Source organism: Schistocerca piceifrons, chromosome 7, assembly GCF_021461385.2.
Source record: "Schistocerca piceifrons isolate TAMUIC-IGC-003096 chromosome 7, iqSchPice1.1, whole genome shotgun sequence".
Classification (NCBI taxonomy): Eukaryota; Metazoa; Arthropoda; class Insecta; order Orthoptera; family Acrididae; genus Schistocerca; species Schistocerca piceifrons.
In genome coordinates this window covers 484,472,613-484,616,791 of record NC_060144.1, presented here as the reverse complement: position 1 = coordinate 484,616,791, position 144,179 = coordinate 484,472,613, and the positions used below count along the sequence as shown (strand labels likewise).

Here is a 144,179-nt window from a genome sequence, read left to right as displayed (position 1 = left end):
CCTATTTTCATTCACTCCTTTCATATGGCATCGTATTTGGGGGTAATTCTTTAGTAAGAGGAAAGTATTCGTTCCACATTAGCATGTAACAAGAATAATAGCTGGAGCCCACCAAAGATCAACTTGCAGATATTTATTTAAAGAACTCAGCATATTCACAGTACCTCTGCAATACATATATTCATTTATGAACTTTATTAAAAGTAATGCACCCCAATTCAAAAATAGTAACGAAGTGCATAGCTATAATACTAGAAGAAGAATAGTCTCCACTATTCTGGGTTAAATCTGACTTTGACACAGAAAGGAGTGAATTATGCTGCCACAAAAATCTTTGGTCATTTGCAAAAACAACATTAAGAGTGTCATAGATAGCCACCGAGCATTTAAAAAGAAATTTTAAAAATTTCTCATTGACAACCTCTTCTACTCAATAGATGAATTTTTAGATATGAAGTAGCAATGGTAAAAAAAATATATAAATTTTTGGATATGAAGCAGGAAAAAATGTATTTTTAAGGAAAACTTTTGTTAGATTGAACATTTCACATGATTACAAGATGTTGTATTCACGATCTATAGAATAAGTATTGAAGATGAATAATTAAATATATAAATCCTTTCAGACTGAAGTGGTTTATTATCTGATTGTAGTATGGTGAGTTGCAGATGCCCTGTCAACCAAATGTTATGATTCTAGATACATGAAGAGTCGAATTTTGCAAAGTGGAGAGCTCCTGCCACTTTTTAAGTGATGGATCACTAGTTCCTCCATGAACACTAGATATGGAGCACTTTTCAAACTTAAAACTCGGAAATTACGTGTTGCATCAACGATTTTTGAATATTAGTTCATAAAAATTCATAGAAGTAGTCAACTTGGAACATAATACTTTTTTGCACTCCTGAAAAATAGAATTTCCGATGTTTGAAGTGATAGTTTCTGTCAGTTCCTTCAAATACTTTTATTATTATTGTAATCGTTGATATTTCAGTACTACAATTTCAAGAAGTTGTGGTGTATGTATTTGCCTCCATAACAAATGTCACAAACGCATACCTGTTATGAAGTAGTCTATGAAGTTCCTTTTGATTCGACAATTATGGAACTTCCACAGTTTTAAACTTACTACACAGTAATCTCTATTTCTTTAGAAGTTTCTTTAGATTGTATACCACGGACGGCCTCTCTGATCATGAACTGCTCTACTGGGTACATATGTGTCCAGTGCACGGTCAACTATTCTTTTAAACTTGAGCCACAGTTTCTCTACATGCTACTGTTGCTAGCTAAAGGTGCCAAGTTCGTCATTGAGACATGACACTACTAGTTCTTTGTCTAGTTTTCTGAACACATAAAACATAATATTTGTTAAAGTTGCTCTTTGTACTTTGACATTCATTGTTGCCACTAAGGACCTAGGTGCCTCATGGTCACTGGTACCAATTTCGATGTGGACATCCTCAAAGAGAAGGTCTGCCTGTCACAGGTACATCTAATATACTGTATTTCCATCATGATAGTCTCCAAACTATCTGGTCAAGGTAGTTTTCAGAGAGGGTATTTAGTAATATTCCACAGCATTTTTTGCCAAGCGTACCAATAACAGAACTATAAGATCCCAGCGGACTGCTGGATGATTAAAGTCTTACCCAGTGATTACACTTTGAATCAGGAACTTACATACAAGTGAACTGAGATTTCCTCTGAAGTTTTCAGTTTGACCTACATCAGGTGTTGCGTATGGCTTCAAAGCAAATACCACTGAGTCAAGTGCTTAGTTCCCTGACCATAAGCACATTCAATTCCAAAGATATTTGCTCCATTTTGCAGTCACCCAATATTAACAGAGGTCACCATCAGCCAGTAGAAACCTTCTAAAGCCTAGTTTACATGACGACACTGGCTTGTGTCACTTGTTGCGTGAAATGAGTTGCGCACAAATGGTTTTGTATATGTCTGCAGACACTGCGCCATCAGTAAAACTGTGAGAGTGACATAATCGACTAATCGATATGTCACAAGCGAAATGTGTCTTCAAATTCTCATCTTCTTTGTTGCTTTCTGTTCTCTTTAGCTTGTTAATGTTTAGTGTAATGTAAGGTGTAATTATCAAGCCAATAGTCTGTGTATGTGTTTTCTATGAAGATGATCGTGTTACTACATAATTGGTGACTGAAGCTTCATTTGTATATGCAGCTTTCAGATTCATTGTTAGTTGCGTGGAATGACTGATGCCAGTACCATTTAGAATGCTTTACTACTACACATTTGGCAACAACGGTTATTACCACAAATTCGGTTAACTTTAACTGCTGATGAAGTGCAGCCATTGCGAAAATTGCTCCAAGTTGCCAACAGGGCTCACACCTTGCAAGCTAACATCCCGAAGACGTTAGGGCTGACATGCAGTTCCTCTTCATCGAATTGTCTTGGCTCAAACTCGTCTAGGGGTTGAACTACACATGTCGTATTACACTCCCTAAATTAGACACTTGTGACCATTTGGTTAAATTGTCTGGCTGATTGCAAGTTTGCGAAACACAAAGTTAATATAACATATAATAACAGCAATAATAATATCAGAAACTAAATTAACGACTCATAAATGATGTAGGCCACACAGTTGCGATTTGGTTGGAATAATGTTTATTCAGAAAGCAAACTAATTGCAAAAGTGGTCGTATTTAGAGTTACTGTTCATATCCATTTGATACAGTTCAATCATTCACAATCTCATAGTGAACTACAAGCCCACCTCGTTAACTACGCAAAATGTTAGAGTTCACACCAGGTGTGCAGCTGCTCAGCACTCACAAACTAAGTCCTGCAATACCACACGACGCGAAATTTTCAAAGTCGTTTCACGTTCTTGGTGCCTAAAGACCGACTGTCCGCTTTCGCATCTCAATCCAATCTGTACCTTTAGGTGTCTCCAGCCGAACTGTCCGCTTTCGCGTCTGCATCAGCACTCCCTCTCTGCCTGACCCTGGCCGCGTTTCCCGCGCGCCAAATATCCTCGCTCAGCTGACTAGGGCAGTTCACTTTCATGAAGCCGTCCATCTACAGCTTATTCCACATTATTTTGCACCTTAACATATTTAAATAATCAAAACTTGACCACTTTCATGCTCTAAATAAAGTGACAATAGCATCGATCGCATAATAAACAAATTCCTTTACATAAAACCAGTATATTTTCCTTCTTAGCTTTGAATTTCATGGCCAGTAGCATTGCACCAATGTGTTTTCTGATAAATGAACAAAGAACAAAAGTATTGTGCACTTATCTCTACAACAAATAAACTATTTCATAATGATTCAATAAGGTGTTATGCTGTCATCGTTCATACTGTCAATGAGGAGGAAATGATGATCTGATGCTTAACTGAAAATACTGATAATTTAAATTTACTATATCTTTTAAACACATAAAGTTACAGAGTTGATATTTACAGCGTTTGTCATTTTAATGACGCACTTCTATATGAAATGTCGATCGTTAAGATCGACCAAAGCGTTCAGATTTTAGTATTCAGCTCTTTGTTACAAAACTTGTTAATTTCACTTTAACAGTAAATCCTAAACTATTATAGAATTGATCAGTATTCAAGTTTTATCAGGATCACCATGAAAATTTATGGAAAATGGAAGATTAAAATTCTGTGGCTTCATTCCCTGACTTACTACAAAATTAAAAAGTTTTAATAAATGTTTCCCTTGATGGCCAATCTTAGGTAAGCCATATTTAACACTGCTGCGTCTTCTTGGACACAAACTGTTTCTACGGGGTTTCCCTATGATGTAGGTTCTTGTCTGTCTCACTTGCACACTACAGTGCTTAGGCCTCAATAGACAATAGACGCTTTTGAATTTCCCCATCTTGTGGTGAATCTAGACCCTTTGTGGCACGCGGTCCTGGATGACATGGTTCAATTCACAATTCCTGAAGGCTGACACTTTCGGCCATATACTTAAATGAGAGCGAAATGCTGGTGAACTCACGCACCTCCACTTCATAATATGTTGGTGTGCCATATATATTATGATGTAGTACCCAAATTTACAAGACTCAAATTCATAATACAATAACATAAATATCCTAAGCGCCAGAGCAATAGTGTAATTATTTGTAGCATGCTTTACATTTAAAGAGACTTATATCTAACACAAATTATGAATTGTGGCATATTAATTAAATGCCAAATGAAGTTATACATTTATCAAAATCGACTGTCTATAGAAATGCCACAAAACATCAGCGCCATTGCGCTCACTTTCACAAAACCTTTTCGTCACAACAAAGTCTCCAGCGGCACTCCACAGATTCAGAGCCAAGTACCCCACTGAAATTCTGTATCGCTCTGCATTCCATCGCCAACGTTTTTCGGGAACAAATCTGTTGAAATTCGAATCCGGTGTACATACCAGAAAACAAACACTTTCCAAAATCACCCAGGATCTGCACTGAACGATTTCCCAGTGGAATCGATACAAACCGATCTAAACTACACAGTAAACAATTGATGTACATCGTTTGCAAGATGCTCGTAAATTCTTCACTGATTCTGACACATTATTCAAGTCCCACTAGAGACATGCATCTCGTGACAGAATGCCAATCGAGTTCATCGGCAAATTAATATTTTCTTTTAATTTAAATAACTGCCTTAGACTCAAAACTCACAGCAAATGTGAACAAATCTCATCCTTAGTTTAATTCCATGCAGTGAAGCTGCATACACCAATCGATCATCCATACAACAATAATTTATTCCCCAAAATATTTTCAGATAAGTAGATAAACATACATTTGTCTTCCTAGGTAAGCATTATTAATTTTCATATTCCAAATATCTCCAACCTGCATGGACCCAAATTCGAGTGACAATAACTTATGATTTGTAAATTACAACAAACATAAAGCCTGACACATACATACACATAAATAAATGCCTTCTATACTCTGAAAAACGTATTTATATGCACACTGTGCACTGATGTTTTGACTTGAAACAATTCACCAAATAATTGAGTTCTCTGACCTCGCACCCAAATGTGCGCCTAAACTATCTCTTTATAATTGCACAGACCTTGTGCCAAGAAAAATTCTTATGCGATAAAGCAACAAACAAGCTACAATAAATCCTGAAATAAAACATGGCAAATTACCCCTCCAAAATGATCACACTTATTGTTCTCTTCATATCAACCATGTGTAATTATGATGTGCACAGTCTGGTTGTCTCCCATCAAAAGATTCTTAAACTTTTACTTTCCTTTTTTCACTCTCAATTTCAAAATCCAAGCACCTTCTCAAGCAGTGAAGTGAAGTTTTATATTTACATAAGAAATCTGTTCCTGTCACCACATCTTTTACAAGTAAATTCACTACAAAGCATCCTATACTAAAATGCTTCTCCTCGCACTTGAATTTCAAGAGCACTTCTTGACTTATTGGCTCACTTAAACCGCCAACTGCCAGTTTAATTTTTACACAATTTACAAGTAGTAATACTAATTTCTTATTCTTTACCCTATGTACAAAACCTTCCAACACTGTCGACACATTACTTCCAGAATCGAGCAGCGCACCTACTTTCTCGTCATCTACTTTAATTTTAATGATAGGCTGCACATTAATCATTTCTTTTCGCCCTAAACACTGTTCCCTCAATAAATCATTCTCTATGTCTCATTCCTTCTCTCCCATCTCTAAAGTACACATATCCTGTTCGATCCACCCTTCAATTTCGTAGTCATCCCAAAATAATTCATTAAATGCTTCTTTTGCCCCAATTTCATTTTTCTCCCTTCTAGACCTCTAGCTATCTTAAACTTCCCTCGAGTCCACAAATGGGGCAATAAGGATCGTAAAGTTCTACCATACCATCGCCAATCAGTTCCAGTAAAATGACATTCCTCCTTAAGATACCACTCTGTCCAAATATAATTTTCTATATTAGAATCAAAGTCACTGTATTCTCGCTTAAAATTATCGGCATTAGTAGCTACAACATCATTATCATGAAATGAAGCATTACTTTTTACTTCCACTAGTAGCTACAACATCATTATCATGAAACAAAGCAGTACTTTTTACTTCCACATCATTACAAACACCTTCACAGACAGCTGAAACATCTTAGAACTTGAACAAATAAAACCTCATTTACCTCTGTCGACAAATCACCCATATAAGAACCAGACATAGTTTCACCATCCTCTGTCGTTACATCACATGAGTTGTAGCTACAGCTTCGTGCAATTTCAGAATCAACAGTACCATTAAATTACGCTGCGTTTTGATTTAAACCTGAGCATAATACGTTTTGCTCTCCTGCACGGTCCTGCGCCACATTAATTTCAGATTGCACATCAAATTCAGATCCACATTCATTTTCAAACAAAAATTCAAGATTCACTGATACATCCAGAATTTCGGGTTCACCTCCATTACTAGAAAGATACGCACAGATTTACTCCCCTGAAGTATCAATACCAGCAGCTTCAACTTTCGTAACTTCAGCACAGAAAACATCATTACTACCTTCCTTCAAAATTAATTCACCAATATCCGCTGATACACACACAGATTCATCAACAGCTTACGAGACTAGTGCCACACCGCCCTTATTAACCTCCTTAACAACTTTCGCCGTCACAGCATCACCTGAAACATCATCACCTTCATCACTATAATCGTAACCACTTGTTAGTACCTCTTTAGAATTTTCTATACCATCTAACGCCACCAAATTCAATTCCACATCAGCCTCCTTTAGGCACATAGAATCTTTCATTGTATTAACATTCACACACTCTTTCGTCTCATATTCATAAAACAAATCATTTAGCCTTAGATCGTCGTCATCGCCTTTATCGTTATCTTTCATTATCTTAGGATTACGCCTTTTATATACCATCTGATTTGAAAATTTACCTATTTGATTCTCATCTCTTACTAATTTAATTTCAAGTTTCTGATGTCTTTTTGCCGGTTTATTAACACCTAGCACATTTCCGTTTACTTGCGTCCGATTTATCTCCGATTTATTTTGCCATCTCTGGACATGAGATGCGGCGAAACTTAGTTTCCTGATCTCCTATTACTTCTGTTTATTTCGCCAGGTGCTGGTCCCTCAAATCTAAGTTATTGGTGTCTGCCCCTGCCACGAAAGTATCCGTTCCCATCACCTCTTTGAAATTTATCATTAGATGTGTTCTTGTTACCATTTACCTTATCAAAACTGTTGTTTGCGTTCCGTTAATAACTTACCGGATGTGTTTCATAGTAGCTACTCGGACTGTAGTTACGATTTCCACTCTGAAAACTATTTGTCTTTGCGGTTTAAATTTCAACGCTATTCTAATTTTTCTACAAAGTCCAAAAATTCGTATATTGAGTTTCTAGGATTGTGCACTAGATCCAACTGCAAATTTTCTGGTAACCGCCTTTTCAGTGTCGTAATTTGAGTAAGCACTCCCAATGGACGTTTCACATTCATTAATCTCGCAAGTTCACGTTTTACAAAATCCTCACATCGACCCATTCCCATATTTAAATGTTAACCCATTCAGAAACTCATTTTGGAGTCAAGTTTGCTTCGCTTCACTCCAGAACTTGTTCAGGAAACTGCTTTCAAATATTTCAAAAATGTTCAAATGTGTGTGAATTGCTAAGGGACCAAACTGCTGCGGTCGTCGGTCTCCAGACTTACACACTATTTAAACTAACTTATGCTAAGAACAACACCCACACATCCATGCCTGAGGGAGGACTCGAATCTCTGACAGGAGGGGCTGCACATCAAATATTTTGTAGGTAATGTATGTATCACTGTGTGTATTTACCCGTGGTTGTGGCTCACTTTCCAACTGTCTCTTCACGAATTTTATCTTCGCATCATCGGACATTCCCCTTATAAAACCATCCCTGCACGCTGCTAGAAAATTTGCTGGGTGATATTTCCTGTCGTCTGCAAAACATTTGACCAAGTTCATCCACGGGACACTAATCACTGTAGAGGTTTGATTTGCAGCTAAAGAATTCAGTTCGCTTTTTATTTCATTGATTTGCTTTCTAACTTCACTGTTTTCAGTTTTAATGCCAGATTCTACTTGTTCCTTTATTTTATCTACTTCTTTCTCCCCTTTACCAATTCGAATGGCTAAGTTGCTAATAACCTCTGTCGTCTCAGCCGTTAGAGCATATTGCCTACTCATACAATTTTTTACGTTGCCTCCCAAGTCTGCCTGCAGTTTCTCCACCTTATCACTGAATTTTTTCTCCGCTAGATCCACTGTAGAGTCAAGCACCCCAGCTTAATCAGAAATTTTGCCCATTTCATCCCGAATGGTTTTTAATTTTCTGTCTATCAGTTCCTCGATTCCACTAGCCATTTCACGTACATCGCCTTTCACAACCGAAGCTATTTCGGATTGAACCGAATCAATTTTTAAATTTACATCAGCCATATCGGTTTTAACGGAGCCAATTTTTTAATTTACATCATCCATGTCAGTACTAACAGAATCAATTTTGAATCTCATATCGGTTTAACAGAATTAATTTTGAATCCCAATCCTCTTATCATTTACATTAATTGCGACATCATGTCTCCCCCAAATTCGTCTCCCTTGCCTGATTTCGGACTATTTGTCCCACTAAATTCACCGCCGATCACTCTCTCCCGCTCCGACTTCAGGCTAAGCAGCTCGGTAGTATTTTAGGACCCATACAACTGGCCGACTGCTTATTATTAGCGACGTCTATTATTGGCGGTTGAACTACAGAATCATACATAATCTCGCTATCAGCGAAGGTACTTAGCTTTGTCGTGCTGGATCCTTTTGCCATGGTATTGCTGTCGCTGTTGCAATTGAAGCCGACGCTGAAGATCTCGTAGCCCCAGCTGTGGTACTGCAACCGCCGCTGCGCGATGAATCACCGTTGAAGATGCCGCTGCTGGCTGGAACCACATGCTTTCAGTGTCACCTCTTATCCATGTTACTTTTTTCTTATCACTCCTAACCACTGCTAAAACTCAGTGCCCACAACTGTTGCAATATTTGTAGTTCATAGCCCCCACACAAACTGCCTCAATTGCCACAAAATTGGGACCTGGGTCACAGAATGTCGATAACTGTGAGAATTACAATTGTAATTTCACAACTATTAAAGAAACCTAATATTCAGTCCTGAACCGATCACACATTAAACTTTAGCGAGAGGTCCTGCCTATCGAAGTTCAGAAAATACTTTTTAGAAACACTTTGCAGAATTCAAATCCAATTCTAAACTTTTCAGAGTTCATATTCCGCAACTAACACTTTCGAAAATCCAATCCTGTTCCAACACTTTTCAAGATTCTTATCCCTCAACTAGCACTTTCCAAATTTCTACCCCAGACGAGCCAACAATTTCGAGCTAACATGCAGTTCCTCTTCGTTGAAATGTCTTGGGTCAATCTCGTCTAGGGGTTGAACTGCACGTGTCGCATTACACGACCTAAATTAGACATTTGTGACCATTTGGTTAAACTGTCTGGCTGATGGCAAGTTTGCGAAATACAAAGTTAATATAACAATTAATAATAGTAATAATAATATCAGGAATAATTTAATGGCCCATAAATGATGTAGGCCACACAGTTGCGATTTGGTTAGAAAAATGTTTATTCAGAAAGCAAACTAGTAGCGAAAGTGGTCGTATTTAGAGTTACTGTTACACTCCATCGCTTATCCATTTGACACAGTTCAGTCATTCACAATCTCATCGTGAGTTACAAGTCCACCTCACTGACTATGCGAAATGTTAGAGTTCACACCAGGTGCGCGGCTGCTCACCACTCAGAGGCTAAGTCCTGCAATACCAACATGGTTCAAATGGTTCAAATGGCTCTGAGCACTATGGGACTTAACTTCTGAGGTCATCAGTCCCTTAGAACTTAGAACTACTTAAATCTAACTAACCTAAGGGCATCACACACATCCATGCCCGAGGCAGGATTCGAACCAGCGACCGTAGCAGTCGCGCGGTTCAGACTGTAGCACCTAGAACCGCTCGGCCACTCCGGCCGGCTACCAACGTGGCTTCGTTCCCTTACTTACTATAGAATTAAATAGTTCCCATAAATGTTTCCTTTTATGGCCGATCTTAGGTCCGCCATATTTAACACTGCTATGTCTCCTTGGCCACAAACTGTTTCTATTGGGTTTCCCTGTTACGTAAGTTCTCGTCTGTCTCACTTGCACACTAGAGCCTCAATAGACAATAGACGCCTGTGACTTTTCCCATCTCATGGTGAATCTGCGCCCTTTGTTAGACGCGGTCCTGGACGACAAGTTGCGTTTCACAATTCCTGATGACTGACTCTTTTGGCCACACACTTAAATGAGAGCGAAATGCTTTTTGTTCGACTTGCACATCACAGTGGCTGCCACTACAATCTTCACGCCTACTGAATCCAGCCAAGCCATTCCGGACCAGGTCGACCCATCATTTCTTCACTACAACGCCGCCACCACCCAACGGCTGCCAAGCATTCCTGTGGAACTACCAACTCTTATTGCCATCACTGAGAAGCTCGCTAAGCAAACAGAAACATTGCAACTGTGGCAGCGAGAGTGCAATTGCATATCGCACCCCTCTGCCCCAGTAAGATAGTTTCAAGCTTCTTCAGGCAAATATTTGCTGGTTCCACAGGAGTTTCGATCATCAAGCCGTGAAGGACACAAAGCCATCTTCGTACATAAGCACCAACACGATCTGGCTTAAGCGCAGTAGATAGTGACACCCATCTACAATACATACTGCAGAAGTCCCACCGCTGCTTTATGTTAAACAGGTCTCGTAGGACCACTCATCGTACCACCAGCTGGGGCATGACTCTGGAAACTACAGCTTTGAACGTGACTACACTCCACTACCTCACAAAGGGTGTTCATTACCAATGACTCCTAAGGCTCAGTGTAGGTGCCCCGGTGGTCACGGTCGCCTACGGTGGACTGGAAGCCGAGCGGTGACCTCTCCAGTTGTCAGGATGCTAGGAAATGACTGTGGATGCGTCAGAAACGCCAAAGAAACATTATTAATTCATGACACCTTTATTCCTGCCGAGTACAATGTGGTCCGCGTAACACAGGCTGGTTGAGCTTGGTGACATCAATGACCTTCCCCAAGTCGTCGCTGACTCGGAGCAGTGACACCAGCTCCGGGCCGCACCAGTCTTGCTAGTGCAGCACAGCGTGCTGTGACGCATTGGTGGAATGCCCTTACTTCGGCCACGCGTAGCTGGCGGCGCCCGGCTGGCCAACGGGCTCAGCAGCGGACAGCAGGCGGCAGCGTGGAGGAGGCTCCGGGTTGGAGTCCCGGAGCTGTCGGCGCGAGAGGCGTTCTCGTAGTGTGGAGTGTACTCTATCCCACCCTGTCTTCTTCCCTGCTCCTCCTGGTGGCTCGTCCGCGGTGGACGGGCGGAATGGGCTGCAGTCCCCCAGCGTCATCGGCTCACCCGGTTGTGACGGTGGATGTACAGGGCCTAGGCCCCGCACGATTTCGACGACGGCTCACTGATGTGATCAGCATTGGCGGTGAGCGAGACTGCCGCGATGTCTGCTAATCCTGGGTTGATGATTGACAGCGGCAGCAGAGAGGACCAGAGCTGGTACTGTCCCCTCACGTCTGCTGCTGGGTGGGCTGCCCTTACTGCAACATATCCTTAATAAAGATTAACATGTCGATCACCGAGCTGAGCGCTACACAGCGACCCAGTACACATCTAACTGCAAGTCTAACTCCGAGTGCCTTGCTGCTATCAAAGCTGGCGTATTTAAAGGAAGCACAAGCGACGTCCTGACGTCATGCTCGTTTGTAATGAACGCATTCGTTCCACTTGTACTGCTGATTTATCTGTCGTACTCGCCCCTTAGGTGTTCTTGTGACAGAGTTACGTATTGTTACGGCAGACGTACGCGAAGTTATGAAATGCAGTACAGCTGACGCTATACCTCTGTCTTATACTCTACGAAAGTCTCCGCCTAATACAAACCCGCGAGCTAAGCAATTCTCTCTCTCCTGTTGTGTGTAACCAGGCCACTGCCCCTGTGTGACGACACATTCCGATACATGCACAATCCTCTTACCTCTTGGCTAACCTACCGCCTCTGGGTCTCAGCATAGGCAACGAAAATTTGACAATATTCCACATTTCCAACTCTTTACTATTCCGCGACACTCATCGTACCACCAGCTAGGACATGACTCAAGAACTACAGCTTTGAACGTGACTACACTGCACTACCTCACAAAGGGTGTTCATTACCAACCACTACTAAGGCTTAGTGTATTTAATCGACACAGGTCTGATGACAACTTGCTGCTAACCACATACCACCTATATACCAAAAATACCAGTATGCCCCCTTAATGGCAATTAACCAGTCTGTCATATACACAGACAGTCACAAGACTTTAATGTTTGACATCGGTATCGCCAACAGCTGCAAGTGAACTTTTGTGTCAGCTGACATTGCTCAGCCTGCTTTGGGCGCTGCTTTCCTCACACAGGCTGCTTTGACTGTGGATTTACAAAGTTACTGCCTGGTACATTCCTTTGATGGTCGCACTATTCCTAGTGTAAAGTATCATTTGACAACATACACCACTCCCAAAGTAGACAACTTCAGTCTCAAACGACGGTTTGTGTTACTGGGAGTTCTAACCAACACGCTTGATACACAAACTCCATAACATGTAAGAGGACAAAACAGGCATGTGTGAAACTACCAAGTTACGTGAGAAGAAAAGTGTGTCAGAAGATACTGTGATAGCAACAGGTTGCGAACTACAGGCAGCTCGCAAAACATTATAGAGGCTTGTTACACCCCCACAGTACAACCATGCTTCTCACACAGCGATGTCCTCAGGAACACAGCGGACAATGAAGCCATGGGGCCTGGCTACACACACAATGGTGCATCATATTAGTGCCGCACCCAGTCTGCTAGTTTTGTCATGCGTCCATCAGATCATACTGGAATGACTGCGCGAGAGCAATGTCTCCATTGAGTGGGTTAAACTCACCTGGGTTTTGCCATCACGACGAAAGCAGGCAAACCATGACCAGGCTTAAACTGATGGTGCTCCTTCTGACCGCCTTGCTATGGAACCAGCTGTCTCACTTACTTCAGTTATGTGATCACCAAGCCAAGCCATCTATTCACGAGCTGGACCTAATGTCAAGTTCAAATTCCCCTTTATCCCCAGTGCTCCGAACTTTAAGTAGAGTGGTCAGTGTGGGAGTGGCATAATCGACTAACTGATATGTGACAAGTGGTGAGTGTCTTTCACTTCTCATGTTCTTTGTTGCTTTCTGTTCTCTTTAGCTCGTTAATGTTTACACAAGTGTGTCTTCTGGGTGTGCACAATAAAGTGCAACGATGGTAAATGCGTATATTTCATACATAGGCGGTAATGTCCTAACAAAATAAACCATAGAACTATAGAAAGAGAGACACTGAATGAAACACGTTTGGCAGTCAAGAGAGCAATGTGTGAAACCTTGAGTGAGTACCATAGCAGAATATTGCCAAAAGATCTTTCACAATACCAAAAGAAATTCAGGATTTATATAAAGGCTGTTAATGGCATCAAAGCTAGTGTCCAGTCACTCATGAACAAGACAGGAACTGGAATGAGAATAGCAAAGGAAAAACATAAATGCTTAACTCTTGTTTTCAAAGTTTTTTTACAAAGGCAAAACAAGGGGTGTTGCACCAATTTATTACTATTATGACTGAAAAGATATAGTGTCAGTGGTGTCGAGAAACACATCAGATCGCTAAAACTGAACAAATCCCCAGGGGCTGATGTAATCCTCGCCAGATTCTGTGCTCAGTTTGTGGCTGAGTTAGTTCCTCAGTTAACTATAATCTGTCGTAAATTTACCCTCAATATGTTACCGGAAACAGATGTTTAGACCCAGAGGCATGCATAAAACATCACCCGAAATTGTGCAAAACGCGTTCTCTGGAAATTATTTCGAGCACTTATTTCATGAGCCCACACGAATAGTATACGGTTGTGAAAACACACTTGACCTCTTAGCAACAAGTAATCCTGAGCTAATAACAGCCATCAAAACAGATACAAGGATTATTGAACACAGGATTGTTGTAGCCAGACTGTAACTCCCAAATCCTACAAAAGTAAAACGAAAAATATACCTATTCAAAAAAGCAGATAAAAATTCACTTGACGCCTCCCTGAGAGACAATCTCCACTTCTTCCAAACTAATTATGTAAATGTAGACCAGAAGTGGCTTGAAATTCAAAGAAATAGCACCGATTACAATTGAGAGATTTATAGCAAATTAACGAACGACAGAGCTGTTCTCCCTTGGTACAAAAAACAGTCAGAGCACAGTTCCAGAGACAACAAAAAAGCATGCCAAATTTAAATGAAAGCAAAATCCCTAAGATTGGCGATTTTTTACAGAATCTTGAAATTTAGCACAGACTTCAATGCGGGATCCTTATAATAGCTTCCACATCGAAACTTTGTGTTGAAAGCGAGCAGAAAATCCAAAGAGGTTCCTCTCGTCTGTAGAGCATGCTAGTGGCAAGACACAATCAACACCTTCTCTGTGTGATAGCAATGGAAATACTATCGATGACAGTGTTGCTAAAGCAGAGTTCCTAAACACAGCCTTCTGAAATTCCGTCACCAAAGAAGACCAAGTAAATAATCCAGAATTCGAATCAAGAACAGTTGTCATCATGAGAAACTTAGAAGTTGATATCCTCAGATGAGTGAAGCAACTTAAATCACTTAATAAAAGCAAGTCTTCTGGTCCAGTCTGTATACCAATTAGGTTGCTTTCAGAATATTCTGATACGAAAGCTCCCTACCTAGGAATCAAATGTTATCACATGCTTGACAAAAGATCCATACCCTAAGACTGGATAGTTGCACAGGTCACACAAATGTTCAAAAAAAATGAAATAGGAGTAATCTACTAAATCACAGACCCATATCAAAGTCGATATGTAGTAGGATTTTGGAACATATATTGTGTTCAAATTACGAATTACTTCAAAGGGAATGGTCTTTTGACACATGCTTTCAGGAAACATCGTTCTTGTAAAACACAACTAGCTCTTTACTCTCACGAAGTGTTGAGTGCTACTAACAAGGAAATTCAGATTCATTCCGTATTTGTAGATTTTCAGAAGGCTTTCGACACTTTACCTCACATGTGGCTTGCAATCAGTTTGCGTGCTTGCAGTGTATTGTCTCAGTTATGTGACTGGATTTATGATTTCCTGTCAGAGAGGTAACAGTTTGTAGTAATTGGTGGAAAGTTATCAAGTAAAGCGGAAGTGATTTCTGGTGTTCCCCAAAGTAGTGTTATTGGCCCTCTGGTGTCCCTTCTCTATATAAATGATTTATGAGAAAAACTGAGCTTCCATCCTAGGTGGTTTGAAGAGGATGCTCTCATTTATCTTCTAGTTAAGTTACCAGAAGACCAAAATAAATTGCAAAACGATTTAGGAAAGATATCTCTATAGAGCAAAAATTGGCATTTGACCCTAAATAACTAAAAGTGTGAAGTCATCCACATGTTTGCTGAAAGGAATACATCAGACTTTAGTTACATGATAAATCAATCAAATATAAAGGCCATAAATTCTACTAAATACCTAGGAATTAGAATTTCAAACAACTTAAACTGGAAAGAACACCTAGATGTTGTGGGGAAGAACACTTAGTAGACACAGCAGATCTACTAAAGAGTATGCCTACACTACATTTGTCCATCCTCTTTTTGAGTATCGCTGTGCGGTGTGAGATCCTTACCACATTACCTTTGGAGTACATCAAGAAAGTTCAAAGAAGGGCAGAACGTTTTGTATTATTGATAAATGGAAAAGAGAATGTCACAGACATGATACAGGATTTGGGGTGGACATCATTAAAACAAAGACGTTTCTCGTTACAGTGGGATCTTCTCACGAAATTTCAATTGCCAACTTTCTATTCCGAATGCGAAAATATTTTTTAGATGCCGACCTACAGAGGGAGAAACGTTCATCATATTAAAGTAAGGGAAATCAGAGATCGCGCAGAAAAATACACAGGCGTTCGTTCTTTCTGTGTGCTGTTTGAGAGTGGAATAACAGAGATTTGTTGCGAAGGTGGTTCGATAAATCCTCTGCTAGACACTTAAGTGTGATTTGCAGAGTATCCATGTAGATGTGGATGTAAATCCTTAGAACAAAGAGTTGTCCAGTTGGTGGAAGAAAGCACAAGAATCAGGAATATTTATTCACATTTTATCATTTTACAACGAAATAGGTGATGATGATGATATTTGGTTTGTGGGGCATTCAACTGCATGGTTATCAGCACCTGTAGAAATTCCCAATCTCTTCAGTGTCTAGACTCACCACTTTCCCGAATGATGATGAAATGATGGGGACAACACAAACACCTAGTCACCAGGCAGAGAAAATCCCTGACCTGGCCGAAACTGAACCCAGGTCCCTGTTTTCCACAGGTAGCAATGCTAGCCACTAGATCACAAGCTGTGGACAATGAAATAGGCTTTGTCACTGGTGTATAGTACAGTATGTAATAATACATACATGACAATGAAATAATGTCAATAAACTATAGTAGACATATTAAGCAATAATAAAATACACTACAGGAAAAATTCTAAGAGCTGGTGTCAATAAACTATACTGCAATACATTATGGTATGAACTTTGTGCATAATAAATGGATAGAATGAGTGTACAAGACATAATTATACCAGACAAAATCACAGCATATAACAGTTCAATAAACTATAGGAAAATTTTTTAAGTGCTAATATCTTCCTCAAGCTTGTCGAAGAATTTTAGCCTTAGCTGTGGTGTTGTGTTCATGAATTTCCCCCTTAGTAGCAAATTATGAATTAAAAAAAAATAGAACGAGGACACATATTGTGGGTACTCTGATCCTGGAAAAAAGAGAACGACTGTGTTCCAGATGACCTGTTTTACATATAATACACAAGACGTTCTTGTATTTGTTAAATATTCTTAATGCCTGGGGACTGTACGCATACAGTTAGACCACATGAGACATGTGACTGGAGTAATACGAATTATGTCACCCTAAAGTAATCCAAGCTCACTACATCCTTAAGCTCCAAAATGAGTATCGCACCTAAGATATTTTTTCACACACATGATGGACATGTTCCTCCCAGTGGAGTTCAGAGTCAATGTAAATACCTAAAAGTCTTACTTAATTATTTCCTAATGCATCTGACATTCCCATTAGGAGTTGCTGGGTGTCAAGTAGATCACACAGAAGTTTATTAGCTGCAGATCAGTCCAAGGACTTATCAAGAGTTTCCTGTATTACCCTACTCAGATCTGAAATTCTCTAATGTGTAGCAAGTAGTGTTGCATCATTGGCATAACATACTACAGAGTGAGCTATGTTATTAGACAGATCCTTGACTGCTGTAATGATGAAGAAACATTTGAGAATAGAACCTTGTGAAATATATGTGCTGATTTCAATTCAAGAAGAATTAACATTTCTGTCTAAGAAAAATTGTTTTCTGTTGCTCAAATAAGAATTCACGAAACTACCATCCAATATTCTTGACATCCATTTGTTGCAGAAGCCTCGAACATATTCTGAGCTCAAACATAATGAAGTATCTCAAACAGAAGAACCTTCTCCATACCGACTAACATGGATTTCGAAAACTTAGATCATGTGAAACTCAACTTGCACACTTCTCACATGACATCCTTAAACCCATGGGTCAAGGCAGTCAGGTAGCTGCAGTATATATTTCGCGATTTTCAGAAAGAATTTGGATCAGTATAACACCTACACTTGTTATCAAAAGTGCAAACGTATGGGGTATCAAGCTAAATTTGTAACTGAATTGATTTCTTCATCAGGAAGACGTAACATCTAGGATGGAGAGTCATTGACAGATGTAGAAGTACCTTATGGGGTACCCCAGGCGAGTGTATTGGGTCCCTCGCTTGTATGTTGTATGTTAATGACCTCACAGAAAATATTAACAGTAATCAGTTATTGCAGGTGACATGGTTATCTCCAACAAAGTACAGCCTGAAAGAAGCTGCACATCAGGCAGACTTTGATAAGATTTCTAAACAGTGCAAAGATTGGCACCTTGCTCTAAATGTTCAGAGGTGTAAAACAGTACGCTTTACAAAACGAAAAAAACATAGTATCCTATGAATATGATATCAATCAGTCACAGTTGGAAGCATTGAACTTATAAAACTACCTGTGTTTAACAATTTGCAGAGACATGAAATGGAATGATCACATAGGCTCAGTTGTAGGTAAAGTAGGTAGCAGATAGGTAGAACACTAGGGAAATGCAATCTGTCTACAGAGGAAATTGCTTACAGATCACTCATATGACTCAATCTAGAATGTTGCACAACTGTGTGGGACCTGTACCAAATAGGGCTAACAGGGGACATTGAATGTATACAGAGAAAGTCAGTAAGAATTATCTTCATTTGACTGATCTGTGAAAGAGTATCACAGAAACGTTTAAAGAACTGTTCTGACAGACCTTTGATGATAGACAGAAACTACTCCACCAAAGTATAGTAATATAGTTTCAAGAACCAGGTGTAAATGATGACTCTAGGAATATACTACAGCCCCATATACAGAGGGTACATAAAGTCCGAGAACACTTTCAGTTATTTATTGCACAAGAACTAACCATTGCACAGATGTCACACATATTGCGTTTTGAAGAGAAACTCTGAAAGTTTTTTTTTGCAGACATTCGATATGCAAACCATGAGTGTCCTGATAGATGTTAATACAGTAATCGAATTCTTGCCTTACCCATCCCAGCATGGCATCATTGACTGTGGCAGTCGCTTCCCGTATTCTCTCCAAGAGCTCTGCTATATCACGTGGTAGAGGCAGTACATACACCAGACCTTTAATGTGTCCCCACAGGAAAAAGTCACAAGGAGTGAGATCTGGTGATTGGGGAGGTCATTTCATGAAACTTTTGTCCACTTCTGTAGCACAGCTAATCCATCGATACGGCAGCACCACTAGCTCCAATTTGGATGGTTTTATAGACAGCTTCTGCCGCAGGACTCCTTATGAATATCTCTCACACACACTGCACATTCACTTCACTCACACTGGGACGTCGGCTTCTGTTTGCCAGGCTCAAGCAACCTATTTTAACGAATTTGTTGTGCCAGTGGTAAATGACCTTCCTTGTTGGTGGCTTCTTACTGTCCTTGGTTCTAAACATCCGATGAACAGTTGTAGCGCACTTGCTTTTGTCGAACTCCAACACACATAAAGGTCGCTCTGCACCTAAACTCCTCATTTTTGCGACTAGCACTGACTATCGGCAAATTACCAAACTACGCTGTGGCGGTATACATGAAAAAAAAATTTCAGGGTTGCTCTTCAAAATGACATAAGTATGATTTCTGTACAATGTTTGGTTCTTGTGCAATAAATAATTGAAAAGTGTTTCCAGACTTCATGTACACACTGTATATCAGTCCCACTAGGGTCATGAGGACGAGATTAGTTTAATTACAGCATGCACAGCGGCATTTACTCAATCATTCTTCCCCCACTCTATATATGAGCAGAATGAGGTAAAGCACTGATAACTGATACAGCGGGAAGAACCCTCTGCCGTGCACTTTACAGTGAACAGCCATAAGTGTAGATGCAGATATGGATGCCCTGTTGTGGAAGAAATTTTAACCTTTGTTATTTGGCCAGCAATGGGAAGAGAAGTAGTGATCTAAAGTTCCTGCTCATTAAGGCTGGTCCTTGCACAGAGATCTGCACAAATGACTACAAACATCACGACTGCACAGATGTTCACATTCATTTACACAGAGAGGTCTTTTGCCTATGAGCAGAAGACTTGTGCAGATCTGAGAAGTGTGCAAACCTAGAAGTTGTGGTTGGAGATTTGAGCAAACTTGCTTAAACGTGTGGTGGCAAATTACATCTTCACGACAAATCATATGTTTGGACAGGATTTCGCAGTAAATTTGAGACACAAAACATTTTTGAGTCAGTTAAGCATTCGTTTGTTCAGTCTACTGTTTCTCATCTTTACATTCATTTCACAGCAAAATCTAAAACGGTTGATATGTATCAGTGCTTCAGGAAGTTAATTGCTAAATTTATTGAAGCATGTGGAAGAAATACATTTTTGTGGAATGTTAATACAAAGGATAGCAATAAAAAAGCAGCTGCTTACTGTTATTTAATAGTGAAACAAGAGATGTTGGCCCTACAACAGTTAGGGCAACTGTAATTTAAAACAAATCTTTGCATGCTTAAATGCAATTATAATTCAGTCAAGACTGTCTTATGCCATAATCTTTTGTGGCTGTATTGATAAAGTATAATATCTTGCAGCAATGTCTCAGGTACATAAGAATTCTTATACTTGTGTGTCGCTGCATTTACTCTCTAATGGAGAATGTGGTTCATAACAAGAGTGAATTAAACATGTAGTGTGTAGCTAACTAGCAAAATTAAAAGCAAACCTTCTGTATAGACCATGAATTCCTACACCTACTTCTAGAGCTCAGAATCAAGTTTTATATTACAGTGTAAAAGTTTATACCAGGTTGCAGGAAGACTTCAGGCCGGTGACTGAAAGTCCCCACACGCTCTGAAGCAAAGTAAAAGATACTTGATTGACTTTACCTACAGTTTATTAGATTGTATGGACTTTCAAACATGTCTAAAAATCTAAAAAGCATTCTCTGTAACTCGTGACAATTGATACTTTACACAGGTGAGATACTTCACTTGTCTTCATGAAATTCTTCTTCAGAACAGTGTGCCGGCTGGAGTGGCCATGCGGTTCTACGCACTACAGTCTGGAGCCGAACGACCGCTACGGTCGCAGGTTCGAATCCTGCCTTGGGCATGGATGCGTGTGATGTCCTTAGGTTAGTTAGGTTTAATTAGTTCTAAGTTCTAGGTGACTGATGACCTCAGAAGTTAAGTCGCATAGTGCTCAGAGCCATTTGAACCATTTTCAGAACAGTGTATACAGCTTCACATGTCATATATTATTTTGCTCAATTTTTGTTTCAACACTGCTAGCGAAATTACTCTCCTCACACAAGTATTTTGCCGTGTTACAAATGAGTTATGAGTGTAAATAGATGTTAATATGTTTCCATGTACATAACTCCATATAAACAAATTTGTAAGTTGTTGGGTTCACAATGTAACTCACAAAGTAAATTAATATCTGGAAACTACCATTGCTCAAGGAACAGCTGTCTAGGATATTTAGATCATTCTTTCCACTCATGGCACTTTGTTAATATATTTAAGGCTAGTTTTGGGTATAGAAAGTCGTGTAGATATCTGTGCAGATAGAGTGTTGTGATGATTAATTGCATCCACAGAAATTTGTACAGATACATGCGTGGACAAATTGTTGTGTGCAAACTGGTCTTTAGACTCTGTGCCGATGTCTTGGTGTACTGGCCCTTGGAGTGAAGGAATAATGTTTTTGATAGTGATCTGACTCTCAGATGGCGACGTGAAAATCGTTGGAATTCGAGAGCAGTTGACTCTCTACGAGCACTGATTCCAATATCTCCCATCATTCCTTCCACACCATATGTCATCAATTTTTTTCAAAGTGGGCTGGATAACTGGCAGAAAGCTGAGCTCAGGCCACATCATAATTCTGTTCAATAGCTAGCGCAATATCTAGACACAATAATTTAAAACTCATTTTAGTGTATTTAAGGCATATAGCAGCCAGGAGGTATCCACATTCAATTGGTGTCACAATGTCTCATGTTCCATTGTTTCATCAAGTAAATTCAAGTACCACTAGTGGCCTTATTGAACCTATATCATTGCTATATCTGGCCCACAGTCTTTAGTTTGCTGACCTGTGACCCACATCAATACAAACGCAAAAATACACTGTTTAATTTATCATCACAGTTATCAACATAGAACCCATACATGCTTGACAATCAACAACATGAAGAATGAAGTCAAAGGTAAACCACTCCCACTAGGAGCTTTGCCAAAAAGACAATGCAGATTACCTACATCTGACCTAATGCCTATTTACTGAATGTGGGATTTACTTTCGTTTATGTGTTGTATTCAGAATGAGATTTTCACTCTGCAGCGTAGTAAAGTTTGGAAGGTAGGAGACGAGGTACTGGCAGAAGTAAAGCTGTGAGTACCGGGCGTGAGTCGTGCTTTGGTAGCTCAGTTGGTAGAGTACTTGCCCGTGAAAGGCAAAGGTCCGGAGTTCGAGTCTCGGTCGGGCACACAGTTTTAATCTGCCAGGAAGTTTTGTGTGTTGTATTGTCCTATACCTTACTTTAATCGTATGGTATGGAATGTAGAGTGCCTCAGCGTAATTATGTGTAATATTTGATAAGTAATAGCGTGTGATATTATGAGATAATGTGCTATGAGATAATAGTAACATAGCCACAAACATGTTTTAAAACACACACTCTGTTTTCAAAATGATATTCAACTAAAAAATATAATAGTTATCCTATTTACATCATACTTCTCTCCAGTAGATTCATCAAAAATTGCAGTACTTTTAAGAATATTTGTATTAATAAATCTGTTGACAATAGCATCAAGAACACAATTAAATTTCATAATAAATGTTTTATAATAGTAACTGTGTAAGAGGAGCAGTAGACAATTTTATCTTATACATGAATCACTTCAAAGCTCTATTGCGCTAGTTGGTAGTAAAAATGAAGAAAATAATGATTGCCAGAAATTTTGATATAGATTTTCGAAAGAAAGTAATTCCTCCAGTAAGTATTTACTGCAGTCAGCAACTCTGTTTTCCAGTTTCATTTCTACTATAAACTTTCAAATGAGGACAGCTGTGTGATCGAAAGCAGCCATGAATTACTTCTATCGCTGGAATATCAGATATCTCTGACAGAGAACTAGATACTTATAATGTACCACATGGTTCCATGTTAGGACCTTTACTTCTTTGTGAATATTAATTTTCATTAGTAATGTGCTGGATGACAAATATTTTTGGTCTGCACATAATAAAAACATTACAATAAATAAAAAATCAAGTTCTGTTTTAGAAAGAGTTATTAGCTTCATTTACATTGAATTTTATTCAAACATTTCATTGTCAGTATATTTTCAAACAATTCATGACATACAACTGAGCAACAAAAAGACATTTCTACCCAACATACATATAAAATATTAGGATATGCAGGAAGATGAGATATGGTGCTAATATTTTTTTAGTTTGTGGTTGATAATAAATTCAGATGGAATGATGATAACATAGAACTGATGAAACAACAAAATGTATCTTTATTTGCTGTGCGAAATGCTGTCATTCAGTAGCTATTAAGCCAAAGGAAATTTTCTCAAGTCCAAAAATAAATTGAATCCACCATAATTTGAATTCAAGAATTCTCAGCAGTAGTAATTACTGTATTTCGGTATATTTATTTCTCAGCGAAATTTGTCAAAAATAATATACCACTGCTTAAAAACAACAGCCCTATATATGCAATCAATACAAACGTTAAGGACAATATAGAGAAAGGCTTAAAATCAATGTCATTGTTCCAAGAAAGAGTATATTATTCAGGATGACACAGTTTCGTTACTTACAGGCAATCATAAAAGATTTTACCTAAATTAATAAAGTAAAGTTCCAGAGGAGCCTAAGGGCTACAGAACAATTCCTTACAGTGACAGTATTTATTATTAAAGTCATCTGTTGTACTTGTTGTGGTCTCCAGTCAGAAGACTGGTTTTGTGCATCTCACTACGCTCGTCTACATTCGCAAGCTTCTTCATTTCTGCTGAAATACTGTATAGAAAGCACGGCATTCGAGTTAGTAGTTACATATAATAACAACTAACAGGTCGTACGATTCCATACAGATACAAGTTACAAAGAATGTTGTCACAAAATATCGATCAGAGCCAACTAACTGCAGGTCCAGAGAGGTTAATTGAGCTACCTCAGGGTAGCGATATTTTTCTCGGCGGCTCCATGGAGTTTCGTCCCCTACCCCCGCCCCCCAGAGACCACCCTTTCCTTAGTATGGAGGTCGTGAGAGAAACCTGTGTGCACCGGCGGGATGTCTTTGGGGTGGAGGCGTTAATTTCTGAAATGTCGTAATCAGCGAGGTGCACCGGCGGCCGCAGTGTGTGGCCAAAGTGCGAAATGGGACGAGCCGTCAGAGGCTGAGGAAAGGGGAATGGCATTGCGGTGTAGACGTTATGATGGGCTGCGACTGGCGAGACAGCGGGAGACTTGATGTCATCATAAGCGACAGAGCAGGGGGCAGTGTACCCAGCATAATGATTAGAAGCTGGCGAGGCTTCGAAATAGGCGGCATCATCCCTGGCGTCGGTGGCGGGAGTGGCTTATTCAGGAGCAGTGATGATGAACACTCCATCGGTCGTGAAGCGAGATGTTAAACCTGCTGTAACGATGAAGGAGGGCAGGGGCATTGCATGTTTGATAAACCTGGAGACTGTACTGGAACCTGTTTGCCTATTTGCAAAACTGGCGGAGTCACGTAGGGTGACAGTGAGTCACATAAGGTGACATTAGTGTCTTCAAGCAGAAAGTCACTCATATTTAGTTGTATTTGAAGTGTGTGTCTGTTGGCAACGGAGGTGCCGATGCAGGGCATACCACCAGGGAGTCTGCTCAAGTCCATTTAGGCTTCCGTCTGTTTAAGAACACTGTAGTACTCTTTCCTGAGATGTAATGTCAAACATGTTGGTGTTCCACTTGACTTCGTGATATGGGCCACTGTAGGGGGATGCAGAACTTAGGCTTTGCGTGATGGGTAGTTGGTGGCATGCAGATGTTACATATATGCTCACGAACTTGCTGCACTAGTTCCGTCCTGTATAGCTACACCTTGGATGACAAATTCTTTTGAGGGGGGAGGGGGCAGAGCGCTCACCATACGAGACCTTAGCAAGCGAGGCATTGCTATGAGCAGTCCTAATTCCGAGAAGCACCCAGGGCAGGGCATAGGTTAATGCTGCATTGAGCACACGGTGCCATTGTTCCACTAGACTGTTCGGCTGGCAGTAATAAGCAGTTGTGTGGAAACAATGGCACCTGCAAAGTCGACACAGTTCATTGACAAGGCAGACTCAAGCTGACAGCCTTGATCTGTCGTCAGCAGTGTAGGACAACCAAACCTGACAATCCAGTTGAAAGCATAGGCCTTGGCAATTGTTTCATGTGTAGGGGAGCAGAAAGTTCTGGCGTTTATAAGATCATCTGTGAAACCTGCTCCTCCTATTATATAGGGCACACTGGACATGCTTTCACCATCAGATACAAAGAACATCTTTTGAGAAAAAATGGCACCAGTCCCCTAAATTCATCCTTTGCTGATCATCTCTTAATTACTGGACACGTGCCTAAAGCCATTGGCGATAGCAATATTCTGCATACCGAAAAGAAGGGGCGTAGGTTAGATGTTTTAGAGGCATTGGAGATTTTCAAACATCTATCTCGTCATGATAGCCTCATTCTCAATGAACAGCTGCAGCTGCGAAATAAAAACTTTTTCGACTGTATAAAGCCGCTGCTTGATCTTTGATTCAGATTTCCTCATGCAGTTTGCCGAAATGTTATTTTCCTGTTACGTCTTAGCTGTTTTCTTGTATGTCATAACTGACTTTTTTTTACGTTACAAAATGTTTCTCTGTTTAAATCAGATAAATATGTAACTTCATCTTATTATTATTAGTGCTTACGTTATGCCTGAATCAGCTTCATTACAATTTCATGTGTCTAATTTTGAATGTACAGTAGCCTAGTTATTTGTGCGGCTACTAGATGGCGCTCGTGGCAACACCATGTTTACTTGCTCACACTTTCTAACGTGGGCACCTCAGTTTTGTTGCAACTCGTGTTCACTCAGGTACGATCAGCCCTTAGCAGCTCGCCATCTTATCTTATTTGCAACTTTTCATGACGTCGCCTTTCCGGCTTAGATTTCTTAGAATGTGACTTGTAAGTACTGCTTCTGTTTCCAGTCAGTACACACTTTAGTTTATTAATGTCTTATATACCTATTATGTTTTAGAACAGTTAGTTTAATTCTGAAGACGACGCTCATAGTAGCGTCGAAACCTGGTCAATTTTGAGTTAATATTTGTGACCGAGGGCTTATTTGTTCTAATATAATTCTGACAACGGTCATTGAACCTTAGCAGCTATGTTCAAAGTTATATATGTTCCAACGCTCCAACCATTTTTGGGAAACGTTCTGTATGACTGAATGATATGATTCACTCAATGGTTAATAACATTACATTGATTCCATCATAAGATTCTTTGGGATACTGAAATTACCAAGATAAGTAATTACAATATGAAGAAACATTGGAATCTGTATCTATAATTAATTGTTTTTAATCTGCTACAAACTGCTGAAACTTTCTCCAGGCATTGAGTAGTCCATTGTTATGAAAATTTTTATGTATTCATAGTCATAGAGCATAAATGCCGTTTATATCATGCTCCTGGCTTAGTATTGAAATGATCATTCTAATGTCAAACATAAAACAACTTTCATCATTGTATTATAAAGTCAAAGATTTATTTAAACTTAGATGTGTTACTTTCCATGTAGCTAACACAAATTTACAATACTTTAAATCCATTTGTATATGCAATTTAGTCACTACCGAAAACAACTTATATCCGTACTATTTAACAATTATTTGACATAAAATATTCAGACAAATGAATTCATAAATTAATATATATATGCACACATATGTATAGAAAGTTCTATTGCTGTTTACAAACCCACAAGCTATATTAATATCAAACTGGTCCTTATCAGTTACCCTTTAAGGCAATTCACACTGGCTAGTGCATCTGGTCACATCACATCCCATCAAAGCACCCCACAGTAACTTTCAAATGGAGGCATCCATACCAGCAATCATGTCATATTACGTCAAGTCACAGCAACATCAAGGTTTCTTGGGAAGAAAGTTTTGATGGCTAACTTAATTTTTAATCAATTCTTAATTACATGACCCCAAGCTCATTTCCTCCTGATACACAACCATGCAGCATGCACCCATCTTCATACTTCATTTTATTGTGCATACCTTGGTTGACATTAGTTGTTTTAAATCTTTGCTATTTGTTATTTATATTTCTCATAAATTGTTTCATTCCTGTATTTCTATTGTTAAACTTTATATTTTTCTAATGAATGACAAAAGACTAATTGAAGTAGTGAGGCAGCAGTCTGCCTATGATGTGATATGAGTGTAGTAAGTTACTTGCCCTCTACTACATTTATAAAGTGGATTTTTATACACACTGGTTCTGTATTTAATATTTTAGAAGGAAATGGATTGCTGCAACTGGAATAAAAAAATACTGTGGGTAGAATCATACAGATGAGTATGTGAAATTCATTTGTATGTTGTCAGACATTTGTAATGTTTGATAAAGAAATGGACTGAATCCTTCAGACACTGCAACAATAGCAGAATGCTTTTTTCTGAATTATATACCACGTAATGTATCACAGTTGTTTCTTTAAATATGTATTTGTGGCAGGGTTATTTATTGTCAAGTAGCTCTCTGCATGTGAAACAGTTTTCCAAGCATTACTGATCAAATTTATGTGGTTTCACTTCTCAACCCAGGTACAAATAAGTCACTTCAACTATTAAAAGCAGATACCAGATATAAAGAAAGCATATAAATCTTGAAGGGATAGGTGTTGATGGAGATATTTCTATTGCACAGAAATTTGCATTGGACTGACAACTAAACTTAAACAAATCAATTTTTCATGGGGATGTGATAACATCTCATATCACTGTGTTCCCTTTAGTAATTCTGGGTGCTGTTTGAAGTAACAAATGAAAAACATTGATGGATTTTCTAAAATATTTATAAAATACTAAGTACTCTTCCTCCAGCTCCTTGGAGCCTGTGAATTTCCCCTTTTGTAAATGTAATAACATTTTCTGGGCCCACACTTCTTATTTGTGTTGATTCACACTTCTGTCTTCCTTCTTTAACATATAAGCTATTCCTGCAAGCAGCAAACCATTTGAGTCCATAAACGCTATTTTTGCACAGCATAAAACAGTTGAAAATCGTCTTGCAAAGACCGCAATTCCAGCGAAAAACATATGAGGACAGCCATGTGAGCTGAGGTCATCTAACTTGAATTGACCTGTCGTAATATACAGTGTGAATACACGCTGAAATGATGGTGACATGATGTGACTGTGCTGTGATGCCTAGTTAGAATTGGTGTTTACAATAAAATAAAATTTTGATGAGTCACTTCAGAGTCTAGCACACAATACAATCAATTTTAGTGATGTTTTGCTATTTCAGGTTATGTGTAGTTATCTGCATCTTTTGAGTATACACTACTACATGAAACACTCTTGGATAGAAAGTATGCAACCAACTAATAATAACTGTAGCCTGAGGGTCACTCAGTTTCCTAAAAAATCATATATCTTGCCAGGATAAAGAAACCAATAAATAAATAAAACACATAGTTTCATACATTGAGTGGATAACTTCATGGTCCCATGAGATTGGTATGATTTAGGTCTATTGCCTTCTAAAAGACATATCTTATAATTTCAAAAAGTGTAATGATGGATGCAACTTTCTTATGGAATGAAGGGATATTGTCGCCTTGGGGACTGTGTTTTTGTGGGCTATGCATTCATAGAGTACAGAGATCAGTAGGCCTATGGTTTATCTTAACAAGACTTGAGTTTTGCAGAACTTTACTTACAATTTTCATTTTTACTTACATTCGCTTTTGCCTTTAGTTGTCAGATGACGATTTCTGCAAACCTATTAGTGTGTACAAAGGCTTAGCACATATCGTATTTGTGTACAAAGGTATAATATCTGCAAATGGGTCATACTTTATATGTTTCTTATGCAGGCAGGCAATCAACATTCATGAATGGTACAATGACACAGCATCATGTGATTTCCTCAGTTTCCATCTGTCTGGTTTTCAGGCCTCCTGGTGATGCATCAGTTGACATTACAGTAACTAGTACTGCAATAACAGGATGCCTGAGTACATGTGTGCAGAGTACTCTGATACGTTGCTTATTTATTGTGAAGCTCGCTGTAATGGCAGGTACTTTCCAAATCATGTGACCCCATCTCATACCATGTTTGCCAGAGCAGAACAACGGCTGTGGAAAGCATTCACAAGCATTAGACCAAACTGTGGTATTTCAAGAAGGCAGCGCACTGTTGTATTGGAAGAGGAAGTGCTTCACCAAGCTGAAGAGAACCTGTTGACGAGTGCTTGAGCCATTGCACTTGACTTGCATATGTCTCACTCGTCTGTCTGGCATGTTCTGCATGAACAGCAGTTCCACCTGTATCATCCCCAAAAGGTACACGCCATGACACAAGCGGATTTTGTGCACTTGTCAATTTCTGTACATGGTTTTTTCATTTTTGTGTTGAATGTCCACCGTTTTTGTTCACCGATGAAGCACATTTCAACAGAGAAGGTGTTTCAAACGCTCGAAATAGCCACATTATGGATAAAAAACCAAAGCCACTTGTGTACAAAAATTTCAGTACACCTCCAGTATCAGTGTCTAGGCAGATAATTGCGATGGTTGTGTGATTGACTCGTACATCCTTCCTCCCCACTTGATGGATGCCAGGTACTTGATACCCCTGCAACAAGCACTGGTGGAGTTTTTGGATGATGTGCCATCGGACATTCAGCACGAATTGTGGGTCCAGCATGAGCACTAAAAAGAATCTGCTAAATTTCAGTTACATGGAAACACGATAAATCACAAAAATCTAAAGGCTGAAAAGTCAACAAAATATTTAGGGATTACAATTACGAATAGCTTCAATTCTAACATCCACACCAATAATGTTGTGGGAATGCAAATCAAAGACTGTGATTTATTGGCAGAATATTTAAAAAAAATGACAGGTTACTTAACAGTTGGTTTACACTATGCTTGGCCTCCCTCTTCTGGAGGACTGCTGTGCAGTGTGGGATCCACATGAGATAGGACTGACAGAGCACATCGAAAAAGTTCAAAGAAGGGCAGAGAGTGCCGTTTGATACAATACACAAATAGGGGTGGCAACCATTAAAACAAAGGTGTTTTTCACTGCAGCAGGACCTTCTCATGAAATTTCAAGCACCAATCTTCTCCTCAGATTGTGAAAATATTTTGTTGGTGGCCACCTATATAGGTAGAAATGATCATCATAATAAAATAAGAGCTCATGTGGAAAGATTTAAGTGTTCATTTTTTCCTCGGACTGTTTGAGAGTTGAACAGTAGAGAAATAGCTTAAAGTTGGTTCTGTGAACTGTTTGCCAGACACTTAATAGTGAATTGTAGAGTAATCATATAGATGTAAATTTAGATGCAGGTGCAGATGGTGCGACAATACATTTTGCAGTTCATATCTGAAACCATCTGAACGAAGTCTACAGGAACAAGTGGATCAGTTGAGGCAGACGACATGCTCGGCCACCTAGATCCACAGATCTAAAACTCTTGGACTTTTTCTTGTTGGGGCACATGAAGAGTCTTGTTTACGAGACCTCTCTCCAGTCAGAGAAAGATCTGGTTGCACAGGTCATGGCTACAGCAAAAGCAATTAATCTTACACCATGCATGTTGGACAATATTTATGTGAACTTACTGTGCAGATATATCGTGTGCACCAAAATTAGTGGTCATCATATTGAACAGCTTTTGTAATATTATAGTTAATAGGAGTGAAATCTGTACATCTTGTTTTCCTGTTAACATGGAAACTAACCCTTTCCGCACATGGGTTCCTATTTAAAACTTAATCTACTAAGTCCCCTCTACAACCTTTAAAAGTGTGTAACATAAATTGTGAAACCTCCTGTATACATACAATGAGCATACTGTGAGATATCTGTTTTTTATAAGAGTATCTTGGCAAGGCTTGCTATACACAAGAACATGGATAATAGCTCTCGTTTATAGCACCATTATTCTGTTCAAGTGCGTATCAGCACCACATCCCCATACTTCTAGCCTGTAATTTATAAATGGGTAACTTGTCCCATAGTACACAGTTTTTGTTGTTTTAATACATACAATTTTGGACGATTGACTAAATATGTACAGTGCACTGCTGGTTTCCCTGCATACAAAGTTAACACGATTTTCCCATTTAAGATTGCCATCCAAGTGCAGACAAAGGAATTTGCTGACTTCATTGTCTGTACATGAAATTATACAAATAATTCCTGTTGCATGAGTTGCCTACTTTGAACTCCACATACCACGATTTTGTATTATTAACGTCCTAGTTACTAAAATACTTGGACATGTCTGATGTCACAAGTATTTGGAAATATGTCATATCCTCCTCATTGTCAGCATAAAATTGCAGAGATATATCATTAGCATGAGTTAACACATGAGAAATAGAAGGTTGTACAACGTAATATGTGCATATGAGAAAGAGAAACGACACCAGTATTTCTCCTGTGGCACACTATGCATTACTGTTTCAGTCCCAGATTGAATGTTGATTTCGGCATCCCATTTTGATAATTTAAATTTGTGCAGTGTTTACAGTTTTTTAGGTATATGGACGGGAACTCCAGATACATGTGTGTGATATTGGGAGCCCACAGTTTCTCCAAGAGAAGTGCATTGCTGAACAGATCAAATTCATTTGTAAGGTCTAAAAATATGTCCACTGTATTCTTTACTTCATCTAGATCACTATAGACTTTGTGCAAAAATTTTGTGACAGCTGTGTGCTGTTACAATCTTTTCAAAATCCATGTTGGGTTTTTCAAGGACATTGTTTCTGTGAAAAGGGACTAAGCTGTTCTGGTATCACTGACTCAAAATTCTTACTAAATTTAGGAATCACTGATACTAGTCTGTAGTTTGATGCTTCCTCATTTGATCCTTTTTTATGTATTCGTCTGACAATACTCATCAGTGCACTGGGAAACATACATTATTTAATGCTACTGTTCATGAGATACGTAACTTGTTCAACCACAACATTAGTGGATTTTTTAAGTACTGTGCCGCAAAGAGAACCCCAGCCACTTGAGTGTTCGTTTTTTACCTGTAGGATTATTTTTCTTATGTTTTGTTCTAACAATTCCGCAAATATGAAGACCTTATCTGCTGTGTGGCCGTGTACTGAGTTCTGAATGGATTTAGGTATAAAATTATAGGGCCAGTTAGGGAGTTAACATACTTGTAAAGAATGTTAAAAACAGTTTTCTTGTCTTGATCTTAGAGTGTGACATTTATTGCTTCCCCTTTCGTGGTCGTAAATGTTTTACAGTATTTTTCAATGAGGTTCCAGGAAGTGCGACTTACCTTTGTTGACTGTGCTACTGATATACAATAAATTTGATTCCTACGATTTATGAGTTCTGATTTGAAACTTTGCTTGGCATTAGTATATTTTTCTTTGGAATGTGGAGTCCAGATGATTTGTGCATATATATAGAGAGATAAATCATATTTCTGCCTGAGCTTCAATAATCTAGCTGTTAGTTTTTACATGTGTCTTTTCTCTTGCTGATTGAGAGCAAAGTACATTGTTGTTGCTTTAACTGGACAACAAGACTCTAAACACCTCAACAAAATTGAGTAGAATTTATCCCATTTATTATTTAGTCATTCTAAGTGGTAGATTCTGTCCCAATCCTCTCTAGTTGGTGTGTTTCTAACTGTAATTATGTATGTATGGGTTAGGCTTCGCCTCTGATTAATTATTTTTGCCATTTATGGAGGATCCAAATTCATCTACATCTACATCTACATGGATACTCTGCAAGTCACATTTAAGTGCCTGGCAGAGGGTTCATCGAACCATTTTCACAGTTCCCTATTATTCCAATTTAGTATAGGGCCCAAAGAAAACGAAAACCTGTACCTTTCTATGGGACCTCTGATTTCCTTTATTTTATCGTTTCTCCCTATGTACGTTGGCGTCAGAAAAGTATGTTCGCATTCAAAGGAGAAAGTTGGTGAGTGAAATTTCGTGAGAACATTCAGCCGCAACGAAAGACGCCTATATTTTAATGATGTCAATCCCAAATCCTGTATCATATCAGTGACATCCTCTCCCCTATTTCGCGCTAATACAAAACATGCTACCCTTCGATTAACTTTTTCGATATACTCTGTCAGTCCTATCTGGTAAGGATTGCACACTGTGAAGCTGTATTCTAAAAGGGGACGGACAAACATAGTCTAGGCAGTCTCTTTAGTAGGTCTGTTACATTTTCTAAGTGTGCTGCCAATAAAATGCAGTCTTTTGTTAGCCTTCCCCACACATTTTCTATGTGTTCTTTCCAATTTAGGTCGTTTGTAATTGTACCTCCTAGGCATTTAGTTGAATTTACAGCCTTTAGATTTGACTGATTTATTGTGTAGCCGAAGCTCAATGGATTCCGTTTAGCATTCATGTGGATGACCTCACACTTAGGGTCAATTGCGAATTTTCACACCATACAGATATTTTTCTAAATTGTTTTCAATTTGCTTTGATCTTCTGACGACTTTACGTGTCGATAAACGACAGTGTCATCTGCAAACAACCTGAGACGACTGCTCAGATTGTCTCCCAAATCGTTTATATAGATAAGAAACAGCAAAGGGCCTATAAGACTACCTTGGGGAACGTCAGAAATCACTTCTGTTTTACTAGACGACTTTCTGTCAGTTACTAAGAACTGTGGCCTCTCTGACAGGAAATCATGAATACAGTCACATAACATATTCCATAAGCATGCAATTTCACTGCAAGCTGCTTGTGTAGTACATGTCAAAAGCCTTCTGGAAATCTAGAAATACGGAATCAATTCGAAATTCCTTGCCAATAGCACTCAACACGCTGTGCAAGTAAAGAACTAGTTGTGTTTCACAAGAACAATGTTTTCTAAATTCGTGTTGACTGTGTGTCAATAAACCGTTTTCTTTGATGAAATTCATAATTTTTGTACATAATATATGTTCCAAAATCCTTCTGAATATCAGCATTAATTATATGGGACTGTAATTTAGTGAATGACTCCTATTACGTTTCTTGAATATTGGTGTGACCTGTTCAAGTAATTTGCTGCCAATAATGATCAGGGAAGTGAAATTCTAGGTTTGTATTGTATTGTATGTTAACCGGGGACCTAGAAACGACTGAGAGGCTCTGTCCCCACTGCAGCCGCAGTGGTCTACAACCTCACGACGACTACCTCAGTCAACTTCATCCCTCTGCCGCACCACACCGAACCCAGGGTTATTGTGCATTTCAGCCCCGGTGGACCCCTCAGGGAATGTCTCACACTAGACGAGTGTAACCCCTATGTTTGGGTGGTAGAATAATGGTGGATTACGCATATGTAGAGAACTTGTTTGCGCAGCAATCGCCGACATAGTGTAACTGAGGTGGAATAAGGGATCCCAGTCACCTTTCGCCGAGGCGGATGGAAAACCGCCTAAAAACCATCCATAGACTGGCCAGTTCACCGGACCCCGACACAAATCCGCCGGTTGGATTCGTGCCAGGGACCAGGCGCTCCTGCCCGCCCGGAAAGCTGTGTGTTACACCGCACAGCCAACCAGGCGGGCTGAAATTCTAGGTTACTTAGCTTAATATTATCGTCATCGCATTTGCTAATTATTACATAGTCCACCCTATTGGAGATTAAATCAGCTAGTCTGGTTTCTGAAGGTATTTGCAATGTTATATTAATTCAATATACCTGACAATTTTAAATTACTAATATTATAGGAATTTGTATCAATACTGAAATCAGCAAATTATCTTACTGTGAGTTTTGAAGAAATGGTCCGTTCTCGATTTGGCAGATAATAGGCACCCACCACTTTGTGTTTCATTGTGCTGTTCATGAACCTTCGTAATATATCACAATGCCAGCTAATTCAAGTGACCGTACTCTTTAGTACTGTTCAAGAAATAATCATTAGTTAAAAAACGAGGTATACAATCCCCTATACAATGCTGCCTACAGTAATCGCCTGGTAGGGATTAACTAATCTAATGTATCTTATTTCATCCTGATTTAGACCACGTTCTGTTAGCGCCCGAAAATGTGTATTATACAGGGTGAAACGAAATCTGTGGACTCGGGCTTTGCCGCGCCTCACGTGCCAGTGATAAAAAAAGTCTCTCACAAAATTTCGTCTAGCAGGTACATCAGCCAGAAAAAAAGGACGTTAAAGAGTGGCAGTCTGGGAACATTGTAACCACATGTATGGTATCTACCTCTGTAGGAGCAATTCATTATGCTATGCAGATGGTGCATTTTATACAGTTTTGGGTTAGCATTCAGGAGGTCAAGGGTTCGATCCTGGATTGGGGCGTATTTTTTTATTTTCTAATTTCGTTCTGCCATTTCATACTGTAATATACACCGTTTCTTAGGTCACATGTATCCTAAATTTACTACATTCTGTAATGCTGATCACAACAAATCGGTGGTTAGACAGATACGAAATAGATGGTTGAAGCATATGACCCGTCGCAGGACAGAATAACTACAAAAACAATACCAATTTCGAGATGCTAAAGATGATAGCACAGTACTATAGCACAACATCTACTTTTCATTTATACTACATGTAATATGTGCCCTCAGATGTCGCATATTAGCAACCAGTGACAATAAAAATCTCCATATTAATGACCACATGACCTTCACAAGAGAATACGTTGTCCTCAGAACAACAGACGATCAAAATGACGTCCTTGCATGTCCCAACATTGCGCAAACCGCCGGATCATATAGCTCTGGACCCTTCAAAGCGAAGTTGCGTTCTCAGTAACAAGATCAGCATGAACACGCGCTACCAATTCGTCCACATTCGTTGACAGAGTAGAGTTCATGCGCTTCTTCAGGTGTCCCCACAGAAGAAGACCAGGGGATTTAGGTTAGGTGAAAGTGGTGGCCATACAACTGGGCCGGCCGAAGTGGCCGTGCGGTTCTAGGCATTGCAGTGTGGAACCGCATGAGCGCTACGGTCGCAGGTTCGAATCCTGCCTCGGGCATGGATGTGTGTGATGTCCTTAGGTTAGTTAGGTTTAACTAGTTCTAAGTTCTAGGGGACTAATGACCTCAGAAGTTGAGTTCCATAGTGCTCAGAGCCATTTGAACCATACAACTGGATCTCCATGTCCAAGCCATTTCCCTGGAAATGTTCTGTCCAAATATTGTCGCACATTAATTCCAGAGTGTAGAGGTACACCATCAAGTTGGAACCATTTCCTCTGCCGAACATGTAGTGGAACATCTTCCCGCACATCAGACAGATAGTTTGAGAGGAATGCATGATACCTTTGGGCAGTCAACCAGTCAGTCAACATGTAAGGTAGGTTGTTTGGGGGAAGAGACCAAACACCGATGTCATTGGTCTCAATGGATTAGGTGAGGATGGGGAAGAAAGTCAACCGTCCCCTTTCAAAGGAACCATCTCGGCATTTGTGTGGAGCGATTTATGGAAATCACGGAAAACTTAAATCAGGATGGCTGGACGCGGGATTGAACCGTAGCCCTTCTGAACGCGACAACATGTAGGGGCCCAAACACCTGTCGCCCAATATTATGGCCCAGACGTTGATATAAAGCGAACTTGATAGTCACGGTCGTGGGTGAAGTGTGGGTTAACCACACCCCAATGGTGGCCATTGTGCATATTGAAGACAGCCTCACTAGTGAAGGCTGCTTCATTTGACTATATTACAGTGTTCACAAGGTCATCGTTGGCTTCCTGTTGTTGTAGGAACCATTCATCTACTTACACCTTCTTGTACGTGACATTATTCTGGTGGAGACGCCGGGTATTGGACCTTGTGATAGCGCACATTATCGACAACACAGTGGCTCCCATCAGGCCAGGACAGAGCCGCCGTTTACGTGGCAAGAAACCAGAGTTCGAGCCATATTCGACAGACCGTAATCTATCGGAGACAGAAGAAGAAGAGGATGTTACGATGACAGCAACCGTGTGCCACCACATGAGGCATCCTTCCGGGTTCTCTAGTGACGATGGCCAATATCCAAACAAGTGGCTGAAGTTATATGAGCGTATAGCCAAATTTAACAAATGGGATGACACTGTGTGTTTGGCTAACGTATTTTTCTACTTGGAGGGCACTGCCAAGCAATGGTATGAGAACAATGCGGAGACGTTCACAAGCTAGGAAGTATTTCAGGCGAAACTGCGCAAGTATTTCAGGGACACACAACGACAGAAGTGCAAGGCTGAAGATAAATTAATGTGCAGGGCACAGCGACCAGGAGAAACTACAGCATCCTACGTTCAAGACGTCTTGGAGCCGTGTAAAATAGTGGATCCTAGAATGAAGGAGGAAGAGGTTGCACATCTCATGAAGGGTGTTGATGAGGACCTCCTGAAGGAGGTTTCGACAGCAGATGACCTCATAAAATGGTATAGTATCTGCAATCTTGTAAGACGATAAATTCCAAGGGCTGTGTATGGCCACTTATACCCACACGAATGGTTCATCTTCCTGTAGGTTTTACGTATTTCCCATTAGCCACCTTCAGCAGAGATGTTTTGTTGTCGACGAATATCGAGACAATGCATCAAAAACGAATTGCACGCAAGAAGTTTGAACGGCTTCCAACGTCCTATCGATGTCTGTGATGCAGGAAGCAACTGATTTCACAAGTGTTATTCATCAGATAGTGAGAGAGGAAGTTCAGACGGCACTTGGATTGCACGGCCAGCAAAAAACCGAGACGCATCAAGAGGTCATAAGGGAGGAAGTGGAACAGACATTGAATCCAATCTCTCGTCCTTCATTTCGCTTTAAAACGGTAAAAAGTCGAGACCTAGAGGGAGTTGCGTTCCTACAATGCTGCGTGAAGAACCTGTTTGGGCACCAAGGGAGACTGACGTTTGAGGACCCAGGATAACCAACCAGTATTTTTCCACTGTGGACGACAAGGACATGTGGTGTGGTATTGTCGAGAAAGGCGGCGGATATTTGATGAACGCCCGCGCCAGGAGACAGCAGACCGCTCTTAGCCGACGCCAACTCCGGGACGACGAAGATGAACAACAAGATGTGGTTGCAGGACGACGTAGGTCACCATCGCCGCAAGCTAGCCACTGCAGAGGACGCTCCCCAACACGCCGATCAAGGTCTCCATCGCCGTTTAGAAGCTCCAGCCGATCACCTAGCCGCCGCAACCTGGGAAACTAAGGGGTGCGACCTTCCTTGCAGGTGAGGCCGCCTAAGAGAAAAATCCTCCTCCGTCGACCATTACAAAAATGATAGGAAACTACGTCGATACCCTCATGGATGGCTAAGCAGTAGCTCCTGTGGACTCTGGAGCATCATATTCAGTCATTTCAGAGAAGTACCGTCGCCAGTTGCAGAAAACCGTATTCGTCGACAACAAAACATCTCTGCTGAAGGTGGCTGATGGGAAATACGTAAAACCTATAGGAAGATGTACCATTCGTGTGGGTATAAGTGGCCATACACAGCCCTTAGAAATCATCGTCTTACAAGATTGTACTCATGACTTCATTCTCGGATGGTACTTTTTGAAAGCTTCTCAGGCAATTGTGTGATCTCTCGAAGATTATGCTAGACGAGATGAGATACTGTGGACAGGAAGATGCGCATCTGATTGTGTGGAGACTATGTGTGGTGGATGAAGTGATCATTCCTGCAGTCAGCGCTAGAAAGGTAGCTGTCATGTGACATTACAGGCATCAACCCATGGATCTTGTAGTGGAATGTAAGAGAAACATACCACTGAAGAATAACTTGGTCATTGTCGTATCGTTTAAGAACGGATTCGGTGAATTGTGGATAGTTAACTGTCGCCAAGAACATTAATTATGGGGAGAAGAGAAGTTTGTGGCACAACTTGACTAGAAGAAGGGAACGGTTGGTAGGACGTGTTTTGAGGCATCAAGGGATCACAAATTTAGCATTGGAGGGCAGCGTGGAGGGTAAAAATCGTAGAGGGAGACCAAGAGATCAATACACTAAGCAGATTCAGAAGGATGTAGGTTGCAGTAGGTACTGGGAGATGAAGAAGCTTGCACAGGATAGAGTAGCATGGAGAGCTGCATCAAACCAGTCTCAGGACTGAAGATCACAACAACAACAACTGTCGCCAAGAACCGCAGATCCTTTCAACACACATGTGAGTAGCAAACGCTGAGCCGTTAATTGAAGAACAGCTGAGCGTCATAGAAACCTCCCATGAAGAGTCTGTGGGAGAAATTAGCGCTACCACTACGAGACAAGATATTCGAGCTCAACTATCACCAGATCTCACTAAGGAACAACAGAAGAAGCAACTTGCCATTCTTCAAGAGTTCTCTTAATGCTTCAATCCAAAGGTGAAGAGCAAATTATAGAAACCGACGGTGAAGCACTGGATTAGCACTGGAGGTCATCAACCAATACGCCAGAGTGTCAGCATCGGAACGTCGAATGATCCGCTGCGAGGTAGAGAAAATGATGAGGAATGGCATCATTCAGCCTTCGCAGAGCCCATGGACGTCGCCAGTGGTCCTCGTCAGGAAGAAGAATGGCAGTTGGCGCCTTTGCGTTGATTACAGGAAGCTTAATAAGATAACTAAAAAGGACGTTTACCCTCTTTCACGAATTGGCGGTACACTGTCTGAAGGGGGGATAAGTTTTTCTCAACCATGGACATGAACTCGAGGTACTGGCAAATCGAAATAGATGAGACAGACCGTGAGAAAACTGCACTCATCACCCTGTATCACTTTAAGGTAATGGGATTTGGTTCGTGTAATGCACCAACAACTTTTGAATGGATGATGGATAATCTTCTAAGGCATCTGAAGTGGACAATTTATCTTTGTTTTTTAGATGACATTATAGTGTTCTCAGAGACATTTGATCAACATATGAAAAGACTGTTCTTAAGTGTCCCCAATAAGGCGGACTGAAACTTAATCCAAGGAAGTGTCTCTATGCAGCAAAAAAAAAAAAAAAAAATCAAAATACTGGGACACCTTGTGTCAAACGAAGGTATGCAGCCAGACCCAGAAAAGGTGAGATCTATAACGGAATTTCCTATTCCTAAAAGTATTAGAGATGTGAGAAGCTTCCTCGGATTATGTTCTTACTACCATCGTTTTATCAAAGACTTTTGTATCAAAGCCAGGCTACTCGAAGAGTTGTTAAAAGCTGATGCTAAATTTACCTGTGGTTGTGCTCAACAAGATTCCTTCGATGTCCTGCGAAAAACTCTGACGACTGACCCCGTACTTTGTCTGTATGATGAGAGAGCACCTACAGGACTACACATAGATGCCAGAGAGTATGTGATCGGTGCTGTTCTGGTGCAAATTTCTGATGGGAAACAGCAGGTTATAGCTTATGCTTCTAGGACACTTACAAAAGCCGAGAGAAACTACTCAACTACAGAAAATGAATGTCTTGTTGTGATCTGGACCATGTGCAAATTTCGACAGTATCTCTGTGGAAGGCCACTCACAGTTGTTACAGACCATCATTCACTTTGTTGGTTGACGGGTCTTAAGGATCCAACAGGGCGACTCCCCAGGTGGGCTCTATGTCTTCAAGAGTATGACATTACCATAGTGTACAAAAGTGGAAGGAAACACCAAAATGCCGACTGTCTCTCAAGAAACCCTGTGCGAGACCATCAAGACTTTGATGAAGGTAGTGACTATCTCGGTGCACTCCAAGATCTCTCTGCTGAGCAGAAGAAGGACGCCAAGATATCTCAAATTATGCTTGCCTTAAATCGGTCAGAGGGTGTGAAAGGACAATTTAAGGTAGTTAATGGATTACTTTGCAAGAAAAACTTTGATCCGTTTGGAAAGAGGCAGGTGTTAACCAGAGCTGAGGAATCTCGGCAGTTAGCTCGACTCCGCACGCTGGAGGCTCAAGAAAACGATCGCCAAAGGTATGACGCGAGCCACCGCCCTGTTGTCTACCAGCCTGGTGACCTCGTCTGGATCTTCACTCCTGTTCGGAAGGTTGGTCTCTCTGAGAAGCTCCTCAGGCGCTACTTTGGACCTTGTAAGGTTGTCTGATGTTACTTATGAAGTTGAAGATTTCGACCCCGACACAAGACGACGAAAGATCAGATATACGGTCCACGTGCTTCCAATGAAGCCCTATAAGGATCCTGCAACGCAGGATAAATTCGAAGCTCCGGTGACAGGCAACAAGTGGAAAGGTGACGAAGAGCGTAGTGGCAAAAGAAATTCTAAGAAGGTCACCGCCAGGGCGAGAATCAGTCATAGGGAGTCGGAGTATGCAGGACTGATGACTCGTTCCCGGAGTAGGAAGATGTAACACCGAGGCGCTGTTCACTTAAGGAGGGAGCAATGTCACAGAAGAAGCTCAGTAGCAATGTAGTGTAGTGGTTATGATACTAACGCTCATTAGCAATGTAGTGTAGTGGTTATGATACTAAACTGTTGTATGGAGGGTGCTGAGTTCAAAACTCAGCTGTACTGTACAATTTTAATTTCTATATTCACTTCAAGTACATTCTAGCAGTATCCAAAAATGTCAAGAATCATTGTACCGGAATCTTCTGTAGCTGTATATATACTATATGTGTTCTGAACGGAGGCAGTTCACTCCGCGCTCTTGTATGCGCAAGTGCTGTATAAACTTTTGTTAACTGAAGTTAGCGATCATCATTCATCTACTTACACCTTCTTCTAAGTGACACTATTTTACTAATAATCATGTAAAAAACTGAAATATCAGTTAGCCAGAGCAGCAGCGCAAAAATTTTCGGTTTTAAGTGAACCTTTTTTAAAAAAATGAAGAGGTTTTGTTTGTAAAATTTTCGCTGCTTTGAAATATTGCGTTATAACAGAAAATTTGAAAAGAGATCAGAGCTATTTATTAACAATGCAAACAGAAATGAGCAACAAACGTGATATTAGATTCGTTTGTCCCATCTACTCTATATCATAGTTTGTAACAGTCTTTCTCAAACATCCACTGTATTACAGAATGTCACCATCATTAGTCCAAAAGTATTTTATGAAATGCATTATCAATGAAGTACAATACTCTACTTGCTTTAAAAGGGTAAAAACCGGAGAATCCACAATGAACTTGTGACTTCATATGAGGAGAAAACTTAAGACTTAACAATTCATTAATAGTTTTCAAGAAAAATAGAAAATAACTGTTTTACTGTCTGTGTCTGCATACTGTGTCTTTATTTGCTTGTTGTCCTTGAGAATAGAAAATTAACAAGAAAAATAGATTTCAGTTTTCTCCCTTAGCACTGACTATTCATAATGCCCAAATAGTGGTATTATGAACCCAGATTACAACATGACTTTTAAGATAGTTTCAAATATTTAGAATAGATTGGAAAATACTGGTGATTTTTTAAAGTATTCAATAACTTATCACTTTTCGAGAAGTTCACTTTTATTTGTATATTTAATTTAATATTTTGATTCTGTGTAACCTGAAACTGAGAGAGTCAAAAAATTTCTGTATTTATTACAAGAAATAATATAAATAAAAAACCGGAAATCGATTATTCCAGAAAACAGTTATTTTGAGCAGTTTTAACAGAGGTTAAACTGTCACTGAAAATACTGGTAAAACCGAAAACTGGTTGTTTCAGCAATAACCGTCATCCACAGTAGAAGTTATGGTGTCTGTTATGTGTGGTTATGATGTTTTAGCTGCTGATTTTGGTACTGATGTCAGAGTTGTTTTTGATGATACTAGTGATGCTGCTGTTTTCGCTGTTGATGTGGGTATACTGTTTGTATTTTACCTTATTTTAGTTTCCATAAGTTTTTTTATTAGTATTATGCAGTCAAAATATCCTACGTGGAAGTGCATGTGATTGTGTGGTATAATGTGAATGTACTTCCACAGTACTGAATACTACTTCATTTTGTAACCTGTAGTTACACATAATTCAAGAGTGGATTCAATGATGAAAACCTGAGAGTGTGTATTATTTGCTTTTAAATTTTGATTCGAGTGGGAGGATGTTTGTAGTACGTTGATTTCTGCTACATGTATTGTTTGCAGGACCAGTAAACAATGTGTGACTGTGTTGCATTGTTTGTATTCACAAGAAAGAATGTCTTAGGCCAGTATTACACTATCAACTTTCTTTGTCAAATATCTTTGTCCAGTATCTTTGTCAAAGATATTTGATGGTGTAATGGGGAACTTTGTCAAATGTCGTCCAATATTTGATCAAATCTAGGGCCTCACTGTAGATTTGATCAAAGTAGTCACTTGTCTTCTGTTCACTGCAATGTGACATGTTACCACATGGAGCGCTAGCATCGCTGCATTCTGTCGTCTGTAGTGTTTTCATAAACATTGGAGGTAAATGCAATTGGTGTGTGCCGACAACTACAAAATTAATAGAGATGTATGAAGCCGATGAGGCACTTTACAACGTGAGGCACGCTGAATACAAAAATAGATTACAAAGGTTGGAGACCTGATCTGACCTGACCTAACCTAACCTAACCCTCTCCTGTAGCAAGGAATCGGAGTGTTACAGTGAGCCTGTCTTCTGCAGATGTAGCAGTTCTTAAGTGAATATTGTGCTTTGTGATATGAGGATACACTTCATTGAGCACATACAGAAACTTGTGCTCATCCATTCTTAAGTAATTGAATGCTTTTATCGTGTCGTCGTAAAACCCATGGCTTTACCCAGGTTTGTTTCCTTTTTTCCCCCGCTTCTCTTCCGCATATGCACACAGTGCAATTGTGGTACATGCAACTGCTGCGGTTAATAACAAGTTGTTGTTGCCAGCCATCTTGAACTTTGACGAAAAACTGGAGGACAGTGTAATACCACAGTCTAGACTGTGGTAATACCACTTCTAGCGCTACATCAAAGATCTTTGTCAAATATATTTGATGGAATATTTGATCACACCTTTGATCAAATCTTTGACAAAGAAATTTGATAGTGTAATTACCGGCCTTAGCTTCTAAGACTGAAAAGCATACACAGTCACAAAAAGCAACACCATTCAAATCAGAAATATATACCCATTCCATGATAAGATCTAATAAAGTTTAATTCCAATTCCATCAAAAGCTGGTAATGTGGAGTTCTCCATTTAATGTGAGGAAGCACGAAAAATGGAAGGGAATTAAAATAAGGTAGAGTACGAACAATATACTTACAAGGAATTTAAATCTAGCAGTTGACACATGGAATCAGAAGTAGGAACAAATATACATGAGGCCACGGAACATTATATGAGAAAATCCGTTTTTGTTTAATATGAAACAAAAACAGATAAGGGTAATTTACTACACACAATATTACAGGTCTGTGAAAAAATAAATGAGAGTATGAGCACCATATTCACGATACAATTCAAAGAGTGCAATATACCTAAGAAGTTGTAATCAGAAACACAGCACAAGGAAACCAGCTTCCATGTTATGCCATGTCAGATAATTTTTATGTTATTTCCACTCAATAATCGTCACATGGTCGAAATTGCAATACTGGTTTTGTAAATAAATAATTTGACACTCAAAAGGCAACAACAATGTCGTTTACAAAATTTTAAGTAAGCATGACCACAGCTACAGAAAGTTATTTTTGATAGAGATTCCACACATACGTTACTTTGCAAGGTCACAAAAACGACTCAGTTTCCATGTATGCACTTTACAACTAGACAATAAGGCCCACCAATAAAGAATAAAATACGAATTAAAAACACGGATTTCGCGCTATGTTTTCTTGTAGTCAGAGTCCACTACCAGGCCACTAAAAGTGCTGCTGTTGTTTTTTGCTTCCATAACGTAACCTGGTCCTTGCACTCTTATATTTGGTTGTTCTGTCGTCCACCAGCTCTCTCAAGCAGTGTACGATACATGCAACATAATAATTACAATTGTAATTAATGAAAATTATAAAATGTGACTTTGTCCTTTGTGAAGTTCTTCATAAAAAACGTATTTAATTAGTGGCTCGACATTCTGAGTGGCAGAAATGTGTAACAATAGACACGCATTGAAATCAGGAAAACAAAGTGGAATCTTGAAACATACCATAAGAACCTTAAAGCAGCTTTTGATGTATTTTTTGATGCTCCTTAATTCAGAGAGAAAAGACTCTGTTACAGGAATTCCCACACCTACAATGTACAGCTGAACTGCCGACTCACGACTGTTACATTTTAATCTGCACTCACATGCTTTTTCTCATTATTGACTCACACGAAACATTCGGAATGGCATCATTTCTGAAAGTTGAGAAAAGTCAGATTCCTTTTAGCATGCCATTTTGGAGCCATCTGGTTACATCTGTGTAAAATGTAACCTGTTGATTGTTATGTAACCCCTAATACCGTGTTTTACAGAGGGCCCTTGAGTGAGAAAATATTCTGATAGAAAAATACATCAAGCTGAAAAAGAGTGTCATCATACAGTGTTCTGAGCATCGTAAGTGATGAACTATTCAGCACTCAAACAATGTGCATCTCACTCTGAAAAATATTTACACTAATGAGGGACGTTTTCAATTATAATGATTAAAATACTGGTTTTCATCGTAGAGTTCATATTGCTTTTCAACAAGTTGGTTCAAATGGCTCTGAGCACTATGGGACTTAACTGCTGAGGTCATCAGTCCCCTAGAACTTAGAACTACTTAAACCTAACTAACCTAAGGACATCACACACATCCATGCCCAAGGCACGCTTCGAACCTGCGACCGTAGCGGTCGCGCGGTTCCAAACAGTAGCGTCTAGAACCACTCGGTCACTCCGGCCAGCTCAACAAGTTGGTGTAAGCTTACTGAGGCTCTTTGGAATAGGGTTTTTTGCGCCAGAAATTAATGTTTTATGAAGAGTGGCATTTCCCTATCTTCCTCTTAGAGGCTGTTTGTTGGTGATGATTTCATGGCTCTATATTCTAGCCTATAAAGTTTTATTAGCATATGTCTTTCGGAGTTTACATAAGCAGAAGACCCATTCATGAGGTGAGACGATATGAAAGGTATAGGGTGATCACAAAACTTGGTTATAAGCCACAACATACATGAGTAACTGATTTTAATATGTTAATTGTTTTCCCTAGCTTGGGGCTCAAAAATACCTGATTTGTTATGCACAAGTAATCCAACTATCCAAACAAATATCCCATAATTTAACTGAATTTTGTGTTGAAATGAAAAGTTTGTGAGCTGTAGTTTAAGCCTTTTTTTGTTAAAGATAATGATAGGTGATTTGGATGTTTCTACACTTACACAGTCTGCAGTGATCAACTCTGACGGCGCTTTTGCTGTAGCTTCATCCAGATCTGTAGATGATGTATAATATGAATGTCGTCTACATACTGAAATATTTAAATTGTCAGCCTAAGCTGCTCCTCTAATTTGGCCGCAAATATGTCATACAGGAAGGAGGCAGAGCTTTGCCCCTTGTGGAAGTGCTATTACTACAATCTGATGTCTATATAGATTTTTTTTGGTTGCGTTATGTAGATTGTGCACTAGTAAAAAGTCTCGTGAAGACCTCGATGGTAAATAATATGTTGCGACCGCTACACACGTCCATTGCTGTGGTCGTAAGCATTATCTCCGTTCGAGCCATTCTGACAAACAGTTATGGCACGGGTTGAGTGACTGTGCGGTGACAAGAGAATGGCGTCAGTCACCATACATGTGTCAACCGCTGGGAGCACTGTGTTAATGCTTACTACTTACTCCTTGGAGTTGCAACTCGTTTACTTCATGTTTATTCCGGCCTCTGCTTGCTGTATGTTGTCAGGTTGCCTATAGTAACTGATTGTTTCCGTTCTGTTATTTCGAGTTAATAAAACTGTTGAAGCCTATGCTCAGCGTGTGATTGAGCACTTATTAAGAATGGGTAACACCACACGATCTAATATTCCCGTCAGTGATGACCCCTAGTGATGAGCGCTGAGAAGACTGGTCTGCAATAATACTGATTACAAGATAGAACTGCCTACGGGATTGCGACTGGTCGTTCGCCTTGCGCCACTTTGGGCGCATAATCTAGTTCCCTGATTTGCCCAGTTCGAGGCCAGCTTTTGCTGTGGACGCGACTATATTCGCATTCATAGTGAGTCAATGCGATCAACGCTGCGCTATCGAAGTTCACGGTGTAATCACGGTTCCACTGGCAGAGAACGCCTACGAAATATTATAGACAGAGCTTATTCGTAGAATTGCAGCGTCGCAGGAAGACCGTATCAGACAAGTTCTGACTCACGAAGACATAGGCGTCAGAAAATCATCCCAGCACCTGAGACACCCCCACAGCAAGGTGGACGTTGGAACAGCGCCTGACAATCTCTTGTGCACACTATGGAGTAGCCGTTTGCTCCACAGGTAAAGACGACATCGCCTTGCGGATAGAGATGCCTCTGGTCGCTGTTGCTGTACAATAAGTCATCGCCCTGAACCAACATGTTAGTGCTGTGGTAATGGTTGGTAGTGAGGTGTCAATGACCCTGCCTGTCTTAGGCGCTGATTAAGATGCACTGTCTGCCAAAGCTGATGCACTAAGTGCACAAATTGACACATTGATGTGGCAAGGAGGTCCTAGTCCCTACAGAGGACGTAGATGCAACAAATAAAGGACGAAAGTGTTTAATAGACCTTAGTATCCTGCCCAGAGCGTCACTGCGCTGTTGCAGACCACTCACTGCATTTAGCTTGTCCACCGCAAATGACTCAGCAATTGTGATGTCTGGTACTGGTGTGCAATATTACCAGACTTACGGCCACTGCGTACCATTGTGAGGCTAGAACAAACGACATCAAGGTCATACAGGTTGGAGACGAGGAGCACCACCCAGTGCTACGTGAACTCCCAACCTCAACGAGACCTCCAGGCGCACCACAGCAAATTTTGCATGATACAGTCCACCACATAAAAACCATGGTCCTGGCCTGTCTCTCGCCGGCCAAGACGATTGGCTCCAAGACGCCTCGCCACTCCTAAAGCGAGAAGGCGTCATTCGACCTTCCAGCAGCCAATGGGTGTCTGCACTACTCCCAAAAAGGGAGGATACTGGCTTCAGTGTTATAGACTGTGTGACGACATAAACCCGGATTTCCGTAGCAACAGAGAACGTTCTGGAGGTTGTTGTTATGATACCATTTGCAGTGTGTGAGAGCAACTTTATGACATTTGGCCTACGTAATTGTGCACGTACCTGGCAGCAGTTCACTGACTCTGTCGTGCACAGGTTGGCCTTTTATTTTGCCTATTTTGACAACATGTTAGTGTATTTATAGTCCAAAAATCAACATTGCCAGCACCTGACAGAAGTTTTTAAGCGTTTTGAAAAGTACAGCTTGGTGTTGAACACGGCGAAGTGAGTGTTTGGACAACGTGAAGTTGAATTACTGTGTCATTGAATACCTTTAGCAGGCTCATGACCGCTCACCGATATAGTTGAAACCATATTGCAGCTACCTAAGCCATCTGCAACAAAAAGAGCTATGTAGATACTTAGGAACGCTCAGTTTTTGCGGCCAGCATTTACCATACACTGCAGAACAACAGGTGCAGTTGAGTGCAGCACTAGCTGGTGCCAATGTTAAGGGCAGTTCATCTGTGGCATGGACTGAGGAGATGAATGCGGCTTTCAAAGTGACCAAAAAGAGCCTAGCACAAGCAGAAGTATATATGAAGGTAGTATCTGTTCCCGATAGAACAGATACCATTGATGACCGTGCAGCTTCTCTAGAATGAAACGATAATTAAATCGACAAGGGATAAGTCCCTGCAGTTGCACTATCCTCTGTGCCCTCAGTGGATCAGATGGATAGAGGAGTGTCTGCCATGTAAGCAGGAGATCCCGGGTTCGAGTCCCAGTTGGGGCACACATTTTCAACATGTACCCAGTGATGTACATCAACGCCTGTTTGCAGCTAGGGTGTCGATTTAATTATCATTTCATTCTAGAGAAGCTGCACACTCATCAATGGTATCTGTTCTATTGGGAACATATATAGTTAAAAATGGCTACCTGGCCATTGACCTTCTTGTGCAAACACACACACTATGCCCCAACTCATATGGAACTTGCTAGATTAATCTTCCATGAGTAATGAGTGTGATGGGCAAACATCTATTAGGCGCACTACGAATGTAGTGGTGTGGACATGTTGGGAATGTGGGTACATGGGGAGCGTGCAAGGGGTAATTACCTGCAAACGCACTGTCCTCTGTGCCCTTGGTGGCTCAGATAGATAGAGCGTCTGCCATGTAAGCAGGAGATCCCGGGTTCGAGCCCCAGTTAGGGCACACATTTTCAACATGTCCCCAATGATGTATATCAATGCCTCTTTGCAGCTAGGACATCGATTTAACTATCGCAAGCAGAAGTGCTAGCACACCTCAAGCTCGAAGCACCAGTGGCAGTGGTGGATGCCAGTCAGTTAGTCATCACTGCAGCTCTTCAACGATGGGTGGAGAGTGCATAGCAGTTGATGGCTTGTTTTTTGCACAATCTATCTATCGCCTTTCCAGCAAAGATGGAGTACAGACAATGGGGAGCTGTTAGCTGTATATCAAGCAATTAAGTACTTTCGACCGCAGGGTGAGATGAGAGAGTTTGTGATATACATGAGCCATAAGCCCTTAACATACACTTTCAAGAAAAACAGCAACACATGCTACCAATGGCAGAACAGCCAACTGGAATTTATTAGCCAGTTATTAAGGACATTCGCCATGTATCTGCTATCACTAATGTGGTTGCTGACTGTCTCTCTAGAGTGGCCACCATCTCATGCCCTGTGAACATGATGGCAATTGCCAAGGCGCAACAAGAAGATGCCCAGCTGCACATAATATTGCATGGTGGCACTGTGGCACTTAAGTTGTGGCTAGTCGACATGCCCAGCAAAAACATCAAATAGTATTGTGAGGTGTAATGCTGGAGCCTGGCCGACTTTCAAGTTAGTATTTCAGCGACTCGTGTGGGCAAGGATAGAAAGAGACTGTTGTGAGTGGACGAGAACTTAGCAGCATTGCCAACTTTGAAAAATCACTTGCCACTTTCACTCAGCAATTGGAGAGTTCCCAGTCGCTTCTTCATGCTTCACCCATGTCCATTTTGACATGGTGGTACTACTTTCTCCATTGGATGTCCTGTGAGTGATAGATATATACAACGGCCTGAGGCAGTACCTATAGAAAACGTTTCCACAAAACCACAAGCCACTGCTTTCACATCAACCTGGCTGGCGACATTCCGCTGTCCACTCCACATCACTACCAACAGAGGTCGACAGTTCAAGTCAGACTTCTTTGTGTAGTTGGCGAATTTCTGTGGCTACACACAAAATGACCAGTTATCAGTCAGCCAGCAATGGTATGGTAGAACAACAGCATCAGATGCTCAAAGCTGTGCTCACGAACCATGGAACATCTGGGACATCTGCACTGTCCCAGTCCATAACTGATATAAGGTCATTGATAGCGAAATTGGTTTATGGTGAGACGTTGCACCTGCCAGTATAGCTAGTTGATGCAAGCCTGCAGTCAGAAATGGACGACCAACCATAATTCCTTTGCAAGTTACAGGAATATGTAAACCACATCACATCTACAATGGCCTCCAAGCATTGTTGTCCAACTACTTTCGTATACGACGACCTCAATGGCTGTTCGCATGTCATTTTATGCACACACTGTTACAAGGTATTTCGGCAGCCACCCTATACTGGTCTCCACCATGTTCTGCACAGACACACATTCACAATGACTGTAATAGCGAACAAAAAACATGCCACCATGTTTCTTAGCAAAGTGAAGCCCACTTAAATTTTCAAGGAGGCATTACCCACCTTGTGGTCAGGAGCTGCATGCCACGCAGATGTGACACCGCAATTTCCAATCCTACTACCATAACAAGTTGATGCAGGAACTATGCGCATTACCCACTCCAGACAACATTTCCACTTCCGTGTTCGGTTCAGAGAAGACGTACCACACTCCACTTTCTCCAAGGGGTCTCCTGTAGCGACAACTACACACATTGATTGCTGTGGTTGTGTGCATTAGCTCCGTTCATGCTATCCAGAGATGCACTTATGGTGTGAGTTGAGTGACTGTGTGGTGACAAATGAATGGTGCCAACCGCCAAGTTTGTGTCCACACATTGGAGCGCTTTGTTAATATTTATTGCCTACTTCTTGGAGCTGTGACTCATTTAATTTATATTTATTCTGTTATCTGCTTGCTATACACTGACAAATTACCTAAAGCAACTAATTCTTTCCATTCTGTTATTTCAAGTTAACAAAACTGTTGAAGCCTATTCTCACCATGTAATTGAGCACTTATTAAGTATGAGTAGCACTACACATCTAACATTCCCGTCAAACCGGTAGCCCAAGAAGACTTAATTTTTGTAGCCAATGTGCTGTATCTACATTGTTGTGCACACATGCTATGTCCAGCAACAAAGCTGAAGTAAAACCTAGAATAGCAAAATACTTATAATCTCTAAAACATAGATTGTCTATTGCACCTTTTTCTCTTTTAAATTCAATTTGTGTGGTTCATTACTTATTCTTGTATTCTACCCATAACTCAGGGAACTGTTTTATTATACATTCAAAAGGCTTCATCATGTATGGAGTCAGGTGGTCAATATTATTATTATTATGTCTTGGATGTTTGAATAGCAATAGATTAGTTCATATTGCTGGTACATAGCCATATGCTCAGAGTTCATTTAAGTAGGTACATTTTAATGAATTATTTTAAATGCCAGGGACAAGGCAGTTGAGTATTTTAAGAGTTTATCCAAATCTTCTTTTGTGAAAGGTTCCACAAGAATCCTCTTCCGGTGACTTGCTTATTGATCCTTCTCTGGTATATGTTCTTTCTACTGTTGGTGGAACGATCTTATCAACATATTGAAACAGTTGACGAAGTTGTTTCCAGGATGTGTTTTTCGTTAAGCTTTTCTGTCATCAGCTATATGTGAGACATTGATGTGCTTCCTGACATTGTTTCAGAATACACTAAACTCTCGCTAATCTGGCGCTCAATAGCCTAATCTCTCAGTAATCCAGTCCACGTTTGCACTTTAGTTGCTCGAGCAGAGATGATGTGTACAATGTGAATCATCAGTTGCAACAATGCTAAACATTGCTGTACATATTTGAATGTATGGTCTATCTTTGCACTTTGGTATCATGGTTTCTAAAAATAAACATGTTACAGCAGCTATTAAGCAGAAAGTCGAAATTTTACATAAGCTGAACTGAGGTTCTTCACAGGAAGCGGTTGCTGCTGAGTACAGTGGTGGCTGACTATTTATAGCATCAAAAAGAAAGAAGATGTTATTCAAAATTGTGCAATCTGAATGAAGAGCGAGTTGTGAAAAAGCAAGCTGTGCAAAAGAGTGAGAATGAAGAAATGGTCATATCTGTTTATAGTATGAAGAAGGTATTGTAAGTGGCAGACGAGGAAAACTGTAAGATAGACCAAAATTTAAAAGATGCAGAAATAATCAAAAATATGTAGGAAAGCAATGATGAAAGTATGATGAAGAGCACATAGGAGGAGAGACCACAAAGATTTCTCGCAATGACGGCGCTGTAACTGTAGAAATGTTTCTGGTGTACATCATGGAACAACCATGTACATGAAGTACAAATGTTAATGCTTGTAAAGGGATTGCGTGAAAAAGCATTCCACTGTCGTGTATCATCACTGCACCAGCTAAAAATTTGAGATGTGTTTCATAGAGGGAGATATTAATGTATAAGTACATACCGAAGAACTAAATTTTCTATGAAAATGAATGTTTCTTTGGATGTAATAAAGTAATTTACTATGTGTTTAAATTAAATTCCAGCCAATCTCAATAATCCAGCACTTCCGCTAATCCAACACCCATAAGTGCAACGAATGGCCTTATTATGGGAGCGAGAGTGTAGTGAATGTGCTCCAAGACACAACTAGATATAGCACAGGTCTTATTGCAATTATAATAATTTTTATGGGGTGTTTTACTTATACTTCATGAAACTTAGTCTACACTGTGCTGTCACAAGCTAACATCCTTTACTCCACCAAGACACTGTTGGTCCTATTAGATATTGAACCGCTTTGTTCTGTGAGAACAAAGTTTTATTTACGTTTCTTATACATTTTTCATACTTTTTATTGGAAAAAACTGGATGATTTATTGAGTGTAAAGCCTCTTCCACTTTTTAGCGGCCATTCACCCAATTCACTTTCACTATGTTCCATTTTGATATTTGATTATACGTAAGTTCCTGGCTTTTAGTAGTAGATAGTTTTATTGCAAAAAGGTCTGATTGCATGGCATATGGAATGACTTTTCAGATGAACACAGAAATCATAGATATAGAACATTTTGGGAAGTCTGCTGCTGATATCTGAATATATGCAACAACTATTGTTGCATGTGTTCCCAATTCACTTTCAGCACATAAACAGAGCTGGCCTCTTTATCCATGGTGGTATCTATTACTTTTAGCACTCACATAAGCTACCTATTTTGTCTGACTGTTTCGTGACAGTTCTTGATTAGAATTGGTATTCTGTGGCACTGAATTTTGATGTACTGACGCTGCAGTTTCAGTCATCTGTGTGGCTGTGATTTTACCTTGCCGTTTCTACACAGGTTTACGTAGGATGGATAATCAGTATTAAGGAATATGACAGGAACAATCATTCGAAACATTAAAGTCTAGTAAACATGTCGTCTAAATCACATACCTTAAGAGTTATGAGCACCTTCTTCATCTTCGATACAAATTTCGTCTACTCTATTTTGAGAGGAGATAATATGGGCCAAAACAAGAAAAAATTTTGTAGTAAACGATGGCTGTAAAATGTATACCTGAAGAGTTATGAGTGCTTGTTTAGTAGAAGAGATGTTTTTAATAGCAGTGCACATGAACAAGTGGTCAAAGCTCTTATGTTTTGCACTTTTGGCCCACATTTACTGGGGATTTTTTCTTGGCTTGTTCCATTCTACCTCCTCTCAAAAAATGGAAAGCAAAGAGCTTGTAGTAGAATAGATCTGTTTCGCAGTATCGAAAATAAACTGCTCAAAGCTCTTACGATAGGCATTGACTAGACATTTTTGCTTTAAATGATTGTTCCTGTCATAGGCCTGAACATTGACCATTCCCCTGGGACACCCTGTTTGTGGTATAGTATAACTAGGAATTTTTCACATAGCAAATTTTACTGTAGGCAGTATAGTTGAACACTTTTCCTCATATGTTACAGCAACTTCTAATAAGCATTTGCTGGTTGTCTTACATGTGGTATCCACCTCAATGTCAAAATTTGTGTTTACACTTACGTCACTGGGCACCACTATCTCACCCACCGGTTTAGCTTACTGTGTGGACTGGCCAGCTGCTATTAATTCTGAAAGAACCTATGCCATATTCTCCCTCTCAGTGTGTCATTACATTTCACTATATAGACACAGTGAATCTATTCAGATATGTAGCACATACACTAAACTTCTGTTCTAGGAGAGCTGAAGGATAATTACACAGCTGATTGTTAACACTGCAAGCCAATGAATGCAACATGTAACGAAGGTGTAATTACTGAAAAAGATACTACATGTTCCAGGATCCCATGTCTCTCATGTTAATACGAAATCTGTGGATTTAGGAGAGCCATATCCAATTCCATGCAGGATCTCAAAGGCCCCTCGTGATTAGCACTTGGGCGGACGACATATTGTTCATTTTGCCATGTAGGAACCTCCAGCCATACAACATACGTTAGCAAATTGGCTAGTTTCCAGCAACAGGGATAATGCTACGACATCTGGAGCATCACAGACTGTCATCACAACGACAGTTGCAGCTTTCGTTGATGGACCAGTAGAGGGACACCAACAGGAGTGGTGTCATATTGGCGGTTCTAATACAGCTTGATGATGGACATATCCATACATGGAGGCTCTGAGATGGACAAATGTTGCCTGATTTCACTTACCTTCATCAAAAGGGCTTAGTACCTGGTAAAATGGTAAGAAATGCCAAAGGGTTTGCATAACTGTATTTTCAACAATAGACGTTAGAGCCCAATTATGTGTGTCTCATCTGAGTGGTATGTATGCAGATGCAGTATGCAAGATAGAGCACGAGTACACTTCACATAAGCATGCATGCCAAGATGAGTGATGTTACCCCACCTCAAGTCGCAGCCATGTGAGCACTTGTTAATGTGCACGCCAATGAATGCCACAAGCCTGTCTGTCACCACATAGATGCTGCATGTATGCACTCACTTGCACATAATCTGCGTATTTGCACTGTTTGTAACAGTGATGCACTTCCCTTACCATCAGACTTGCAAAAGTTCAAATGACGAATAATGAGTAAAGACAAAAATTGTTGTTTCGTTATTCATGAATAAGAAATAGAAATATTTATTTGGAACATTATTCATCTACACGAATAAAAACATTTATTCACCATTTGTGAATAAAAATTTTACAAATAATAACTAAATTTGAAATACAATGACACCTATTGCTCCAATTCTTCATCATATACTAAACAAATGAGCATTTTGTTGTTTTTAAATTATTTTTCAGAACAACCTTTTGTTAAACAGCTTATCAGAAATGTTATTTGATTTTCTAAGATTTGCCATTGTGACACACTAAAGAAAATACTTCCTATACATGCAAAGATGATATTGGTGAGTTATATCTCTTGAAACTGACATTATTTCAGGTTAAATATACAAGACTTTCAAATAAAAATTTTCCTCTGCAACAACTGAGAAATCATTAATTTAACTGTAGTTTTTGGCAAGTAATTTCATTGTAATTCCACATTAGCCTCACCTCTGAAATCATGTACAAAGTATTTTTTATGTTATAACATCATTTTTTACTCATGGCCCGATTTGTTTAACATTTCTTTGGCTATTATATTTCTGCAGTTTGCTGCAAACCTTCCTTGGTCATGGGCAGCAATATAGGCGAGGTATTTGTTTTTTAATTGTGGGTAACCGCAGTTGGTGTAGAAAGATGAAAAAATCTTACAATCGTCTCTTGACACTTCATCTAGAAAACAGTTGCTGGAGTGTTGTAATATTATTAACTCCTTTGTGTACTCAAACCCAGTGTGTCTTTCGAAATGTTTCTCTTTCAATTCTCTATTTAACTGTCAATATGTATGTCAGATCCAAAAACTATCCCATCCTCTATTGAAAAGATTACGCAGACTTATTCCTAAAGACTTTTGGATGATTTTGGACTTCAGTACTCCATAAACGTTTTACGAGAATTTAGATTTGAGGCCTGTTAACTTTAGCCATCAACAAACTCTGAGACCTTACTTTTTTCACTTGTTTTGTAGCACTACAAACACGATCGAACTGTGTAATAATATCAACGAGATATCCATATCCGACGGTTTTCGCAGTTGTGGTACAGTAGAGGAAGATGTTGGAGATCTGTTGGCTGCAATCTCATCTTTCACTACTTACGTAGAGAACTTTCACACAGCAGGGCTAGGTGGGAAGTACTGGCAAGTGCAGACTCCCTTGAACTGGGTCACGTCAACAGTGTAACTGCCAAGGGTGTCCACCTACGAAGCATATTTATGTTTCTGCGCTCAATCGAAGGTTGCTTTGAACACTATAATGCTTTACTACACTTAGTGGTGTGCCCTCGCCTTTTTCCCATTTCTGAACCAACTTATACAGCCTGTTAGAGGGAGATCTACAGCTCAACATGTGCTCCCAAACACGATGCAACTTTACTTGGTAGTTTTCCCATTGTTACATGTTATGTAACACAAAAAAGAAAATAGTAAGACCAGTGGGGGATCGAACCACAAACTTTCAGCTTTATAACCAGGAACTTAATCCACTGGTCCACTGAAGCACATAATTTACAATCCATTAATAACTTTGTAAAACATAAAACTGCACTGCAGCACGGGAACAAAAATTACTGATAGAATTTGTACAAAAAGTAAACAACGGAAATATAATGGCGTTCTATGATATTCGCTATTTAAGTTACGAATTCATGAATAAATTTTCTTGAATGATCTACTTACCCGAATAATTATCTAGACAGAAATTTATTTGAATAATGCTCATCTCTGTTTACCACTACATCCTATGCTTCCTCCCTCTTTCCAGTCAGTGCACGTAACATTGCCAACTGTAATGAGTCTTATTACTCCATTTTCTCAATTTTCTCTTGAGAGCCTACAGTGTAGCTAGACCGAAGTTTTTTGTTAATTATAAAAAGTGGCAATTATAATCAGTTGTCACACTCCTCAACGTAAATCTTTTTCATCTGTTCTGTCCAAAATATGCCTCAATGTAATACAATTTTAGCTGCAAACTGAATGAAAGCCTTACTTCATCATCTATTCATTCACATAACTTAAAAGTTCCACTGCTAATTCGGTGACTTTCAATAACACTCAAGTTCGATTATATCTTTAATTTTCGTTATACATAGCCATCCTCAGTCGCTGTGGTAATATTTGTTGTATCTCAGATATAAAGCATACAATTTCTCCATAGAAAACATAGACAACCAATATCTAAAAAGATTTTCTAATTCTAAATGCATTCCAACGCTTCCTGCAATTGTTAGTGCCATTACCTAGTGATGAAGCTGTATAGAGTCCACGAGCAAAAGAGCTACTTGTCTGTTGCACTGCACTCAACACTTGAACAACCTCATGGCGAGTGAAGAAACTGCTGGCTATGTAACGTGCAAAGCAAGTAATTGGGAACAAATGCTGCTCACTTCAGTCTTCATGCAGATGTAGTGCTGTAATAAAAGTTAGATTTCCGACGTGGCTCTCTTTCAATGTGATAACACAGAGCCGCATATTGCCTGTGCTGTTCTGTCCTACCTTTATACATAGTGAGTTCCGTTCTCCAGGTCTCTCAACCACTGAAAAGCATCTGGTCATTGATGCCAAGAGACTGGTATACCACCAATCAAAAAGTAATTCCTATTTATGAACTGACAAACGGTTGAAGAAGACTCAAGTGATGTTTCCAGATCTGTCCTCCATGCTCCGTTCAACTTGACATTCGGCTGGATTAAAGCAATTATTGGTACCAGAGGAGGCAGCTCCGGCTATTGCATTTCATACTCTGTGTATTTTCAAATCCTTTAAAAATTTAATCATGTAATTTTCTTAGCTATATGATAATACTCCCATCGTCAAGTCGAAACAATATTTCGATGGTTTAGCGGGCTGTCATCTTCAGATGAGACGTTGGTGTTGCTGAGTGTCATCAAAAGGTGGTACACCTGTGTGCATGCATAAATATGGGGACCTTTGTCCCATACAAGAGAGTCAGATTTTTCTTCCAAAGGTACATACAAGAATGCAATACAAAAGCACTAATTGTACTGAATGTTCTATGGGTTTATGCTTATGAACATGATGAATGGTGACTGTGTACAGTCTTCAGCAGCACTGATTTTTACTGATACCTTATTGACTGACGGAGATATACAGTGTGGTGCAAATGGCTCTGAGCACTATGGGACTCAACTGCTGAGGTCATCAGTCCCCTAGAACTTAGAACTACTTAAACCTAACTAACCTAAGGACATCACACACATCCACGCCCAAGGCAGGGTTCGAACCTGCGACCGTAACGGTCGCGCAGTTCCAGACTGTAGCACCTAGAACCGCTCGGCCACCCCGGGCGGCAGTGTGGTGCAATGAAGACATTTAATGAAGTACTATCCCTAGTCATCAGCATGAGTGAATACCATGCGGGGAACTCGGGCGCTATTCCTGGTACTGCCAGGGTTTTTTTCCTTGGTGGGAGTACTGGTAAGGGGTGCACCTAGCCTCAGGAGGCAAACTGAACAGTTACTCGACAAATTAACAGATGTTCCAGAGTCAAGAAACCTGACAACCCGGAGATTGGTGTGCTGACCACATGCCACTCCATACCACATCCAATGATGGCATTGGCAGAGTATGCCACAGTGGTTGGTCGAGTCCATGTGATCAATCTAGCGCCAGAAAGTAGCCCTTCACCTTTACCTTATACATTTTAAATAATTTTACACATTCATAGACATGACTGTAGTTTTGATTTTACAACATTCTGCATTGTCTATAAACGTTCTCGCTTCCTTTCTGGGTGATATGGTGATGTGCAACTCATCTTCTAAATATTAAAAACATACAATTTTGATTACTTTACAACTAAACACAATAAATATACTACAGATAAGTATGAGTGACTTAAATGTATACTAATAAGTATGAGTGTCCTTGCATTTTACAAATATCTGACTACCAGCCATCATGTTCACTGCCTTGGTGGATGGGATAAGGGTGCAAAAAATACAAGGTGACACTTAGAGAATGAAAATATAAACATATTATTACTGGTAAATGTAAGGGCTATACACTGCACGAAGTGACTATTAATCTTAGTAGGTCCGGCCATCTGGTGGTTGGGTCTCTGTGGACACTAGGCCTAGGGAATGAATGCAGGCGTTTGTTAAGTGTCTGGCCTGCTTGTAAAAAGTCCTAGGCATATAACAAAAGTGTTCCCAGAGTGGCTGGTCTCCTGCCAGCTTGTGAAGCTCCCATGGCAGGTGCAGGCCAACCTTCAACTCCCTTTTCTGTACCTATGGGGTCATCCTATGTGAGAACTCCCACACTGCTTTAGGGTACTCGAGGACCGGTCCGGCTATTTCAGTTAAAATGGCACACTAGCTGTTGTGGGAGTGTATATGGGGGTTCAATAGGAAATAAAGAACTGTAAGGTTACTTATTGCCATTAGTGTGGTGGTTTTGTTATGAGTACACCAGATCGGTCTTCTGTTGGGAGTGACTCTGAGGTAGAGCACTGTCTTCTCCCATGGTACAGCTATGCCTTGGATAGTCACTGGTGTAAAGTCAGGTAGTAAGGCCATCTGGATATGGCAATGGCTTGCTTGTTTGTCCCGTTGAACGATAAGCACCACGTAGCTGCCCACTCACATAGTACTTCGCCCCATGGAAGTGACATTGTACATGTGCAGAGTTCACGCTACACGTTTAGAGCAGTCTCGTCTGTGCAGGGGATGTTTGTACCTCAGCTATGCTCCAGGGATAGGCTGAGTACAGTGTATACAGCAGAGCGCTGATTGCACTACGCTGTGGAATGCTGGCCAGTATCTGGCACTGAGGATATGCTACCTTGTACTTGCATGTAGAAGTGCACTCCCCAAGGTAGGACAGGAGGAGCCATATATATGACACTAGCATCCCATGTACAAGAAGTTGATACAGGAGGTCATAACAGAAAAGAACTCCTGGCATTCGATAGCACCCATTGCTTTCTTGATGAGGTGTAGGAACTGGAAAGTTGTGGTGTGACCTCTGCAGAAGCCAAACTTCATTCTATCCCCATGTGCCACTTTAGACAACGTTGATAGGTTCTCTTTGACACCTTCGAGAGCGATGACAAGAAGCTGATGGTGCAATAGGTGACTAGGAAGTGTGAATCCTTTTCACTTTTTGTGACAGACACAACCTCTCCAAGATTTCAGGCAGCTGGGAACTGCCTAATACACTGGATGTTGAAGATGTCTGCAGCAGCTTGTAGGTGACAGATGGCAGCTGTTCCAGAATCCAATTTATTAATTGGTCTGCCCCTCCAATCTTTATGACGTGAAGGTAGCTGAGTTGTCAAGTCACCTCATCTGCAGTGGTGTGGGCTATCTAGTCGTCCTCTGAAGGTTCAGCCACCTGCCATGATGGCTGGTCTGCAAGCAGCTGGATGTAGGGTGCATCTGTTGGATCATAGATCTACATTTAAATCTGTACTTTGCGAACCACTGTGAAGTGCATAGAAGAGGGTATGACCAATCGATCCAGTCATTCCAGTTTCAGGGTGGGAAATCCAAATATGATACTTAAAAACTGTATCACCCACCTTTTCTTCACATTTCACAGTTAAATTTATTAAATTAAGGGATTTATTAACGAATTTAAGAGCTTTTATATAGTTAAAATTATTTAAAAAGGAGGTGTAATGAATGTAGATGACGTTGGTAGCACTGCTGAAAAATATTTGCTGGCAAAAAAGGTCGGTTCTATTTTTGTGTTAACAGATGGTGTTTTGTTTACTGTCAACCTAATCTCACTTTCCCATTTCCTGTTAATGTGCTCAGTACAATGTCTAATCGTGGTTGTAAGAACTCTGCTGATAACTTTTGTTATATTTGTGGTGAATTTAGATTAAAAAACAATAAAGAAGCATTACTAAACTAAAAGAAGGCGTCTTTGTCGGAAATGACATTAGAAAATTGGTGTCTGATGTTAACTTTAAATCTACAATGACCTTAAATGAGAAAGAAACATGGGTATCACTCAAGCAAGTCGTTACAACGTTCTTAGGACATGACAAAGTCCCAGAATATGTTTCTATTATAGCTACAATGTTAAAGAAGCTTAAAACTTTAGGATGTTTAATGAGCCTGAAAGTTCACTTTTTGAACAGTCACCTTGATTACTTCCCGGACAATATGGGAGATGTTAGTGAGGAGCAAGGAGAGTGTTTTCACGCTACCAAGGCCACTGGAACACCAACATGATGGGGGACTATTGTTGGTCAGTTCGCCGAGAAGTTCAACAAGCGACTCATCATAGAAAAAGCTACACAAGAAGCTTCAGTGAAAAATGAGAAAGAAAATACAAACCAATTCCAGCTGACAAGTGAAACCTCTATTAACACATATCATTGTTTTAAGTAGCTTACTGTAAATACAAACCATGCTTACATTGTAACAAAGCATTTCATTAATTTTCCCATTTAGCATGTAGTATAGGGTTTTTATACTATATAATGAAAAGAATATTGTTCGAAAACTATGGGTGATACAAAAAAACTAAGGCTAGATTTGGATTGAGCTCATAAAAGTATATAAAGATCGGTTAACAAACTATTTTTTTTAAAAAAAATCTCTTAGCATGTGTTATTCATGATGAACGGCCTACTGTCATGAATGAAGGCTTGACACAAAAAGTTGATGAGGCAATTCGCCGAAACAGGCGCTTTGCTATTGACGATTTGCATCAGAAATTTCCACAAGTTTCAATATCAGTGGTTTTTTTACATTGTTACTGACAAACTTCACTACAAAAAATGTGTCCGAGATGGTTTCTGGAAAAGTTAACAGAAAAACACAAGACAAAGCGAATGTCACTTTTTTGTCCATTTTGGAACACTATGACAAGGATGGTGATGACTTCTTGAGTTACATTGTGGCTGGTGATGAAACGTGAATTGCGCGCTACACCATAGAGAATAAATGTCAATCCAGTGAGTGCCATCATTCGAACTTCCTGACGAAACCACGAAAATTCAAGCAAGAACCTTCAAGACAGAAAATCATGCCCACGGTGTTTAGGGGCCGGGAAGTCATTGATCTGTTAGACTTTTTGCCAAGAGGAATGACAGTAAATGATGAAAGGTACTGTGAAACATTATTAAAGCTTAGGCTCGTGATTCAAAATTGGCAGGGGAGACTGAACTCTAGCGGCGTCGTTCTGCTTCAAGACAATTCTCGGCCTCATGTTGCGGCAAGAACAAGGACGCAACTGGACAAGTTTCATTGGGAATTATTGGATCATCCACCACACAGCCCAGACTTAGTGTCATCAGACTTTCATCTGTTTCCAGAGCTAAAGGAATTTCTTTGTAGAAAGCGCTTGGAAAATGATGAAATTTTGCAATAAATTGTTACTAACTGGTTTAATGGTCAGGGAGCAGAGTTCTTTGATGCTGGGATCCAAAGCTGATCCCACGACTTGACAACTGCTTAAATGTTCATGGTGACTATACTGAAAACTGAAAAAATATGCATATTGTATTTTGTGGTACAATTTATGTTCCTAAATAAAGTATCTCTCACTCCATTACAAATCGGTTCTTACTTTAAAAATGATCATCTTATAAATCATTGTAATTGTATTAGTTGTCCTTTGTACTTCAGTATTCATTGTTGCTACAACTGCCTCATATCCACTGATACTAGCTCCGATGTGAGCATCCTCAAAGAAGTCAGTTGTATTCGTTACCATTAAGGCTAAAACATTACCATGATAAATGGGATTCTGAACTAACCATTCTAGATAGTTTCCTGAGAAGGCATTTTCTAATGATTCACAGGATATCTTGATATACCACCACTCACAAAACTATAATTAACCCAATTGATTGTTGGAGGATTAACATCTTCTCCACTGATTACAGTATGATTAGGAAACTTGCATACCAGTGAACTGAGGTTTTATCTTAAGGTTTTCAGTTACATCAGGAAGTAAATCTTGTGGCTGGTAGAAGGATCCCATTATAATTTTATGTACGCCCTTGATATTGTATCTTGCTCAGACAATTTTGATGGAATTTCAAATGTCTACTTCAGTAGATCAGAGTTTCCTGTCTACTGTGACAAACACACCACCTCCATTTCCTATCATTTCGGTACATGCTTAAATTTTCCCCAAGAATCTCAGTACTGTGAATTATAGGTTTGTCTCCTGTGTAAACTTCATGTACAGGAGGTGAGCTGGGAGTTGTTTGATGAGGTGTTGCTGGTTGTCATTGCAATTGTGGTGTGGTGTGGCCACTGCAGCTGCTGAGGAGTAACCTCCAGACCCCCAGTCAACACCGAGCAGTAATCTTTGGAGATGATACCACTTAGATTAATCTCTGTGCATGATATAAGCATGCCATTCAGTTCCAGGTCCATGATGACTGGAACATGGTCTGATGACAGCACTGTCGTGTTCTAGGCACTGACGGTGGCCTGTCATAGACTCTTCATAACTGCAGCATCAGGAACATCAGCTTGTTCTCGGTTTGAAAAGATTGTTGGGTCATATGGTCAAGATATGATTGGGTTATCAGTCTCTACAGGACTCATTAGTTGCCAGTCATCAATGTTTGTAAGCCTGGAGTTCTACAGGATATTTTTAGCATTAAAGTCAGCATCTACGACTATGCTGACGTGAAGTGATAGCAACACAAAGATGTCACAAGCTACAGATGCCCACAGGTGTGGCCTGCACAGTATCCTGTGACTGGCTCCGAGAATAGTCCCTGACCGTATTAATAGGATTATCAAATAGCTTACTTGTAATAAATTCCATCAGAAAAGAAACCTAGTTATGAAAAGCTACAGCAATCAGCTGTGTCCCATTATATTTCACTGCACATCTCTCAGTGAAGCAGTGCTCTGCTCTCACAGATTTTGTTTGTGTTTTTGTATCTTTTTATAATGGCGGTATACCAGAAATCTATTCTCAATAGTAAAGGCAGTTTAACCAAAGTATATATTATCGCACTGGTGGAGAATATAATAAATTCAGGGTTTCCTTATGCCTAGACCATCCTTACAGAACCAAAAAGGGTACTAATCTTGGCTGGCAGGCGAATGGAGAGTTTTTTTATATTGTTCCAGTTTTAGATGGTACACTCCCACTAATGTTCCATGACAATTTGGATTTTTCCCTCATTAGTGTTATTCTACAAGAGAACCGAAATATCTGGATGAGATATGTTGAGCATAAAACCTATTCTTGACAGAAAGACTGCTCCATTAAAAGAGAGAAATACAGTTATTTGATATCTATTAAGGAAGAAAACACAGTATTCTCTCAGATGCCTTGTAATATCGTTTATTTGGATGTATGTTGTGGTCTTCAGTCCAGAGACTGGTTTGATGCAGCTCTCCATGCTATTCAATACTGTGCATGGTTCTTCATCTCCCACTACCTACTGCAACCTACATCCTTCTGAATCTGTTTGGTGTATTCATCTCTTGGTCTCCCTCTGCGATTTTTACCCTCCACGTTGCCCTCCAATACTAAACTGGTGAACCCTTGATGCCTCAGAAAATGCCCTACCAATCGATCCCTTCTTCTAGTCAAGTTGTCCCACAAATTTCTCTTCTCTCTAATGCTATTCAACTATCTGATTTACCCCTGGATGTATATATTTTCGAATCAAATAAATGGTGATTGTTTAAATTGTTTGTATGATACTTTTCCAGTTATTTCTCTTCTCAGAAGTTTACCATCGAACTTTATCAGGTGATTCCGTTATGAAGTTTGGTTTAGTCATTAATAAACTTCTTTGTTGCTAGTTCCTTAATTCCAATACTATGTCCCGACTGATTGGTTCACGGATAATATCTTACAACCTCACAGTCACCGTACGCTAGTGGACTAAAGGAAGAGACGCTTTGTTAACGTTTCTTCTGGTATGATCCGTAGGTGACATCGACCGCCGTTTCGTTGACGTCTAGTCGTTTAGTGTGATCGGTCTTCATTCTTGATGCCTAGTCTACTCCCAGTGAATAACTATCAGAGTTAACAATAATAAAAGCTATGGCCAGTGATCACTTAGCTGTGACAACAGTAGCAACCTCTGTGGTCAGCGGAAGTAAATGTGGTGTTTGTAGCTTATTTTGACATTTACTGTTAGGTATATGGACTACTTTCCGTAGCACCGTTAACCGAGCGTATATTGTTGTACATCACTAGTGTTTAAAACAACGATAATGTGAAGCGACTAGTCAAGTCCAACAAGCATGCAGGGAATTTAAACCCGATGGAAACGTTTTTGTATAATCGCTATGCTCTCCTTAAAGTGGAACCCAAATTGTAATACCGTTCTAACGCCAGACAGATTTGCAAACCGTACCTTATCCTGGAGGTGAAAATTTGCATGTGAGCCGAAGGGAGGAGGCGCACTCCACTGATATTCATTCAAAGTCGTGTTGACAGTGATGTGAAACTAATGCTGCACTTCCTCTGCGAATTTTTGTTTACCAAGAATATAGTGCACTGTTGCTTCTCGTGTGCTTGTGAAACAATGACTCGATACAAAATGTAAATATGCATAATAAAGCTTTTTTGTTTGGATTCGTATATTCCTTAAGGGGTAAGTTGTTAATCTATTGAGACCTATCATGTTTCACCGCTAATTTGAAATCGAAGGTACGTAGCTGTTATATTGTGCTTATCAAACATCAATGTGGCCCATTTCAGGCTGTTTAGTTTCTGGTGCCTCAACTGGTGAATGCACTGACCTACACGGAAGAATTATTGCTCCAGGCCTTCATTACGTTCCCGGTCCAGATTCGTGCACATTATGCATTTGCGACAGTGGAAGCCCAAAGTGGTGTAAGGCAGTTCTTTGTTCGCCGCCACAGGTTCGTGTATTTGAACTACCTGAGCAAGTGGCTTTTTAATCTTAGAATGAAATTCGGTGTGTGCATTCCTAATTACCTCCTAATACAGTAAGACACGCAAATGAGACTGCCCTAATGCCATGCTAGTTAAGGTTTTGTTACACACACATTTCAGTTGATAGTACGAACTACAAAATAAGCATGAACAAACACAAATGCTTAACAAAAACACTTTTCATGGAATTTGGTCGATTGTTCACTTTCCAGTATTAATTTGATTGCACATCATGTTTACAGTCATAACAAGACTGAGGCAAGTATTGCAGATGCAATGGAAAATGTAGTAAAATTGTTATAAAGGGGGTTACGACTCATGAAAGGGCTGTTTGAACAGATTGAGTAATACATGAGCAAGAATATCTCAGGTACAATAAAGGTTTTAAATGAGAATGGTGGAACAATAGGAGGCAATGGAGATAAGCCCATCCCAATGATAACCATTTTTTTCTCTATTTTTCTATATAGTGTTTACGTAGTTGTAATGTTTGTTTGTGTTCCATCAATTTCAGTGTGACACTTTCTCATACCAATGATGGAGACTGCTAGTATAGTTTGCAATCCATGGTGAGGATATGCCCTAATGTACAAGTTATCAGGTTTTCTTCCTGTTCCATTCACATATGGAGCATGGAAAGAATGGGACTAGTGTAGCAGGGGATACAACCCGTCGGCTTTGGACATTGACGTCACAAGTCGCCAATCGAGAAGCGATTCTTCTTAGTGTTGTAGCTCCCTTCAGTGGCTGATAAGTGTTTTTTGGCTTTTTAAAAAAAAATCTCACGAGATAGAATAAACAGATCCACTTTATTAAGCAATCAGTAAAAAAACGAAACTGAAACATAACAGCAAAAGCGAAAATGGTAAACTGCTATCTAGGGACTTGTGACGTCATTGTCCAAAGCCGACGGGTTGTATCCCCTGCTACACTAGACCCGAAAGAATGATTGTTTGAATGCATCTATGCTTTTTGTATCAGTTTTGGCCAGTTTTTCGGTATTATGAAGATTCTGCGAATGACATTCTTCAATCTTCAGTATGGATCTGTGGAACAAAAGTGAATGAAGTAAAGTAAGATACAGCTTCCTCAGGCTGTCACCTCACTACAAAACATAGACCTCATGGTAGGCTACAGATCACTCTGTTACCAGCTTACTTTCCAGTACCTAATATACACACTAAAGATTGTCACTGTTCTACTTGGTTCTGTTTGTGCACATATTAGCTCATATGACATACCGTCGTGTTATGGGATGAAGCATACATACGGTATCAGTAGGTTCAGTTGACCATCAAACCAAATTCATGGCCAATTAGGAGGTTTGTAGTGTTCTGTAATGTTGTGCTAACAAAATTGCGAATATAGTTTTTCACATTTGTGTAGCTATCTAGTAGAGCAGTCCAAGGGCACTCATACAACAGTTTGTAAGGGAGGGGGCTAGACCTGGGGTGTGGAGTACTTTTAATGTTTTGGAAGGTGAATAGTGACTTGTACGTAACCATAAAAAAAAGTTCCAGTTCTGTCCTCATTAAAAACCTATGTAATACTGACTTTAAAATCATTTTCTCGAAAGAACAACACCTGACTACACTATATTTTTCGTTTCTCTGGGAGTTTGGCGTGAGGGGGAGGTGCCCATACTTCGAGTTGTCACTTGGGTTTATCAGACAGTCATTGACTAGCAAGAAATCAATGTCTTATCAAGAGTACGTCACATTTCTCAGACATTTCTGAAGCTCTCACTCTTAATATATTACACACTTCAACAGCTGTATACATACCTCGGGTCTACTTCATCAAAGAAAAATTGTTTGAGTTATGAAAGTGTTAAATTTTGGTTAAAGTCACAAGGCGTTAGCAGTTTTATCTGGTATCACTGCAAACACAAACATGGTTTTAATGGTGTGTGTGTGTGTGTGTGTGTGTGTGTGTGTGTGTGTGAGAGAGAGAGAGAGAGAGAGAGAGAGAGAGAGAGACAGTTGTACTGTTAGATACAGGAATCAGCTGCTGCAGCTGTTCTGAAGCCTGCATGATCTTAAGAAAAAAATGAAGGTATTTCTACATAATGGGTGGCGAGCACCAAACTAGTATAAATTATTCTTATAGTAACTCTTGAGCTCAATTTCTATTTACTTCAGTAGTTGTAACTAAAGTAGTAATGCGTTATTGCTAAATAAGTAAGCCATTTCTGCACACTGCTGGCACGTGCATTACGTTCCCTCACAGAAAATGTTGATTGTCGGAAGACATTATTACAACATCTTTTGCGTCATATATGTTCATTGCTATAATTTTAGAAGCTAGACAGTATGTACTAATTAATGATAAGATATGTGTATTATGAAAGAGAAATATGCTATTAGTGGATGAATCGATTGTTAACCCTGCCATCTACAGCTACCAGTGTCCATTGTTGGTTGGTGATACATATTAATTTAAGCTCCAGTTTGAAATACAACCTAGCACCAACATGGAGGTAGCCAACAAATGTTCATAAAACATACCAGAAAATGAAAACAAGCAGTTTGCTTCAATAATGAAAAAGTACATAACTACTATTGAATCTAAAATGCACAATGTCAACATACTAAAAAAGAAAAAGGACGCTTGGGAAAAAAACACTCGTTGAATATAACATAGGAGCTCTAACACAAAGATCACAATAGCAGCTTAAAGTGATTTGGAAGGACAAGAAAGTGAAAGCAATGAAAATGAAAGCTAAATGTAAATAGAGTATAATTTCAAAGTGGCGATGGAGTAGATGAGACGAAGATTTATGATATAAGCCAAATGGTTATTCATATGATCCCACAGATTTTCAAGGGGATAGCTGGAGATTATGTGATAATTTGAAGTAAATTTGATGATAACTGCTCTGAATGTAGCAGTGAAACTGGTGAAGGTGAAACTTTATCCCATAGTCACGAACCTTGGCATGCGTTCTCTGGTGGGAGCTAATCAGAAGATGCTCCCAGCAAAAGAGGGAGAGAACATGCGGTTGTGTAATTTTAATTAAAGTAAGTATAATGGGTCTTCTGACAGTTTGGTCTGCAGCATCTGCTTTTGTCTGAAATGCATATTGTTCAACGTCATTCACCTCCACAGCATCAGGGTGAAATACATCACTAACTGCTATTCCAAAGTTGTGTAGAACTGCAGCAGCCACAATAACATTCTCACACTTGTTTGGTTTAAATCACATTGTTTTAGTGAGAATTTGGAAATGTTTCCTCCAAACACTGAAATCTCACTCTACTACACTTCTGGTAGCAATATGGGCTCTGTTGTAGCATTGTTCGGCTTCCGTGTAGGCTTGGAACACAGGTGTCATAGGATGTTCGTAGAGATCATATCCACTATTTCCAACAAGCAACCCATCATATTGTCCATTTTCAAATTCTGCAGCAACTCTATTATTGTCCCAAATGCGTGCACCATGCGTGGAACCCGGCCAACGGCTTACCACATTCAAAATCTTCATATTGGCATCACAGATGATTTGTGTATTGATGGAAAAGAATTTTTTGCGATTTCTGTATAGTTCTGCTTGTGCTCCAGAAGTACAAAGCATGGGAATATGTACACAGTCTATGGTCCCCATGACATTAGGGAATCCACCAGTTCGCTAGAATTCCCTTTTGTTTTTTGATGTATTTTCTTGGCTCTATGGCATGGACACAAACAGTGGTTTTAAGGCAGTTAAATTGTTTGTCACACTGTTAAAAGCTCTTCCAGCAGTAATACAATGAATATTAATGAGATCCCCTGCTACGATTTGATAAGTACCTGCGCGAAAGATTTGCAGTCCACAAAGAAGTTGCAACTTAGGAGACAAAGCACAGTTCGTGTCAGAATTATGCTGTAGTGCTCCAGCATACCAAGCAGCAACTCAAAAGATTCCTTATGAAACCTAAACCGCTCTTTGAAATCATTGTCGCTGTACATCACAAATGTGTCTCTTCTCTCCATTACACCCCTCATTCTTAGGATGTTCACCTCTTCCTCCATCTCCATATATTCTTCATAGTCCAGGTAATCCATATAATTCGACACTTAAAACATAGAACTCAAAGATCACATCGTACACTCTTACTTTACTCCTACTACTGCCTAGGCATAAATTTTGGCCTTTATTTCCTCCTTAAGTTACTAATGTAGTAGCTTACTCTTCAGTGGTGCTCTCCACCGGTAATAGAGTAAATAAGTTTAGTGCACAAGTAAATGAAAAATTTACTTCTGGAGTAATTTACTCCTTTAGTTCAGTACTATTGACTGGAAGTAGCCGATTTCCGTCTCCCTTAGTAACTTACTACTCTAGTTTCGCTTACTCCTGGTTGGTGCTTTCCACCAAACTAGTGCATTGGGAAAACTAATTCCGGTTACTTCAGCAGACATCAAACATTCAGCTTCTGGGAGGAGAAAATGGTGGCTTTATGGCATCGATACAAATATTTTGTAGGCAACAAGCGAAATAAGTTTTATCATAAGAGCATTTAATGTGGTTGAGTAATGACAATAGAAAGATACTGTGCAAGTATGGAGAGCTTCATTGGACAAACAAAATTGGAATGCTGTCATTACAAGCATAAAGGATAGCTATGTGGGAAACATTCAACAAATTCAAAAGCAAGAGTTGTTCAAAAACTCCAAAGAAGTTTTGGTTTGGATAAAGTCAGTGGCTCAAACTTATCGGTCCAGTTGCTTCTTGGTCATGATTGTATCAAAATGGAAAATGCCAAACGTGGCGTGAAATGCTTAATTCTTTCTTCTGAGTTAGGCTCATTGAAGAAGGCCGCTAGCGAACAATTCTTATTTTGTCGCCACACAGATGTGAAAATGGGAGACATGATTCGGTGTAGAGCTATGACACTTTTTTTATTCCATCATAACAAATGTATCTTTCTAAATGGTTCCATAATATTATCATGAAAGATCATTGCTTACCTTCAGAAAATTCACATTATTTGGACAGTAGAACAGAAGGTTGAAAGTCAATTGCTGCCATGAAGAAAATACAAACTTTTATTTTTAAGTTCATTGGAAGACCAAAAAAGTTTTTATTCAAACCAAAATATTGGTTTGTTTCAACAAAAACTCTACAGAGAAAGATAAAAACTATAATTTTTAAGAGTATGATTTTCTAGATTCACAAATAAGTTTTGATATATAGTCACCCATTGTGTGATCATTGTATATTCCTTGTACCAGTTTGGTGACTTCTGGACTAAAGATAGAGAATAACTCATGTCCTCCTTCCACGATGACTGTTCTTGCTTCTTTGATTACATTGTGTTGTCTTAATCATTCAACATTCAGCAAAGTACTACCTATTAGGCTTTGTATTCTATAGGAAGTGTAGGCCTATTGGCTGCATTTTCTTTTTTTTTAGCATAACACAAAATTTTATTGGATATCGCTAGTTGATAACTCATCTCATTTGAAACATGGCACAAAACTTGCAGCTGCGTAGTGCCCAAATGCTCCATAATGTACTAAGGCTAAGGAGCAAATGGCCAATGTGAGGTCTTTTTCTATTGTCCACCACCAGTCGTTATGCCGAGAGATTCTGCATGATAGTTTATCTTTCAGACATGAAAAACACTGTTCGACAAGGGTTCTATTTATGATATTAAAGTGATGTAAACAAAATCTTGTTGTCAGGGATACTTTCTATGTAATATGTATACATACATACATGTATATCCACAATTCATGGCAAACACAGGGACGTTGTCATTGGGTTATCCCCCACCACACGTATGTCATTAAGACCACCTGCAATAGTTCATTAACTCGAACGGTCTCAGCTGGTCGCTGCCTCGGCAGTAAACCTTCACTCTTCCCAGAGGCAGGTGCATTGAGTTTGCAACGGTGGTGTTAACCTTAAATTGTGTCAGTCTTAACGAGTGGGTGTTTTGGCTGACAAGTAACCATCTCTGTCATATTTCCAAGCAGAGTTGAACTTGTAAGTTCGTGTGTTTAAATGGATGTAGCCTGGCGCTGAAGGTAAACTGACTGCTTGTTTTTACATATCTGTGCTTCTCTAGTATTAATGTAGTACAGGTGTATTACTGGAGAGGAATTTTTAAATTTTCGGAAATGCCACATCATAGTGGATGTCAATATAAGTCAAACAACCTCTGCTATATCTGTGGGAAGTTCACCTTTGTCAAAAATAGGAAGAAAATTTCAACAGTAATAAAGAAAGCATATAAACATTACTTTGGAGTAGAGGTAGGAGACAAAGATAAAGAATGGGCATCACATTTCTGTTGTGCCACATGTTAGTGCAAACTAATTCAGTGGTGGAAAAAGTAAAGAGAATGTGGCGTTGATCACCATGCCCATGGCGTGGAGAGACTACAAGGACCACGTTACTGATTTCTATTTCTGTCTAACAAAAATTCAGTGTTTTACAAACAAAAAATGTAAGAGGCAGGTTGTTTAGCCAGCTCTTCCTTCAGCAAGAATGCCAGCGCAGCATTCTGACAGCCTTCCAGTTCCTTCAAGAGCCCCAGGTCAAATGCGAAGTGACAGTGAAGTAAGTAGTACTGAAGAAGTCACAGATGATGATCCTTTATATCACTGCACAAGTGAGTCATTGCCACATTTGTTAACACAAGCAGATTTAAATGATTTAGTATGTGATCTAGGACTAAGTAAACAAAAGGCCTAGCTGCTTGGTTCAAGATTACAAGAGTATAATCTACTCCACCAAAGTATTAAATTCACTGTGTTCAGGCACATAAATCATGCCTTTATTTCCTATTTTGTAATTGATGGAGCTCTGACATTTTGCAATGACGTTGCTGGCCTAATGGAGGTGCTAAACTTCACCAATATTTCAAAGGAGTGGGGAGACTTTTCATAGATGTGTTGAAAACAAGTCTCAAGGGTGTTTTGCTCCACAACGGAAATAAAATACCCTCTGTTCCTGTAGCTTATGCCAGCTTGACCAAAGAGAATTACGAAATCGTACAAAGGATTCTAAATTTATTACAATACAATGAATACAAATTGAAAATATGTGCAGATTTCAAAGTAATTGCTCTGGTACTGGGAATGCAACAAAGCTACACGAAGTGTGCCTGTTTTCTTTGCGAGTAGGATAGTCGAGACAGAAATTCTCACTACTTGAGAATGAAATGGCCTAGGCGGAGATTGAAAGTGGGCAAAAAGAATATACAATTCGAAAGTCTGGTAGCTCCTGAAGACATACTGCTTCCACTGCTCCACATCTAACTTGGCCTAATGAAACAATTCGTAAAGGCCATGAATCCAACAGGCAGTGGGTTTGCATATCTGGCTACCAGATTCCCCAGTCTTTCAGCTGAAAAAATAAAGGAAGGTGTATTTATGGGCCCACAAATCAAGGAGCTGAAGAAAGATGCAAATTTTGAAGCACGTTTAACTGACAAAGAAAAGACAGTGTGGGACTGTTTCAAGATGGTGTCAGAAAACTTCCTCGGAAGAAGAAGAGCTGCTAACTACAAAGCAATGGTGAATGACATGATCAAAGCATATCAAGATCTGGGGTACAATATGTCTCTGAAGGTACATATGATGGACTCTCATGTGGACTGCTTCACAGAGACTTATAGTGACATATTGGATGAACATGGCAAAAGATTCCGTAAAGACATTTCTGCCATAGAAAGGCGTTATGAAGGGAAGTGGGTACTTCCTATGTTAGCAGATTATTGCTGGAATATCATTTGAGAGAAGAAAGATTCACAATACAAGAAAAAAAGTAATGTACATTACAATACAGGGCCTCATTTTATTGTCAATTTTCTGTAATTTCTCGTGTCAAATAAATGCTACAAAGCATATACACAAAGATTACTGTGTTATGTATGTTGGATCTCACCCTCCATTAATGTGATGAACTTACGACATCATAGAAATGTGAATTTGTTTATCGAATTTCAACTCATGTTTGCTGCACTATATCAGATACAGAAAAGAGAAATAAAATTGTGGTTACTCATGAACAATCCCGGACAAAAAAAAACTGAAAACAGTTTTGAATTCAGCGCTTAAAGTACAACTAGGATCACAATCTATTTTTTCAGAAATAGAAAAAAAGTTTTTTGAACAGTGAAATTTATCTCCCTGGTTTTTGTGCTGTACCTTATAATTTATCTGATTGTTAAAGAATAGTCGTACTGATTTCAGTACAAGACAATTTGTTGTCAGTTAAAATAAGAAATAATACATTTAAGAATCAGTTTCTGGTTGTAAAATACTATTTGCATGTTACAGTATTAAATTTTCATTCCCTTCCCCCTCCCCTGCCCTTCAGTTGTAATGATTGCTTATTTGCTATAACCCACACAAACATTGAAAGCCTCATATGCAGAAATAAGTTCTCGACATTGTCCCAATAATTTGTGTCCTGCCATTCAAAATAGCATGTGTCGGAAATTTGTAGTCACTGCAAAGGTAGAGATTGTAATGAAAAGGATATGAGAAGAAAAGATGGTAGATTTATGAGCAATAAAGACTGAAAATTATGTTTTGTTGACAAGTCTGTTTGCACTTCTTAACTTAAGTGCTTGGAAAAGCTACCAGGGTAATTGGATCTTTCCCCATAACTTGGGCAAAGACCAGGATGCAAAATCTGTTGATCTGAACAGTACAAATTAACTATTCACTGAAGACTCAGGTCAACACCAAGAAAAAAAAATGCTTGATGCCATAATCAAGTTTTAAAATTTGTCATGCAATATTTCATTTCAGGATTGCAAATCCTTTCGGCTGGGCAATTCGTGCTGCGAGTTTATCTGCCTTGATACACTTGAAACACTCCAGAAGCCTTCAGGAGATTCAAACCATGAGAGCACGACTGACTTGGGCCTCCGGCTGATAGCATATGCCATCACTGTGGTGCTGTTCTTGTCCCTTTTTTTCTTCCTTGTGCACCGATTTAGGCAACGCAAACTCAGAGGTAAGTGTGTCGGACACACACACACACACACACACACACACACACACACACACACACACAGAGAGAGAGAGAGAGAGAGAGAGAGAGAGAGAGAGAGAGAGAGAGAGAGAGAGAGAGAGCGCAATTGTGGAAAGTGATGGCAGTGTCGGCTGCTTGACAGAACTGAACTCTGCATTCAGAATTATGTGTCCGTAACTGTGTGCATAATTTTTATAATAGGTTTTGTGTGTGTGTGTGTGTGTGTGTGTGTGTGTGTGTGTGTGTGTGTGTATGTGTGTGTGGAAAAACTGCTGTGAAACAACTGAAGTGTATAATTCATGGTCAAATTGAGAGATGCTGACAATTAAATCTTATGGGTACTACATCCTGGAATTCCTGTAATGAGTAATGCAATGTTTGCACTGAGTTTGAAAAATGTTTTGCAACTGTGTTTGCAGCTACTGTGGGCCTCTCAGTGTTTGCAGCATGTTGCAAACATGAAAATAGCCGTCTGTGGCCATGTCCATACAGATCGAAGGAAACACTATTTCTAGCCTACTACTACTAAATGCCACTGTTTGACCCAAGTGTTTGTTTATATTAAGACTATGAATTCTTGTAGCACAATGTGGTATTGTGTTGCCTCTTAGAGAGTGAAGAGTTCAGATGTAAGAAAGAAATTTGTGCTTCTGCCAACACAATACGGATTAACTGTATCAGATACTCTTTGATGCAGAACTGAATTAATATAAGAGAATGAAATAATCATCAATGAGTGTGGACATGGTAGGGGAATCAACAACTACTACAGGTTCTCCTGTTGTATCTTAACACCAGTTGTGGCATTACTGTAGAAGAGGTGGTAGGCATTGATAATTAAGAGGATTTGATTGAATTTATTGATGTATTATATGTTTCACTACATAAGTATATGTATTATAATTCCATGTTATTCACACAGTTAAATTGCTGATGTGTAATTGTTAAACCAGAGCTTCACAAATTGCTGGAACTGTTTGATATATAGCCGGCTTTGAAATGTAGAATAAATATGTAAGCTCTGAAATAAATCTCTTATTGTGAAAACTGAAGACTAACAGCAAATCCATGCTTCACAGAATACTATTTTCCGAAACTTATCTTTCTTTGAAATAAATTTCTCTAACCAATTCATTGCAATTTTAAAATTGGATGGTGACACCCAAGTGCAGCTACAAAAAGCATCACTTCTTCCACATTCAACATGTGCAGCACACCATTCACACCAAGTTTGCTACAGTATGTTTATGCTGAGCGTGACGACTGTGCGGTTGTAATCATCTGCTTGTGTTGTCAAGTATTAGTAATGCAGCACCACATATCATTAATTCATCCTCTTCACTGGACACAACAAAGTACTTAATGTGAATGGACAGCATAAAATTTTACCGAGTGAGGTGGCACAGCGGTTAGCACACTGGACTCGCATTCGGCAGGCCGACGGTTCAATCCCGCATCCGGCCATCCTGAGTTAGGTTTTCCGTGATTTCCCTAAATCGCTCCAGGCAATGCCGGGATGGTTCCTTTGAAAGGGCATGGCCAACTTCCTTCCCCATCCTTCCTTAATCCGATGAGACCGATGACCTTGCTGTTTAGTCTCCTCCCCCCCCCCCCCCCCCCCCTCCCCCTCCCAAACAACCCAACATAAAATTTTGCTGCCTATGTCATTGTTGCGAAGGATGGGATAACATGCAGAGATGTGTGTTGCTAGTGTGGCCGGGGATGCAAACAATGAACATAGTTGTAAATGTGTTGCAACTTTGGTCAGAAGCAATTTTACGTGATTGACTGGAAAAAATGCTGCAGACATGGGTGGAAACAATGTTGTGACTGGAAACATGTTTTTAAATTCATATAATGTGGCTAAATACTCCATCTTTGACAACCAGCATGAACTGTAAACAGTGGTAATTTCTGAAGACAAGTGACAGACAGTTTTGTATCATTTTTCAAGGTAGTAGACATTGATGTCTGGAAGAAGTTGCTCATTATGGAACATAATCAGTGTTGCATTGCTTGTTAAAGATCTCATACCACCTGAAATTTAGTATCTGGCTGTTCATTCCATATCTCAAAATAACGAATTTAGGATTGTCTACCATTTGTATAATCTTAATAATAAAATTTGTAGTGACCCTAAAGATTGCACTGAAAGACAATCCATAATCTTACTATGTTTAAACCCCACAGTGAACATAGGTTATGTGATGTGGTTAAAGATATAATAATACAGTATTTATTCACCTCTCTGTTCCCTGCTGTACTTCCTTGTGTAGAATGTGAAGAGTTTTCGTATATTTGTGTTTGATGATACCAGGATCGTGGCAGTGTCTCTTTACTGCAACAATTAAGTCTTGTTTTGTGCACCTTGTTTCCTCAAAGTTACAGTAATCTGATTACTACATCAGCACGTAATTTAAGTACTACATCAGCACTTACCCTAGTATTTGTTCTAGGTTCTTTTTTCCCTTCATATCAAGAGTATTTTGCTTCTTAAAATTTTTTTTAAACAAAAGTATTACAAACCAGGAAGGTAGATGATTTTTCAAATTAGATCGTTTGATGGAAATTTGTGTACCTATTCCGTTTGTACTCTTTCAGTGGTCTTTCTTTACTTCCAGTTTTTCCACCTCTCGTCTACCACAGCTACATTTCCATTGCTTCTAGATGTTTGGCACCCAGTAGAGAACAAACAACTGCTTTGTGTGATATCTGTTTCATTCTAATTCAGTTGCACAGCTATCAGCTGAGAGGTCATAGAATACTTATTAATATGTCCAGAACGTATTAACAGAGAAATTGATGATTCCCCCTGCGGCTTTGGGGGTTAGAATAGGCCCGCGGTATTCCTGCCTGTCGTAAGAGGCGACTAAAAGGAGTCTCAAATGTTTCGGCCTTATGTGATGGTCCCCTGTCGGGTTTGACCTCCATATCTCAAAATTTTTCCGAAGAGCGAGCCGATTGGGGAAGGGCGCCTTACTTGGTGCATTGTGTCCGTGTTGTGTTGAGAACTTTCGCCATCTTATTCGTCGTTGCATTGCAGTCTTGCCCGCTCTCCATCGCTTGGGCATGGATGCGCTCCTGCGTGCACTTTCTGCCAAGCACTGTGCAGGGCCATTTTCTGCACTCACGGCGCCCATGGACCACATGTCACCTAACATCCAGCACGGTAGCCAGTCCGTTGTGGTGGGGCCGCCATGTACCCTCTTGGTTGTAGCCCCCTGACAACACAGGGATCGCTCTACTGATGCCTGCGCCGTTCACTCCCCACGTATGCCATGGAGTAGATGCCCATCTCCCTGGGGCATCAGGACTCCCGGCAATGGCCATCCTGCCAGGTGGCTATTGCTGTGGCTGGGTGGCGCCCGTGGGGAGGGCCCTTGGTCGGAGTAGGTGGCATCAGGGCGGATGACCCGCAATGAAGCGTGGTACATCATCTATCGCTGGTGGGCCTCCACCAGCAGTCTCTAAGCGATCGAGGTCTAACCTCAATGGGAAGAAATTTGATCAGAGATCGTTTCCCTCCCTAGCTACTCCATGGGATGAACGTCTTGCTAAAGAAGGCAGTGGAGAATATTCACCCCGGTACCTCGTGTGTATGCGGGTTGATGGAGAATCATTCATGTCGACTAAGCCCCAGTTTTTTGTGGAGCATTTAGAGGACAAGTTCGGGGAGGTGGAGGACTTGTCCAAGATGCGCTCTGGTTCTGTGCTCATCAAAACGGCATCCTCTGCCCAGTCACGGAGGTTGCTCAATTGTGACAAGTTGGGGGATGTTTCCGTTAGCATCACGCCGCATAAGAGTCTCAACATGGTCCAGAGTATTATATTCCACAGGGATCTTCTTCTGCAGTCTGACGATGAATTACGCGCCAACCTCGAACGACGAGGTGTTCACTTCGTCCGGCGCGTCCATCGGGGTCCGAGGGATAATCAGGTAGCCACCGGTGCCTTCATCTTGGCCTTTGAGGGTGATGTCTTACCCGAAAAGGTTAAGGTGATGGTTTACCGTTGTGATGTCCCTTGGGGCCCTCCCTTCCCAGGCTTTGCCCAGTGTCAAAGCGGACACCCGCAAAGTTTTGAAACAACAACCGGTCGCTGGTCATAGGGCTTCACGGTCGTCGTCCGTCCCTGAGACTGACCCAGTGGGGCCCTCCCAGCCAGACCCTCCCAAGGCACAGCGTGCGAAGCAGTTGAAGAAAAAGGCTCCCAAGCATCCTGACATTGCGGTGGCACCTGTCCCACCGCAACCTTCAAACTCTGCGTCTGAGGACGAGGTGGAGATCCTGGCGTCCGCTGAGGACCTCGATCTCGCCAGTCCCTCTGACGCCATGGAAAGCACTGGCACAGGTGCTCACTTGGAGGCAGCAGGTGACCCAGCGGCGTCTCCGTGGCTGTCGGGGTTATTATAAGAACCGAGCAGCTTATGAAAGGGTGTCTGGTGGCGTCTGCATATATGTCCTTCAGACTCTGCACAGCGAGTCTGTCCCTCTCCAGACGCCTTTAGAGGCTGTCGCTGTACGCGTGTGGACGCCACAGGCTGTTACCGTCTGCAGTCTTTACATTCCACCGGATGGTGATGTCTCGCAGCATGTCCTGGCTGCACTGGTCGCCCAATTGCCGCCACCTTTCTTGCTATTGGGCGACTTCAACGCCCATAACCCTCTGTAGGGTGGGTCAGTGGCCACAGGTCGAGGCGCCATCGTTGAGCATTTATTGTCGCAGCTCGATCTCTCGCTGTTAAATGATGGTGCCTTCACACACTTAAGTGTGGCGCATGGCACCTACTCCGCCATTGACCTTTCCATCTGTAGCAATAGCCTCTTACCGTCTGTCCAATGGAGTGTGCATGACGACCTGTGTGGTAGTGACCACTTTCCGCTCTTTTTGTCACTACCACAGCGTCACTCTTCTGGGCGCCCAGCAGATGGGCTATGAATAAGGCTGACTGGGATTTGTTCTCCTCCACTGCCGCTTTTGAGCCTCTCTCTACTGATGACATTGATGCGGTGGTTCAATCGGTCACCACCGGCAACGTTACTGCCGCCGAATCTGCCATTCCCCGTTCTTCTGGGTCCCCTCGGCGGAAGGCTGTGCCTTGGTGGTCGCCTGAGATCGCTGAAGCGATTAAAGAACGCCGGCGGGCGCTCCAGCGTCACAAGCGACATCCCTCCTTAGCCCACCTTATCGCCTTCAAACGGCTGCGTGCGCGGGCCCGCCTCCTCATCCGCCAAGGCAAGGAGGAGTGCTGGGAGTGGTATGTGTCCACCATTGGCCTCCATGTCACTCCCTCGCAGGTCTGGGCCAAGATTCGACGCGTCTATGGCTATCGGACCCCTGCCAGCGTCCCTGCGCTCTCACTGAATGGAGCCGTTTGTACTGACTCCGACGTCATTGCAAATCGCTTAGCAGAGCATTTTGCTATGAGTTCCGCTTCTGCGAATTACCCCCAGGCCTTCCGCTCCATTAAAGAGCGGATAGAACGTCGGAGCCTTTCGTTTCGCACCAACCACCCGGAATCTTACAATGCTCCATTCAGTGAGTGGGAATTTCGCAGTGCCCTAGCTGCTTGCCCTGATACCGCTCCTGGGCCAGATGGCATCCACTGTCAGATGCTGAAACACCTTTCAGTGGACTGCCAGCGGCGCCTTCTCGATCTTTACAACCGTCTTTGGGTCAAGGGGGAGTTTCCGTCGCAATGGCGGGAAGGCATTGTCATCCCCGTTTTTAAACCTGGAAAGACCCCTCTGGAGGTGGACAGCTACCGTCCCATTAGCCTCACCAACGTTCTTTGCAAGTTGCTTGAACGGATGGTGAGCCGGCGCTTGCATTGGGTACTGGAGTCTCGGGGCCATCTGGCTCCGTCTCAGGGTGGGTTCCGTAAAGGCCGCTCCGCCACTGACAATCTGGTGAGTCTGGAGTCGGCCATCCGTACTGCCTTTGCCCGCCGTCAGCACCTGGTCGCTGTCTTTTTTGACATGCGGAAGGCGTACGATACGACATGGTGTCATCACATCCTTTCTACGCTTCATGGATGGGGTCTTTGGGGTCCTCTGCCGATTTTTATCCGCAATTTTCTGTCGTGTCGTACCTTCCGCGTGCAAGTCGCGGCCTTGTATAGTTCCTCCCACGTCCAGGAGAACGGTGTGCCACAGGGCTCTGTTTTAAGTGTCTGTCTGTTTTTAATAGCCATTAACGGGCTTGCTGCGGCCGTGGGAAATTCTGTCTCCGCTTCCCTGTATGCTGACGACTTCTGCCTTCACTACAGCTCTACTGGCATTGCAGCTGTTGAACGTCAGCTACAAGGCGCTATCCGTAAGCCGCAGTCTTGGGCTGTAGCGCATGGGTTTCAGTTTTCGGCAGCCAAGACCCGCGTTATGCATTTCTGCCGGCGCCGAACAGTCCATCCTGAGCCGCGGCTTTATCTTGCCGATGAACTCCTTGCTGTGGTGGAGACCCACAGGTTTTTGGGGGTGGTTTTCGATGCCCGGTTGACTTGGCTGCCTCATATCCGGCAGCTTAAACAGACGTGTTGGCGGCATCTAAACGCTCTGAGATGCTTGAGCCACACCCGCTGGGGCGCCGACCGCTCTACCCTGTTGCGGCTCTACCAGGCGTTAATCCAGTCCCGTCTGGATTATGGGAGCCTGGCTTATGGCTCATCATCCCCATCTGCGTTACGGGTGCTGGACCCAATTCTCCACAGCGGGATACGCCTTGCCACTGGTGCTTTCCGCACCAGCCCTGTGGACAGCGTACTAGTGGAGGCAGGTGTACCTCCACTGCGGTTCCGCCGCCAACGTTTGCTGGCCGCTTATGCTGCCCATGTTCTAAGCTTGCCCGGGCATCCAAACTATCGTCTCCTGTTCCCGTGATCGGTCGTCCGTCTGCCAGAACGTCGGCCCCGGTCTGGTTGTACAATAGCGGTCCGCGTCAAAGAGCTTCTCTCTGGGCTTCAGGTTTTCACTGTTCCACCTCCTTTCCGGGCTACTTTGCATACACCCCCATGGTGTGTTCGTCGCCCTTGCCTTCGGCTCGACTTGGCACAGGGCCCGAAGGACTCAGTCCCTCCAGAGGCCTTCCGCCGCCGCTTTTATTCCATCCTGGCCACGTATCAGGGCTCTGGTATTGTTTACACTGATGGTTCGATGGTTGCTGGTCGTGTCGGGTATGCGCTGACTCTAGGGGACCATTCCGAACAACGGTCCTTGGCGGCTGGCTGCAGCGTTTACACTGCTGAGCTAGTCGCCATCTTTCGAGCCCTAGAGTATATCCGCTCCTGCTCAGGTGAGTCCTTCGTTATCTGTAGCGATTCCCTGAGCGGTTTACGAGCTCTCGACCAGTGTATGCCTCGTTCTCGTCTGGTGATGGCTATCCAAGAGTCTCTGCATACTCTTGCCCGTTGCGGCCGCTCTGTGGTCTTTGTGTGGACCCCCCGGTCATGTCGGTATCCCGGGTAACGAACATGTTGACCGCCTGGCGAAAGAGGCCACCAGTAAGCCATCTCTGGAGGTTGGCCTCCCAGAGACTGATTTGCGGGCAGTCTTCTGCCGCAAAATCTTGGCGCTATGGGATGATGAATGGCGCGAACTGACAATGCGCAATAAACTCTGTGCTGTCAAGGAGACGACGGCTTTGTGGCGGTCATCCCTGCGAGCCACTCGCAGGGACTCAGTAGTTCTTTGCCGGCTCCGCATTGGCCACTCCCGGCTGACACATAGTTATTTACTGCGCCGGGAGGACCCTCCTCTATGTCGCTGTGGGGCGGCTTTGACAGTGGCCCACATTTTGATGGCCTGCCCCCTTTTAGCTGTGGTCAGGCAGACATTTGCGCTGCCTGATACGCTCCCTGCCCTTTTAACAGACGACTCCACTATGGCTGACTTAGTTTTACGTTTTATTCGGGCAGGGGGATTTTATCATTTACTCTGAGTGTTTCTGTTTTATTTTATTGTTTTGTGTTGATTCTGGCCTTTGGCCTATGATTTAAAACTGATTTTTTTTTAATGTGTTTCTAAGTCGTTGGCTTTTCCTTTTTTATTTCTATGGTCGGCCAACCACCGTCACACTCTGTGTGGTTTTAGTTCATTTTGTCTTGTCTTTGTCTCCGTTTCTCTTGTTCTGTATCGTCTGTGATCTCTTCTGTTCCTCGTTCTTATTCTCTGTGGGTGTTCTTTGTATTTGGAAAAAGGGACTGATGACTGTCGCAGTCTGGTCCCTTTAATCCCACAAACCAACCAACCAAATTGATGATGATGATGATAACAACATAATATACATGTAGTGTAAAAATGTAGTCCATTTAGTAAATATTAGTGACCTGTTCCCGCTTTGCGTGGTTAGCACTTGTTCCCGCTTTGCGTGGTTAGCACTAAGTACGGCCAGACTACTTGTCTGGCATAGCGGTAATTTCGTTTACGGGTCCCTGCATAGTGTTATGATTAAAGTTCAGAGAATGATGTTAGGTAACTCTTTCAACTTAAACAATTTATGCAGTGTAGTCTAGCAAAGTTCTCAGTAGGTGCAAATGTTATCTGTTCCTTATTTAATTGGTGTTTGAAGACAGATCTTATGACAATGACAGGAGCTGCAAACTACCATGCCACTCAGTCTGCCTGACTGCAACACCATTTTGGCACAAGCTATGGCTGCTTTCTGGTTGCCTGACTACACGCCAGTAAGGCATGGTCTCTTTGACCACAACAGAGTTTGGTGTAAGCTTTGATCACTTGCTCACTGCCTGACTCAGACGACGGCTGGCACGCACTGCGTTACCTGTATACTTCGTACTATTTCTGAATTTCCCTTCAGACCCATCAAATGTTAACTCTATACCAAAAGTTCTGCTCGTAGCAGCTTAATCTCTGATACATCCTGCATTGCAGGTCATTTAGGGGGTAGCTCACACTGGGCTCCCAGAAGCAGTGGCTTGGGCCGACCTGGCAGTGCTGTCAGGCTGTGTACAATTTTTTTTTTTTTTTTTTTTTTTTTTTTTTTTAAAAAATCAGTCTATCTATATATGAAAATCAAATCAAAATCACTACTGTAGTGTCTGAGATTGGCCCGAACATACAAAAATTGTTATGGGGGATGGGACTTTAATTTATATATGTGTAGAAGAAGATAGATAGATTAATAAAGGCTAAGTAAAATGTCAGATATTGCCATGGCCTATAAGTAGGAACCTTCCAAGTTTTCACCTGGGATAATGTGGGAAAACCATGGAGGATCCAAAATGAGGGTTGTTGGATTAGGTAAAAAACCTTGTCTTCTCTTCACATGAATAATTTTCATTTATTTTAGTGGCATAATTACCATAACACACACAGAAATTCATTTCATGCAAAGCAGTAGTGTCTGCTTATCCATTTGTTTCAGAGAATAGCATTTCCAGAACTAATTAGAAGGTTATGAAGCACTCCTGCAGGGAGTAGTAGACTGAAATGAGAAATTTGTACAACTTGGCTTTGAGAGCCTGCAGTTCAGTTTCCTGCTAACAGCCTTCAATATTTGTGGGATACTAATGCTTTTATAAGAGGTCATGTTATCCACCAAAAATTTAATAACCTCTTGTATATGACCACTTGTATGTTACCGAGTGAGGTGCCACACTGATTAGCACATTGGACTCGTGTTTGGGAGGACGACAGTTCCAATTTGTCTCCAGCCATCCAGATTTAGGTTTTTCTTAATTTCTCTAAATCACACCATGCAAATCCTGGGAGGGCTTCTTTGATAGGGCATAGATGGTATCCTTCTCCATTCTTAAAAAGCATTCTGAGCTTTTGCTCCATCTCTAATGACCTTGTTGTCAACAGGACGTTAAACACTAATCTTTCTTCATTCTTTCATTCATATATTAATGGGTGGACCTACAAGATAAGCCGGTTATGAGTCTCTCAACTGTCCTCCATTTATGTCACAGGAAATCAGCTTTGGATTCTGCTTCCACTTTTATCGACGTGTGTGGGTGTGTATGTGTGTGTGTGTGTGTGTGTGTGTGTGTGTGTGTGTGTGTGTTTTTCATTTATTTGAATGCATGCATAAACACTCCTTGTCTTTTGTAGATGTGCATCACAGTAAATGTTGCTCTAGTTCCTTTACTTTCATTCCAGTCTTGTTCTGCAGAGTTATTTCCTCACATTTACATAATTTTGTGATAGTTGACTATTTGAATGTTTACTTTATACATTAATTTTAGAGTTATATGTGGCAGTTAACTGTCAATTTAATAAGAAGTGCATGTGGTCTGCACAGTGTAAAAGGATAGCTACATGTTTCTCTCTGATTAGGATTTAACAGTACACTTTCCGGAAATGAATAACTTTCCATGAAGTGAAATGTTAATTGTTAAAATATATGAAACATTTGCCCTTGTTACCACTTTACAGTTTACTTAATTACGGCATTTATTTTTTGTATTTGCACTGATTTGATTCAGGGATTTTTGCTGTTTCAGGACGACAGAATAGACAGCTGAGTGAAGATGAACGCAGCTTAGGCAGTATTGGATATATTGCAGGAAGCCTTGCTTATTTGCCAGGCAGTGTAGGCAGTTACCTTGGATCAGCGGCAGCAGCAGATCCCCATCATCACCACCACCACCATTTGGAATTCCGATATGGAAATGAAGAAAATGGTGCTCATTATCCACTGTGGAAACCACCTGGGTCTTCCTCAAGTAATGGTGCTGGTTATTTTCCCCGTGGTGAAGCACCGCCACCTTATGAAGAGGCAGTGGCTGCAGCTAGGGCAGAGGCTGCCCTTGCGGTTGCTGTTGCAGCTGGAAGCTTGGGGACCACTACTGTCGGAGCCGGTACTGAACATTCACTCTTGTGTAGCCGATTTGCTATGTATTTTGACCTGCCCATGTTCTTTCTAAGACTTATCTCATTCATTCATTTCTAGACAAATTTCCTTGTATGACTGTTATCATTATACATACATAACTTCACTATTCGTAGCTTAGGTACATTACAGTATTGGGGAGAAAAAGAGAAACAGGCTAAACATAAGACCTTCATTATACAGACATATACACTGTTCGTGCTGTAGTCTTCAGTGCGAAGATTAGTTTGATGCACCTCTTCATGCTACTCCATCCTGTGCAAGCCTCTTCAGCTCCGAATAACTGCTGCAGCTTACATCCATTTGAACCCGCTCACAGTATTCATTTCTTGGTCTCCCTTTACAGTCTGCTTTCTGTACAAACTGTCAATGTAATTTTGCTCCATGTATTGTATCCCTCCTACCCTCAGAATTTCAATGTGTTCTTGTCAACATTGTCCAAATCTTTCTGTAAACTTACAAATGCTATAATCATAGATTTGCCTTTCTTTAACCACTCATATATCTTGTGCACCAGGTGGAATACTTTTTATAAATTTTGAATTACAAATCTAAGGTAAAAGAAACAGAATTAACCTGATTAACACGACGCAAATGAAATACAAAATTGCTTTAGTAATGCACCTTGGGTTTTGTGTTACAAGGTGGTATTAGCAAACAAGGCATATTTGTTTGCTTACATATTTTCACCATCCTCTTTGGCTGCTTTGTTAAGATGTATTTTAAGACTTCTTTTACATCTGCACAGCTCTTTACATCTTTTATTTTCTTCGCAGTTTATCATAGAGATTGATTCTTTAGTAAAATACAACAGTTAGTGGTTTAATTTTATTCTTTCTAGCAAGGTATAATCAACCATTGTGTCTCGTTTTCTTTTTTAAAAATTGTAGTTTGGAACATGTATTCGCTTAGAACTGTCAAAATACCTCACTTCTTAAAAAGTTCAATGCATTTGGCTTGTTTGCGACTTTTGGTCATTATTCTGATGACCTTTTTCGAAATTTGAATATGTTTTTCATATTCTGCGCATTTTCACCCCAGAAGGTTTGTGTGTGTGTGTGTGTGGGGGGGGGGGGGGGGGGGCGCAGGTGCGAATTGCGCGCGAGTCACGTGTATGCACGTGCGGGGGAGACTTAATTGCTGATCCGCATAATACCTCAAAATTTTGTGCCTTACATACTTTCTGTTGTCCCATTATGTACTTTAATTCTTGTGACATTAGGTATTTTATGTATATAGAACTTTCTGTAATTAGTCTTTTTTAATTAAGAATTACTGTCTTGTTTATTGACCACTAACTTTTTCAGCAATTTCTGAAATATTTCGTACTTACTGTTTACCCAGAGCAAAGCATGTAATTATGAAAAGAGGAAGAGCTGCCATTGCTTTGATTTCTCATTTCGATCACAGTATTCCAGTTATAGTATTTCAGAGACTTGTATACTACCTGATTGTTATTCACAAATGTCAGTACCCAGATAGCAAGTACTGGGTGATTATAATTAAAGTGCACTACTCACAGAGGTGTAGTTTGGGCTGTAATTATCATATGGCAGCGAAACTTGATAGATATTCTAAAGCATTAATGTGGAACCAATTAGTGCTGGAAAAAAATTAGTTCAAATTGTGGGCTCCAGGTGCATATCTGGTAGTGTGAATGTAAGAAAGATGTATAGAAATGTTTTTATATGTAATGGATTAGGAGTGTGATAGGGGCAGAAAAGGTCAAACAAGTGAGAAAGGCATAAAGTTGATTTTATTATTAACAGATGCTTTCACAATTTGTTCAGTATGAGCACCGGAGACATCAGCGTGGCATCTGGTGGCCAAAACTGGAGCTAATTTGTTCCACTGTAAATTGGTTCCACATTAACACACCAGCATGTCTACTAAGTTTTGCTGCCATACGATAATTACAGCCCACACTGGACTTCTGTGAATAGCCACACTTTAATTATAACAACTCTGTGTAGTATGCAGCATTAAGGAATGTTGGAAATATTCTAGTGTATTGGTTGAAAGTTCTTCAGTAACACCTCCTCCGCCCATGTCCCCTTTTATTTTAGACGGAACTGTTTTTATTTCATGTGTGAAATCTTGTGTTTAGTTAAGAGTTGTACATGAAATAGGGCTGGACAAGAATGAAAACAGTCAAAAGTTCTGGATAACTTGTGTGCTTGGTTGTCAGATGACATGTTAAAACATTTAAAATATGTTCATTCAAAGGAATTGAATTCAAACTCTTGTCCAGAACTTTTGATTTAGACTAACCTGGTTCCTGGTTTCCCAAACCCATTTTAAAGGAAATCTGATGGTTGTTCCCTTGGAGAGAGTTTCACTAGTTCCTGTTATTATTTTCACTGAACTTTGTGCCTTCCTCTCTATTGACTTGGAGCCTAATAGAACAGTGTACTGTAATCTTCTTTACTTTTTATTACCCAATTCTCAAAAAATCTCATTTTATACATCCACTATTTTTCTGTCTTTAGTCAGTTGCTGTAACCATGTTTCTAAAAGCCACTCATTCTTTATCTTTCATAAATTCTGTCACTGTGGCTTGACGGAGTGGGTGAGTATCACACTGTGAACCCAAAGGCTTTGGCGATAAATTCTCAGTTGGTCAGAGGATTTTTCCTGTCACTTACCGCTTCTGTAATACTTACCAATATTTTGTATAAGCAAAAAATACTGAGTTCAAATTAGACTGTTAGTTCCATTATAACTGGATGTATAAGTCAGTTTAAAGGTCAGAGGAAGTGAAGGGCATACCACCTCTAACAGTGCCATACCTAGTAGAACATTGTTGTGAGAAGGAAGTCTTTCACAACGGCACTTATATGTAAAATTTTCTCGGTTTTCGTGCCAATTTTTAATATGACGTTAGTGTTCTGCACAGCGGTCGAAAATGGTACAAATGGTCTGACCTATATAATTGCTTGCACACTCACAGGGGATAGTATAAATTCCAGGGACCCTGGGTCCGAGACTGTCCTTTAGAAAAATGACATTACTGTTGGAGGACAGTACGTACAAATGTCTTAAAAGGGACCAAACTTCGACATACAGCAGAAAAACCATGGAGCTACTGAAGAATTCCGGTCTGCCAGATGATGATATGAAAAATCTCTGAGTCCGAGTTCCTAGACCTCCCAGGTTGTACGGACTACCGAAGATCAACAAGGATAATGTTCCCTTGAGACCTATTGTCAGTGCAGTTGATTCTTCTACCTACAAACTGGCCAGATACCTAACAAAGTTGATGACTCCTACAGTCGGCCGGTTGTGAACATCACATCAAAAACTCCCAGATGTTCATTGAGAAAATCAAACAGATAAGAGATGGTCCAAATGACATTTTAGTCAGCTTGGACATGGTATCACTGTTCACAAAAGTTCCTGTGAAGGACATTTTGAAAATGCTGGCGGATTTTTTTCCTCCTGAAACTATGAAGTTGTTCCGACGTGTGATGATGACCACCTGCTTCTTGTATGGTAATAAATTTTATTAAATGACTGACGGTATGGTGATAGGCTCTCCGTTGTCTCCATCACTGGCTAACTTCTTTATGGAGAATTTTGAGGAACATGCATTAAATTTGGCTCCCCTCCATCCATCCTTATTTTATCGTTTTTTTGACAATACATTTATGGTCTGGCCACATGGCGCAGAAGCTCTCAAACAATTCATGGAACAGCATACATCCAAACATCTGGTTCACTGTCTACAAGGAGAAGGAAGGAAGGCTGCCATTCTTAAACGTTTTAGTACAACGACAGGCAGACAGGCGTCTCGGCCACTTTGTATATTGTAAGCTGACACATACTGATTTATACCTTAATGCACAGAGTTTCCATCATCCTGCTCAGAAGAGATCCATTTTGAACATGTTGGTATATAAAGAAAAAACTGTTTCTGATGAGGACTGCTTGAAGTCCGAAATTAACCATCTGAATTATGTCTTCCAAAAGAATGGCTATGGTGCACACGATATAAGGGCAGCGTTCTCAAAAAGGAAAAGTGAAAATTCTGCACTTTCACACCATTGCAGTTCTTCCTTTTTGTGGCACTCTATCCATCAAAATAGGAAGAGTCCTGGGTAGATGGGGTAAAGGCCGATTTTTTGTCCTTCTAAGAAAATTAAGGAGATGATGAGCTCTGTTAAGGACAGTCTCAGCCTTAGGGTCCCTGGAATTTATAATATCTCCTGCGAGTGTGGAAGCAATTATATAGGTCAGACCATTTGTACCATTTCCGACTACTGTATGCAACACCAATGCCGTACTAAAAATAGAGAACTGGAGAAATCAGCAGTTATGGAGCACAGCCTCTCGAACAAACATAAAATACTGTTCGATGAAACAAAAATTCTGTCCCGTGCCTCCACATACTGGGATACTGTTATGAAGGAGGCTGTGGAAATAAGAATGAGCGAGAACAACTTCAACCGTGGTAGCGGATGGAAATGAAATGAACGTTTGGCGTCATTGGCCAGGAGGCCCCTTACGGGGCAAGTCCGGCTGCCTTGGTGCTGGTCTTATTACATTTGACGCCACATTGTGTGACTTGTGCACCGGATGGGAAAGAAATGATGATGAAGACAACATAACACCCAGTCCCTGTGCAGAGAAAATCCCTGACCCATCCGGGAATCGAACCTGGGCCCCTTAGGATGGCAGTCCGTCACGCTGACCAGTCAGCTATCGGGGCAGACTGTGATAGTATCTGCTATCTGAGTAGTGCATGGAAACAAGCGCTCAATGCAGAGAAGTGGTAGAGACATTCCTTCCAAGGTTTAGATTCCAGGAGAAGCAGTGGCACCACTAGCGCACACATTGACGCTGTCTGCGACAGCAGAACGTAATCGCTGACCAATCACAAGCCGACCAATCAGAAGCCATCCACGGGCTATAAAATGGCACCACAGCAGCAGTGAGGACAGTCAGTTGCTCCTGACGATGACAATGGAGGCTATCGTCGAAAGCTCGAGATTTTATCCCAAATTGACATGGCAAGAAAACCGAGAATGTTTTACAGCACATTGTTGTGTCCAAAGCAACCTTTGTGTTGCAGAGAGTTTTAATTTGGATTACAGGTTGAAGGACATAATCTGTGATGTGGAATGAATGAAGTTGTTTGTTAACATAGAGAAGTTGCTGTCAGAAACAGATTTTGTACCTTTTTAATACTAAAAAACAAAATTGTGTGATATTGTAACTGAGACAACCTGAGGGGTTGGTTCAGCTGCATTTTTTCCAAGCACAGAAGCATCTTTCCTTTGGGAATTAGTGTTGTGCAATAAATGTATTTAGTTTTGATTACATGGGCTGGAATAGACATGGGTAAAATAGTTGGAAAGTCTCTGCTTTGAAAAGAGATGTTAGTAGAAACAAGAACTGAACAGAGTTTTTGAAAGACAAAGTTCACCACTTTTTTAGACATTTACAAGAATAGTAATTACTGCAGTTTGAAATGGTGAATGTAACAAATTAATCAAAGATCGTATTGGGAGTATCAAATTGTGTGATCACCAAACACTTGATTAAATATTGTTGGCATTGCCATTTAATGGGGAGAATATGTAGAAATTTTGATGTAATGATAAAAGCGTTCATACTAACTGTAGCACAGCTATTGCATTCTTTTTTCCCGGCAGTTTCTCTGCAGGAATTTTATATAGAGCAAAGTGGATCATTTGTTCTTGCTGTAATTGTGTTCGTATTAACTGTTTATTTCCTTTTTGGGTCATAATTATAAAACTTTCTTACAAAATATTCTTTGCAAATTCAGGAGCTGTTACAAGTGGACTCGGTACAGGCCATCGAACAATACCCATCAACTTGGCCACCAGTGGCAGCTTCCGCATCGAAACAGCACCTGTGCCGGCAGTTCCTGTGACTGAGGCTGGTGTATCCAGACCTGCCGCTGAGGCACCACCTGCTGCTCCAACAGCAGCACCACGGCGTCAGCGTCCTTCATCCTCTGTAGCGGGAAATACAGAAATGACTGGTGCCCAGTCTGTTCATGCACGTTTGGTCGAACAAGGTTCTAGCCAGCCGATGCCATCCAGCCGCTCAGAAGACATCATACGCTCGGATGTCTTCTATGAGGATGTGTTAGTGGGACCACCGTCAGCTCTTGCGTCAGTTGAAAGTTTCAATCCGAGGAACAGTGTTGCTGCAGCAGTTCCGGTCTCATCATTACAAGTCCTCCCTCCACCTCCTGAGGAGGGACCCACTTCTCCTGAAACACGTCCACGACTTGATGATGTTGGCAAGGGTCCATCACTAGACAGCAGTAACACGGCTTGTAGCTGCTCTTTCCAGGTAAGTTAATTATAAACTGGCAGTTCTCACCTCAGCACACCTCTGTAGCAGTACAGAAGAGTAGCATTCAAAAGGTACACCTAAATCTGTGTTGCAGTAATATAACAGGCATGTAATTGGAAGTTGGTTAGATTCTTGGCTGCTCTTTTTTTCTGTCTAAATGTTCCAAGATTACTGATTTGCTTCATTTCAGAAGAAATTACAAGAAAGGAATAAAGTTGGTAATGAATGACAATTGATGTTATAAATTTTCAGGAAACACAATAAATGCATCTAATGGAAAGTCCAGGGTGAAACAATAATATGAATATTAGGACAGATAGCTACTTATTACAGAGAAGGTATAGAACAGGAGACAGTGCATTTAATAGGAGAGGGGTCAGGCATCTGGATCCATCCCATCAACCCCAGCCTTTCTGAACTGCGTAGGTGGAAAGTCTCCCTGCGGTACCGTATTTACTCGAATCTAAGCTGTACCTGAAAAATGAGACTCGAAATAAAGGAAAAAAAAATTCCCGAATCTAAGCCACACCTGAAATTTGAGACTCGAAATTCAAGGGGAGGGAAAAGTTTTAGGCTGCACCTCCAAATCGAAACAAAGTTGGTCCTTTGTAATATGAGACACAATTTAGGTCAAATGAAAGACGATACAGCTACAGTAGTTTGGTTCGAGTCGTAAGCTTAGCAGTTAAGCTTTACCAGGTAGCCACTGCTATGCGTCAGGCGCTCGGTCTGTATTTATATGGGTACTCTTCCTTTTTCACGTGCTTCGTCTGGTTTGAATCGATTGCTTATTTTGCTTTGATCTGATAAGTGCCGTTTTCTTTGTTATAGGTGTTTACGTCACTCTAAGCTGAAAATGCATTACTGTCATGTGTCATGCATTGTTTGTCGCATTTTGATAGTGCGTGTTTACGGCCTGTCGCCACTCGCGGCATGGCTTGCTTTTGTGCGCGCTACCTCCGCTTACAATTAAAAAAAAGAGAGAGGAATCGTCTCATTAGCGAAACAATGGCAAGAGACTGCTATTTGTCGTTACTTACACTGCTGCTTTCTTTGATAATGATCAACAAGAACCGAATAATAGACTGCGTATGATAGAACATGTTCTGAATGAGAGTTAGGCGAAAATTTTTCTCCGTTTGAAAATCTTTGCGGCCGCTTCTTTAGTACATCAAATTCTGCACAGAAAATAGTCATCTTAGATTTAAAAATCTAGTCAGTTGCCGTGCTTTATTTCTGGCTGTATCACTATTAGGCATAAGAATAATACGAATATAAACATGACACGATACGTATATTGTTCCGCGTTCGCTGTTGTCTCACTCTAGTTTCGTAGTTTATTAGGCAGACAGGATTTAAATGAGATAGCAGGAAACACTGAAGAATACATGGCAAAATGTTTATATTTGTATTATTCTTATGGTGAAGAGAATACTGCATGTGATTCACATTTCATCAGGTTCCTATTAGCAACCACCTCTTCTCACAGGTAGGAAAAAATTCAGGACGTAGAGTTGGCCATATTGACAAACATCCCAAACAGTCTTGCCAGTCGGATTTTCGTAGTACATTGAAATTCTGCTACATTCGAAGATGAACAATACGAAATTTGTGTTTACTTCGTTGGATAATGTATGAAAATGCAGTGGTCGAAACTCGGGGCGGAGAAAAAAAAAAGCTCGTCTTCCACCTTTTTTTTTTATAATTTATTTACTGACGCTGAGGTTTTGGCGCCAGTATTTATTTTTGTGCCTACAAAGGTGTAAAATACGGTAGGTGTAACACTTTGTAGGGATATGGAATGGAATGGAATGATCACATAGGCTGTCATGGGTAAAGCCAACGGTAGACTTCAGTTTATTGGCAGAATACTGGGGAAGTGCAATCAGTCTACAAAAGAGACTGCTCACAAATCACTCATGTGACCAGATCTAGAATATTGCTCATGTGTGTGGGACCTGTACCAAATGGGACTAACAAGGCATATTGAACATAGACTGAGAAGGGCAGCACAGATTGTCACAGATTTGTTTAATTTATGGAAGAGTGTCACAGAGGTACTGAAGGTACTGAACTCTTGAAGATAGGTGTAAACTATGTCGAGAAAGTCTGTTAACAAAACTTCAGGAACTGGCTTTAAATGATGGCTCTAGAAATATACTAACTACAGCACCCTATGTATCACCCACGTAGGAATTGTGACATTAAGATTGGAATAATTACTGCAACCTCAGAGGCATTCAAGCAATCATTCTTCCCACGCTCCATATGTAAATGGAACAGTAAGAAACCCTAATAACAGGTACAATGGAAAATACCCTCTGCTATGTGCTTCATGGTGGTTTGCAGAATATAGATGTAGATGTATCAAAATGTATGAAACAAGTGGCCATCTTTTGAGTGCATTGACTGAGAAGCAGAAATTCTTTACATTGCCATGGAATCATGGTGCTCATTACTTGACATGAATTTGAACTTGATACTGTTATATAACCATATTTACCTGTGCTAAGGTGTCTCCGGTAGCTGCACCTACTTCGGATCTGGCCTTAAAATGGTTGCTAAAAGTGATCTATTGTCAGTGATGTAGTGCACATTGAACATACAGTCAAAACGCTTTAATTGCAATTTGGGGCTATACAAATACAGTTGGTGGCCAGATCATGTCTCGTATATTACGATTTATGCACATGCAGTTACTTAACCACATACTACACTCAGTTTATATCTGAGGGTAATTGTTAAAGTGCCTAACAGTGATGTGATTGTTCACAGCAGTTCTCATGTGGATAACATGTATAATTAACACAGTCACTGAATAAAGTTCTTAAAGCACTGTCTTTGTAGTATAACAGTTATATCGAAACAAAAACCATGTGCACAATAAATAATTATTGATGGTAGCAATGTTCTTAGTCTGAACCTATTGTCACAGTGAACACTGTTGAAGTTTGGCACAATCCATAATAATAATCATACATTCCCTATCCAGTCAGTCACTAAATTGCAGAATGATCTCCCAGATGTTAAATTTGAATGAAACTTGGCACATTGTAAGAGTTGTAATTGTGCTAACTTGTCTGCGCTGTATTTTTTATACACATATCTTACTCGTTTCATAACCTTCCACAGACTGACTAAAGTGGCTTCCAACAGCCTTTCTTTTGTAAGATTACAACAATTAGAACTACATTTAACTACTGTTGTTTGCTTGAGTTTTACAAGTTACAGTTACAAATGTACGTTCCTGATTATCTGAGTAGTGGAGAGAGATTCTTGTGAATGTGAGCTTTTAGATACGACAGTAACTGCTGTGGAATTGTGCTGTATAGTTTGACAAAATATGGGGTATTACTGCAGTAACAATGTTTTAACAAAGAATGCTGTTCAGTCTGAAACTAGAGTGCAAGATTCACTTACATATTTTTGTCATTAGCAGTATAGATACTTCAGTTATTTATATATACTTTTGATTTACTTTATCAAGAAGTTAGCTGTCAGATATATCTTTACATATGAACAATGATAATGAAGTTCTGTAGCACTGATATTTGTAACTAGCATGGTTTTTAGGTAAACTAATCACACATATGAGTTCTGATGAAGCAAAAAATGTAATTGTTAATAGAGCTGAGCTGGCTAAGCCCTGAGTTAATATTCAAGATTTTTGTTACTGTGCATATGTCATAAAAATAACACTAATGAAGATCTTTGCAAAAAGAAGTGGTCAAGATAAACAAACAGGGTGGAAGAATCCACCTGCTTTATTACATCAACCTATTCCAGAGAAAAAGGGGTCTTAAACAGTCAGACAGGCAGGCAGGCAAGCAGACAGAGCGACAACAAAGTGATCCTATAAGGCTTCTGTTTTTACCAATTAAGGTACTGAACCCTAAAAAAGGAGAGGAAAAACTTACCTTTAATACTCGATTAGAGGAAAATACGATGAAACACGATTTGGTTGGAGTAGTACACACACAATACCCAGAGAAGTAATTAGAAAGCAAATGTTAATTTCCACATGATTTCAATTTGTGTTTTAAATTAATTTTAATATTTATTAGGTTTGTCACTTAACTGATTAAGCAGTCAAAAATTTTTGTGCCTACATAGCTCACTCTTTTTCTGTGGAAGACTAAGGATGAATGTTGGATAGTGAAAGTAATTTATCCTTGTAGTATTATATTTATGAAGAGTACTATTTCTTTTGAATTGGTGTTGAGGAGTACTACTACTTTTGAATTGGTGTTGTTTGTTGACATCACATGTCATGAGAAAGTGAATGTATAGTGAGGCTTTGCATCAGTATGATGCTGTAGTATACAGAGAAGTTGCTGCATTAGAAAATTGTAGCGAAATACAGGAAGATCTGCAGCGGATAGGCACTTGGTGCAGGGAGTGGCAACTGACCCTTAACATAGGCAAATGTAATGTATTGCGAATACATAGAAAGAAGGATCCTTTATTGTATGATTATATGATAGCGGAACAAACACTGGTAGCAGTTACTTCTGTAAAATATCTGGGAGTATGCGTACGGAACGATTTGAAGTGGAATGATCATATAAAACTAATTGTTGGTAAGGCGGGTACCAGGTTGAGATTCATTGGGAGAGTGCTTAGAAAATGTAGTCCATCAACGAAGGAGGTGGCTTACAAAACACTCGTTCGACCTATACTTGAGTATTGCTCATCAGTGTGGGATCCGTACCAGGTCGGGTTGACGGAGGAGATAGAGAAGATCCAAAGAAGAGCGGCGCGTTTCGTCACTGGGTTATTTGGTAACCGTGATAGCGTTACGGAGATGTTTAATAAACTCAATTGGCAGACTCTGCAAGAGAGGCGCTCTGCATCGCGGTGTAGCTTGCTCGCCAGGTTTCGAGAGGGTGCGTTTCTGGATGAGGTATCGCATATATTGCTTCCCCCTACTTATACCTCCCGAGGAGATCACGAATGTAAAATTAGAGAGATTAGAGCGCGCACGGAGGCTTTCAGACAGTCGTTCTTCCCGCGAACCATACGCGACTGGAACAGGAAAGGGAGGTAATGACAGTGGCACGTATAGGTGCCCTCCGCCACACACCGTTGGGTGGCTTGCGGAGTATCAATGTAGATGTAGATGTAGATGTAGAACTGGTTAAAGACCCGTCAACAAGGGGTTGTAGAGTGTATGCCACATATTACACCCTTCAGTAGACATATTTATTCCACAATGAAAAGTAGCCCGAGAATATAACGCAAAGCTGAGTATGACGCACTTACGTCTTGCTTGATGGCATTCAAAGATGACCTGTTGAGAAAGTGTGATACCTTGCCATATGTGGTTTTCTACATAGTCATAACCTACTATTGGCATTTACTGTCGACTCATCTATACAAATGGCCTCTTATTCCGTAACATGAGCATCCACTGTACATACCTGCCTGTGAAATGCATGGAACAGAAATACACGCAGAAATACGTGTATCAGGATGCTGTAACATCCCCGTCCCCTCTCCCCACTCACCTCCGCTCCTCCATCCTGCTCCGGGGAGGGTGGGAGGTGGAGGTGGAGGGGGGGGGGGGCAGGGTGATGATGGATGGATGTGGTATGACTCATGCTCTTCACAGATTTCTGTTGTCCATCCTAGACTTGATGAGTGATTTACTGCACTTCAGATGTTATATACACTGTTAGAATCAACATTTGATGGCAAGGCACTATTGGGAGTGTTCTCCAAATCAAGGTACTTCTGTTACATTCTTGACACCATGGCTCATACATCAGGCAGCAACAATCTTTCCATTATTTGTGTGTGTGTGTGTGTGTGTGTGTGTGTGTGGGTGTGTGTGTGTGTGGGTGTGTGTGTGTGTGGGTGTGTGTGGGTGGGTGTGTGTGGGCACGTGCGCGTGAGCATGTGCGTGTCATGTTTCAAGTTAATGGCTTCTCAGGTAGGAACTACTGGAGTTGGGCACTAATGCAAGTGTGCTCGTGCCCCCCCCCCCCCCCCCCCCCCCCCAATACCCCCTCCCCAAAACACACACACACTCTTCTCAGGGTATTTGTTATTTTGCATATCTTTGTTATTTTGTGGCAGATTGATTTTACTGGATGAGCATGTTGTCTTCTGAATTGCATTTAAACTTTCAGTCCATGCATTGTTTAGCAGTTGTCATAGTTTTTGTTGCTCATTGTTATATGCCACACTTAATAGTTTGGATGGGGGGGTCTTGAACTGCTGTTTCACCACTCTCTCATGAATGCCACTTATTTGTGGTGATAAAGTGGCAGAACATGGTACAAAGTTGAGTAAGAATATTCAGATGTTTGGTAGAAGACCATTTTATTACACTGTTAACTAGATGCACAATGGGATATTGAGCCAAAGCTGATGATCCTACCAAATTCTGAGAGTAATTAGGCTAACATGATGCACCTAATTGACTTTAGTTTCTCGTCTGAGTAGCGATATAGCTGAAACTGAAAAGACAATGGGTCCATTCGAGCAGCAGTCTGAAACAGATAACGGCTTGCACAGTGAGGAAGCGACACTCACTAGACAGGGAAGTAGCTTGCAAAGGATCACAGTAGTACAGTGAAGAACAGTTGGTGGTATAATTTACTTTTGTTGCAAGGTAAAGATCCTCATCAGAAAGCTAAAAAAATTTGTTCTTTTAAACTGATGATACGAGGTGTGATCAAGAAGTAATGGGAATTTTTTAATTTCACTGGCTTTATTCATTCAATTTTCAAAGTTTTTTATCTTATTGGTACACATGCTCATGATGTATCTTCGCATTTCAGTTGTTTCGAATTTTGTTGTTGTTGACAATCAAGAAGGTGATACATATTTTTTGAATGCTTGGGGAATTTATACTTTTGGAAAAGGTGGATCAAAGATTTTATATTAAATTTTGCTTGAGAAGTGGAATAAAGTGCAGCATCACATTTGAAATTTTGACTGGCTTTTGGCAAATCTGCTATGAGCAAGACAAGATTTTATGAGTGGTATGAATGTTTCAAAGAAGGCCAAGGTGATGTTGGAGACAACTGCCCTGGATGTCGTAGCACATCAATGACTGACAAAGTGTGGAAGAAGTATAGAAAATGGTTCTGCAAAACTGCCAAATCACCATTAGGGAGGTTGTCAAAGATGTCACATATCCTTTGGCTCATGCCAAGAAATTTTTTGGATGTTTTGGGCATGAAATGTGTAGCAGCAAAGTTCATTCCATAATTATTTAATTTCAACCAAAACTGACATCACACAGGAATTGCTGAATGAAGTCAACAACAATCCAGAAGTAAAGAAAGTTATAACAGGTGATGAAACATGGGCATACAGGTATGACGTTGAAACCTGGGCCCATTCCTCCCAATAGAAACTGCCCGAAGTGCCAAGACCTAAAAAAAATTGACAAGTTTGATCACATGTGAATGTTCTTATCACTGTTTTCTTTGATTACACTGGGGTAGTGCATTGTGAGTTCCTGCCTTACGGTTGTATAGTCAATAAGCAACACTACTTGGAAGTTATGCAACATTTGCATGTAGCAGTCCAAAGAAAATGTCCAAATTCTGGTGAAACCAGTTGTGGAAATTGCACACACCTCGACGCTTGTTCATGATTTTTTGGGAAAAAGCATTATGCTGCTCAGCCATCATATTTGACAGACAGACATGGTCCCCTTGTGACTTGTTTTTATTCGTGAGACTGAAGAGAACCACAAAGAAAATTGTTTTGCCACTGTTGATGAGATTAACAAAACAAAATCACTGAAGGAGCTGAAAACCATAAAGAAAAACGAGTTTGAGAAGGACTTTCAAGTTTGGAAAAAGTGCTGGTCCAAGTGTATTCTATCAGAGGTGGATTACTTTGAAGTTGATGTTAATGAATTAATAAAGATTCTTTGAGGAAAACAAAAATTCCCATTATTTTTTTATCACACCTCATACAGGGTGACAATTATTGAACTATATAAAAAAAACATAAATTAGATACAAATTACTTATTTATTCAACATGTAGACATCACTACAGATATTTGGATTTAGATTATGACATGTTCGATATGCCTGCCATCATTGGTGGTGATGTGGCACAGACGAATACCGAAATTCTACGTGACCTGCTGAAGTGTCGGAAAATCAATGCTATCAATGACCTCCTGAATGGCTGTTTTCAGGTCAGCAATGATTTTGGGGCTATTGCTGTACACCATGTCTTTAATATAGCCCCACAAAAAGAAGTTGTGTGTGTTCAGATGCGGAAAATATGGCGGCCAATCGAGGCCCATGCTAGTGGCCTCTGCGTGTGTCAGAACCAGAATGGGGTCCCCAAAGTCCTCGTTTAGGACATCAAACATTCTCTTGCTTCAATGGGGTCAAGTCCCATCTTACATGAACCACATTGTGTCGAAATCAGGGTCACTTTGGATAATGGGGATGAAGTCTTCTTCCATGACCTTCACATACCATTCGGTAGTCACCGTGCCGTCAAGGAATATCGCAATGATTATTCTGTGACTGGACATTGCACACCACCCAGTCACCCATTGAGGGTGAAGAGACTTCTCGATCGTGAAATGTGGATTATCAGTCCCCCAATGCGTTACTGTGAAACCCAACTGTATTCATGTCAAAGTCATGTTTTTCAGTTCTGTGGACAATAGAGTTGGCAAAACACAACCGCCGTTCGATAGCCCTGGAGCTATGAGTTTGAATTTTGTATGGGAAGAGATGCAGGTCTTCAATAAAAGTTTATCGCAATGTCTCCCGGTTCATTCCCATCTGCTATGCAGCTCATCTGATCATTTTCTTGGGGCTGCTTTGAAACACAGCATGTGTCTTCTCGATGCTTTCAGGAGTTTTCACCCTTTTGGATTACTGACATTGCCAACACTGTCATCACGAACACTATCCATTCTCTTAAACTTACTTATTGATTGATAGCACACTTGGCCCAGTTGTCTTCAGTTTGAACTCAGTTGCATATGTCCTCCTTTGAGCTGCAGTTGGGCTGTTAATGCTCACACGGTAGGCTTTCACAAGTGCTATACACTCAGGCACGCTGTTTCAAGATATTTTCACATGCAAATGACCGACAACAACAAGGCGCATGTGCAGGCACGTAATAATTCCTTTCATGCCTCATGGGCAGCCATGCAGTTTGAACGTTGTAATGCAAACTGTTCAGTAGTTGTGACGATTTTATTTCTTATAGTTCAATAATTGTCATTCTGTATATATTTCTGCTGAACTCGCAAGGGGTAGTCAGATGAAAACCAAACACCTGTCACAGCAGGAATGGAAAGGTTCCATTAAAAATGCTTCAAGACATTTGTCTTAGTGGCAGAAGAGATGATCAGGTCCTGTTTTGTAGAAAGCAGTCGACTTCTGACAGATCCACACCACGTGAAAACACATGGTGATAGATTTCGGCTGTATGGAGGGTGTTGCAGTGTTTCCCAACCAAATTGCTGAAGCGTAGCCTTTGTCCGATTGGCAGTGTGGGGGGCAGGCATTGTTTGCAATAGGATGATCTGCCCGACAGCATTCCTGGGTGTTTTGACTTTCCAGTGCATCATAGTTTCTGCAAAGTGTCTTCATAGTGCTGTGCGTCGATTGTCTTTCCACACTCAGGGAATTTGATGAGCAGAGGGCCCTTGTTGTTGAAGGAGGAGGTCAACATGAACTTACTGGAACTTATGTGAACAGTCTTTGGATTTATTTGGCAGGGGAGATGTGGGCTGTTTGCCCTCGGTTGTCGGAATTCCGTCGGATAGAATCATCCTGCTGCACGATAATGCCTGCCCCCTCACTGCCAATCAGTCAGTCTACTCTTCAGTGATTCGATTGGGAAATTGCAACATCTTCCACATAGCCTGGATCTTCCACCATGTGTTTTCACATATTTGTTACCCTGGAAGAAGACATGTGGACTCTGGTTTCAGTCAGGTAAGTAAGTGCAATAGAGGGCACAGTTGTGGATCTGTCAGTGGCTGACTGCGTTCACATAACAGGAAGTGATTGTCTTGTCTCCCAGTGGGAAAAATGTCTTAATGTATGTGGTGATACCTTTTGAATGGAACCATTCCATGGTCCCGTTGTGGTGCGTATTTGGCTTTCATTTGACAGACCCTCATATAATCAATATTTCTGCAACTTCCTGACAGATTAAAACTGTGTGCCCGACCATATCAGCGCACACTCCGCTGCAGAGTGAAAGTCTCATTCTGGAATATTTCTGCAGTCTGCAGTACACACTTAAATGTCTGGCTGGCAGGGTGTTCTTCGAGCTACTTTCATAACTGTGTGTGGGAAAAATGAACTCTTAAATCTTTCTGTATGAACTCTGATTTCTCTAATTTCATTATGATAATCATTTCTTCTGTAGAGATTGGTGATAATAAAATATTTTCACACTCAGAGGAGAAAGTTGGTGATTGAAAGGATCTCGCCGCAACGAAAAATGCCTTTGTTTTAATGATTGCCATCCCAGCTTGCTCCCCATCCCAACTCGTTCATCATATCCGTGACTCTCTCTCCCCTGTTTTACAATAAGACAAAATGAACTGCTGTTCTTTGAACTTCTTCGATGTCCACCATCAATCCTATCTGGTGAGGATCCTATACAGCGCAGCATCTACTGTAGCAGAGGATGGACAAGCATAGTCTCTCTTTAATAGATCTGTGGCTTCTTCTAAGTGTTGTTCCAATAATTGGCTTCCCCACAACATTATGTGTATGGTTATTCCAACTTAACTTATTTGTAATTGTATTTCCTAGGCATTTAGTCAAACTGATAGCCTTTAAATTTGTGTGATTTATTGTGTAATTGAAATTTAGCAGATTTCTTTTTGTGCTAGAATGGATTACATCACACTTTTTTTAATTGAGAGACAATTTCCATTTCTCGCCGCATTCAGATATCATATCTAAGTCATTTTGCAATCGGTTTTGATCTTCAGATGACTTTAATAGATGGTAAATGACAGATTCATCTGCAAATAATGTAAGAGTGCTGCTCAGATTGTCTCCTAAATTGTTTATGTAAATTAGGAACAGCAGAGGGCCTGTAACACTTCATTGGGAATGCTGGTTATCACTTCTGTTTTACTCAGTTATTTTACCTTTGATTACTGTGTACTGTGATTTTTCTGAGAGGAGATCTTGGATCCAGTCACACAACTGAAGCGATATTCCGTAGGCACATGATTTGATCAGAAGTTTCATGTGAGAAATGGCATCAAAAGCCTTTCGGAGATCTAGAAATATGTAATCAGTTAAACATCTCCTCTTGATAGCATTTATTACTTCATGTGAATAAAGAGCTAGTTATGCTTCACAAAAACAATATTTTCTGAATCCATGCTAAATGTGTCAGTAGGCCATTACCTTCGAGGTAATTCATAATGTTCAAACACAGTACATGTTTATTGGTGTGACCTGTGGAATTTTCCAGTCTTTTTGTATGTATATTTCATCAAGCGAGCGGTTGTATAAGATTGCTAAACATGGGGTAATTGCTAATTGTGGAGCTATTGTATCAGCATACTCTGACAGGAACCTTATTGGTATGCTGTCTGGGCTGTAAGACTTGCCTTTATTATTTAATTTAAGCTGCTTTGCTAAACCGAGGATATCTACTTCTACGAGGGTCATTCATCAATTAAAGAGACAAATTGGTCTGGAGGAAAAAGTTTATTTTTACAAAACAATACTTTTTCTACATTTCAGCATAATTCCCTTGAACATTTATGCACTTGTTCCAAAAGGCTACAAGCTTTTTTATTCCGGTTGCAAAGAACTCTTTATCTTGATGTTTGAACCAATTTTTTCACAAACTTTTTCACGTCCTCGTCCTGGAACCACTTCCCATGAATGCCTTCTTCAGTGCACCAAACAAATGGAAATCACTAGGTACTAAATCAGGACTGTAAGGGGATGAGACAGTACTTCACAGTCCATTTTGTTGATGGTTTCACCAGTTGAGCAGTATGAGGACGTGCATTGTCTTGCTGGAGAATCACACCTCTCCTCTGAGATCCATGTCGTCTCTCCCTCATGGCTGGCTTCATCGTGTTTAAAAGCAAATCCGAGTAGTATTGGCTGTTCATTGTACACTGCTGTTTGAGATAATCACAAAAAAACTGTACCTTCAGCGTCCCAAAACATTGTCAGCATGACTTTTCTTGCTGATGCTTGGGTTTTGAATTTTTTCTTGACAGATGAGTTGGTTTGCTTCCACTCAATGCTTTATTTTGATTCTGGCTCATAATAGTGAATCCAAGTTTCCTTACAAACTAAAATTTTCTTCTTCTCTTTCATAATGTTCCTTTAGCTCTGTGCACACTCTCAACCTTGTTTCCTTGTGTAGCTGCATCAACTCCTTTGAGGCCCATCTTGCACATGTTTTGTGGTATTTCAGCTTGTTACAGATAATGTTATGAACTGTACCAGTACTAACTTGAACCTTATCAACCATCATTTCCACAGTCATAAGGTGGTCGGCACGAATAATATCATCAATTCGACTTCCAAGTGAGGTAGTTGAAACTGCAACTGATCGGCCAGAACGGTGTTTGTCAGTCACTGAATTGCAACCATTTTTGAACTGCTCTACCCACTTGCAAAAATTTGCATGAGTCATACAACCTTCATCATAAACTTTAGACATTCTACCGTATAAATTCAGTGGTTTCTCGCCTTCAGAAAGTAAAAAACCAATAACAGAACGTTGTTCAACTAATGTGGACATTTCAAGTGGACTCGCCCTCTTGAAAGGTATTTTTGAGGTTATAAACAAAACAATGTTGATACATCAGCTAACCAGGCCTCATCCCAGTGATGCCAACTTAATGCCATAAAAGTACCAAACTTGCTCTACTAACACTTTTTTCCCCCAGACCAATTTATCTCTTTTAATTATTGAATGACCCTTGTGAGTTAGTCATGTTGGCAGTTGTTCTCCATTTGTCTTCTGTGGTGAAGGAATTTTAGAAAACTTTGTTTAATAACTCCACTTCAGTGCCACTGTCACTGGTTATATTACCATTTGTATCATACAGTGAGGGTATTGATTGGTCTTGCCACTTGTGTCCTTTACATGAGACCAGAATCTCTTCGGATTTGTTTATTTATTTCATATTTTGTGACACAGTTTCACTGTGGAAGCTACTAAAAGCATCTCACATTGAAGTCCATACTAAGTTTCAAGCTTCATTAAAACATCACCATTCTTGGAGATTTTTTGTTCTTTTTAAATTTGATATGCTTTGCTCGTTGCTTTTGCAACAGTGTTCTGGCATGTTTTGTGTACCATGGGGGATCAGCACTATCCAGTATTTATTTGGTTAAATCTCTCAATTGCCTAAGATACTACACTCCTGGAAATGGAAAAAAGAACACATTGACACCGGTGTGTCAGACCCACTATACTTGCTCCGGACACTGCGAGAGGGCTGTACAAGCAATGATCACACGGACGGCACAGCGGACACACCAGGAACCGCGGTGTTGGCCGTCGAATGGCGCTAGCTGCGCAGCATTTGTGCACCGCCGCCGTCAGTGTCAGCCAGTTTGCCGTGGCATACGGAGCTCCACCGCAGTCTTTAACACTGGTAGCATGCCGCGACAGCGTGGACGTGAACCGTATGTGCAGTTGACGGACTTTGAGCGAGGGCGTATAGTGGGCATGCGGGAGGCCGGGTGGACGTACCGCCGAATTGCTCAACACGTGGGGCGTGAGGTCTCCACAGTACATCGATGTTGTCGCCAGTGGTCGGCGGAAGGTGCACGTGCCCGTCGACCTGGGACCGGACCGCAGCGACGCACGGATGCACGCCAAGACCGTAGGATCCTACGCAGTGCCGTAGGGGACCACACCGCCACTTCCCAGCAAATTAGGGACACTGTTGCTCCTGGGGTATCGGCGAGGACCATTCGCAACAGTCTCCATGAAGCTGGGCTACGGTCCCGCACACCGTTAGGCCGTCTTCCGCTCACGCCCCAACATCGTGCAGCCCGCCTCCAGTGGTGTCGCGACAGGCGTGAATGGAGGGACGAATGGAGACGTGTCGTCTTCAGCGATGAGAGTCGCTTCTGCCTTGGTGCCAATGATGGTCGTATGCGTGTTTGGCGCCGTGCAGGTGAACGCCACAATCAGGACTGCATACGACCGAGGCACACAGGGCCAACACCCGGCATCATGGTGTGGGGAGCGATCTCCTACACTGGCCGTACACCACTGGTGATCGTCGAGGGGACACTGAATAGTGCACGGTACATCCAAACCGTCATTGAACCTATCGTTCTACCATTCCTAGACCGGCAAGGGAACTTGCTGTTCCAACAGGACAATGCACGTCCGCATGTATCCCGTGCCACCCAACGTGCTCTAGAAGGTGTAAGTCAACTACCCTGGCCAGCAAGATCTCCGGATCTGTCCCCCATTGAGCATGTTTGGGACTGGATGAAGCGTCGTCTCATGCGGTCTGCACGTCCAGCACGAACGCTGGTTCAACTGAGGCGCCAGGTGGAAATGGCATGGCAAGCCGTTCCACAGGACTACATCCAGCATCTCTACGATCGTCTCCATGGGAGAATAGCAGCCTGCATTGCTGCGAAAGGTGGATATACACTGTACTAGTGCCGACATTGTGCATGCCCTGTTGCCTGTGCCTATGTGCCTGTGGTTCTGTCAGTGTGATCATGTGATGTATCTGACCCCAGGAATGTGTCAATAAAGTATCCCCTTCCTGGGACAATGAATTCACGGTGTTCTTATTTCAATTTCCAAGAGTGTATTTCTTTGAATTTAAGCCACATCTCGTTGACGCTTAAATAGTTAGTTGGAAAGGAGTGGAGGCTGTCTCCTAGGAAGGCACCATGAGAATTTTATGTGCTTTTTTAAATAGATGTCTTTTACACTTACTTTTATGGATTCGGATTGTGCAGTGGTCAGTCTCATTACAATGATCTGGTGGTCATTAATCCCTGTATCTGTCATGATGCTCCCTTCCTACTCAGGATTAGTTGTTGCTAAGACATCAACATTTCCGATTCTGAATAGACTTCAAGAACTTGTATTTCATAATCAATAACATTTGAACCATGGACCTTGCCGTTGGTGGGGAGGCTTGCGTGCCTCAGCGATACAGATAGTCGTACCGTTGGTGCAATCACTACGGAGGGGTATCTGTTGAGTGGCCAGACAAACGTGTGGTTCCTGAAGAGGGGCAGCAGCCTTTTCAGTAGTTGTAGGGGCAACAGTCTGGATGATTGACTGATCTGGCCTTGTAACACTAACCAAAACAGCCTTGCTGTGCTGGTATTGCGAACGGCTCAAAGCAAGCGGAAACTACGGCCGTAATTTTTCCCCAGGGCATGCAGCTTTACTGTATGATTAAATGATGATGGCGTCCTCTTGGGTAAAATATTCCAGAGGTAAAATAGTCCCCCATTTGGATCTCCGGGCGGGGACCACTCAGGATGACGTTGTTATCAGGTGAACGAAAACTGGTGTCCTACGGGTTGGCGCGTGGAATGTCAGATCCCTTAATCGGGCAGGTAGGTTAGAAAATTTAAAAAGGGAAATGGATAGGTTACAGTTAGATATAGTGGGAATTAGCGAAGTTCGGTGGCAGGAGGAGCAGGACTTCTGGTCAGGTGAATACAGGGTTATCAATACAAAATAAAATAGGGGTAATGCAGGTGTAGGTTTAATAATAAATAAAAAAATAGGAATGCGGGTAAGCTACTACAAACAGCATAGTGAACACATTATTGTGGCCAAGATAGATACAAAGCCCACGCCTACTACAGTAGTACAAGTTTATATGCTGACTAGCTCTGCAGATGACGAAGACATTGATGAAATGTATGATGAGATAAAAGAAATTATTCAGGTAGTGAAGGGAGATGAAAATTTAATAGTCATGGGTGACTGGAATTCGAGAGTAGGAAAAGGGAGAGAAGGAAACATAGTAGGTGAATAAGGAATGGGGGTAAGAAATGAAAGACAAAGACGCCTGGTAGAATTTTGCACAGAGCACAACTTGATCATGGCTAATACTTAGTTAAAGAATCACGAAAGAAGGTTGTATACATGGAACAAGCTTGGAGATACTGGAAGGTTTCAGGTAGATTATATAATGGCAAGACAGAGATTTAGGAACCAAGTTTTAAATTGTAAGACATTTCCAGGGGCAGATGTGAACTCTGACCACAATCTATTGGTTATGAACTGTAGATTAAAACTGAAGAAACTGCAAAGAAGTGGGAATCAAGGAGATGGAACCTAGATAAACTGACTAAACCAGAGGTTGTAGAGAGTTTCAGGGAGAGCATTAGGGAAAGATTGACAAGAATGGGGGAAAGAAATACAGTAGAAGAAGAATGGGTAGTTTTGAGGGACGAAATAGTGAAGGCAGCAGAGGATCAAGTAGGTAAAAAGACAAGGGCTAGTAGAAATCCTTGGATAACAGAACAGATATTGAATTTAATTGATGAAAGTATAAAATACAAAAATGAAGTAAATGAAGCAGGCAAAAGGGAATACAGACGTCTCAAAAATGAGATCGACAGGAAGTGCAAAATGGCTAAGCAGGGATGGCTAGAGAACAAATGTAAGGATGTAGAGGCATATATCACTAGGGGTAAGATAGATACTGCCTACAGGAAAATTAAAGAGACCTTTGGAGAAAAGAGAACCACTTGCATGAATATGAAGAGCTCAGATGGAAACCCAGTTCTAAGCAAAGAAGGGAAAGCAGAAAGTTGGAAGGAGTAAATAGAGGGTCTGTACAAGGGCGATGTACTCGAGGACAATATTATGGAAATGGAAGAGGATGTAGATGAAGATGAAATGGGAGATATAATACTGCGTGAAGAGTTTGATAGAGCACTGAAAGACCTAAGTCCAAACAAGGCCCCAGGAGTAGACAAAATTCCATTAGAACTACTGATTGCCTTGGGAGAGCCAGCCCTGACAAAACTCTACCATCTGGTGAGCAAGATATATGAGACAGGCTAAATACCCTTAGACTTCAAGAAAAATATAGTAAATCCAATCCCAAAGAAAGCAGGTGTTGATAGATGTGAAAATTACCCAACTATCAGTTTAATAAGCCATGGCTGCAAAATACTAATATGAATTCTTTACAGACGAATGGAAAAACTGGTAGAAGCCTACCTCGGGGAAGATCAGTTTGGATTCCGTAGAAGTATTGGAACATGGGAGGAAATACTGACCCTACGACTTATCTTAGAGACTTAGAGAAAGCTATTGACAATGTTGACTGGAATACTCTGTTTCAAATTATGAAGTTGGCAGGGGTAAAATACAGAGAGCAAAAGGCTATTTACAATTTGTACAGAAACCAGATGGCAGTTATAAGAGTCGAGGGGCATCAATGGGAAGCAGTGGTTGGGAAGGGAGTGAGACAGGGTTGTAGCCTCTCCCCGATGTTATTCAATCTGTATATTGAGCAAGCAGTAAAGGAAACAAAAGAAAAATTCAGAGTAGGTATTAAAATCCTTGGAGAAGAAGTAAAATCTTTGAGATTCGCTGATGACATTGTAATTCTGTCAGAGACAGCAAAGGACCTGGAAGAGCAGCTGAACGGAATAGACAGTGTCTTGAAAGGAGGATATAAGATGAACATCAACAAAAGCAAAACGAGGATAATGGAATGTAATCGAATTAAATTGGATGATGCTGAGGGAATTAGATTAGGAAATGAGACACTTAAAGTAGTAAAGGAGTTTTGCTATTTAGGGAGTAAAATAACTGATGATGGTCGAAGTAGAGAGGATATAAAATGTAGACTGGCAATGGCAAGGAAAGCATTTCTGAAGAAGAGAAATTTGTTAATATCGAGTATAGATTTAAGTGTCTCTAAGTCGTTTCTGAAAGTATTTGTATGGAGTGTGGCCATGTATGGAAGTGAAACATGGACGATAAATAGTTTAGACAAGAAGAGAATAGAAGCTTTCGAAATGTGGTGCTACAGAAGAATGCTGAAGATTAGATGGGTAGATCACATAACTAATGTCAAGGTATTGAATAGAATTGGGGAGAAGAGAAATTTGTGGCACAACTTGACCAGAGGAAGGGATCGGTTGGTCGGACATATTCTGAGGCACCAAGGGATCGCCAGTTTAGTGTTGGAGGGCAGCGTGGAGGGTATAAATCGTAGAGGGAGACCAAGATATGAATACACCAAACAGATTCAGATGGATGTAGGTTGCAGTAGATATTGGGAAATGAAGAAGCTTGCACAGGATAGAGTAACATGGAGAGCTGCATCAAACCAGTCTCAGGACTGAAGACCACAATAACAACAACAACAAGACATCAAGCATGTTTCCACAACCATTTACATATCAAGTGGGCTCCTGAAGTAACTGCTCAAAATGATGTTTGGGAAAACCAATTAATACAATTATTGATGATGTTTTATTCCTACCACTGCTTTGAATACATATTTTCGCCAACAAATTGAAAGTAGATTGCAGTCACCACCAACTATAATTGTATAGGTACCTATTTGCGATGAGAACCAAGTTTTCTTAACTTTTCAGCAACTGTATTGTCTGAGTAGGGGGTTGATAAAAGGAACCAATTATTAATTTATTCCTGTTGTCAAGTGTAGCCTCTACCCATACTAACTCACAGGAGTTATGTACTTTAATTTTGCATACAAGATAAACTATATCTAACAGCAACAAAGATGCTACCACCAACTGTATTTAATCTATCCTTTCTAAACTCTGTTTGGCTCTTTGTGAAAATTGTGGCTGAACTTATCTCTGACCTTAGCCAACTGTCGGTACCTATAACAGTTTGAGGTTCAGTGCTTTCTGTTAGTGCTTGGAGCTCTGACTCTTCCCTAACACAGCTAAAACACCTTAAAACTACAATATTGATTATTGCTATGTCTACTCGTTTTCTGTATTTTTTCTGCACCCTTTGAATGTGAAACCCTTTTTGCACTTTCCCTAGACACACTAATTCAAAAAAACACCCAGTTCATTCCACATATCCCCCTCTACCCGTATAGCCACTTCTTGAGTGTAGTGGACACCTGACCTATAAAGCAGAATCTGAAATCCCATCACCCTGTGGTGCAGGTAGAGAAATCTGCAACCTACATTGTCACAGAACCGTCTGAGCCTCTGATTCAGGCCAGCCAATCGGCTCTGTACTGAAGGTATGCAGTCAGTCTTGTCATTGATGCTACAAATGGTGAGCTCTGCCTTCATCTTGCCAGGACTGGCAGTCGTTCCCACTTCAGGTAGCCACCCAAAACCGGAGAGAATCTCTTCTGATCCAAAGTGACACACATCATTAGTGCTGACATCAGCCACCAGCTGCAGTTCGTAATGCCCTTTGCTCTTCATGGCATCTGGAAGCACTCGTTCCACATATGGTATGACTCCTTCCGGTATGGACACAGTGCACCCAAATACACTGTCATAAACCCATGTGTTTGATTTTTTAGTTGCTTTTGCTTTTAAGAAGTCCTTATAAACAGTTTATTCAATTTTTTATTTCTGATATAGCAGTCATTGAATCTTAACATAATTACACTCTAAGACATATAAAATGATGCGTCACAAAGGAATGATCTGAATGGGATGGAAATCAGTAGATGTGATATACATTTACAGGCAAACAAATGAGTACAACTTTTGAAAAAAAAATTTTCGTTATTTATGGAAGAGAAAGGGCTTCAGAAATTGAGCAAGTCAATTACAAGTTGGTCCATTTCTGGCCTCTATGCAAGTGTTATTTGGCTTGGGATTGGTTGGTAGATTTGTTAGATGTCCTCCTAAGGCATATCATGCCAAATTCTGTCTAAGTGGCATGTTACATTGCCAAAATCTCAAGCTGTTTGAAGGACACTGCCCATAACGCTTCAGAAAAGCTCAGTGTGGGAGAGATCTGGTGATTTTGCCGGCCAAGGTGGGGTCTGGCAAGCATGAAGATAAGCAGTAGTAATTTGTCATGTGCTAGCAAGTGTAAGCCTAGTATGGCTTTTGATGAAGAGTAACAAAATGGGGCATATAATATCGTTTATGTACTGCTGTGCTGTAATGGTGCCTTGGTTGACAACCAGAGGGGCCTTTCTATGAAAAGAAACGGCACCCCAGACCATCACTCCTGTTTGTCAGGCCGTGTGACCTGTAAAAGCCAGGTTAGTATTCCATCAATGTCTGGGATGTCTCCAGACATGTCATTGCTGATCATCAGAGCTCATTTGAAGGGTATGCATCATTGGAGAGAAAACTACACCAGTCAATGAGATTCTAGGTTGATGATGTGTCCGAAGATGCTCTGGACAGCCAATTTGACTGTTGGCCACCATACTGCCCAACGACCAGGAGTGGTGGTCTGGGGTGGCATTCCTATTCATAACAGTCCTCCTTTGGTTGGCATCCACGACACACTTACAGCATAGCAGTAAGTCGATGATATTCCATGCCCCACTTAGTTGCCCTTCATGGCAAGCCATCCTGGGCTTACATTTCAGCAAGATAATGCCTGTCTGCACACAGTAAGAGTTTCTAATGCTTATCTTCGTGCTTGCCAAACTCTACCTTGCTGGATCTCTCCCCAACTGAGAACACTAGGACTGGTATGGGGAGGACCCTCCAACCAGCTCAGGATTTTGAGGATCTAATGTGCAAGTTGGATAGAATTTGGGACAGTGTTCCTCAGGAGGTCATCCAACAAGGTCAATCATTTCCAAGATGAATAACTGCTTGCATCAGAGTCAGAGGTAGAGCAATGTGTTATTGACTTGCTCAATTTGTGAAGCTCTTTCTGTTGAATAAATCATCCAGTTTTCTCTGAAATTGTAATAATTTGTTTCTCTGTAGATGTACATCACATCTATTGATTTCTGTCCCAGTTGGACAATTCCTTTGTGCTGCATCATTTCTTTTTTTCTCTTAGAGTAAGTGTTTGCTGCTTTCTATGGCTTTGTCTTAGTTGTAAGAGACTGAGGTAATATTAACTTGAGCACTTTATATGCATGTCGTGTAATGAGCTTCACTGTGGGTGTAGTGCATCGCACGTACTATTCTGTGCAAATGTACTTGTTGTTATCTCACATATTAAAGTACTGACTTCTTTTAGTTTGTGTGCAAAATGTTTGCAGATTTTATTCAAATCAGTCTCAATGATAACAGATACATACGTAAATGGCACACAAGTGGCATCTGGGCAGTAGTAGTAATTAATGGAAAACAAAAGTATTAAAACTGTAAATATATGCTTATGAATGCCCTTTCTTCATTCGTGTGTATTTGATTCAAATATATATTACGTTTCTGTACTGGGGTGTAAAAATGAATACTGTTGCTGATAATTAAAAGCAAAATAGTCTTGACAATTAAGTAAAATATAAATGTTGAGTACATTATCCTGCATGCCCAACTGATTTGACAGGAACAAAACTCCAAGAAATATGAGACATCAATCTGGTGACTCAGACTCTGCTTACATGCCACAAATGATATAATTAAGCTCACTCCAAAACAAGTATAACTTTTATTGTATTTTATTTTCTACCTCCACACAAATAATAGTTGAAATTATTGTACAGGATAGGTTTTTCCAATTCCTGTAACCTCTGTATTTCATGTGTAAATTTTATATTTGTGAAAGCACAATATCTCAAAAAGTAAACTGAAAATCACCCTCAGGTATAACAGTGTACCACAGTTAATATTTGTTAGCCAGCAAGAAGAAAAATTTGAAGCTTTCTTAATTTCATGAAGTTAACTTATCAAAGATTACAGACTTGAAAAATGCAGTAGGTCAAATGTAAATCTATACAAATTTTCAATCACATTGTACAGTGCTATTAAAATCATTTATGACTAATTATTGATGTGAATTTGTTTTGTTACATGGTCTAATTAAGGATACAATAAATTGGATCTATCTTTCGTTATTCATTGCAATGGTTAGCACACTCGACTCACATTCGAGAGGATGACTGTTCAAAACCCGTGTCCAGCCATTCTGATTTAGGTTTTCCGTGATTTCCCTAAATTGCTTCAGGCAAATGCCGAGATAGTTCCTTTGAAAGGGCACGGCTGACTTTCTTCCCCATCTTTCCCTAATCTGATGGGAACGATGACTTCGCTGTTTGGTCTTCTCCCCCAAAAGCCACCAATCATTATTCCCTTGATCAATTCTAATGAAAAACTGCTTGGAACACTGAATGATATTTTCTGTGACAGCTGCTGTGTATGAAGAACAAATGAAGAGCTCAGACATTCACGACACTTTTGCCAATACAAGAAATAAACACAGCATTCAAGCAGTGCAAAAGTCCCACATTGTGTCAGACTGTTTCTGACTACACATCCACAGGTGAACCAGTTTGAAAACTTGAATGGACTATCACAGATTCACTGATCAAACAAATGCAGTGCAACATGAAAACTTTCTTATTCATTTTCAGTTTTTTGAGTTGGATAACTTTCTTATATTTGACACCATGAAGAGAACCCCTTCTCAGTGTGGAGGACTATAAAGTGAACATGTAATACTGAAATATTCTCCTTTACAAGTATTTACCGAAATGTATAAGACTACAGAGAGCTTTTGAAACAACAAAATGGTCTCTAGACAATTAGTTTTGTTGTACTGTCACATTTCATGTATCTATTAATAATCAACACTTCTGTCTTGGAGAGATTTTGATATTCACAGCAGTTGTCCAGAATCTCACCATGTAGCTTCTATATGTTATCATTGTGATAAACTAGCAGGCATTGTTGACTTAATTGAAAATATTTCTCCTTACTATCAGTTGTGCTGTAAACCAGAAAGGTTTAATCGTGAGGATTGACTCAGAGTAGTGAGGTAGGTTGTAGGTAGCCTCTTTACATTGTTACTTTCTCTGCCCAAATCTTAGACCATAAGGTCACAATCCTTTTGCTGCTTAGCACAGAATAAAGTGTGTCAAGAACTACTGGTATTCACCTACTTCATGCTCTATTTGTTGTTTAATCCTGCCTTATAAAACACTGGAGAAAATGTTATATGTACAGTCAAAGAGACTTATCGGGATTGATCTTATCTCCATTTTGTGGAGTGGGTGGATTATATCCATCAAATTTTTCTGTTGTGCAAATATTTGATAATGCCTAGTGCAGAGGGTCATCAGCATATTTGCAAATTTCTGCAAAATGCGTTGAAGTTTCTGAACTCTTTGAGTGCTGCTGCCATCTCTTGAGCTGCTGGGGTATTTGTGTATTCATTGTTGGTAATGTTTGGGTTGTTTGTGTTAATTTTTAAAAGTTGCCTGGGTTCCTCATAGTTCAATAAAATTATTTTCCTTGTTGCTACTTTTCAGAATTAGCGTAGGGTAACTCTATCTTTGTAGGTTTCTGTACATGTCATCCATAGGTATTGTGATGGTGTCTGGAATTTGATTTGTGGTAGTTTTTAGGGTCCTGAACATCAGTTGGTAAAAACAGAACCTTATAGGATCACTTTCTTGTCCATCTGTGTGTCTAGTGTGTATCAAAGCAGACCTTCGTACTATACAGGATAAATGCTAGGAAAGAGAAAGGAAAAAAGAAATAAGTGAATGATTGCATTTCCTTGCTTTTGTTTGTTCTCATCCCTTACTATGATAAAATGTTCTTACAGAATGTTTGATATTCTTTGTTTGCCCAGAGAGTCTTAGTGTTTCTTAAAGTTGGCAAAGACTGTAACCAAGTTCCAGTGTGGTGGTCATACAGCCATTAGAAAAAGGTGGGTGTCTACAAAGAGATGTCTGTATTGGTAATACGTAATATCTCATGGAAAACAAATGTTGCAGGGTAAAGGTTTGAAACCAAGACATTCTTTAATGACTTCATGTGCTGTTGGTGGCAACAGGCACACCAATGCCCCAATCTTCATCAAAAGTTAGAAGAAACTACTTGACATCCTCTCCCAACTTGCTGCTCTGCCAAGTGTTTTCCTAAGTCTCTGCCACCCAGTGTCCCCTCGTCATTTTCCTGTTCCATGCCTCATTCTTACGCCCTCTAAATGCCTTCCTGTGTGACCTGTATTCACTACATACCACCTTTGTCGCTACCTATGTTCTTCTGTGATGGCTGTCTCCTTTCCTCTGTCTTTCTCAAATCCTCCAGCCTTACTGCCCACCCACCTTCATACACGTTTTTCATATTCTTTGAACTGAATGTTTAGTTCAGTTTCAAAGCCATAGTAATAAACCAGGGTTTCCATTATGCCAATATCTTTCCAGGGTCAGTTTTGTAAGTGTAGCATAGCACAGGACAAATATTCCCACATTTTATTCAATTTACTCAACAATAGATCTGTTAACTTAAAAGCCCTTCTTAGTAATTTGTGGGCAATTTTATATGCTGCTGTTGGACTTTGTCAGAATGTACAGTACAATCTTTTTTTTATTTTTTGTTGCATTATGTATGACATTTTCATGTGGATTTGTGGACTTTACTCTTGTGATGTGGGTTGTAAATGTTATGAAGTATTACCAAATATACAATAGTTAACTTCAGTTATCCAGTGGGAATATAATAGCTCAGGTATAATTGGACATTAATTGGACATTAATTGACATTACAGTGCCTGCCACCCCCTCCAGTACTACCAACAGACGATAATGACGATTATCGCAGTGAGTGTGAGAACTGTAAGAGTACTCCCCATGGGTCCAGTTATTACCTGGATGAGGAAGGGGAAGGTGATGCTCCACAGCAAGAGACTATGACGCTTCATCGGCGGCCAGAACATGATGAAACAGCTGAGCAAAGAGGTTATTACCGTACATCACTCACACTCCCCACAAATACCCGCAGGACAAGGTAAGAATGTGTATGTATTAATAAGTAAACAGGAAATAAGTTACAATTAGGCTGTTGAATTATGTCAATGTATGAGTGGCATTCATTAAGTAATGCAACACTTTTTGCTTTTTTTTTTGTTTTTGTGAAAGCAGGTTGGTTTTATTCAGGATTTCAGAGCGCCATGTTATTCCCCACTCTTTTGTCTATGCCGCATGGTACCTCTCTACTGGGTGTTGTCAAAGCCAACATTTTGCCACATCGATAAGCTCCCCATCATCCATGTACTTCTTCCCACATAGTGCATCCATCAAAAGGCCAAACAGATGGAATTTGGAAGGTGCAAAATCTAGGCTTTATGGTGGATGAGTAAGAATAACCCAGTGAAGTTTTATGCGCAGACTTGTGTGAGGGCTTGCATTGTTGTGGAGAAGGAGAAGTTTGTTTGCATTTTTGTGGCAATGCACATGCTGAAGTTGAAGTTGTTTTTTTTTTTTTTTCAATTTATTGAGGATTGCACAATATACTTCAGAGTTGACAATTGAATGCTGAGGGAGGACATCAAACAGAATACCGTATTTACTCGAATCTAAGCCGCACCTGAAAAATGAGACTCGAAATAAAGGAAAAAAAAAATTCGCGAATCTAAGCCACACCTGAAATTTGAGACTCGAAATTCAAGGGGAGAGAAAAGTTTCGGGCCGAACCTCCAAATCGAAACAAAGTTGGTCCATTGTAATATGAGACACAATTTAGGTCGAATGAATGACGATACAGCTGCAGTAGTTTGGTTCGAGTCGTAAGCTTAGCAGTTAAGCTTTACCAGGTAGTCATTGCTATGCGTCAGGTGCTCCGTCTGTATTTATACGGGTACCCTTCCTTTTTCATGTGCTTCGTCTGATTTGAATCGATTGCTTATTTTGCTTTGATCTGATAAGTGCCGTTTTCTTTGTTATAAGTGTTTACGTCACTCTAAGCTGAAAATGCGTTACTGTAGTACTGTGTCACGCATTGTTTGTCGAATTCTGATAGTGTGTGCTTATGGCCTGTCGCCGCTCGTGGCGTGGCTTGCTTTTGTGCGCGCTACCGTCGCTTAAAAAAGAAGAGAGAGAGAGAGAGAGAGAGAGAGAGAGAGAGAGAGAGAGAGAGAGAGAGAGAGAGAGGGGGGGGGGGGGGGGGGGGGATCGTCTCATTAGTGAACCAATGGCAAGAGACTGCTATTTGTTATTTGTTGTCACTTACACTGCTGCTTTCTTTGATAATGATCAACAAGAACCAAATAATAGACTGCGTATGATGGAACATGTTCTGAACGAGAGTTAGGCGAAAATTTTTCTCCGTTTGAAAATCTTTGCGGCCGCTTCTTTAGAACATCAAATTCTGCACAGAAATTAGAGTCATCTAGTCAGTTGCCGTGCTTCATTTCTGACTGTATCACTATTAGGCATAAGAATAATACGAATATAAACATGACACGATATGTATATTCTTCCCCGTTTGCTGTTGTCTCACTCTAGTTTCGTAATTTATTAGGCAGACAGGATTTAAATGAGATAGCAGCAAACATGAAAGAATATATGGCAAAATGTTTATATTTGTATTCTTCTTATGGTGGAGAGAATATAGCATGTGATTCATATTTCATCAGGTTCCTATTAGCAACCACCTCTTCTCACAGGTAGGAAAAAATTCAGAACGTAGAGTTGGCCATATTGACAAACATCCCAAACAGTCTTGCCAGTCGGATTTTCGTAGTACATTGAAATTCTGCTACATTCGAAGATGAACAGTACGGAATTTGTATTTACTTCGTTGGATAATGTATGAAAATGCAGTAGTCGAAACTCAGGGCAGAGAAAAAAAGCTCGTCTTCCACGTTTTTTCTTTTCTTTTTTTTTTTAATAATTTATTTACTGACGCTGATGTTTTGGCGCCAGTATTTATCTTTGTGCCTACAAAGCATGCCTGTGTAGCGCTACATATATTCGACGGCAGAAGTTAGTTGTGGCGGCACCTACCAACATTTTTCAGAACTTCGGCTTGCTTTGCACTGGATTCTAAGCCACAGGCGGTTTTTTGGATTACAAAAACCGGAAAAAAGTGCGGCTTAGATTCAAGTAAATACGGTAAGCTTATTCTGTAAAGATCCCAAATATTGTAAGATGTTTGCATTTTTTATTGAATTTTGTGTTCTTTGTTGAGAGGAAAAGAAATGGAACTGCTGTATTTCCATATTGTTGTTGTTGTGGTCTTCGGTCCTGAGACTGGTTTGATGCAGCTCTCCATGATACTCCATCCTGTGCAAGCTTCCTACATCTCCCAGTACCTACTGCAACCTACATCCTTCGGAATCTGCTTAGTGTATTGATCTCTTGGTCTCCCACCACACTGCCCTCCAATACTAAATTGGTAATCCCTTGATGCCTCAGAATATGTCCTACCAACCGATCCCTTCTTCTAGTCAAGTTGTGCCACAAACTCCTCTTTTCCCCAATTCTATTCAGTACCTCCTCATTAGTTATGTGATCTACCCATCTAGTCTTCAGTATTCTTCTGTAGCACCACATTTTGAAAGCTTCTATTCTCTTCTTGTCCAAAATATTTATCGTCCATGTTTCACTTCCATACATGGCTACACTCCATACAAATACTTTCAGAAACGACTTCCTGTTGCTTAAATCTATACTCGACGTTAACAAATTTCTCTTCTTCAGAAATGCTTTCCTTGCCATTGCCAGTTTACATTTCATATCCTCTCTACTTCAACCATCATCAGTTTTTTTGCTCCCTAAATAGCAAAGCTCCTTTACTACTTTAAGTGTCTCAATTCCTAATCTAATTCCTGCAGCATCACCTGATTTAACTCGACTACAGTCCATTATTCTCGTTTAGCTTTTGTTGATGTTCATCTTATATCCTCCTTTCAAGACTCTGTCCTTTCCATTCAACTGCTCTTCCAAGCCCTTTGCTGTCTCTGACAGAATTACAATGTCATTGGCAAACCTCAGAGTTTTTACTTCTTCTCCATGGATTTTAATACCTACTCTGAATTTTTCTTTTGTTTCCTTTACTACTTTCCCAATATACAGATTGAATAACGTCGGGGAGAGGCTAAAACCCTGTCTCACTCCCTTCCCAACCACTGCTTCCCATTGATGCCCCTAGACTCTTATAACTGCCATCTTGTTCTGTACAAATTGTAAATAGCCTTTTGCTCCCTGTATTTTAACCCTGCCACCTTCAGAATTTGAAAGAGAGTATTCCAGTCAACATTGTTAATAGCTTTCTCTAAGTCTACAAATGCATGAAATCTAGGTTTGGCTTTCCTTAATCTATTTTCTAAGATAAGTCGTAGGGTCAGTATTGCCTCACGTGTTTCATTATTTCTATGGAATCCAAACTGATCTTCCCTGAGGCTGGCTTCTACGAGTTTTTCCATTCATCTGTAAAGAATTTGCGTTAGTATTTTGCAGCCATGACTTATTAAGCTGATAATTTCACATCTGTCAACACCTGCTTTCTTTGGGATTGGAATTACTATATTCTTCTTGAAGTCTGAGGGTATTTTGCCTGCCTCATACATCTTGCTCACCACATGGTAGAGTTTTGTCGAGACTGGCTCTCCCAAAGCTGCCAGTAGTTCTAATGGAATGTTGTCTACTTCCGGGGCCTTGTTTCGACTTAGGTCTTTCAGTGCTCTGTCAAACTCTTCATGCAGTATCACATATCTCCCATTTCATCTTCATCTACATCCTCTTCCGTTTCCATAATATTGTCCTCAAGTACAACGCCCTTGTATAGACACTGTATATACTCCTTCCACCTTTCTGCTTTTCCATCTTTGCGTGGAACTGGGTTTCCATCTGGGCTTTCGATACTCATGCAAGTGGTTCTCTTTTCTCCAAAGGTCTCTTTAGTTTTCGTTTAGGCAGTATCTATCTTACCCCTAGTGATATATGCCTCTACATCCTTACATTTGTCCTCTAGCCACCCCTGCTTAGCCATTTTGCACTTCCTGTCGATCTCATTTTTGAGACGTTTGTATTCCTTTTTGCCTGTTTCGTTTACTGCATTTTTATATTTTCTCCTTTCATCAATTAAATTCAATATTTCTTCAGTTACGCAAGGATTTCTACTAGCCCTCGTCTTTTTACCTACTTGATCCTCTGCTGCCTTCACTATTTCGTCCCTCAAAACTACCCATTCTTCTTCTACTGTATTTCTTTCCCCCATTCCTGTCAATTGTTCCCTTATGCTCTCCCTGAAACTCTGTACAACCTCTGGTTTAGTCAGTTTATCTAGGTCCCATCTACTTAAATTCCCACCTTTTTGCCGTTGCATTTCCATAGCAAGAATTTATTAAGCATAGGGTTTGATCAAAAAACACACAGTTTGTGTGATTTTCTAATGGAGAATTGCTTAAGTTTTAGCTTATTTCCAACTAATTTCTGAGGATTCTGTTTGTCATTTTGTGCCTGTGCAGTAGTTGGCAACACTGATGTGTGTAAAATATGTATAACAAGTTATCATTTATTTCTGGTAGTCATCACAATATGAGACACTTTCAAATACAAAACATACAAACTTAGATTTCCGTACAGCTTTTTGATGGTGAATATGAGAATGAGTGAGTTACAAGTATACTGATATTCATGAAGTATGTTTCAGTTATCTATTGGGAGTGTGGAATTTTTGAAAACTGGGCATTAGTTGCATAGAAATCAAGGGAGGTTCAGTTCCAGACTAATAGGAAATAAATAATTTAAAACTTAAATTGATATTTAAACATCAGGTGTACAATGTTGTTATTAAGGTAAGAAGTGTCTAATTAAAATTTGTTTTACTGAAGAAATAGGAAGTTTTAGACTGTGTGACTACTTTTCATTTTTCTTGAAGTAAATATTGTAAGACTCTGTGGAAGTTAGTTCATTCTTAGTCTTGAAATGATGTACCTGTGTCTGAGTTGTTATTTACCTATCATTGTGAAAGTCTTGGAAAAGATTTTTATTGTCTGTCTCCCCTTGCTGGTGTCTGTTGTCTCCTCTTTTATGTCACAGATGTTTCTAGATGTTTGAATGTCATGTTTTCCTATTTCATTCATCGTCTTGCAGATACATGTAAGCAAAACCTCCTTCCAAGGACTGTTGCAATTGCAGTATCTAGTGCTACAGATTACATATTAAATGTAGAGGGGGATATTCACAGTGAAGTAGTGCAATAGCATTCCGTGTAACAATCAGGGTTCTCTCACTTCTTTCCTAGTAGAGGTTCCCCCTCCTCCCACCCCCCACCCCACTTCACCCCCTCCTGCTGTATATCTTTCTTTATGTTTCCCAAAAGCAACAAACAGCATCACCATCGTCATTGCCTATGTTTCTCTTAATTGATTAAGAATCTACTTCATGTCAGGCACAGGTAACAATATTTCAGTGTTTAATGCTGTGTCTTTCTCCTTCATGTGAACTGAACATTATGTCTCTCTTGAGGAAAGAGAGCTGTTGCTGTCCTCCACATGTGCCACACTTCTCTCGGTTAGTTAGTAAGCATTGTGACACCACACCCTTTTACGACAGGTATTTTCTCTCATTTGTGAATAGGTGAGACTCTCATGGATACCAAATATTGGTCAGTTTTGTGAAGTAATTGAATTGGCAAAAAGTGAAACCATGAATGGGGATGTGTCTGTGATGTGCAACTACTAAATAGGAGCAACAAGCTACATGTTTCTAGAATTTTTATAAAATTCTTGTTCAAAACTTTTGTCTCTAAAAGAAATTAATTATTTGTGTATTCCTAGGAAACAGTTCACAATATGTTTCTCATGTATATACTATATTAAACAAAAGCTGCACACATAGTACTCTTTATAACATCAATGAGTGTAAATACACTACAGTTTTTTTCTTAATAAGGATACCCACAATGAGTTTTCTCTTTATGTTGATCAATATGCATTTTGAAGACTGGAACATTCTGCCCTGTCCGATCCTGTTTAATATTGCTATTTGTGTACTACGTTAGTGTCCAAAAATGCAACATAATGAGGAAAACAAGACAATATTAAGTCGCATGAAAATTGTGGCAACTGCTGTCATTGTAACCATGTGATATATAACAGCTTTGACACAGCCATATGTTCTTAACAAACTTTATATCTTCAAATGATGGACAAGAACGTGAAGAAGCACACTGCATATCATTTTCCATTTTGCCTGCAACTGAAGCAGCATACTGCGTATAATTTGTCATCTTGTATGCATTAGATAGATGGTTTTATACTTTATGTTGAGGAGTGCTGTTACTGGGAATGTCAAGAGAATGTAGTTTGGACTCCAAAACAGAGTGTGGATAACTGGAGAACTTAAAGTTTGTGGTACACAGAAGTTACCTAGTTGCAGCACATGCAGCACCTCCCACAAAGTGACCACTATTGGCTGTGGCAGAGGCATAGAATTTGAGGAGACATCAGACTTTTGCCAATAAAATAGGTTGACCAATGGTTGATGACCCATTATCTGTCATAAATATATGATATAATCTATGGAGAAGTGCCAAGTAACTGACATATATGTCAGCAGGAGCTTCAAGGTAATGTATTCCGTAGCAAACTGTCTACTGGCAGCTGCATACAACTGTTTACTTTATCAAACAGTGTGCCTCTTTTACTCTTACTGGCACAATGAATGACCCGCATAATACTGCAACAGCATTTACAGTCTTCTTTTGTGATGCCCACTGCTCTGGAGAGAACAGGGTGCTCACCACAAGATTCAGGAAAGATCCTGTAGCATATTGTTGGCATAATTAATTGGAAAAGTCCACTGCATTTTCCATTTTATTCATGACCTCTTGTGTATAGGTAAGTCACTTCATGTAAAATCTCATTACTGTTTACAGGCATGACCCACAATAATTTTTTGTTGTTTTTGTCTTGTTTGTAAGATGTCGTTGCTTACATGTATACATGTTTGTAATGTGAGGGAGCATCAAGATATACATTTATTGCATTAAGTGTAATTATAATGTAATTTTTAACATTAATTTATGCTTAATAATATTATTAAAAGGGTAGATTGCTAATCACTAAACAGGAGGCAGACAAGCACTGTGAAAGGACTCCTAAATATGTAAGCTTTCAAACAAAAGTCCTTCATCCGAAATAGTGTGCTTGTGCGGCCCCCCCCCCCCCCCCCCCATACGCACACACGTACACATGGCTGCTGTCTGTGGCTGCCTGTGTCTGCATCTTACATTTGCAGCAATCTGGGATGGATAGTGGAGATAAGGTGGCATGGGGTGTAGTGGGGGATAGGGGAGGCGGTATTGATAGCAGGGTAGCTCAGCCTCCCAATTCTGCACGTAGCAGCCCACCCTGTCCTCACCATGCCCCTGCAAGCTCCCACAAGCAGCACAACATCGCCCCACTCCATGCTCCATGCCTCCTTTCTTCCACCAACCATCCCAGATTGATGCACATCAGATGCCAGCATGATCTGCAGTTGTGTCCCAGCAGCCAGAGATAGTAGGTGTAGGTGTGTGTGTATGTGTGTGTGTGTGTGTGTGTGTGTGTGTGTGTGTGTGTGAGAGAGACACTTTCTCTCACCTCTGTGTGGTGAGTAGTAATGTGTCCTTTTTGTAATATTGTTGTTGCTGTTTCATCCTGGATTTTCCATTCTATTTTATATATTTTTTAAATTAAAAAACATATCAAACTTAAAAAGTAGTAAAAATATATCTAAAAACAAATATGATGTGACTTACCGAACGAAAGCGCTGGCAGGTCGATAGACACACAAACAAACACAAACATACACACAAAATTCAAGCTTTCGCAACAAACTGTTGCCTCATCAGGAAAGAGGTAAGGAGAGGGAAAGACGAAAGGATGTGGGTTTTAAGGGAGAGGGTAAGGAGTCATTCCAATCCCGGGAGCGGAAAGACTTACCTTAGGGGGGAAAAAAGGATGGGTATGCACTCGCGCGCACACACACACACACACACACACACACACACACACACACACACATATCCATCCACACATATGCAGACACAAGCAGACATATTTAGAGACAAAGAGTTTGGGCAGGGATCTCTGCCCAAACACACACACATATCCATCCACACATATACAGACACAAGCAGACACGTTTAAAGACAAAGAGTTTGGGCAGGGATCTCTGCCCAAACTCTTTGTCTTTAAATATGTCTGCTTGTGTCTGTATATGTGTGGATGGATATGTGTGTGTGTGCGCGAGTGCATACCCGTCCTTTTTTCCCCCTAAGGTAAGTCTTTCCGCTCCCGGGATTGGGATGACTCCTTACCCTCTCCCTTAAAGCCCACATCCTTTCGTCTTTCCCTTCAGCCCCACTCCCAGATTCAACCAAACAGCCCTCGTCAAAGATTTACTGTCCTACACTCGTACTCTCTGCTGGAAGTATCACTTTGCCACGAAGAAAAATGATCCTAATCCTACTCCTAATGATCCGACTCCTCAAGACACCATCCAAATTGAACCCTGCCTGGAACAGTTCCGTCCTCCGTCACAGCGGGACCCACCTCCTCTTCCTCAAAATCACCCTCTCCAAACCTTCCAGGAATTTCTGACTTCCAGCCTTGCATCTCAATCCTTCTTAAAAAACCTTAATCCTACACCCAACATCACCACTGCTGAAGCCCAGGCTATCCGTGATCTGAAGGCTGACCGATCCATCGTCATTCTTCCGGCGGACAAGGGTTCCACGACCGTGGTACTTGATCGTCGGGAGTATGTGGCTGAGGGACTGCGTCAGCTTTCAGACAACACCACATACAATGTTTGCCGAGGTAATCCCATTCCCGATGTCCAGGCGGAGCTTCAAGGAATCCTCAGAACCTTAGCCCCCCTGCAAAACCTTTCACCTGACTCCATCAACCTCCTGACCCCACCGACACGCCGCACCCCTACCTTCTACCTTCTTCCTAAAATCCACAAACCCAATCATCCCGGCCGCCCCATTGTAGCTGGTTACCAAGCCCCCACAGAACGTATCTCTGCCTACGTAGATCAACACCTTCAACCCATTACATGCAGTCTCCCATCCTTCATCAAAGACACCAACCACTTCCTTGAACGCCTGGAATCCTTACCCAATCTGTTACCCCCGGAAACCATCCTTGTAACCATTGATGCCACGTCCTTATACACAAATATTCCGCACGTCCAGGGCCTCGCTGCGATGGAGCATTTTTTTTCACGCCGATCACCTGCCACCCTACCTAAAACCTCTTTCCTCATTACCTTAGCCAGCTTCATCCTGACCCACAACTTCTTCACTTTTGAAGGCCAGACATACCAACAATTAAAGGGAACAGCCATGGGTACCAGGATGGCCCCCTCGTACGCCAACCTATTCATGGGTCGCTTAGAGGAAGCCTTCTTGGTTACCCAAGTCTGCCAACCCAAAGTTTGGTACAGATTTATTGATGACATCTTCATGATCTGGACTCACAGTGAAGAAGAACTCCAGAATTTCCTCTCCAACCTCAACTCCTTTGGTTCCATCAGATTCACCTGGTCCTACTCCAAATCCCATGCCACTTTCCTTGACGTTGACCTCCACCTGTCCAATGGCCAACTTCACACGTCCGTCCACATCAAACCCACCAACAAGCAACAGTACCTCCATTATGACAGCTGCCACCCATTCCACATCAAACGGTCCCTTCCCTACAGCCTAGGTCTTCGTGGCAAACGAATCTGCTCCAGTCCGGAATCCCTGAATCATTACACCAACAACCTGAAAACAGCTTTCGCATCCCGCAACTACCCTCCCGACCTGGTACAGAAGCAAATAACCAGAGCCACTTCCTCGTCCCCTCAAACCCAGAATCCCCCACAGAAGAACCACAAAAGTGCCCCACTTGTGACAGGATACTTTCCGGGACTGGACCAGACTCTGAATGTGGCTCTCCAGCAGGGATACGACTTCCTCAAATCCTGCCCTGAAATGAGATCCATCCTTCATGAAATCCTCCCCACTCCGCCAAGAGTGTCTTTCTGCCGTCCACCTAACCTTCGTAACCTGTTAGTTCATCCCTATGAAATCCCCAAATCACCTTCCCTACCCTCTGGCTCCTATCCTTGTAACCGCCCCCGATGCAAAACCTGTCCCATGCACCCTCCCACCACCACCTACTCCAGTCCTGTAACCCGGAAGGTGTACACGATCAAAGGCAGAGCCATGTGTGAAAGCACCCACGTGATTTACCAACTGACCTGCCTACACTGTGATGCATTCTATGTGGGAATGACCAGCAACAAACTGTCCATTCGCATGAATGGACACAGGCAGACAGTGTTTGTTGGTAATGAGGATCACCCTGTGGCTAAACATGCCTTGGTGCACAGCCAGCACATCTTGGCACAGTGTTACACCGTCCGGGTTATCTGGATACTTCCCACCAACACCAACCTATCCGAACTCCGGAGATGGGAACTTGCCCTTCAGTATATCCTCTCTTCTCGTCATCCGCCAGGCCTCAATCTCCGCTAATTTCAAGTTGCCGCCACTCATACCTCACCTGTCTTTCAACAACTTCTTTGCCTCTACACTTCTGCCTCGACTGACATCTCTGCCCAAACTCTTTGTCTTTAAATATGTCTGCTTGTGTCTGTATGTGTGGATGGATATGTGCGTGTGTGCGAGTGTATACCTGTCCTTTTTTCCCCCTAAGGTAAGTCTTTCCGCTCCCGGGATTGGAATGACTCCTTACCCTCTCCCTTAAAACCCACTTCCTTTCGTCTTCCCCTCTCCTTCCCTCTTTCCTGATGAGGCAACAGTTTGTTGCGAAAGCTTGAATTTTGTGTGTATGTTTGTGTTTGTTTGTGTGTCTATCGACCTGCCAGCGCTTTCGTTCGGTAAGTCACCTCATCTTTGTTTTTATATATAATTTTTCCCACGTGGAATGTTTCCTTCTATTATAATGACATCTTTGTTTTTAGATATATTTTTCCCACGTGGAATGTTTCCCTCTATTATATTAAAAAGTAGTAAATTTGCAGTTAGCTGATTTGCGGAAAAACAGCAACATAGCCATTCATACTTGTCCCATTGACTACATTATTTATATACTTCAGCAAAAAGAACTAACTCCCAGCTCCTGTTTGAAATAAAAGATACAAAAAAGTAGTCATCTGTAGATAAGGTAGTACCCATCTGTAACTTGTGCTCAAGAAAAACAAGCAAATTAAACACATCAAAAAAAGTTTTGCATTACCTCGGTTCTGAGAGTTCTGGAACCTGCACAGAAAATTGGAATAGAGATCAACATAAACATCATTTTCGCCCTTTTAATTGCTCATGAAAACCACACATTGCATGTTGTACCACCATACCTTCAGAGGTAGTGGTCCATATTGCTGTACACACTGGTACCTCTAATACCCAGTAGCATGTCCTCTTGCATTGATGCATTCCTGTATTCGTTGTGGCATACTATCCACAATGATTTGGGGTAGATCCCTCAGAGGGGTTGGTGGGTCACATCGTCCATAAACAGCCCTTTTCAATCAATCACAGGCATGTTCTATAGGGTTCATGTCTGGAGAACATGCTGGCCACTCTAGTCAAGCGATGTCATTATCCTAAAGGAAGTCATTCACAAGATGTGGACGATGGAGGCGTGAATTGTCGTCCATGAAGATGAATGCCTCAGCAATATGCTGCCGATATGGCTGCACTATTGGTCGGAGAATGGCATTTACGTATTGTACAGCCATTATGGCGCCTTCCATGACCCCCGTTGGCGTACGTCGGTTCCACATAATGCCACCCCTAAAGACCAGGGAACCACCACCTTGCTGCACTCACTGGACAGTGCGTCTAAGACATTCAGCCTGACCGGTTGCCTCCAAACACGTCTCCGATCATTGTCTGGTTGAAGGCTTATGCGACACTCGACTGTGAAGACAACGTGATGCCAATTCTGAGTGGTCTATTCGGCATGTTGTTGGGCCCATCTGTACTGTGCTGCATGTTGTCATGGTCCAAAGACGGACCTCACCCTGGATGTCGGGAGTGAAGTTGCGCATCATGCAGCCTATTTATGGCGCACAGTTTGAGCCGTAACACAATGTGCTGTGGCTGCACGAAAAGCATTATTCAACATGGTGGCGTTGCTGTCAGGGTTCCTCCAAGCCATAATTCGTAGGTAGTGGTCATCCACTGGTAAGCTAATAATTAGTAGCCCTTGGGAAGCCTGAGCAAGACATGTCATCGACAGTTCCTGTCTCTCTGTATCTCCTCCGTGTCCGAACAAAATCGATTTCGTTCACTCTGAGGTGCCTGTACACTTCCCTTGTTGAGAGCCCTTGCTGGCACAAAGTAACAATGTGGACACGATCGAACTGTGGTATTGAGTGTCTAGGCATGGTTGAACTACAGACAACATGAGCCGTGTACCTCCTTCATGGTGGAATGACTGGAATGGATCAGCTGTCAGACCCCCTCTGTCTAATAGGTGCTGCTCATGCGTGGTTGCTTACATCTTTGGGTGGGTTTAGTGACATCCCTGGACAGTCAAAGCGACTGTGTCTGTGATACAATATCCACAGTAAACGTCTATCTTCAGGAGTTCTGGGAACTGGGGTGATGAAAAACTTTTTTTTGTTTTGTTAGTGTATTAACTCGTAGTCGTAGTTATAACAGTGGTCAGAAAAATGTTTGAAACAAGAGAGAATGTTGTATTCATAATTCAGAGGTAATGACCATGAGATAATTGTGTGTGCTAGTAATATTGAACTTCTTTCACAGAACTGGATCCAGTGGTGCACCTCTCCATGGCACAAGGGAGAATTGGTTCAGCAGCATGCCAGCTTCATCTACATCATCTACTTCATCAGAGGAAGAATGAAGTTTTCCTCTGTCTATATGTGATTTTTTTCCTTTCTTTAAAGAAATTTAGTTATTGCTCAGAGCAGACAGCTGTTTTAATGCATTTTAGACAGGTATTTTCTGATACTGAACATTGCTCAAAAGAAGAGTTTTTTACTATTCTTTTATCTACTTGAATGATTTGGGTCTTCCAGATTGACAGAAACAATTGTGAACATTGTGAAGTGTATTTAAAGACAGTTAAAAGAACTGTTAATTGGAAACGGATAATAGTGATAGACATGCTCAATACCCAATAATGACGAATTTGGCAGAAACTTCACTTAACTCAGAGTTTTAAATTTGAATGTGACCCTCTAAAGAAGAAATGAAATGATTTTTAAGGTATAGGCACAGTTCATCAACAGAATTTTCTTCAAATTTGAGGCTCACCTTGCTCAGTGTTTTACTGTGGTCCATTCGTAATTTGCCATCAAATGCCAGTTGTTGATGTATTACAGACTAAATTGTTGCTTTATCTGACCTGCAAATAAAAACTTCGATTTCAGGAACTACTTTGTAATTGGAACCTGATGATGAGGTTCCTAAAATAAAGCATTGATGGTTCTTCAACAGCTTGTCACTCAACATTGGTGCCAGGATACTGGTATCATTGGTTGTTTGTTACATTGCAGTGATGGCAGTAGCGATCATTGCTGTTAATCATCCAGAAAATTAATGTACGTCTTTGTAGCATGGACATTTTGGTAACAGTTGCTCTCATTTCTGTGTGATGCAACGCTGTCTGCAACTTCTAATGCATTTTTAACATTTCATTAAAAACAGGAAAACTTCTACATCCAGGATAATTTAAAAAGTGACAGTTTGTCTAGTGTTGTCAGAATAGATGTTTTTATTAATATGTAAAGCAGGTCACCAGTCTTCATGCATTTTTAAAAAATAAATGCAGAAGTTCCAATAGTAATCATGGAGTGAATGGGTTTATTTATATGAAAAGGATAAATCCCCCCCCCCACAAAGTATTATCTACTGAATAAGAATGCTGGTCTGCATTCATTTGGAACTTTGTACTCTGACAACACCTGTGACAGTGTTACTGCCTATTGTAAGAGCTGACAGTTTCTACCTTATAGCTCATCAAAACAGTCTATTTGTTCATTAGCCTATGTAAAAAAGCTATAAAATTGTTCTGTCACTTTGGAGGACCCTTTAAATTTACACATGATTCTTTGTGCCCTCACATATACCAACCTTATTTTATTGCTTTTTGATACTTTTATTTTTCAAATTAAAAATTAGTTACTATTATTTCTTTATCGAGAGTCTTTATGTGTATGTATTGGAATAGACTTATTGCTGCATTTTATTGTTATACGTCCATACCCTTTTTTTACATTTCAAAATTGTTTTGAGAATCTTTACTTGTATGACTCAAACATATGGTTGTGTCAGCACAGCATTATTTGTGGTGCTATCTTTTCTTTGTTACTATGTGAAAACTTAACTGTGAAGATTTTACAGTGCATTTAATGAATGAATGTGTGTGATATGTATTCTGTACAAACATTTTAAGAGTTTAACTAATATATCTCTGTATAGGGAGAGCACATTTGTGCTACACTGTTACACAGTTTTTGGTGTTTTATCTCTTGCAGACAGTAATGATTGTATGTGAAATAATTTAATATCATGTATGATATATGTGTGACACATTTGTGTCATTTGCTGTACCCCCTCAGTTCATTGTATCTTGATTCCTTTCACATTCCAGGAATTTTTTGCCCATCTCACTGGTATTTTAAATATAGAACAGCTGCTTTTATATGAACTTTATATTTTTAATTTATAACTGCATGTTGTTGAAAATTCAGAAGAAAGATAATTTCTGTTATTAACTCTTCAGTATTACTTCTATTGCTCTGGTACAATGTCGAGCTAATGTTTCATTCCCCTTAGAACAGAAGAAAGATGTGAAGACTTCAATGTTCAATTTTATATTGATATATTTGTGAATTACTTTTTGTGAAAGCTTGTCGTTAATGTGTAAGTTATAGTGATTTACACATAGTTGCTGGAAAGCCTTTGTCTGGAGGTGTCATTTTCGTACATCACAGCATTCTCAGTTTCTGTGATTTGCTAGCAGTTATCTTGTGTGACTGATTTCTGATATTTCAAATGTGGGAGTGGTGTCAGTCTTCAAGAGCTAATCTTATCACGCACATTGTGGCAAACTGAAATAGTCTATGATCCTTACTTTATAAATTCACAGATTTTGAAGAGAGAAAAGGATCCATTCCTGGGTTAAAACTTCCAGCCTCAGTTACTGTTAAATCTCAACAATACAAAATTTATTCTGGTAGATGTGTGTTTAATTTGCCAGTCTGTTTCACCACTTCAAGCACTGCCTGCCCACTTAATAGGACAAGTAATTCATGACATATGTTTTGTAAAATTCTGGAATGTAAAAACAAAGTAACATGGGCAGTTATCTCCAGTTGATGAGCAAACAGATATGAAGACACTTAGAGAAACATGTATAGCATGTTGGAGCCAAACTTTATTTCCTGCTGTACTTGCTTTTGTCCCTCCCTCTATTCTTTGAAGAGCTACCTACTATCCATCTCTAAATTCTACTCTCTTCTCTCTTGTGCCTCCTCCCCCCTCTCTCCATTTCTTTCTGCATCCATCAATCTACGTCTGTAGTCTACCGGCCTTCTAATGGTCTTTGGTGAAAGGTACTTCTGATGCCACTCTCATTCCCACCTTTATCTTTTCCGTTCACGTTGAGGAAGGGAACACAGTAGCTACCATGCTGGACTTGCTTTCGGGAGGATGACAGTTCAAATCTCTGTCTGGCCATCCAGATTTAGGTTTTCGTCTATTTCCCTAAGTACTTCCTTTGAAAGGCCACTGCCGATTTCCTTTCCCATTCTTACCTAATCTGAGTTTGTGCTCCATCTCTAATGACCCAGTTGTTGACGAGACATTAACCACTAATCTTCCTTCCTTTTCCCATTCTCAAATGTTGCGAGAGAAGAATGACTTTTGGCAATTCTCTGTGTGACCTCTGATTTCCCATATTTCTCATCATGGTCATTTTGTGAACTGTATGTGAGAGGAGGTAGTATATTGTTCAACTCTTCTTGGCTGCTCTCGGAATTTTAAGAATAAACCTGCCTGTGATTTACAGTGTCTCTCTTCTAACATCCAGTGATGGAGTTTATTGAGATCTCCTTAACACACTTATGCTTTGTAAATGAACTTGTAACAAAACTAGTCAAACTTTGTTGGATTTTCTGTATCTCTTCCATTAATCCAACCTGTTAGCAATCCCAAACTGACGAGCAGTACTCAAGAATGGGTCAAGCAGTTGTTTTGTAAGTCACTTCGTTTTGTGGTTGAATTATATTTCCTTAAGATTCTTCCAGTGAACCTCTATTTGGCATGTTCTTTTCCTAACATTCCCTTCATCACGCACTTCCTGTCTCTGACCCTCTGTTGCTCACTGCATACCTACACTTCCCCTATAGTATGATCTAGAATGGCATCCTCACATTATTTAAATTACTTTAAGCTAATGTGGTTATCTCTCTCCTTGTTCATGAAGACATAATCAGGGCTCAGTAATAAAAGGAAGAACTGAGGTTAAACAGAGTACGTGTCCTACCAGTTTTAAAGAAAATACATGCAAGTGTTGTCAAGAGCTGTTTTTTTTTTTTGTTATCATGAGTAACTGGTAGACCGTTCCAGAATTGACTTAGGATATGAAAATGATTGTCATCTTGGTCCGTAGGAGTTAAGCCAGAGATGATTGTATGTATTATCATGGGCAAGCTCTTGAAATTGCCACAGTGCATTGGTTTATGCAATTTTAGTATGATGACTGACATATCTTAAGAAGGAACATTTTTCTGGGAATGTTGTGGATGTTACAAGAAAGTTGTGATTTTTTTCCCTTATTTTCTGCCAGACTGAAAATAAGAATTTTTGAATTTGTTTTTGGATGGGATCCATCTTGAGCAAACACAATTTTATAAAAGAAGACAAAATGTGTTTGCTCAAGGCAGATCCCATCAAAAAACAAATTTACTTGTAAGCAAACACAGATAGAAGAGCTTCAACCTCAAGATGAATAATAATTTTTTACTTTAATTCCCCTACCCACCCTTTCCCTTTCCCTACCCCTCCCCTCCCCTCCCCTCCCCTCCCCTCCCCTCCCCTCCCCTCCCCTCCCCTCCCCTCCCCTCCTCTCCCACTCCCCTCTCCGTGCCCCTCGCAAGGCCTTGTGACTTGGGTTTCACATTAGAAATATTCCATATCATTGTGCCCTATTCATGTTACGTCATACTTTTTATCATCTGTATTCATATAATCATAAAATTTGTACAGGATCCTCTGTTTCATATTAGAAATATTCCGTGTTGTTGTACCCTATCATGTTACATCATAACTGTTTCATATATATTCATAAAATTTATATGGAACCTGTGCCAAAAAAGTTCCTTCTAGTACTATTTGTCTTCTGTGTCTTGATGTACATTATTATAATCGGTCTTCCATCTTTTCAAATGCTTCATTAAATTTCATAATTTTTGTCTAATGTTAGCATTCAGCTTGCTGAACTTTAGTTATTACATTTTGATTTGACTGTTGGCTGTGTGTCTGATTTTAGTATTTGAGCTTCTTGAATAGTTTTGATGTTTCACAAGCGAGAGAAGATTGCCGAAACAAATAGACTAAAAATATGTATGTACCAGTAAAAGTTTTTCAACCGAAGTTTTTCATTTTGGGTGACGATGAAGAATGTGACAAAATTGATAAGATATCATTACACATGTATAGAAAATTAAAAAAGAGAAGGGGATCTCTTTCCTGTTTCATGATTTCATTGTACAGTTATTTTTTCCACCTATGCATCCACTTTCTTTTCACAACATTTGTGTTTAATTGGTTATACCAGACCTTAAGCCTTCCTCATCCAATTGTTTGCCAGGCATGAGTATTACTGTGACAGTATGAACTTCCTTCATTATTACTTTGGTTGTTCCTTTCTTGCTCTTTACAAATATTCACTTTTTCACTCATGTTATTTCTGCAATTTCTCTTTCAGTGTTAAATGTAGGTTATTCAGCTGCTTCTCCTGTGCATCTTTCTTAAAAACTAGGTATATTTGAAATGGTTAACTTTCATGGTAATATCTCAGTAGATATGCAGGTGGACACCATCATGTAAACACTGTTCACATGCAGCCATTCAGTTCTGGTTATGTACATATTTATCTTTGTGTAGCATAACAGTTAAAAACATTTTTCCACACCCCCATTTTATTTTGTTCTATACTTTGAATGAACAGTCTGAACTGAATAGGGCAATTATTCTGCTACCTATAGTCTGACCTATTCAGGTGCCTCACCAGTAATATGTGAAACAAATATGATTGTAGCACTAAACATTGCCAGCTTTGAGTAGGAAATTTATGTAGAGTTTCTTGTTTTCCTGTACATCTCTTTTGTAAATATTATGTACTTTTTGAATACTTTTTTCCTTCCACACCTGATTTTTTTTTTTTTTTTTTGTTTTGTTTTGTTTCTTCCTGAATTTTCTGTCCAGTCTCTTTGTATCAAAAAATAGCATCCTTGACACATCTGTGTTCTGTGAAATCATTATTGGCAGTTGTACCTTCTTCTCAACCCTAGAATGTATTGATTTTATAGGTTTCATAGGTGTGTAAAAAAAAAAAGTTGTAGCTTGCCTCAACGTGTTTTGTTCCATTGCCTATAACTTACTTTTTATTTAGATTAAAGATACGTCTTCTTTATTTTTGCTGCCCCATTTCTTTCATTATTTCCTCATCTCAGCAGAAGTTTTTTGCTTCATCTCACTGCTTTCTAAACTTGTGCACCGCTCCCCCCCCCCCCCCCCCTTTTGTCTCTTTCAGAAACTTGTTATGGAATTATGTCAGTCTTGCTTTGTTAGATCTTTATTTCTTTTTTCATGTTGAATATTTATGTAAAGCAATTATTTAATGTCCCCTCTTGTTCCTATGTAGACATCCTGTTCAAAATTCGTGTAATGAATTTTTATTAGTTACATGCATGTTTGCTTGTAGTTTTGTGATTAACAAAGTAACCCACTTTACTGTCAAATCCACATTGATCACAGAGTTTTTTGTATTTGGCCTGTCTCACCATCTGTGCTGCAATGTGAGTAGCTTTACTGTTCATAGATCATTGTTCTGGGTTGATGATGTTCTTATCCTGTACATTAAGTTTACCTGTATCTGTTGAGTTTCCTGTTTTCGGGAGACATGTTCTCTATCTGTGTGGTATCCTCTCCCTTCCAGCTGTTGGTTGTTGAACATTTCTACGTTACTCAGGTTTTCTTTGTTTTTTCATATTTTGGTGTGTGTGTGTGTGTGTGTGTGTGTGTGTGTGTGTGTGTGTGTGTGGGCACGCGTGCGCCGAATTTCAGCATTGCTTTTTAAGTTCTAAAAGTATGTGCGATGACTGTGCTTGCAAACAGAATATTGAGTTTTCAACTGTTTTTTCATCCTAAAGGATGTACTAAATATTGAGAGTATTAGTTGGTCAGACAATTTCGGATGAGACATTCCACACTACCAGTGTAACTGTTTTGCTTGTAATTAGTTAACCATTAGTGAAATCTTCTGAGTTTTTAATGTTACCTGTCTAAAATTCTTTGCAATGTTTACATTGCATTGCTGATTATGTATTTACACAGTGGCGTTGGAGTCAGTGTGATTGACAGATGTGTCTGCTGACACTGCGTCAGCAGATCAGGCAAATTTCGACAAATACAAATACGTACAGGTACATAGTCAGATGACAGCATTGTTCAGTGTACATGGTAAGACTGGAACACACAAACTGTTGTTAACTTAATCACATGCAATTTCTTACTCCATTCTTTCAGATCTTACATGTTTCTTTTTAGAATGACAGTAGCCTCACCAATCACAGTGACTCCGAACTGTCAGTCACAGAGCTCTTTAAAAACATGAAAATAACTTAGTATGTGTTATATGTGAAGTTCTCTTATCTCTTAAGAGAAAATATTACCTATGTAATATGCAAACATAAGTTTGATAAAGTGCATTTATTTATTTTGTAATTTCAGTATATGAATTGTGCCAAATATTCCATCACTGCCATGAATGTGATGTTGCTTTAATAATTAAATGTTTTGAATATCCAGTAATGGATTTTAAAAAAGGCTGTGTGTTTTTCTTCATCATCTTAATATTACTCTCTTTTTATAGTTTTCTGTTCTTATGGAATGTGAGCCTGATGATATACTCTGTACAATTAAAAATAATTGACAACTGTAAAAAAATGAAAAAGTTATAAAACTATCGATCTCTTCAGTTTTGATATTCTTCTTTTGAACAATTTTTGTGAACTGTAACGATTAATGTCTGGATAAGTTGTGAAAGTAGATGTACAGTAGTACTTTGTTGTGTGACAATTTGACAGTTTCATAATTGCTCATTTTATTATGTCATTCTTTTTTTTCTCATTGATTTCTAAGTGTGCAGTGTTAATTTTGCTCATCTCAGATTGATCCCTCTGTTGTTTTTACAGGTGTTATATTTGCCAATCTTCTAACAACAGTGTTTTTTATATGTTTCTTTGATTCCGGTATTTACAATGAGTAATTTATTTTGCCACTGTCATAGAAAAGAGTATGCAAGCATATTTTTGCAGAAAACAAAATTTGAAACAAGAAGGGGATTCAAGCAATCATTTCAACATCCCACCCATAATTTTTATTTTTAAAGTAAACAACTTTTCCTTAAAGAATGATTTTTATTGTGGCTTAGCTATCAAACATTCATTATGCTTCAAAGTACTAGTGTACTGTATCCATGAGACAATTAACTGTACCATGATGTTAATCTTTTCACAAATATGTACAAAATGCATTCTGTTTCAAAATTGTATTGGCTCTTTTTAGTTTTTCCTTTTTTTTGTCAGAAGTAAAGAATGTTACCATTCATTGTAATTTCTTAGTTTTTAGTGTCACATTATGTAGAATATTTTTTTTGATCGTGTTTATAATGGATTTCTGTGTCATGATATTAAATCTGTGAAAAACAGAAATTTTGAAGAGACATTTAAGGTGGAACAGAATCTATTTGTGTTTGACATATTTTAATTTTTTTTCTGTTTTACAGCTATCACAATTTGTAAAATGTAATTTTATTTATTGTAGTAACACCTACACTTCCATATTTATGTCAGTATAAATTTGATCTATGTAATTTTTCTGTTTTTCTTTGTATTCTGTTCTGTGTAGAAGTTTGGTGTTACTACTGTTTCCAACATAGGCTTATGTACATGGAATGCAGAGTTCCTTCACAGATCATTCTTTAATTTTGACCGGGTCATATGCTGAGCTTTAACAATCTCTAAATACCAGAAACATTTTGCCATTTCAGTTGACAGTTTGAATGAATAAGGTTTCATGAGCCCTTTTCATGTCGTTGTTTTATAACTACAACATTATTGATATATCAAACATCTGTGTACTACTACAATTCTTTTTTACAAAAATAAAAAGGCATGTGGCTCACAGCCTAGTGCAAGCCTTTCAACAGGTTGTGTATCTGTTTCTGCATTTTCCACTTCCCCTGAGTGTCGGTAACAGTAGTTGTTAGGCCATACACTTGATTATAGTTTACTTTGGTAAAGATAATTAGTGGATAGAGTCTAGTGTCAAGTTTTAATAAATTCCTTTACCTCTTTTTTTCTCAGTATTTCGTAGAGATGTTACAATTCTTAATTTTCATTGTTGAAATTTAACACAATTCACCCACAACTAGCATTTTCTTTTAATTACGTTTTTAAGGTTTTGTTTACAATCTGCAGATGTATGTTTTAGAGAAAACTTTGAGATGTAATTGCTGGCCAGTACTTCAAATGTATAAAGGTGCAAATACTCTTAGCTTTTGGCAGTAGTAGTTCCTTCCTTGGTGAAGAGAAGGAGAGAGAGGAATAGGTGGAGGAAGATTAGAAAGGAAAGTCAGGTCACTCAGTCTTCAAGAAGAGAGGTACACAGCTTTTGTGAGGGCCTTTAGTAGGACAAAATTTTATGTTATTGGTACACTCTAGAACCTTCTACATTAAGAAGGATACTTGCTATATGTTACATATGTGGCATTTCCCCCCATAGTTCTCACCAATCTGCACAATCACTTCTGTTGCAGCTTGCTGCTGCCATGGGCATGTTGGGTCATGGGTGTTAGATCATTAGTGAAAAGAAAAGATATCACACTGAAAATAGTGTCTTCAACAGTGTATGTTTTATTTGAATTATTCTCTAAATTTTGATAGAATGCAGTGCTTAAACAGGAGAAGCCATAAGAGGTGCAGAGCAGCATCATGAGTGAATACTGACTGTATAACAGATCCACAAATAATTACATTGTTTTTGTGTTATGCAAACACAAAATGCATACATCAAACATTGCAGATTGCCACATTGTGTAGCAGAGAATAGACTTTTTTGACACATTTGTAAATTCGCACTCGACCAAACTCAGTTAGTATAATGCACTCTCGAGCTTTTTATATATTCTCAAAATAATAATAATAATAATAATAATAATGTGGTGTCAAGTTGCGTTCATTTAAATATATGAAGGGTAGCCATAAAGGTAATTATTGCCACCTTGAAAAAATAGTGATGTAATTAATTTGTTGTTTATATTTCTGGCACATGTTGAAATCCCCACTCCACAGCACTATAGCACTCTGCTAGAGGAGCTAAAATTAAATGACACATCCAGTTGATAAAGTGGAGTATCTTGCAGTAATTCATTTCTGGCAGTAGCAGAAGTTCTTCAGCTGTGTCAGACCAATCCAGATGGCTCCTTCACCTGTCTTCATTGGCCTAACATGGCAGGGAGGGTGAGGGGGTGGGGTATGGAGGGTGGGGAATAGATTGTAGATTGATGGTGAAAATCCCCATTTGACAGTCATGATTTAGATTTCCATAGTTTCGTTAAGTTATGAAGACAAATGCTGGGATGATTCCAGAATGAATTCAGACTCTACAGTGGAGTGTGTGCTGATTTGAAACTTTGTTAGCTTAAAGCTGCATCCAGCACACAGTTTTAATCTGCCAGAAAGTTGTGAATGGCAGGATGGTTTCTTTGAAGAGGACAAGAGCTGCTTTCCGTCCTCTCCCAATGTGATATTGTGCTTTGTCTATAGTGACACAAGCATTGAAGTGGAACTGAACCCTAATCTTCGTCCTTATTCCAGTATTTCCTTTGTAAAGTCATCCTTAAGCATGTTTGTGCACAAAGATAGGAAAGCCAAAGATAACAAATATGCAACAATAAATGTAGGAGTGTGGAACATTTTGCAACAGAATAGGAATTGCAGCAGGTGGCACATGTAAAACTCTTTGTAAAACTTAACTGTTGTAATGCTACACATTCATTTAGAGCAGGGGCGGGCAAACGTTGCACGAGGCTCATGAGCCCACAGTGCTGCACGTGTGCTGCTCGCGTGCAACCGTCGACTGGGGCAGTGGCGACAGCCGGCAGGTTGCGGCAATGTAGTGCCAGGCTAAGCTGCGGACGTTGATGCGTAGCGACCACTACGTAGTGACGTCATATTTCAAGAACCGGGAAATGCAGAGTGAAACAAGGAAACGGAGAAGTGGAGATTTGATATCTTTTAAAAAGGAATGGGGGAATCATTTTTTCTTTGTGCGAAAACGTGAAAATTCAAAATGTTTAATGTGTGGCAGTATTCTCGCTGCTCAGCAGAAGTTTATTATTGAAGGCCATTATAACAAATTTCACAAGGACGAGTACAATTTATTGTCGGATTCTGAGCAGATGGGGTAATTGACTGAGCTTAAGAAGAGCGATCTGACGATACTCGATGAATCTGTCGTAGTTGCTGTGGTCACGAGAGATCTGCGACTTCCTTTCGTCATGTGTCTCGTCTAACTGATTTAACATTTTATGGAGCACTGTTTTCAATTTTTCAGGACGACAACAACAATAGCCCAGCGGTACGAGCAAGTTATAAGATTGCGCTTAATATAGAGAGAGCTGTAAAACCATTTGCTGAATTAGTAAGTGTCGGTTAAAAGCAAACACCAGTGATGAAAATTTAAGTAACTGTTTGCGTTTTTCTGTATGTAGAAATTTTGTTCCACTCCATCTGTGATAATTAAATAAAACGCATCGTAGGTAATAGGTACTCTTTCAAAAGATGACATCTTTCAAGCACTACTAACTTTATTTTGTTCCATTCTACCTGTGATCATTAAATAAAACGTATCGTAGGTAATAGGTACTCTTTCAAACCACGATATCTTTCAAGCACTCGTCTTATTCCTCCATTCAATAAAGCAAGCTAGGAAACAAAACGCATTGCAGAGGAAGGAGCGGACAGAAGGTATGGTGGGGAGGGAAGATAAGCGGGTGGCCAGCTTGCCCCTGTGTGCACGCAGAACACGTTAACTGCACGCCTGCAAGTGCACCGCACACGTGCAGGATTCCTGCCCGCCCCTAATTTAGAGCAAAAGTGAAGGTAAAAGTAATTCAATTTGGAAAAGCATGACAACCAACGAGGACTATCCTGAAAGAGTAAAATTTTGCCCATCAAGACACAAACATTACTTCCATCTTTCATGGCAATCTGTCAACTGTTTCCTGAGAATATACCTTACAGTAAATTCCACTTAATTTACAATGCAGTTTTTGCTCTCAAGCTATTGCATATATAAGGCAGACATCTCAGTAGCCATCCTGCAGGTCCATAATAAGATACTAAAAGTACAAAAGCTGTGTACAATGGTCACTTACATTTATTTTATACACACACTCAACTGATGGCACAGACCACAGTGCAGCAGTTTTCTTAGAAGTGACATGATTTATTATGAGGCTGTTGGTGCAATTGTGGCCTAACCTACAGCACACTGGTTTGTGGGAATGGGCACTGGAAGATATTGATGTTTGCAGAATTGATGTGTAAGGTAGTGATTGCGGCATATAGCAATGATTGTGGTATACATAACTTAGTATGGTGTCCGGTAATCAGCTATACGTGGAGTTAACCATAATGGTGTTTTTAGACCATTTTTTTGTATGGGTTTGGCCATTATTGTTTCGATGCACTTGGCCGTAATACACGCAACGTGGGATAACCTGTTTTTGCTTTACACACTGTAATCAAACATTGGTCAAGATACACATGAGGTGTTAATGTTCATCATCCGTATCATCATTTACAGGGATGGTGTTGCCACATGGCTGTGCAGATGTCTTCAAGCTACAGTAATAAACATGGCACACTGGGGATACAAATTGCAACAAGGTCTTTAAATCATTCTTTTTCAATGCGCTAATAGTGTGTCCATTGGGATATAGTATGTCCAGAGTCTCAGTTACTTTCGACCCTCATTTAGCAAAACTGACATCGGCAAACTGGACATCTGGCTCATTGGAGTTCTTATAAAACATGATATGAGGAGAGGATGCTTTATATTGAAGCCACTGAATATGGAACCATTGCACCCTGGTATTTTGTGTCGATACGTTATGGTTACGTGTTTCTCTCTAAACCTACTGTGGACGTGAAATCTTTCCTTGTCATCTGTATAGAAGTGAAGGGTTGTTTTTTTTTGTGCAGTGATGATGACATTCATCCTGTCAGAGGATGTGTATATTTTCAGGTGAAATTTCCTGTTCTTCGTGATTATACCAAAGTCCTGGTCACATGGTAGGTATGAATTCTCACTGACTAGGAATTTATGGTGGATTACTTCCGGTGTGAAGTCTGCATGCAGAACCATGAACTGACACAATAAGGCCATTTTTGTATTCCAATTTTGCCTGCCGCATTGATCCAAGTACATAATCAATTGCTTTGTTTGAACATTATGCTTACTGTAATGCATGAGACATGATTCTATTTCTTGCAGTCCTCAGGATGCTTCGCTCTCACTCCATACATACATGGTAGCTTTCTTGGTACATAGGTCGTGTATTCCAATGCAGTATGCCCACAATTGCCGCTTGTAGCAACAGATACCTGTCGTAAGCACCAGTGTCGGTAAAGTCCTCATCAAATCAAAGGCAATCACGGACGTATCATCCTGATGCCTCTCTTCTGCTGCATCACGATGCATTCCCATCCGCACGGTATCAGCCTTTCATTGATGTAACTCTCTTTCATGTTCCCACTTACCCTTCTCTTCTGCGGTGTCAGTTGCAGCATGTTTGATGTTATAGAGGTCACATTTATGGCAGGAATCACTTACAGGGGGGTGAAAGGACAGTTTAAATCTTGTATTAAATATTTGACCAAACATGTAATACAAGACCAGATCATCATGGTCAGCTTCATACAAATGGTATAACTTCCCCATTCTCAGGTCTGGTGACAAATACTTCTGATCCACTGTTTCATTCATTCGTGCATAATGGCTCCTATATGCTGGAAACCATTTAATGAAGTTCTCTATCGCAACCGTCTTTGCTATTGGTGTGCCTCGCTTATCGATGGGTGCTGCACTTTGTGTGAAAATCTGCAAAATGTTCTTAAAGAATATTTTACACACCTTCTTGTCCACTCCCTTTTCATTTCAGAAATGGTATAGACGTGTTGTTACTCGTCACGACTGTGTTGTACCAGAGGAATACGCGTGTGCCATAGGGACTACCTTCACCATAGCAAAAATGTATGCCAACTGCAAGTCGAAACTACGTAATGCGTAGAACAAGTCAAATAATTGTTGCTGGTGTTCAGGTGAAAAATATTGACCACATTCCTTCCGACACGTGCATGCTCCGAGGGTGGGACATTTCTTTAGCACTACATTTCCCTTCACGTTAATGTATTCTTTACCTTTTGAGCCCTTTTAT

The 144,179-nt window shown here is 40.3% G+C and overlaps 1 protein-coding gene across 1 annotated transcript; it reads left to right on the top strand.

The window, feature by feature from the left end:
- Positions 1-65,604: 65,604 nt before the first annotated feature.
- Positions 65,605-130,349, top strand: LOC124805261. Its single transcript, XM_047265772.1, has 7 exons — positions 65,605-66,120; positions 66,228-66,391; positions 75,171-75,378; positions 85,856-86,212; positions 92,033-92,568; positions 117,177-117,415; positions 130,187-130,349. Exons 1-7 carry the CDS (start codon positions 66,075-66,077, stop codon positions 130,284-130,286), a joined length of 1,650 nt encoding a protein of 549 aa, XP_047121728.1. The 5' UTR covers positions 65,605-66,074; the 3' UTR covers positions 130,287-130,349.
- The last annotated feature ends 13,830 nt before the right edge of the window (positions 130,350-144,179 follow it).

Bases quoted from the DNA above. Each gene is read 5' to 3' on its own strand.
- LOC124805261 (XM_047265772.1), top strand. From the start codon at position 66,075: ATGCATAATAAAGCTTTTTTGTTTGGATTCGTATATTCCTTAAGGG. The intron at 86,213-92,032 runs GTACTGAACATT...TTGCAAATTCAG, and splicing joins GACCACTACTGTCGGAGCCG to GAGCTGTTACAAGTGGACTC. The intron at 92,569-117,176 runs GTAAGTTAATTA...TTGACATTACAG, and splicing joins CTTGTAGCTGCTCTTTCCAG to TGCCTGCCACCCCCTCCAGT.